At 44.3% G+C, this 141,161-nt stretch overlaps 12 protein-coding genes across 13 annotated transcripts; 11 read left to right on the forward strand and 1 right to left on the reverse strand.

The window, feature by feature from the left end:
* Positions 1-8,293: 8,293 nt before the first annotated feature.
* On the reverse strand, positions 8,294-28,572 carry rbpjl (recombination signal binding protein for immunoglobulin kappa J region-like). Its single transcript, XM_070958553.1, has 12 exons — positions 28,521-28,572; positions 24,502-24,649; positions 19,616-19,750; positions 19,462-19,532; positions 19,207-19,322; positions 17,518-17,692; positions 16,457-16,594; positions 15,125-15,237; positions 12,003-12,143; positions 11,745-11,900; positions 11,368-11,471; positions 8,294-8,594 (listed from the first exon to the last, which is right to left on the reverse strand). Exons 1-12 carry the CDS (start codon positions 28,570-28,572, stop codon positions 8,294-8,296), a joined length of 1,650 nt encoding a protein of 549 aa, XP_070814654.1.
* On the forward strand, positions 24,485-50,680 carry matn4 (matrilin 4). Of its 2 annotated transcripts, XM_070958552.1 has the most exons (17): positions 24,485-24,554; positions 35,156-35,300; positions 37,043-37,218; positions 37,659-37,817; positions 38,004-38,235; positions 39,777-39,899; positions 40,601-40,723; positions 41,236-41,358; positions 44,008-44,130; positions 44,587-44,709; positions 45,071-45,193; positions 46,239-46,336; positions 46,825-46,956; positions 47,190-47,373; positions 47,517-47,669; positions 48,017-48,121; positions 49,382-50,680. In XM_070958552.1, exons 2-17 carry the CDS (start codon positions 35,219-35,221, stop codon positions 49,438-49,440), a joined length of 2,118 nt encoding a protein of 705 aa, XP_070814653.1. In that variant the 5' UTR covers positions 24,485-24,554; positions 35,156-35,218; the 3' UTR covers positions 49,441-50,680. The 2 variants fall into 2 exon arrangements, with proteins under 2 accessions (XP_070814653.1, XP_070814652.1); XM_070958551.1 differs by lacking the exon at positions 49,382-50,680 and having other exon boundaries at positions 48,017-48,132.
* A 4,606-nt stretch (positions 50,681-55,286) lies between these two features.
* Positions 55,287-67,728, forward strand: LOC139327996 (NLR family CARD domain-containing protein 3-like). The gene is made up of 16 exons (XM_070958104.1): positions 55,287-55,443; positions 56,570-56,694; positions 56,807-56,950; positions 59,216-59,371; positions 60,139-60,273; positions 60,480-60,584; positions 61,979-62,057; positions 62,186-62,414; positions 62,565-64,347; positions 64,443-64,607; positions 64,987-65,160; positions 65,499-65,672; positions 65,782-65,955; positions 66,156-66,202; positions 66,945-67,496; positions 67,532-67,728. Exons 2-16 carry the CDS (start codon positions 56,606-56,608, stop codon positions 67,570-67,572), a joined length of 4,047 nt encoding a protein of 1,348 aa, XP_070814205.1. The 5' UTR covers positions 55,287-55,443; positions 56,570-56,605; the 3' UTR covers positions 67,573-67,728.
* Positions 67,729-79,344: 11,616 nt separating this feature from the next.
* On the forward strand, positions 79,345-80,735 carry LOC139351659 (odorant receptor 131-2-like). The gene is made up of 2 exons (XM_070993648.1): positions 79,345-79,494; positions 79,950-80,735. The coding sequence occupies exons 1-2, from the start codon at positions 79,345-79,347 to the stop codon at positions 80,733-80,735; spliced, it is 936 nt and encodes a 311-aa protein (XP_070849749.1).
* Positions 80,736-83,199: 2,464 nt separating this feature from the next.
* Positions 83,200-85,336, forward strand: LOC139329218 (odorant receptor 131-2-like). The gene is made up of 2 exons (XM_070959407.1): positions 83,200-83,349; positions 84,578-85,336. Exons 1-2 carry the CDS (start codon positions 83,200-83,202, stop codon positions 85,334-85,336), a joined length of 909 nt encoding a protein of 302 aa, XP_070815508.1.
* Positions 85,337-91,018: 5,682 nt separating this feature from the next.
* On the forward strand, positions 91,019-92,863 carry LOC139351668 (odorant receptor 131-2-like). Its single transcript, XM_070993659.1, has 2 exons — positions 91,019-91,168; positions 92,075-92,863. Exons 1-2 carry the CDS (start codon positions 91,019-91,021, stop codon positions 92,861-92,863), a joined length of 939 nt encoding a protein of 312 aa, XP_070849760.1.
* A 5,493-nt stretch (positions 92,864-98,356) lies between these two features.
* On the forward strand, positions 98,357-100,017 carry LOC139329263 (odorant receptor 131-2-like). Its single transcript, XM_070959466.1, has 2 exons — positions 98,357-98,512; positions 99,253-100,017. The coding sequence occupies exons 1-2, from the start codon at positions 98,357-98,359 to the stop codon at positions 100,015-100,017; spliced, it is 921 nt and encodes a 306-aa protein (XP_070815567.1).
* A 5,961-nt stretch (positions 100,018-105,978) lies between these two features.
* Positions 105,979-107,358, forward strand: LOC139351677 (odorant receptor 131-2-like). The gene is made up of 2 exons (XM_070993671.1): positions 105,979-106,134; positions 106,561-107,358. Exons 1-2 carry the CDS (start codon positions 105,979-105,981, stop codon positions 107,356-107,358), a joined length of 954 nt encoding a protein of 317 aa, XP_070849772.1.
* A 5,479-nt stretch (positions 107,359-112,837) lies between these two features.
* LOC139351683 (odorant receptor 131-2-like) lies at positions 112,838-114,248 on the forward strand. Its single transcript, XM_070993686.1, has 2 exons — positions 112,838-112,954; positions 113,433-114,248. Exons 1-2 carry the CDS (start codon positions 112,838-112,840, stop codon positions 114,246-114,248), a joined length of 933 nt encoding a protein of 310 aa, XP_070849787.1.
* Positions 114,249-117,381: 3,133 nt separating this feature from the next.
* Positions 117,382-120,019, forward strand: LOC139351690 (odorant receptor 131-2-like). The gene is made up of 4 exons (XM_070993698.1): positions 117,382-117,482; positions 117,872-118,010; positions 118,671-119,096; positions 119,771-120,019. Exons 1-4 carry the CDS (start codon positions 117,418-117,420, stop codon positions 120,017-120,019), a joined length of 879 nt encoding a protein of 292 aa, XP_070849799.1. The 5' UTR covers positions 117,382-117,417.
* Positions 120,020-123,464: 3,445 nt separating this feature from the next.
* LOC139351701 (odorant receptor 131-2-like) lies at positions 123,465-126,976 on the forward strand. The gene is made up of 4 exons (XM_070993709.1): positions 123,465-123,610; positions 124,035-124,175; positions 126,157-126,415; positions 126,575-126,976. The coding sequence occupies exons 1-4, from the start codon at positions 123,465-123,467 to the stop codon at positions 126,974-126,976; spliced, it is 948 nt and encodes a 315-aa protein (XP_070849810.1).
* Positions 126,977-128,875: 1,899 nt separating this feature from the next.
* LOC139329027 (delayed-rectifier potassium channel regulatory subunit KCNS2) lies at positions 128,876-139,235 on the forward strand. Its single transcript, XM_070959148.1, has 10 exons — positions 128,876-129,009; positions 133,893-134,069; positions 134,691-134,824; positions 135,102-135,266; positions 135,350-135,521; positions 136,155-136,238; positions 136,316-136,477; positions 136,595-136,678; positions 138,560-138,652; positions 138,780-139,235. Exons 2-10 carry the CDS (start codon positions 133,899-133,901, stop codon positions 139,233-139,235), a joined length of 1,521 nt encoding a protein of 506 aa, XP_070815249.1. The 5' UTR covers positions 128,876-129,009; positions 133,893-133,898.
* Positions 139,236-141,161: the final 1,926 nt, after the last annotated feature.

Here is a 141,161-nt window from a genome sequence, read left to right on the forward strand (position 1 = left end):
CTGACTCACACAGATCACACTGCGAGCCTCAAAGCCTCAGAGAGCCATCCAGCGACTTTAACGTTAACTGAGACCAGAAATCCCAGAAAGAAGAAGAAAAATGACCTTTTTGACTCACGCTTTGGACTCGGAGCTTTTGTGCTCTTTGAGTAACAAACTTCATCTCTATTAAATCAGTTACCATCACCGTGGCCACCATAACTGCAGATGGGAACGCAGCGGATTGAGCTGATCGGACCCTTTTCTGCTTCTCGTCCTCCTTCAGCTGCTTCTTCATACAAACTGAGTCCAGCAGCTTTTCAGCATCCAGCGTTCACACCTCAAATCGTTGAAACCTTCACTTCTATCCACCAAAGTGGAAAATGCAACCAACTGGTGTCAAGAGGCACTTAACGTTTGTATTAATGCAATAAAAATCTGTTCCTCTGAAACATCTGTTTGCCAGACGACAGCGAGGAGAGGGAAACCGAAGAGGAAGTCTTCATCAAGAGTGCAGTAAAAGCACGAGCCGTCAGCCATCATGGATTATTTCACCTCCACGGATCCGTCGGCTGCTCAGTCATCGAGTGCTGCTGCAGCTCGTCCTCCAAACATCCACAGCTGACCTAAAAAATAAAGCATTACACAACCAGCAGCAACACATCTCATCATCCGCCGACAAGCTGCGCGCTTAGATAACACACCTCTGCGGCATTTCCACATCCAGGTGATTTTCAGAAGGTAGGCTGTTTCAGACTTGTTTGATGATGATGGATGATATTCGCTGTCGGCTCGTAAAACACTTTTCACGCCGCGATAGGAGGCGTTTCATGTCTGCAGAGGCTCGTAAATTCTTTCTGCTCATGATCCTGCTCCACATATGACCCTGGACTTTCTGGGTATGTGGGGTAAGTTCCTCTGATGAAGCACACGCAGACATACTGTACACACACACACACACACACACACACACACACACACACACACACACACACACACACACACACGGGTTTCCCCATGTGGGAGTGAACAGGAGGAATGTACATCTGTATTTGCTCTTGTCAGGACTGGACTGAAGGCTTGTTTGCATGTCGGATGTACAGGCTGACCCAGATGGGCAGGAACTGTCTGGAAGACAGATCCAGCTCATGGGAGACGTGAACACATGCCCCCCTGGTTACTGCTGCGACATCTCCAAAGAAATCTATCAAAAATCATCACCCACTGTTCTCATGAATCTCTTTAAATGTTCTGGTTTCTGAAATGAGAATCTGTCTGTTGTGAAGCTGATAAAGTTGTTGCATCTTGTGCCAGAAACAGCTGCTGCACCGTCGCAGATGCTCAGTGATCGTCGAACAGTGGCTAACATTAGCCCGCTAGCTGTATATGTGCATGTGCACTCCATGCGTCTTAAAGCAGTGAACTGGTTTCGTTATAACACTGGAGCTCTGAGTTTGTGCTTTAAAGACAATCAATAGTTCGTCATTAACAATGATGAACAGACTATATATCCAGCTCATCAGTTCTCAACTCTACAGAGCATTTCAGCGTCTTTCACACGCTTGTGCTGGTTTTAAGGCTTGAAGCAGCGCTTCCAGTTGGTTAGCTGGTTCTGTCTGCTTCAAACTACAGACAAACACAGTTAGCAACTGGCTGGTGAACACTGAGGAGCATTTAGCAGCTGGAGAGCCAAATATGTGTCTCAGGAGGAGACCAAACGCAGAGCTAAAAGAAGGTTATATTTGACAGGTGGCCTGAAACAGACAGAGGAATAAATAGCTGAAGTCAAGGTGTGAAGATCAACTGGAGTTAAGAGCCGATGAGAAGAGGCGCCATCAGGTTTGCACAAAAACTATAACATGTGATGATGTCAGTGTTGTATTTAGAGCTTTTGCTGCCTGAAAGTGACCAAAAAACATCAATTATTGCTGCTTCAATCCCAAATGATCACAGACAGGTGATCTCCCATCAGACGAGGTGGTGCTGCATGTTAAGAATAATCTTAAAACACATAATCAGACTGAAATAGCTAAATACCAAAATGGGTAACAGCTTTCTGCAGGATTCAGTGAATCATGCAAACCACAGACAGTTTGAACAGTTTGTCCACACGGTGTGTTCACAGCCTTCCTCTTCCCAGAATCCTGCTTTGTTCCAGGTCATGACAACCACTACCACCTGGGTATAATCTCTATTAACCATCATTAGCATTCCTCCCATATTTCCCATGCTCCGTTAGCTTCTGACAATTAGCATTCTGCTCATATTTCTCCTTCTGCTCTGACAGGAAGATTCCTCGCTGACGGCGTCCGTCCACACCAGCAGCTGAACAGCTGTGAGCAACACAAGATGATGTCTGCCGACGAGCTTCTTCTGGACGAGCCGATGGCGTCTTACTGTCCACTGCTGGACAAACAGTGTCATCTGTCATGTCCACCTGTCTTTCATTTGCTCTTTTTCAAACTCAATATGCAATCTAATTTTCAAGCTTTTCTACTCCTTTTCTCTTTCATTCAGTATCTGTGTTCTCTTTATCAGCCTTTGCTTCTATCCAAATCTTTTCTAATCATCTCTTGTGGATGCTCCTTTCATCCCTCCTTTCCTTCTCCTCCCTCTGCCCTCTCCTTTTTGCCTCCCTGCATTTCCCCCATGTTTTCTCTCTTTCTTCACCCCGCTGCCTGTCCATCAGAGTGATGCTGAGGTGATGATATGCTGGAGGAGGACTGTGGTGAAGCAGAGCAGGGCTGGACAGTAGGCTCCTTTATCCCACTGTAACACACAAAGAGGACCCAGAGAGACAGGGGCCCCCCGACCACACTGTGGAGGATATGAGTGCTGAATGTTGTCCTGCAGGGAGGCGAGGCCCCTGAATAATGCTGCTCCTGTACGCACACACACGTTCATGTGTGTTTTCTCTGTGAGGGTTCAAAACTAAAAATCATAAAAAAAAATACATTAAACACACAAACCTTCACCCCAAGCTCATTCTTAACCCTGATACTGAACGTAATCCCGCTCATCCCTAAACCTCAGCCTCAGAGACTCAAAGGATGATTTCCGCTTATTATTTCAACAACAGCAACAGAAAACTCCCATCAGCCACTTTTATTTTGTGGCTTTGGCAGAAAAACATCACTTTGTTTAGCCAAAATTTCAATTTCTCCTGTACTTCGGTTTATGACCAAGTACCAGCAAAACTAACTGCTACAAATGTTAGCATGCTAACATGCTAGCATTAGCATTTAGCTCGTGCTACACAGCGCGTCTGACAGAAAACATATGCCTCTATTCTAACTGAAGCTGTCTGCGGTCCGCCTGCTGGCTCGTGTTTTACTCCCGTCCTCATGTGGCCGTGACTTGAAGCGTATTTTTTTGGGCTCAAACTTTATTTCCTTTTGTTTTTCGTGTGGAATTACAGTGACTCCATTTTGGCATGTGACAGCGTGCAATGATGACACTCAACACCGTTAGTTACTAAAAGCTGAAGCTACGAAGACAACGAGAGACAGTGAACAGGAAGGGAGACGTGTGCTGAACAGCTGTTACGGTGAAGCTGTAATGAGCATATCTGAAGGGTCATAAATCAGAAATCCTAACACAGAATACACAGATCAGTACAGAAGGTTTAAAGTCAATGAAGTCCTCCTGTGCTCGGGTGGAGGAGGTTCAGGGTCTGAATGAAGAATGAAGGTGTGTTCCTGTGGATGAGAATGGGCCCTTTCATACGACTCTCATTCATCAGGAGGGATGGAAGGACGGAGGGAAAACGTGGCGGCGTCGGTGTTTTGGGCACGTGAATCTCCCAGTTTGAAGTTTCTCCCACATGATAGAGATTAGGAGCCCGGAGAACGCATGGTCTTGTGTTTCTACCCGTCTCCTTCCTCCTCTCTCACACATGTTTGTGTTACTAATGATGAGGAAGAGAAGGAGGAGAGGAAGGGAGCACAGGAAGAGAGACACATGCCGTCCGGTTCCTCTCCGAATATCAGACACGTGAGGTATGAAGGACGGTGAAGGCGTCCTTACGGCAGGATGAGGGACAAGCTGCGATGTGTTCAGGGACCTCGCAGATACTCTTACAGTGATTAAAGCAGGAACCGAGGAAGAGTTTTGGGCAACTGAGGTGTTTCGTTTAAACTACTGAGACACATTCTAGCCAGATGTTTAAAGGGCGCAAACGATCAGTTTTTCCAAGACTCACACCACATAATCTAAAACTGTGGATCTCTCATGTGTGGACAGCAACACTGCAAATGTCACGTTCACCACGATCACTGTTCTGCTTCAGTCAGCGTCCGTAAACACCGCGAGTGAACGGCAGTTCTGTCAGTACGCATGTAGCCCGGCGTCACTCTGTAGCACAAAGAAAATGTACGTACACAGAGGTCATTTGAAGCTCAGCTGCACCGATACCTCCACACAGCAGCCATCTATGACAGGACCTCCGTTAAGCGCTTGCACTGACTAAAGCTCCAGCTTTAAAGGACTGTATGCTCACAATGAAGACTTCACACAAGGCGGCACACAAACATAAAATGTTCGGTTGTTCAACACCAAAGTGTTTATAGTTGTGTCACACTCGTACACACAGAGAGAACAATGAAGCGAGGGGTTGGAGCCAAACACAGTCAGGGCTGGATCAATTCAAACGACTTAATCACAGAAGAGGCGATAACAAAAGGCTTACAGGAACAGTGAAGCAGGAAAAAGGCAAATCCAAAGAAGTAAGTCCAAAAGCAGAAAAGCAAAAATCCAAAAAGAAGCGAGGTCCACGGAAAGAAAAGTGATCGGAAATGCCAGAAATGATGGACTCTTGTGAAAACAAGTGGCAGGTGAAACAAATTTAATCCACACCTTCACACAGGTGACCAGCTGCTGCGTGAAGTGGGTGAGAAGCGTATCTGAGCAGGCCTGAAGGCAGATTAAAGTCTGTGCAACGACCCCAACCTTCATCACTTCATATCGTCCTCCTCCCACCCTCATGCATCCCTGATGACACTCATTCAATTTTTTAATGCCTTTCCCCCATTTTTGATTAAAATTTAAAAACCAATCACAAGAAAAAAAGGAAGGAAAAATGAACAACAAATCAAACGCACCCTTCCAAGCGCTGCCAGAGTTACAGAACCACCGATGGAAGTCGCACAGCTTGTTTTACCTTCTTTCCAAGTTGGAATAAAACTGAACATCACGAAACATCACAGCTTATTTTGTCTCTCCTTTTACTTTGGAGACTTTTCTAGAAACAGCTGCCTGCCAGCAGCAGGAGGCCGACGTTAGCCGGCAGGAGCTAACGGTGCCAGAGAGGCAAACCCACAGGTTTGTACTGGGCCCAAACACACACACACACACACACACACACACACACACACACACACACACACACACACACGTAACGTTGTTGCTGAGTTCATGTGAGGTCAGTAAATATCTGCCTGCTGCTCTTCGGGTGGAGTGACATCAGCGAGTGTCACGACGTCACAGATCTGACTGATTGTCTCGTCTGCGTCTCACTAAAAAACCAGGAGGATTTTTTTTTCTGTCAACTGCAGCTGCTCTGAAAACGAATGAAACGAAATGGAGGGATTTGGTCACATACTGTCGGGGCTGATCAGAGGTGAAGAATGAGAAGCATGCCGGGATGAAAGGACAATGAATTTTGGGTTGATTATGAAGCAGCGCAGCCTCGTGGGAGGTCCTGTCATGCTTGTGTGATTATCTCCTGCCTCACTTGTTTGGAACAAAAGAGCTTTTTGGTTGTGCTTTTCCCCACAAACTTAATTACTCGTAATTAACTCCCAGAGATCAAACATACAGTAGGAACAAAGTGCAGCAGCGAGTCTGCTGATATCGGCTTTGTCGGTTTGTTGAATTTGGCTGCTAAAGGAAACTTAAACTGGATTAGCGTAATAAGGATGAGAGCTTTCAGGGACAAAGGGACAAAATGTGAGGCAGGCGTGGATTACTGGATGTGATCCAGAGGATTTCTGTCATCACTGCGCTCTGCAGAGCAGCGAGAGAACAGTCGAGCATCGCAGGAAGTTCTGAACAAAAAACTAAATACAATGAAGCCGTTTTTTAAAGCGATCCTCTGGAACACAAAGCGAAGATCGAGCAGCAGAAGCTTCGACTCCTGCACACCTCCCATCAGCACCCTCAGCGGATGGTAAATACTGACAGCTTCTGCATGCAGAGGTGCAGCTTCAGCTCCTGCTGCGTGGAATCAGCAGACAAACCAGAACAAACGTGACGTGAAGTCAGAAGCTACAGACAGCTGCTAACAGCGCACTGCAACAGAAGGAAAGCAAAGAGGTCCACGGGTTAGACGTGAGGTGTTCAAGGGCACCTGGCAGACAGCACAGAGGGTGATGTGACGCTGAGCTGTTACAATGGATCAGTGATGCTCACCTGGACAGAAACCTGCAGCAAGATCCTGAGTCATGTGACAGCGAGAGCTGTTCCACTGAGATGAAGCCTTTAATTTGACAGATAAGCCAAATAAATCATGAAATGTCAAAAAAAAAAGTCTCAGTCAACTGACAAACCATCAGTGATATATTTCATTTTGCTGGATTTTGGTTTCATATTAAAGCTCCACCTTCATTCAGTTTAAAGTGTTAGAAAATTGGAAGACGCAGACAGATCGACAGGTGTGGAGCTCTCACAGGTTTTCTTTTTTTACTGAAAATTCAAAGTACGGCAACCCGGTGAACGTGATAAATGCTCTTAAAACGCTCGTAAAAACAAGTCTGTGAGTTTGAGTGGTTTTCTCATTAGGATTTTATTTCGTTGTGCCTAAACTGATGCACGGAGTCTCTTACATCACTCAGCAAAGCTCTGATGGTAAAGTAATTGAAAATATTCAGATCGATCCTGTGGGAGTAGCCTGCGCTGCGATTTCACTGCTGAACCCACGTGAACGATTACAGTTACAGTACAACAAAGTGCCATTCACACACACACACACACACACACACACACACACACACACACACACACACACGCACACACACACACACACACACACACACACAGGCGAGTGACACTGCTGATGACTTCTTCTCACAGAATATCGAGTTGAAAGTCGTCTCGAAGGATCAAATGGGAAGCAGACCGTGTTTCTCTGCTGCTTTCTCTCACAACACTCGGCCTTCGGCTCGCGTGTCCGTCCTCCAGAAAAACATCCTCCTTCTCACGGCCGATCACGCTCCGGCTCTCTGTAGCTCTGTTTCGCAATTCAGCTTCCACTGTTGGCTGTTTTGTCACCTCTCGGTGACAGTGAACGCATCGTATGAACGTCTCTCCACGCAGATCAACATGGCAACAGATAATATTAATGACTTCATCGCAGTGAGGAGGGTCTCTTCCTGAACTTGAATCCAGCTCTGAGGACTGTGCAGCACCTGTGAAAGCTGTGATGGCCCTGTAAAGAGCTCACATCCTGGATCTGGTTTGATTTGAATCATTTTTTCTCCTTAAACGAAGTCTCAGGTCTCAAGGCTTTTATAAAAATCTGTTTTGTATTTTTCTTGAGAACAAGCAGAATTTTGTGTGTTCTTATCTTTTTTATTTATCTTATCTTTTATTTTATTCAGTGAGAAATTCATAGAATTTCTTCAAAGTGTTGAAGCAAACAAAAGCAGGTGAAACGAGTGCTGCTGAAATTTACAATCATCTGCACCGAATTTATTCACTAATGTTCACAGGCAACACTTAGAGGCAGCTAACAGATAGAAGAGAACCAGTGACTTTTAGACAGCTGGCAGAAAACTAGTGGTTTGTCATTTGTCCCAAACATTGTACTAATATACATAAGAAGCAAAAGAATTTAAGTTTTCTAATAAAAGGAGCCGACATCGACTGCTGCGACTAAGGGTTAAGAAACTGCACTGCGACAGTCCAGCTGGGAAGCCTCGCTGCATCTCCTTCATTTCCTGTCATGGCAAATCAAAGGCCTGACAATACACCAAAAAATCATTAACAAGTAGCAGAAATACACTCCATATTTGGAGGATTGTCTGATTGATTTAAGGTCCTGAACATCACGTTTCTCAAACATCTGAACAATTTAAATGATCTGGAGTGAAATCGCTCACTATGGTGGACAAAAAGAGTTTTTCCCTTCATTTACTTTGACGTCCAGAACATCTGTGGGACATTCTGCTGATAAACACATCAGAGATTAAGAGGACAAACAGGGAATATTGTGGTCCGGTTCACTGATGTGGGACCAGCATCGATCCAAAAGCATGAAATCTGTTTCTCACTGCTTCTCTGCTCCGCTCACCTGAGGACTCCTCCGTCCACAGGTGAGCTAGCTCTGCATGAAGAGGTGGAAGTTGGCCCGGGTGAACTCCTGATGGATGGTCTCTAACAGGATGTCGGCCTCCTGGCCTCTGTCCATCCCTCCCTCCCTTTTCCCTCCTCCCACTGCTCCTCGGACGGATGGAGGCGGCTGGAGCTCGGGGGTGTAGGTGAAACTGAAGGACGTGCGATAAACCAGGCCGTCCAGTCGGATGAGGGACAGAGGGACGGTTATGATGCGCCGCAGACAACGCCAACCATCAGTGAAGACGGAGACGTCGGGAACGACGCAGAGCAGAGATTTGGGAGACCTGAGAAGGAAAAGAAGGAAATTCATGACAGCAGGTATTTTTCCAGAGGAGCTCAGAGGACGACGACAATCAGCTGAGGATCAATATCAGCTCAACCAATCAGCTTCTGCTGGACGACGACGCTTCAAACATGGACGCTGCTGCAGAGAAGCTACACGCTGTAAAACGTGGACGCTTCACACACACGTTCGACCAACAGAAGATCTGACCAATCAGACAGTTTGACGATCAGAGTCACTGATTCAGGATGTGAACAAACGAGAAACATGGTCTCAGTCTGCCTTCAGGTCCTGAGTGATGCTGCTGAACAGCGGACAGAAAAGAGATTCTGCACAACATTTAGACATCAACACTGAAGCTGACCTTTGACCTTTTGCATATAAATCACTTCATCATTTTATCCCGTGAGACATTTGTGTGAAATTCTGTCATAATTAGCGTCTGAGTTATTGAGTAAATATGTTTTATGAGGTCAGAGTGACCTCAGAGGGACCTTTTGACCACCAACATCCTCACGTCCAGAGGACAGCACAGACGGACAGACGGACAACCTGAAATCATGACGCCTCTGGCCACAGCTGTCTGCAGCATGGAGGCATAAAAAACCAGCAGCAGCATCCCTGAAAGCTGCTGTATCACATTTTGCACATCAAACAATAAAGAAAACCCAGTTTAGGAGTTTCTCCACAGTAAAGGACGAGATGTGTGGCGTCAGCAGAGAGGATGAAGCACTGAGCGTCAGTCCGTTCAGTGCGTCTTCGTCACAGATCCGTTAATGACTCCGACTAAACAAAGTGAAACTGTGAAAATGCTGAAAAATAAACTCTGGAAGTAGATAATTAGGATAATGTCACAGACTAAACAGAACCGTGTGGTTGATATGAAATACTGGCGAGCAGCAGAAACTCTGAATGGCCTCTCATAACGTATTTCACTCCGCCTGAACTACACCTCTGGCTCACATGGCAGCCCCGGATCAGGTTCCTAATTGGCTGCAGCTCCTCGTACAAACAGCACATTGTGGGTGACTGCGTTATATAAATACGGCTTTCCTCTGCGCTGCGAGCTGCTGCTGATGGGAGGAATATTTGCAGAAGCCGGCGGCGAGCCGCTCTCAGCCAGAGACCCTGACTTACGATGCCTCAGCACTCAGGTGTGGGGTCTGAGGTGGACTCTGATGTCAGAGAGCTTGTTTGGCTTCGGGATGCGTCACATGAGATCCTTCAGGAGACGCCTGAATGTCGACTTTCTGCTGCGCCGCCTGTGACTTACAGATTGTTCCCTGAAAGCCGAGCCGAGCTCCTCCTGATGCTGGAAGATAACAGAAGCTCCTTTATGCTCCTCAGGACTCAGCTTGGACTCCAAAAAACAGACGGATACAGAAAATATTGGAGAGTTCAGCAAACCGAATCTCATGACTGTCGAGATTATTTTCAGTCCAGCTTGTTGGTAAAGGTTTCTCTCATCGATGATGTCCTGAATTAATCCTGAACGAACGAGGAGATTCTTCTCTCAAACAAACAAAACTCTCAAAATGAATAAAGTCACTGAAATAATTAATGAATCTATCTTTTAATCAGCTGAAAATGGATCTGCAGCTAGCTGTTAGCTTAGCTTAGCATAAAGACGGAAAACAGCTAAACTTTTACATTTCAGTTTTTGCAGGTTTTACACAAACGAGATAAAACGTGTTAATCAGTGAGCTTGAAAGGTGCTTGCAGGTGGATTTGGACAGAGCAAACTCTTTCCCCCCATTCTGAGACTTTGTGCTAAGCTAAGCTAAGCTAAGCTAACCATCTTAACGTGTTCTCTTTGTTGTGAGTGAGCGGATCAGCTGGGAGTGTTTTTGGTGTTTTATTTAATGTGTTGTTGTTCTGCAGCGTTCTGTTGAATCCAGCAGAGACAACATCAACGTATCGCTCTGGAACATATTTTGACATGTTGCTGGATTTCCTGTGTTTTCTGATTCATGCAGGTGAGCTGTGCATCAGCGTTACTGGACAAGCCAACCCCCAACTTAAAGCCATGTTTTCCTGAAACACACCACGATGTTCTGCAGGACAGACTGCAGTCTGCTGTGCTTTTTTCTAATTCCATTCCTGTAAGGAGCGCTGCAACGAAAACAATTTCCCCTCAGGGATTAATAAAGGATTTCTGATTCTGATTTATGGAAATTCCTCAAAGAACTGCAAAATAGCAGCTTTCGATTTCTGAGTCGAATGAATTTGGGTCAAAGCTGCTCGGTTGCGTAACACTTGGTGCTAAAGCGCCACTTAATGTACCGTAAAACCAGCTATTACGAGCCGCCGGCCTCGCACAGCAGAGCAGTCTCACTTAAACCAGACTGAAAGCTGAAGCTGCTCAGCTCCACACCTGGACCGTCTGCGGTGAGGCAGCGTGAGAGCGAACGGCACGAAACCGTCATAAATGAGAAAAATAGGACAAACCAAAGTGATCATTAAAGCAAAACATCCTAAAAACAGAAGCCAGACAGAAGTGAGGGCTCAGACTCAGACTGTAAAGTTAGGACAGCACTCTGAAGCCAACCAGCAAGAACACATAACGTCTCACCTGTTGTCAGAAATGCTAGTTTTTCTATCAGATCAGTGAAAGTGTGACAGCTGTTCTGTCCACAGGTTATGCTGGTTTGTGTGTTATTAGACCTCTCTGGGTCAGTTTCTTCAGAGGAGGATCAACAAACGAATGCTCGAATGGCATCAGGTCTGTGTGAAGCTGCGTGTGTCCTCTCCTCTTTCGTCTCCTCTGAACTCACTTGAACATCGTCTCAGTCTCGCTGTTTCCAAACCAGACTTTGAGATGAGGGCTGAAGTTTTCTCCGTGGATCTCCAGCATGGCGACGTGTCCTCCGCCATTCACCTGCAGCGAGACGCACGGACGTTTGTTTTTCTTACTGCAGCCGCCCCGATCACATCACCACATCCCGCTACCACGAAATAACAAACGACTTTGACGAAACAAACACAGGCGACCAAATCATGAAGATCCAGTTTGGAACATCTGGCAACAACAGACAGATTATAAAAACTGATGTTTTATTGACGACTGTGTGTGTGTGTGTGTGTGTGTGTGTGTGTGTGTGTGTGTGTGTGTGTGTGTGTGTCTGCGTACCTGTCTGTTTCTCTAACTCACCTCTAACCCAGTGATAACAGGAAAAGGGGTGACGGGTGTCTGGATGCAGCCCAGGCCCTGATTGAAGGTGAATTCCACTGCTTCCACTCCGATGATGGTCCAGCAGGATCCGTCGTTCAGCACCGCTCTGGTGGGGTCTCTGACACCGGACGGGGCCTGGAGGGCCGGAGGGGACGGAGGATGGGTTTGGGGGGGGTTTAGTGCTGGCAGGGAGGGATGGACAGAGAGGAGGTAAAGGACAGACAGAGGGAGCCTCACCTGGTACTGTATGATGGCGTCGTTGGATAAACACAGGTAGGCGTGTGGGTCGTCTCTGAACTGGAAGGCGCACTTGTGGAGCTGAGAAACGGGCTCGTCCACGTCTAAGATGGCGTGCTGCTTGTTGACCTTCCGGATCACCTGGAAACAGGTGAGAAAAGCAGAATCATAAGGAATGTTTTCAGAAGTCCAAACAGGATCTCTGAATAATCGAGAGGACACCGTCAGAATAACAGAATAATCAAGGAGGGCTCTGACATTTGTCACTGAGACACATTTAAATCTACTGCACTGCTTACAGGACTTGCAGCATCACACACTGGAAGGAATTTCAGTGTCTCCTAAAACACAAACTTATCTTGACAAGATGATGCTAGCAGCTCTACAGGGCTGTATTCAGGCACAGCAGGGCTTTGAGCTAAACGCTAACACGCTCACAATGACGACACTGACATGTTGGTTAGAAGGTGTGTCATGGTTTGATGTGTTAGCATGCAAACATCTGCTAATTAGCACTAAAATAACTGCAGAAGTCTAACTGAGGATGATGGCGCTAGAGGAGAGGTCAGGGGATCACTAAAGGTTCATCCTCTGGGGACCATAAATGTCTGTACGAGATGTCCTCACAGTCCACCAACAGCTGAGATGTCTCAGTGTGGAGCGGCGTAGTGGACTAAAGACGGATGTTAAAGACATGTTGCTGAAAGGAGAAATCATCCATTTTTCACTTTTATTGGACCGCTGACACTATAAAGATAAACAGGAAACAAAGGGAGGGAAGTTTGACGAGCAGCAAAGAATCCTGACAGGAATCAACCTGGAGGACGCCGCTGTTGGATGTTAGATGTCTTTCACACATTCAGGTAGCTGGACATCAAAGCTCATTCATAATCCTTTTTCAGTGCTGTTTATGTGCAGCCCTGGAGACAAAGAATTAGCCTCTGTAAGGAACGAGCTGCTTGCAGCGTAAACAGACAGAATCACGTTGCAGACTGTCATGTGGGTTAGATTTGACTGATTGAGTCATTACTGCGTCTTTAATGTAAAATAACTCCTCGGCCTCTGGAGGCAAAAACTGAACTTGTCAAACAGTGAAAGCTCGGCTGTAACTGAGGCTCCTCTGGCCTCGTCCAGCTCAGTCAGGTGCGTCTCAGGTGAGCACAGAAGGAGGAAAGAGGGAAAATGCACCGCAGCACACAGGCTGAAAACCAGGTGGTCTGTGCGTCGCTGCAGGCGCCGCGATGAATGGCGTCTGGTGTCTCCTGGCCTTGAGCCCACGTCCTAAGCGTTAACACACTCTAACACACCCTTTACTGCACCGCTCTCACAACATCAGAGCACTGCAGTCTCATATTTGAGTCTCTCCACAGCTGCTGATCCAGCTGAACTCTCCGGTCTGCACATCCACCTTCACCTCTTCAGCGCCCGAACGCCGACCACAACCAAACAACAGAGCCGAGCTGCTCGTCACGCTAACGACTCGGCGGGGGAAACGTCCCCGTCTTCAAACAAACGCCCAGCGAAAGGCCTCAACTGCAAAAACACGTCGAGGTGAAGAGTGTGCAGATATACCTTCACCATTGTGTTATGACAGCAGCTCGAAAGAGCCGGCTCAGCGGGCTGGGAGGGATTCTGCTAACAGGTGAGAGTAAGTACAAGAGAAAGTGGAGGACGCCACACACGCACGCACGCACGCACGCACGCACGCACGCACGCACGCACGCACGCACGCACGCACGCACGCACGCACGCACGCACGCACGCACGCACGCACGCACGCACATCTGTAAGACATATAGCACCAGAGCAGCGATTAAATGTGGGCTTTGTGGTTGAAACTTTAGAAAATCAGACAACAGAGCAGCGTGTGTGCACCTTTTTCCTCTCACCTGTGGTCACGCTCAGTCAGAGGGCTTGTTTTGGTGGAACGGCTGCAGTGCCAACGCTACTTTAATTAAATTTTGACGGACAGATCAGCCATCAGCGCTGCACTGCACACACAGGCCGAGCTCAGAGAGCAAGATTTCCTGCGTGAAAACGACTAAAACCAAACTCATCCTATAATAATTAACACAAGATTCTGAGGCAGAGGAAAGCCAGTGTCTTGCTCAAGGACACTTCAGCAGCAAGTTACAGGGATTTAAACACATATTCTCAGTAGATTAACAGGTTTTTATAACGGCGAGCCTGCGTTCATCACTGCTCAGCTTCATTTCACCAACCAGATCCTGAACGCAAAACTGAGGATCAAAGAAAGATTCAATCCATATTTCTACAACTGTTTCTTAAAGACATGAGTAGTCGATCCCAGAGAGACAAACAGTAAACTCTGTGATCATTTAAATGAGCTCGTGCTGCAGTGGGAGCCTGCTGATCTGCAGAACATCTCTTAACGACAAAGACACATTTGAAGAAGCTATAATTTCAAACATTTAACTCTAAAAAAGTTTGGACAAGTGGAACAAAGTTGGAGACTCATAAAGGACGACGTACAATAACACTGAAGTTAGAGATCAAAGCATTCATTTTAAATTTTAACATTTGGACAGAAGACTTAAGAATTAAGTGCTTATACTGTATATTTAGTATGTCTGTATTCAGTCTGACAGTCATCAGTGTGTTCACTGACACCTGGCACACCTGCAGACCTTTAGCTGGTTACGCCTCTGCCTCCTCCTGATGGTGGTTGTTAAGTGGCTACAGCCATGCTAGCAGCTAAATGCTAACAAGCGCACAATGAGGAGCCCCCGCGGCGTCGACGCCACACGTGGACCACAATGTTCCTGGTTTACAGCTGACCAGCACTCATGTCCTGTCATCCCTCTGCTGTCTAATCAAGGCAAAGAATGCAACAAACAATAACACAAACGCCTAAACAACTAATCAAGTTCAGCAGTTACCCGCCAAACATCTGCTAATTAGCACTAAACACAAAGCGCAGCTGAGTCTGATTACGTTCGTTTTGCAGGAGTTTGGTCATAAATCAAAGTATTGAACATATTAAAATTTCAGTCTGATGATGGCGCTAGAGGGCAGTGACAGAGTGAGTGAGTGCAGGATGTGCACTGTGTGTGTGTGTGTGTGTGTGTGTGTGTGTGTGTGTGTGTGTGTGTGTGTGTTACCATGGGCGGCAGAGCGACTCCAGACTCAGTGCACACTAACTGGACCACACAGCCGTAACAGATGAAGCCCTCGCTCAGCACAAAGTCCCCCTGGTCAGCACGTTGGTCCTCCACTGCACACACACACACACACACACACACACACACACACACACACACACACACACACACACACACACACACACGAATATTATCACTATGCATTTTCTACCTACAAATGAATAAAGATAAGTGGAGAGAGTGTGTGTGTGTGTGTGTGTGTGTGTGTGTGTGTGTGTGTGTGTGTGTCCTCATTCTGTTCTTAAGAACAGAGTGAGGACGTTTTTGGAAGGTGAGGACATTTTGGGCCGTCCTCACCTTCAAAGAGCTGTTTGAAGGTTCAGACTTGGTTTTAAGGGTTAAGTCAGACTGAGTTTAGGTCAGGGTTAGAGGGAGGGGCCGGGGAATACATCATGTCAGTGAGTGTCCTCACAAAGATAGAAGTGTGTGGTGATAGCAGCGTGCAGAGGGTGCAGACGGATGAATGGCTGAGGCTTGGGTTGGTGGTGGGAGGTCTGCGCACACTGTGTTAAATAAATAAGCTCACAGATCGTCAGGCGGGCGTTTCCAGGCGCGTTCGAGGGAAACGCTGCTGAGAAACCGCTCACACACTGACTGCATTTATGCAGGGTGGCCCGGCGCTGAGAGAAGCCCTCTAGTGACAGGAGGGTAATGTGTTTGATGCCGGTGATAATCCCTCACAGATTCAGATCTCAGACACATGAAGGAATCATCACCTCCCGTTTACTGTGCCGTGCAGGAAAACCTCTCAAACACGTCGTCCAACCATGTATGAAGTCTCTTGGTGGCTTCTCTTGTCTCAGGGATTCGAGGAGCTGGAGTAAATCCCAGCATGCACTACCAAGAGGTGAGGAACACCTGCTCAGGTCGCCGGATATCAGAAGGTTAATAAGAAATGGCTGCACTAAAATAACTCAGAGCCTGTTTTTATGTCATTTATGTCATGTCATTGCATGAAGACCAGCCTCTTCTACTTCTGTTGCTTTGGCTGGTAAACAGGCTGCACGTGATGTCATGGATTTGAGTATGTGTGCACAGATAACAGCAGTGATGCTGTGCAGTGTGTGTTAGATGGAGGCTGACTGACCACAGCTCGGTGCAGCATGGACAGACGTGCTGAATGCTCTCAGATTCACGGGCCGACTGACCACAGTACGACCTTTACTGTATGGCATAAGTCACTATGAAGCTGTGAGCGCACAGCGAACACACACACACACACACACACACACACACACACACACACACACACACACACACACACACTCTCACCCATGGTGATGGTGAAGGCCGTCCACTGTCTGGCACTGGCTATGAAGGCTCCTCTGTCCACCGAGAGGTAACGAGTGCTGACCGTCTGCGAGCGTAAACGGTTGAACAAAGCAACTCTGGAGCATGAGGAGATACACACTGAAACCACACACACACACACACACACACACACACACACAAACAGAGAGATACCGTGAAGACTAACACTGAAACGTCAGCACACACACACACACACATACATAAACACACACACACACAAACACACACTGTACAACACAGCCGGGGACTCGATAAGGCGACTTTTTGCCTGCAGGAATGAATTTTAGTGGTAGAAACATCACCTGCAACCTGTGAGCCATGCACAACACACACACACACACACACACACACACACACACACACACACACACACACACACAAACACACACAGGGTCAGACTCTTGCAGTAACCTGAGCGAGCTGACATCACCTGACCTGCTGTCTCAGCTGTCAGCTCAAAGTGACGTCTAATTTTAGTGTGTGTGTGTGTGTGTGTGTGTGCGTGTGCGTGTGCGTGTGCGTGTGCGTGTGCGTGCAGGTTTAGATGACTGAATAAGACTGACCCTGTGACCTGCAGCACAGGAAGTCATGACACATCACACTGAGCCGTCAATCACTCGGCCGACGTCTCTGTGGCTTCAGTCGCTTGTTCGCTCGCTCAGTCTCTGCTGAGCGTCACGAGAATCAAGGTTCACAAAACATTTGTTAAAACGACTGAAGCGCTTTAGAAAAACGTAAATTAGACTAAACCATAAGAAACAGAAACATGAATGTGACCATCTTGTGACAGAGTGACTCACACGGGCTGGTGTTATATTAATATTATTATATTATCTTGTTTGTTTCATCCATTCAAAAACCGACACGTTGCAGTTTTATAGAAGGTTACGTGCAGGACTAGTTCTTGACGGTAACGTCCAACAGAAAAGCAAAAATGACACTTTATTTCAGTGCATGGTGGATCATCCTGAGACACAAGGTGCCTTAAATGCAGCCCAGGACTGTCCGTAAACGTGACTCACGGTCGGCGTTCTTCATGGACTGTCTCTTCTGGGAGGGTTTGGAGATGACTTTGATCATCCGGCTCTGGAACGAACCCACTTCCTGTCTGTTGCCCAAGAAGAGTCGCAGCAGCAGGCAGAAATGCTTCCTCTTGTCCTGATCAGAGATGAACAGGGACTTGGCACAAGCGAACATCTGCTGGACAAAGACAGACAGAGAGTGAGCGAGAGAGCGAGCGAGCGAGTGAGGGCAACGGGTTGTTTGCCGTCACGTGACGTTAAATTCAGGTGGAGGGCAGGAAGTGAAAACTACGATGAGTGACGCGACGTCATCTGCAAACAAGCCATTAACAGTACATTCAAACACTGTGGAGATGAAGCAGGAAATGACATTTAATCCATGTGCAGATGGAGTGTCAGAGGGTGGAGAGAAGCTTCAAACTCTTTGCAGTTGAAGGTTTGTGATTCTTCTGAACAACCATTTGTTAACTGGAAGACGATGTTTCTTAAAAACAAGCGTCGTGGTGATTTTCGCTGCTGGCGGTCGTACAGTAACGCAGACGTCAGAGGGTTTTTCTTGTGTTCTCCCTCAGCCAGTAAATAAGGAAGAGGCCAGTGAACACACACAGAGTGTTTACAGCAGCGCAGCTCTTCTGTCAGACGTGACTGTTTGTCGAGTCAACAGTCGCCTGTAATAAAGATTCGACTGTCTCGTCTGGGTAAACACACACCGAGCGAGAGCAGCAGGATCCCATCATTCACTCATCCACAGCCGGCGGTTTGACTGTGAGGTCACTAATCAACGTGAATCTGAGCTTAACCATCGTTAACGCTGATCTGGTTGCAGGAAAGAACAACACAGCTGCTCAGTCTGAAGCTAAACTGAAGCTCAGGAAAAACTGGAGAGCACCGAAACCTGCAAAGACTGGACCAAGAGCAGGGAGGCAGCATGGAGAGGACGACTGAGACAACCCAGCAGACGACACACTGACGCACTGGTCAGTAACCGCTGAAGACCTGCTGGAAGACGACTCCGTCACTGTGACGCTTTGTTGTACCAAAGAAAACATGGACAGCAGCTTGAGCTGTGTGAGCAGCGACATTTGACCACAGAAGAAGAGAAAAGCTCAGAGTTCGGCTGAAAGGTGAATGGACAAACAGCACTTTACAACACAGCCGCACTCACACACACATCAGGAGCAGTTCGGGGTTCAGCATCTCGTCCAAAAACACTTCGACATGCAGACCGGAGGAGCCGGGAATCGAACCACCAACCTTCTGATCACCTCCTCAGCCGCATCCAACCGAGCGACTGACCCAGACCTGAACAGACCTGGTCCCATCAGTCCTCATGCCTATACCTCATTCTTAATCGGCAGCTGAACTGGCTCCTTCAGGTGTGATTGCTGCATCGTGTCTGAAATGCTGCTTCATGCTTTGGTGCCTTCTGCCACGTGCGCACACTTCGTTGGACTGATGAAGACCATGAAGGCTGGGATACACTTGAAACTAATATGTTTGACATGAAAAGAAAGAGTCTGAGTGATGACCCTCAAAGACAGGGAGAAAAGTCAGACATCAGAGGGACTGAAGCCATAAAGGTAATTATTTGAAGGGGAGTAACGGCAGCGTGTGGACAGGAAGCGTCAAACCCAGCAGACAGGTTAGCACTCGGCGTTCGATCAGATCCCTCACACGCGGTTCTCTCACCCTGGAGTTTGGCTGCTGATCGAAGACCAGTTTGAACGTGTCCGCCTGAGACTGACTGGAGCTGTCCAGACACATGTAACCACACACGCCATAGACAGAGTCTCCATAGCCGGCCTCTGGAGGGAGAGATGAGGGGAAAGAAGGAGAAGAGACAACAATGGAGGACAGAAGGACGAGGGAGGAACGTCAAACTCAGATTCAAAGAACGAGATTGAATTTTTTCCTCTAAAGTTCACTTGATTTTTGTTTCTGCACCTTTCAGACGGTCCTGCATGACTCTCCATCCGAGACCGCTGACGTAAACACAAGGAGGAGGGCAGAAGAACCTGAGGAGCAGAGCAGACCTCAATGACGGAAACAAGCATGAGCGTGAGCTGTGAGGTGTTTAAAAAAAAAGAAGTCATCTGACCTTTTCTCGTTGCCGTAGGACTTCTGAGCGACCTTGGCGTGCAGGATGGTGACGCTCTGGTCGGCGTGAGCTTCTCTTCCTGGCGCCCTGGTTGATCCCAGTATCTGACAGCCTTGGAACCCCAGGTCCAGTCTCCTGATTGGACAAGAATGCTGTCAGTCACAAACAACCACAAAGAGCCGTGTATTCGTGTGTGTGTGTGTGTGTGTGTGTGTGTGTGTGTGTGTGTGTGTGTGTGTCTGCCTCATGGAGGTCTGAACAGAACTGGATAATGTGGCAGAAGCATGATGTTAATTCATGGAGCTCCTGAGTGGAAGACTGAACGTCTGATGGTGGTGCGTTCACTTACCGAGGAGCATTTTAAAGGTGATGCGTTCACTTACTGAGGAGCATTTGATTGATGATGCATTCACTGTCTGTTGCACATACTGCGGTGTATTCACTGTGAACTAACTCCGTAGTTAATTTCCGCGCTGTCACTCGTATCTGTAGCTGAAACTCTACCAGACGAGTGGAGCTTTTTGAACTGGGGAGAAAACGCTGAATGACAGATGAGAGTAAACTGCGCTCAGGTTGACAGCACACAGACGTCATCTGCAGACACTCCATCCACCTTCTTAATGGACGACGTAGCAGCGAGACATAAATAAAGATGTGCCGCAGATAGTTTCCGATATGGTGACACCGACACAGTAAACAACAGGACAAGCGTTCAGCTGCTGCTTGTGCACTTTCTCCCACCGACAGCAAAGACACAAAGTCTCAGTGAAACAGACACCGACACTTCGTTTCACATCGTACAGACCAGACAGTTCACAGCTGAAGTGAATGAGCGGTTACTGCGTCAGACGCTGGAAAATAAACCACATAAAAGTGATTATTGAACTGCTGGAACATAAAAAATGTAGATATAAAATATTTACACATCTATTTAACTCATTTTATTTGTTGAGATCGATTCATTTTTTTGTATCATTTGTTTGCTTAATTCACTCAAATTGACAACAAAAGGCCTTCAAACTCGTCTACTTCTTATTAAATTTGGGACCTTTTGAGTTTTGACTGCAGCAGGTAAACATTTAGAAGAACAAAGGTGAAGAACCTTGGACAGAAGGCCGTTCGATCATCGGACGATCATTCAGGATCTTTTGTTGCTGATGGACGTGAGTGTTTACTGTCATATCTTAAAGTTCTGCTCAAAACATTTGAACATTGCATTCACTCATCTGTGCATTTATGTAAAGAGTCTTTATATATTTGTACATTAGCAGTGAAGTTCCAACGCAAAATAAAGGCCAAATAAAGGCTTTGAATTTGAATCTGTCATATTTTTGTTGGTGATTAAACAGAAACACGGTGTGCAAACTCATCTGTGTGATTAGACTTCAGAGGTTCAGCTGAACTGACTGTGACCGAGGGAACAGAAGCATTAACGGCCCGAGCGGCCCCGTGTAGCTCCGCTAACAATGGCAGCTGTCACATTAGCTGTTTTCTCTGGGCAGCGACGATGTAATGAGTTACTACCCTGCGGCCCGGAGTCTGGAATGCTCCTCATAATGAAGACTGCTGACACGGGAGGAGGAGAGGAAGAAGGGATGAAGAGATGGAGCTGAGCTTTGTGACAAAGCGGGAGAAAACAGTGTGTGAGAGCGTAAAAGAGGATGAAGACAGAAAGAAACGTGTGTGAAATGTTTTAAAGGAGTACTTCAGCATTTAGGAGATATTTAGGTTTTATCAAATGCTCCTTCACACACTTTGCTTTTTGATGATATAACATGTTAAATAGTGAGATTTTGTTGCCTCTGGACAGAACCAGGCTGTTTCCAGTCATTATGCTAAGCTAAGCTAACTGGCTGTAGCTTCATATTTACCATATGAGAGCGGGATCAAGCTGAACTCTCTCCAAGGAAACAAATAAGTCATTTTCCAAAATGTCAAACTATTTCTACTGAAAAACATTAAAATGTGAACTCTCCTCAGATTATTGGACCCATGAAGGCATCGCCAAACCTTTCACCTCTTATTTCAGCTCTTATTTCTGTCGCTGTGTGAGTCCGAGCGTCACGGAGAGGCGAGCCGAGCTGCTCTCTGGAGCAGCAGGGGCTCGCTTTAACAAGGACGACCCAACAACACGGCAGTCACAACACAGAGGACGCACAGCTGACCTGACACTCAGGCAGAAGTGGGTCAACGCCGAGACACGAGGGTCCACGTTCGTCTCTGCTCATAAAACCCAAAACTTCAGGTTGAATCACACTGAGCGGTCGATGCAGCGTGTTGACTGCACTCAACACGCATCGTTAACTCCTGCGAGAGCTAACTGCTCACGTTCAGCTCTTTGTTTTATGGCAGCGGATTTATGAATCCTACTGTGGTGACAGCATGACCCGCCCTACTCCGCCTCTGATTGGCTTATCCTGATATTCACAACTTCACCATCCTGGCAAACTGTCATGGCGGCATAACTAACAACTGGCTTTGAGATGCAGAAATGAATATTGAGTTTTATGAAGAAATCAGAAGAGATTCCAGCAGAAACACATCCTCCGTTGATTTTGCACATTAAAGCAGCAGCAGGGCTGAAAAATGAAGGCCAGAAGTGCCAAAAACTGCAGTTCCTCTAATGGCCACTTGAGGCTGGTTCCAAAAGCCAGTCTGTCCCCATAGACCCCCATATGAAAAGAAGAAGAGGCTGCTACAAAAAATGGTTTCGGTCTGTGGCTAATTTCCCTGTTCGTGGCGTCTGTATGGTGGAGAAACCTTTATATAACTCATTCGTTTAAACTGTGTTAAAGCTTAAGGTTACATAGAAAATCAGGGGCGTGGCTGCTTTGAGTGACAGCTAGCTGCTTGGCTTCAGGAACCAGGCTTCATTCAGCTCCACCCACACTCCACCTCTGCTTATTTTTAGGTTAGCAGGGAGTTTGGTGGAGTCTTTGGTGGATGTTTTCTAAAGTTTCTGTGCACATCCAGCTGTGAATTCGTTTGCTGAGGCAGAAATAGAACAAAGCTCTCAGCATCAACGCTGCTTCTTAAGATTCATTGCTGTTGAATCTTGAGGCGTCCTGATATCTGAGAGGTCAGCGTTAAACTGCAAACCTCTTCAATCATTTGTGTTCTGCTAAGCAACATAAGCTCTGTTAGTCCAGCTGCCTCCATGCGGACGCATCGTGAACGCCGGACAGAAAACAAAGAGCGAACTCATGATTCGTCTTCCAGACCAAACGAGCCTCTCTCATGCAGCGTTCGTGTGTCCAGAGGAGAGCAGGCTGCTCCTTGTAAGGCGGCTCGCCGAGCTGCATGCTGGACGTTTGGTTCATACATGACGAGGATCCACTGACCCTGCTCGCTCTCTCCACAGTTCACAGTTCAGGGTTCATACTCGACTGGCTGTGCGTGAGTGTGCGTGTGTGTGTGTGTGTGTGTGTGTGCGTGTGTGTGTGTGTGTGTGTGTGTGTGTGTGTGTGCGTGAGCAGTCACCAGGGTGCCAGCAGTAGTCTAAATTAGACCTTCCCCTCTTCAAAGGTCAAAGGTCAGTGTGTCAGGAGCTCAGACTCTCAGGCATTTCACACCAGGAACACAGAATGGACAAAGACAGCGAGCGGGGAGGGGAGGACAGGAATTCACTCTCACCTCCCAAAAAGTTCATCTTCTGGTCCAGAGATTGTTCTGGAAGCAGCGGCTTCGACGCGAGAAGTCGATCTTTGCATCCTGTAGAGAGTAACTTCATCTCTCTGTCACAGTCACAGCTGTGCCATCAGACTGTAGGCGCAGCCTCCGAAGTGGAAGTAAAACTGCAGCCGTGCTGACGGCCAGCAGGGGGCGACTCCACTGGTGGCAGCAAGACTTCCCACAGTATGTGAGCTTATGAGAAAATGGCCCGACTTCTCTCTTGCTTTATTACCTCAGCGAACAGTTTCCCAATGAGTCCATGGACTTGGTCACTAGTTTCACGTCCTCTTAGAAACAGCATGACGTTCACTTTGTAATGATGATCCCATTTAGAGTAAATTAGGCAGGGTCTGCTTCAGCGGCTGCTTTCTGATTGACAAGTTGCTACCATGACGACCTGTCAATCAGGATGGAGGCGGAACAATGCGTATGGATGGCATGGCATACATTTAAACAGCCATGAACTTGTTTTTGGGTGTTTCCAGGGTTTTAATGTTGGAAATTTGACCTTTTACAGAGTTTTCATGTCATGAAAATTCGTAGCAATTTGGTCAACTTTTAATACAAAACATACACTTAAACCTGGACTGTGGCTTATAAAAGGACATTTCAGGACAATGGGCCTGGAGAGATTTTAGAGGAAATATCATGAAATGTTTTTAAATCCAAATAAAACCTGAAGATGAATCCAGTCGTGGAGATCTCATGACAAACGGCCACTGCAGCATCAAAGGGATGTTCTGCCATTATATTTAAGTTTAGGCAAATATTTAACGATTCAGACAGTTAGACTGAAAAGAGTTCGGTCGGTGATGCCACCCTGACTCGTGCGCCATGACGCGCTCAGTGCGCGCGGCCCCACCTCACCTCTCCAAACCCCGACTCTCACTCCCCGTTGTTCGGATTTCAAAGGAGAGGGGGGTGGGGTCTCTACCCTCACAAAAACTTCTCCTCCTGCCATTTTAATACCTACACACCATCCCTCCACCACCTCATTCCACCAGAGTAACACCGAGGAAAGGTCACGGAGCCAGAGAGGCAGAGCGACCCCACCGCGCTGAACGCATTTTCACGTCCAGGCGCGGATTCCACAGTGAGAGCTGCTCTGGGAAAAAAAAGTTTGGGATAAACTCCAGCAAACCGTGACAACACCTTTCCTAGCCCGGGACATTGTGTGTGTTACGGGACTTCTTGCTTTGCTTTGCCTGCCTTACCTGTCCCATCCGCCGCTCCTCGGTGCGTCGTGTCCGGCCAGCAGCGTCCCCAGGTGAGTCAGCGGGCTGACCGGGTCGGGGGACAGGGGAGGGGGGTATGACAGAGCGCTGTCAGCCAGGGAGTATCCTGGCTGGTTCGTGGACGTTTCTGACAGAACGAGACGAAAACAGATCAACTGTTAGATCGCTTTAAAAAGAGATGAAATGACACAGCGGTGAAACAGATTCTACCTGAAGGCAAAGACACGCAGGTGACATCAAAGCTGTGCAGCCTGCATCAGCACTGAGAGGTGGCGCGCACCATTATCAGACCATCATTAGAGATGCTCAGTGTGAAAAGAAGCTGAAAAGCTGAAATCAATCAAAGTATTTGGATTGTTAATCATTTGTGTCTCTCTTCAGTCAAAAAGTCAAACCCTCGATTTGCTGCTTTTCTGGGTCTGAAATGACAGCAAACTGAATATCTCTGGATTTTAGGCTGTTGGTTGGACAAAAGAAGACATATGTCACCGTAGACTCTGAGAAACTACGTCTCAGAGTCTATGGTCTATGTCTCTTTTCTCTGACATTTTATAGACAAACACTGAAGTCATTGTTTGAGGAAATATTGGCTCATCGATCTGTGATGAAGCTAATCGTTCAGTTTAGCATCAGTTGCTTCTTAATTCAAGTCTTCAAGAGGTTTTCCTGAAAAATCTCTTAAAGTTTAGGTTAGAGCCTACATGTTCGATGAGGAGCTTGCTGCAGAGACATTTGTCTTTGTTTCTCTTACTGGTCTTTTTTTGTTTCGGGTCATAAAGCAAAAAGCTTTCACTGATTTCTGCACAGTTTTGAAACAAAGTGAAATCCTAAAAATGTTCACTGAAAACGAGATATTTTTCCTTTAGTTCTACAAAACATGAGGTGAGAAAAATGTGGCAGGTTTAAAGTAGATGTGAGTGAGTGAGTGAGTGAGTGAGTGAGTGAGTGAGTGAGTGAGTGAGTGAGAGGGTGAGAGTAATGCTCTGGGTTCACACTGGCTGCCTGGAGGTGATGCTCTGTGCAGGCGGTCAGAAGCAGCAGACAGACAGACAGACAGTGAGACAGACAGACAGACAGACAGTGAGACAGACAGACAGACAGACAGACAGACAGACGGACAGACAGACAGTGAGACAGACAGACAGTGAGACAGACAGACAGACAGACAGACAGTGAGACAGTGAGACAGACAGACAGACAGACAGACAGACAGACAGACAGACAGACGGACAGACAGACAGTGAGACAGACAGACGGACAGACAGACAGACAGACAGACAGACAGACAGACAGACAGACAGACGGACGGACAGACAGACAGACAGACAGACAGACAGACAGACGGGTGAGCGTACAGGCAGCTTCACAGACAGACAGTGGACACTGTGGACTGCTCTGCTCTGGGTCAGTCTTCATTCCACTCACGGAGTCAATTTCACAAAAATACCTGAAGGTAAACTCGGACCTTTAGCCAAGATTTCAACCAAATTTAGTGGAAATTTTAAATGAATCTGGGGAAAAAAAGCAGCTTAATGTATATTTTCATCACGACTGTCGTTCAGATCCTCTGAGTTTCTGAAGACAAACACTTTTTGGGGTGAGTCCTCCAGTCAGGTACCTTTAAACCACAGAAGAAGAATTAAATTAAAAGCTCTAAAGCTCAAATGATGGATATTAGACATTTCTGTGGGTTTCATGTATCAGTGAGAGGAAGGTTACAGCCTCCTCATCCTCACTGCAGATCTGATGTTCTCAGCTCTTCACTGGAAACTTCAGTTTTACAATATTTCAGCTTTTCATCCCCAATTTTTCGCTGTTTTGAAGCACATGTTCAGTTTGGGACTAAAAATGAGGGAAAATTGAAATATTGCAAAAAAATAAATCAAAATTTAAAGAGCAATGTTTCCGTGGTAGCAGCCAGTGAAAGCTAGCATTGGCTGGTGGTTGGTTAATGGTGTGGAGCGAGTAGCTGAAGGGTTTTTAGAGAGCGCGGTGACTTATGGGAGATATACAGCTCTGAGAGGTTTCTGTTTGGATCCTGAACCCTGACTGAGCAGGACTACTGAGTCCGGATCCAAGAGGCCTCAGGGTCTCAGCTCTGCACTGGGTTCAGGTTTTATGCTGCTTTTCTGACCGGAGCTGCTCGGTCAGCCATGTTTTTTTATGGTAGAAACAATTCAGATTGACCCAGAATTCACTGCAAATTAGTCCTGCCTGACGGTCCAGTGTGTCGCGTTTAGGGCCATCTAGTGGTGAGGTTGCAGATTACACCCAACCGAACGGCCCTCGCCTCACACTTCCTACGGTGGCCACGAAAAACAGGAAAGAGGCAAAAGGCACTTTCTGGAGGCGGTGTTTGGTTTGTCTATTCTGGGCTACCGTAGACACACAAAGATATAAAGAGGCGGTTTTAAACAGCAGTTCTTATTTTCAGGTGATTAAACATAAAGGAAAACATTTCTAGGTCTGTGGAACAGAGGTCAAAGTCTGTCACGGTGAAAGCAGTCGGCTCTGATACCCAAGCAGTCGAACAGTAAGAGAGTCAGTCAGTCAACAGGAAGTCGGTGGGTGAGACAGGCAGGCAGACAGTCAGTAAAACAGTCCTGCAGTCAGAGGAACTGCTAACAGTAGCAGAGTCAACATCTGGTTCCAATCGAAAGCTGCTAACAAGAAGTGCTGTGTCTTCATCTCAGTTTGGGCTCCAGCTGTCAGTCAAAACCAAAAGCGCCTACAGTACCGACCACGAGGCCGCCGCCCGCCTCGCCGCGCTCAGTGCCGCTCTCCCGTCCGTCTCTTCCCTCCAGCGTGTTTGCTTTTCACCTTTTTGCTCTTTACGTTGCTGCAGTACGTCTGAACATCTGGTCTCCATCTGAGCCGCTGAGCTGATTTATTATCATCTCGGTGTGAATCCAGCCTGCCAATCAAACCCACAGAGAGACGACTTTGTATGTGCAGCTCGCTCTTCTTGACCGAGCCGCCTCCGACCTGTCTGTCCACGTCTCACCGCTTCACCTGCTGCTTTGATCTCAGCTTCCCTTCAGCCTGAGCGAAGGATCACGTTCACTCACCCAAAATCACTAATTAAGAGCAAAACACTGTTTCTCCTGAACTGAGATCCTTTAAAGCTGTTTTAAAACGTGCAGCCACCCGAGACAAAAAACCTTGATCTTGTGTAGCAGGAATATCTTGTTTTTTAAAATGTTTACATCCTTTTAACATTTCTAAACCTTCGACGAGCTGAACAGCAGCAGATGCAGTAAATATCTGAGCGCTGAAAACAGCTGAGTGCACTGAAACCGTTGAGTTTCAGTCTTCCTGCCTCTGACAAACAGGCACAGAAACTTTCCGACAGGGTCAAATATCTGACACCTGTCAGCGTTTCTCAACCTCAGGGTCACGACCCCTGCAGGAGGTCACTGGATGGTTATCAGGGGTCAGATGAATGATAGAGGGAAAAAAGTTAATTAGATGTAATTACCTTGTGTTTTTAGGCCTGGATGGATTCTTGCTTTCTCTCTGGTTTACGCATTAGTTTGTCAGACCAAACCAAAGCCTGGAGACCAGATTAAAAGTGTTTTTCTGTCGGTTAGTCCTCCTCCTCCTCCGGTCTGAAACACCTCAACAGCTTTTAGATGGATTATCATGAAGTGCTTCAGACACTCATGATCCCCTCAGGATGAATCATGATCTCTTAGCGCCACCGTCAGGTCAGAATGATCGATCTCACTTGTCCAGAACTTTGGTTTCCAGCCCCAGCTGTACCTCGTGTTTAGCGCTAATGAGCAAATGTTAGCATGCTAACAGGCTAAGCTAAGGTAGCGCTAATCCTCAGCATGTTAGCATGCTGGTGTTAGCATTTAGCTCGAAGTGCTGCTGTGGTAAAAATGGCTTCACACTTGCTTCACGTTGTCCTTCTGAAGCTGCTTCATTTGTCACAGCAGTTGTTGCTCGACGTCACAGCGTTCATGCCATCGATGTGATCACTCATCTTTGCTCACCTTTGCCGCCATCTTCCCCAACGTCCATCTCCATGATGGCCTCTGCTGACATTAAGACGGGGTGTCCCTCAGGTCCATGGTTACTGTCACAGCTGTTAAGAAAACTGCACCGTTAACAAAGATGTCTTTGTTCAGGACAGAGCTGCACAGCAGTTCAGGACTGATGTGGACTTCATTCAACGAGCAAATGCACAATTGGCAGATCTTGTTCTGGAGAATAAAACAAAGCCTTGAAGTCGAAGATCTGTGTAATTTGATTCATGCAGCTGTTGACTAAACACAAAACTGGCTTTGTGCTGCAGCTTGATGGTCTGTTGAAATCAGACGTTCTCATGCTGCTGAACACACTGTGTGTGCGTAAACTCATCCTCGATGCAATTAACAGACTGTTAAACTGAAGACGATGCGTGGCTTTAAATTTCTTACAGACTCAAAGAACAGACCATGAGAACTGCAACATGACGTCAAAACATGAAAACGATGCAGTTTATGTTTAAAGCCTCACAGACGTTCAACATCAGGAAAGTTAAGAAGAAATAAAAGGTTCTGCTGACCTGAAGTCAAGTCGTCGTCTGTGGTTCGGATCCTCCGGCTGTTCTTCTCATGCTGGTTCAGGTTCTGCCCACCCAGACGCTCCACACGCTGCACGACACACACTAACGCCGCAGCGTCATCGTCCTCATGGCGTCAGATGTCCATCAGTCTGCCAGTCGACGAAGCAACTTCACCAGTAAACACAATGTTCCAGCACACCTGCGGGCTTCAGGTAGAGGCTGTGGTGGAAAAGGTATTTAAGTGTGTGTGTGTGTGTGTGTTTGCACTCCATCCTGGATCTGTTATCAGACCGCTGGTGTCAGCTGAGTGTGTGTGTGCGTGTACATCACTGTATCGCTCAGTTTGTGTGGATAAAGAGATTATCACCTGCTGCTGGACGGCAGCTTTCTCACACACACCTTTCTCTGGGCAAACATGCAGATACCTGCTGCCTGATCCACATTGTTTTCTGTCCTTTTTCTACATTTATGTGACATTTTGTTTTCATCAAATTATCCGTCTGGTCTGAAATACAAACCGTGACGTGTTTCTCTCTCTGGGCTATTTATCATTTACACCTGTGGGGGAAAGTTTGCAGACAGCAGAAACACACCTGTATAAAACTCATAACACCCATAAAGACTTTTAATCAACCCAGAGTCAAACGCTGCTCTCAGCAAACAGCGCCCTGCCTGCTAATAAGGCTCTAATTGATTCCAGTAGCTCTAAATGACTTAACGATGCCAAGAAGTGACATGTAAACAGACGTCTGCTGCAGACACGACTGACGTGGTTATCAGTAACGTATACACAAAGGCCCCCTTATTAAAGCCCCTACATGTAGGATCAGTTAATCTATAACATCCCTGGATGTTAGAAACCACATAAACTGGACCAGTTTCACCAGAACTGGCTCTTTTTTTTTAATCACTGCCAAACCTCACATAATGTGAAGGATGCCAGAATCACATAATAAACACAGGATGACGGTGAATGTCCTGACGTGACATTAACAATAAGCACTGAAGAGTCTTCATCCAGAGCTGCTAGCATTAGCATTAGCCACCACATGCTACCAGTTATATTAGCCATGGAGGCTAACACTGACGCAGCAAAACCCCTGAAAGTATTCATTATGAAATTTCACTTGTAAAAAGGAAAAATTTCTTATTTCTTCTTTCAAAAGTGACATTGAGTCACTTTAAAGGAAAACTTTGACACTTTTGGTAAATATGCTCATTGGCCTTCTTTCTGAGGGTTAAATCTCACTCAACCACTTTTTTAGACTCCAGTGTCTGTTAAACAAACAAAATATAACCTGTAAATTAGTGAGTTTTAGAGCTGCTGGTGGTCAGATTTTGTTATCTACAGATGGAGCCATGCTAGCTGTTTCCCCCTGTTTCCAGTCTTTATGCTAAGCTAAGCTAAGCTAACCTGCTGCTGGTGGTAGCTGCGTATTGAGGGCGGCGTCAATCTCCCCAACAAAGAGAATCAGTGTTTTTCCCACAATGTTAAATTTCTCCTTTTATAAATTAAATTAATACACTTTTAAAACCGCAGAAGTCACCAGTGTTGACCCGGTGGCTGAGGAAGTCAGCTAGCTGCTCAGTTTGTGGCCTCAGAGGAACAAGAGTTCCTGCTTAGCTTCAACCATCTTCATCCTGCGGACCGATGACCTGCAGGGTCTCAGCGTTCGAGTCAGAAGCTGCTGAAGACATCAGAGCTGAAACCAAACAGCAAGACTGTGTTTTCTATCAGACAGCAGGGAGAAAACGACAAACAGTAAATAAATCCCGTGTTCGTTCCAGAGACAGAGCTGAGCTGCAGCTGGAGTTAGTGAGTGCCAGCTGTGACCGCGGTGAAGGGATTCAGAAAATGTTTAGAAAGTCAGTGGAAGAGATTTGTTTGGTTTATGTCGGTGTGAGATGCCAGAGGGACGAATCGAAGTCGCATCAGTCAAACTCAATCGAGCAGCGACGGAAAGACTTTAGAGAGTCTGAACGACGACGGATCCAAACAAAAAATGATCTGTTTTCATTGAAACATGATGCGTCTACCTGAAAGTGACCGGCTCGCATCACACTTCCACATTCATCAGCTCGTGTTTAACCAGCAAACGCGTAATGATTGAAGCCAAAATGCAGCCGAATCCTGACGGAGAGCAGAGGAAATGTGTGAGACTCAGAAGCTCCATGACGAGAGAAACCTGACCTACGCTTATCAAGAAAACAATCAACAGATTCATGGAAATGAAAAATGTCAATTAATCAATTAATCAACCAACAGAAAATTAACTGGTAACTATTTTTGATAATTTGATGTTTTGAGACAAATTCTCTGAATTTAGCAAATGTAATCGATTCTGTCCTGATATATTTAATCTATTTTTTGTATCTATATTGTCTCATCTTTAATTTTTCTGATATTTTATAGATAAGTTGATTGAGAAACAATGGGCAGATCAATCAGTAACAGTTAAAATCCTGTTGCTGATGAGGAACAGATGAACTGCTGCGTCTCGTCTGATGCTGGACTCTGGTCTGATCTGCAGGCTGCAGTAACGCGTCCTGCTCTGCAGGGGGCAGCAGGAACAGCCAATCCAGAGCTGACATTGGTCTGCGCTCAGCGTCACAGGAAGCTGCTGGCTGATTGGATGAGTTCCACAGTGAAGCTTCATTTCCTTCACTTTGTTCCTTCTTTTCTTCTCTTCCTCTATCGTTCAGAAAGACTTTGAAGGAGATCTTTGTGCTTTGTTTGCTTCAGGAAGCAGAGGAGAGACAAGCACATGATGTCTTTAGAAATGTCCTCAATCTGGACCCTGAGTTTCATTTTGTCCTCCAGACAGCAGCGGGGGAAAGTAACTAAGTACATTTACACAAACAAGGTACTTTACTTGAGTTTTTCAGCTTTCTGTGCTGACAGCTGGAGTCACTAATTACTTTTTGGTTTAAGATTTTACAAACAAAACACGTTAAATTTATAAAATATAATGATTACAGATGAAACTATCCAACAGTATATAAAGCTGTTAAAATGAGCTCCACACTCACTGCTGACACATCAACGCAGCAGTAATAATACTCTAATAATGCATTATATGTGTAGTAATAACACATTCTGCAAAGCAAGTACTTTGATACTTTCAGTACATGTTACTTATGATACTTTGTACTTCAGTAAAATCTTGAATGTTGGACTGTGGTAGAAATGCTCCGCTCACTGAAGGAAAAGATGCTTTTTCTGACTTGACTCTGGAGAGTTTGGTGTTTTGAAATGTTCGTCAGCTTCATGCAGCTGATGCTCAGAGCGGATTCTCAGTTTGACCGTCAGCCCTCTGAGTCTCTGCTGGAGGAAGTCAAACAGTTTATTTTTACTGCCTGAACTTGAAGAGACCTTTTAAGAAACAGCCACTGTTTCATTTGTCGTGGTAACGTTGCATCTGTGCCAACATCAACAGCTGCTGCAGCTCTTTGACTGCTTTTTAACGACGAGCTCTGTTAACTGTTCGCTGGGCCGACGCTCCAGCGCGGCGGCGAACGTCTGTGGTTTTATGTTTAAAGAGATTCCTTCAGATTAAACATCAGTAATAAGCTCGTTCAGTTAATCGTCCTTTCACGCAGCAGTTACGACAAAGAATTCAATTCTATAAATAAAAAGACTTTTAAGAGTTTTGGATGAATTAAGTCAAAGGTGGCTTGAGAGCAGACGCTGTTTGACTTTGTTTCAGGTGTTTACTGAAGGAAATAGGATCTGCATTTCTATATTTAAGACTGAGTGAGAAACACACTGTGAACGGCTCAGAGTCACAAGAAGAGGCCTTCAAGCATCCAGTCAATGAAATGTTGACCGAGAAAGTACGAAGTCCGAGCTGAATGATGTTCTTTGTGGATAATTATAGAACATATGTCGGTCTGTGACCCACGCTGAGGGGGAGCAGAGTGCGTGTGCGTGTGTGTGTGTGTGTGTGTGCGCGTGTGCGTGCACGTGCTCGGCAGCAGCAGGATGGTCGTAGATTGTTGTTTGGTGAGCGGAGACAGGAAAAGGTTGTTGGGGGTGGAGGTCTGGCTACGGCCACTTAGCTGCAGAGTTATACTGAGGAGTCTTTGTCCTGCACACACACACGCATGTGCACACACACGCACACACGCTTCAGGTTCGTCCCAGAAGACGTGGACTGAGACCAAAGTCTGGAATCGGTTGGTTCTCTGAGTCTCAGATCGACTTAAATACATAAAATTTAAACTTTTCTTAACATTTTCAGATTTCTCAAACCAGTTTACAGCATCTCTCTACTGGTGTGTGTATCAGATAAAAATACACAACCTGAGCACCCTTCTCTTAACTTAACTTTATCTTTGAATGTTAAGATAAGGGCTGAATAACAGTGAGTGACCTTTGACCCAGGCTTAGGTTTAATGTTACTGTATTAGATTTAAACATGTGTGCAGGTATGACTGACTGACTTCCTGCTACCTAACGAACAAACAGGAGCAAAGAACATGTCCTGTTTCTGGAGGTAATGACAGAAACACGTGATGCCACAGGAGATCCACCCTGGTTTAAAAATGATATTTCAGGTGCCTCTTAAAGACTTCAGCAGATCCACCTGATGTGACGGGTGGGGGTGACGGTGAACACCAGCAGCCCTTTGTTTTACAGTCTGTTATGAAGGAGGACAGTGTCCCTCAGTGCTGTGAGCTCGGGTATAAAGACAGTCGTAAAGTAAATCTGGGCTGAGTGTGGATCAAGAGAAGGTGACCCTCGACTAAACTAGGACAGTGCTTTCTGCAGGTCATTGAAGGCATCGCCGCAGCCTCCTCTTGAAGGCATGAATAATGTGCTGCAAATGTTTGGCTGACCCGCCGTTCACCGCAGAAAACATGTGGACGACAGACAGAAAGACAACGAGACAAACAGAGACACAAACAGAGAAAAGAGCCTTTGTGCTCGTCCACATCTGTCCACTCATTACTCAGACCTGAGCGGCTCTGGCCGCCGTCGGGCCCCGATAAGGACCCCGCTCTGAGGAAGACGTGGCTTTCATGGCGCCTGTTTGAACTGAGCGCGTGCCCTGAATGTAAACACATCTCAGACTTTATCACCACGGCTGCTGGTCGGCCCGACAGCCTGCAGGGCCTGAGCGCGTCTGTCCACAGTCGTCCATTAACAGGAGGAGCTGCGCACCTTCTCCAGGTGTTTGCAGCCGAGTGTTTTACGATGGGCAGGGCTGGAATGTCCCTCTGCGACACAAACCCTCCATCCACTTTATTATCGCTCTATGAACACACAGGGCAGGAATTTACTGGAGCGCTTACACTCTAATCGCTCACAACAGACTGACGTGACACTCGAAGGGAAAACAGACAGAAGCGGTGGAGTTAGCAGATTCAGATGAAGCTGTTCTGGATAAGACGTAGTCCTCGTCTCGTAGAGGACACATCGGGTTTGTCTCCCCTTTGCTCAGCCTTCAGTGGTGAAGCTGATAGACAGAAGGTCGATGTTTCCTTCCTCTGCCCTCAGACTCTTTAAAAACCACAGAGTTAAGCTGTTTGGAACATCTCTGGTTCGATTTAGGCTCAAAAACTGTTTGGAAGAGGCAGAGGACAAATCACGGTTTGTGGTAAAGTATCTGCTTGGCTATGGTGAGGGACAAGCAGTGGTCACGGTTAGAGGAAACAGACGGTTTCTGATGGCTCGTTACTGCAAACATCACTGCAGCTGGTTAAACCTGCTGCTCTCTGCTTCCAAAGGATGAAAAATACGTCACTGTTTGTGATTAAGTGACACGCGTCAAGAAAAAGGTGACCAGCAGAGGGCGACGTTAAACAGGATGTGATCTGAACACAATGGGAGGAAAGACTTCTTCATGTGTTTTGTGTTCCACCCTCAGATGATCCAACGTGTTGTTATTATCATTAACGCCAGAAAGCTGAACCTTAACATGAACTGTGTGATTAGGACAAAGCTGTTAAAATGTCTGTAAAGAAGTGTCAATCAGCCACGAAGCTGCATCGGTCTGCGTCCTGCTAAAGGGCACTTCAGCAGCTCATGTTTCCCTCTGCTGTCCCTCTATCTCACCCGCCATCTCTCCCCCCTCGCAGTCTGATCCAGTTCCAGACGAGTCCAGCTGTGAGCGCCCGGTCTGCTAGATCGCTATCATCAGGATGAAGATGAGACAGCTGAGAGGACTGAGCGGCTTCATTCTGTTGGCCCTGGCCGTCCTCGCCACCGCCAGGCCAAAAGCAGGTCAGTCTGCCGGGACTGTGGGAAGACAGAGGAAAAAGATTAAGACAGAAGACAAACAGCTTTTATTAGCTCCCTCCATTCGAGAGGTCTAAGCTGTGAGAACAGACGTGGACTCTCTGCCTTCTGTGGAAACTTGTGTACACTTTGCTATTTTCATTGTTTAGGAATAAGAATATGACAGAATGAATGTCCCATGGTGACGACTCCTTTAAACATTACAGCAGCAGGTCCTGAACAGAATGAACACATGAATCATGACTTCATCACTAATGTAATGTGTTTACATATCAGACCTACTGTAAACATCTGGACGTGGTTTATACCTGCAGCTGACTTGATTTCTACATGCAGACGATGAGGCGGCGTATTTCTCTCAGGCTTTAAAAGCAGCAACACGCTCGAGCTGACGTCCTCACACCCGAGCTGACGTCCACACGCTCGAGCTGACGTCCTCACACCCGAGCTGACGTCCTCACACTCGAGCCGACGTCCTCATACTCGAGCTGACGTCCTCACACTCAAGCTGACGTCCTCACACTGGAGCTGACGTCCACACACTGGAGCTGACGTCCTCTCACAAGAGCTGACGTCCTCACGCTCGAGCTGACGTCCACATGCTCGAGCTGACGTCCTCACGCTCGAGCTGACGTCCTCACGCTCGAGCTGACGTCCTCATACTCGAGCTGACGTCCTCACACTGGAGCTGACGTCCTCACACTGGAGCTGACGTCCTCACACTGGAGCTGATGTGTTACACTGGAGCTGATGTGTTACACTCGAGCTGACGTCCACACACTTGAGCTGACGTCCTCACACTGGAGCTGATGTGTTACACTCGAGCTGACGTCCACACACTTGAGCTGACGTCCTCACACTCGAGCCGACGTCCTCACGCTCGAGCTGACGTCCTCACGCTCAAGCCGACGTCCTCACGCTCGAGCCGACGTCCACACGCTCGAGCCGACGTCCTCACACTCGAGCTGACATCCTCACGCTCGAGCTGACGTCCTCACACTGGAGCTGACGTCCTCACGCTCGAGCTGACGTCCACACGCTCGAGCTGACGTCCACACGCTCGAGCTGACGTCCTCACGCTCGAGCTGACATCCTCACACTTGAGCTGATGCCGAGCCTCCTCTGCGCTGCCTCTCAGCCTCTGTGAAGAAGCTCTGGACGTGCATCAATCACACAGCTCCTCTCCATCCCATAATGCCCAAACACAGACGCACCTCATACCTCGCTCATGAGCGCCCTGTGATGATGTTACAACTCGGACTGATGCTGAAAGTTAAAGAGAGAAACAGGAGCCTGTGGCAGCTGAAGCTGAAGGAGAGTTCAGGTGGTCAACAGCATGAGAGTGAAACCAGAGAGCGAAGAGGAGCTGCTGCTGCTGAGCGAAGAAAATGGAAAACTGAAAACCACACACACACACACACACACACACACACACACACACACACACACACACACACACACACACACACACACACACACACACACACACGCACTCGCCTACGAGGACACACTGAGCTCCTAACATACACGAACACAAGTGACTCTGTTTTCATTTATATTAACTTCTTGTCAACAACATTTTTCTGACAAACGGCGTTAATGTTCAAAAACATCTTCGGTGTTCTTTCATTGCTTTTTTAAACTATATTCTGCCTCAGTCCTCCATCAGAAACAGATTAAAATCAGTTTTCAGCTCTTTTCAGGACCGTCTCTGCTCCCTCTTCCAGGTCCGGAGCAGAAATGTAAGTCTGGTCCGGTGGATCTGGTCTTCCTCATCGACAGCTCCCGCAGCGTCAGGCCACACGAGTTTGAGACCATGAGGAAGTTCATGATCGACATCCTGAACACTCTGGACATCGGACTCAACGCCACCAGAGTGGGGGTGGTTCAGTACTCCAGCCAGGTACCGAAGGAGCACAGCATCCAGATCTTCATCCATACTGCGCTTCATCTGCTCGTTTTCAGCCATGTTAGCGCCGCCTGTCTGTCAGACGGATTGTCGGACGTTCACGTTCCCCTCAGGATGAACTTTTCATCAGATCAACATTCAGATCTTTCCGGCACTTTGATCTATGACTAAATACCTGCAAAACCAAAGACTTTCCCATCAGCCTCAGCTGTACTTTGTGTTGAGTGCTGATTAGCAAATGTTAGCATGCTAACATGCTAACCAATACATGTATATCAAAATGTAACAAACGCTGTCCTCAGATCAGAGGGAGCTCATTTTCATACGGCGTCTTTGTGGGTGACGTTGAGGATAAAACTGCGATGATGTGATAAGTGGACACTGTCCACTGTCTGCTGTCTCTCTTTGATGTCTCTGTCCTCGTTGGTCTTCAGGTCCGCAGTGAGTTCTCTCTGAAGACCCACGCCAAGCTGGACGCCATGGTGAAAGGCATCAACCAGATCATTCCCCTCGCTCAGGGCACCATGACCGGCCTCGCCATCAAATACGTGATGAATGCCGCCTTTACTGCTGAGGCGGGAGACAGGCCGAAGGTGAGACAGGTTTTGAAGTTTGTGTTCACAGCTTGTATTTATTCGTCTCGGTTTCATACCGTTTATATCATGAAAGAACATAGAAACAGTTCATATCTTCATCTGTGATGAGACGTCTCCGTGGGCCTCACACCACGTCCTCCCTGCCTGACCTGAGCTCTGATCTGGAGGTTTTCTGTCCCTCAGGTCCCCAACGTGGCTGTGATCGTGACCGATGGACGTCCTCAGGACCGTGTGGCGGAGGTGGCAGCTGAGGCCCGAGAGAAAGGCATCGAGATCTACGCCGTGGGGGTGGCCCGAGCCGACATGACGTCTCTGAGGGCCATGGCATCTCCGCCCTTTGAGGACCACGTCTTCCTGGTGGAGTCCTTCGATCTCATCCACCAGTTCGGGCTCCAGTTCCAGGACAAGCTCTGTGGTGAGACTGCAGGACAGGAAATGACCTCACTGACTAAAAATCTACTTTTGGTATTTTCATTATCATATTTGCCAAAACCATTTTTCAATCCATCTTTAAAAGACGAGGAGTTTCCTGTAAAAGTGGATGTTTAGACAAACGTGTCATCACGAGCGGGATCACGTAACGTTTGGCTTGTGTTCACTTTGACTGGGTTTGGATGAGTTTCAGGCTTTATTACAGGTTTTCTTGTCAGAGGGAGTTTTAGCAGAGAACAGGATATGAAATCACCCAAAATTCAACAAAATGAAATCATTTGACTGGAAGGTGAAAACTTAAATCCTCACATTAAATCCAGACAAAAGAAAGCTCATAAAACGCCCGAGACGACTAATTCTTTACGGATTTGACATCATATTTTAGCTGAATCTCCACCTGAAGCGAGTGAAGAGCTTCACGTTTTATGCCACAAACCGAAAACTTTCATTCGAAGTCACGTTAACATCAGACACGTAGAAAAGTGCAGCCAAGTCTCTGGAATTTAAGTTTCATGCCGCCGGCTTCATCCGGGGCAACACCAGATTCTTTATGTAATTAAAAACACGGTGAACGTCTCGGCCAATAGAAAAAATCCCCGGGCCCATCTAACCCCACAGAACCTAATACTTTCTCATAACAGCCTGCTGAAATCCCTGAAGTGCAGGACTTTTCCTCGTGCTGCTGTTACTCCAGACCGGGCGGCTGCGTGAAAAACCTCTGGCTTTGCTTCATGAGAGATGGAAAAGGAGAGAAAAGGCAGAAACACAAACATCTGAGACAGAATAAATGAATTAAAGAACATAACACGGATGTTTGGGAAGCCTGAAAACTCTCTCTAATCAAATCATTCAACATTAAACAGGAACTCCTCATCAGCCTCCAGGTGTTTCAAACCTTTAGCATCTCCAGACGGAGCTGTGAAGTCTGATAAATGTCCAGTTTGCTCCTCGTCTCTGCTGCAGGCTGCTGCTAGCATAACACACCTGAAACCGTCGGCAGGTGAGTTGCATTGTGGGTGATGTAGGCAGCAGGTTTTTGTGTGTGGAATAAAAACACAAACTGCATCAAACTGAAGATTTACCCATTTTAGACAAAAGTTCAAGAAAACATCCTAAATTCTTATTTATTACTAGTTAAATATTAAAAACTTCATGGGGGCTGTGTGGGTGTGGGTCGATCAGGTTTGATTGACAGTTGTCAAACAATCCTGAATTAATATCTGTTCTTAGATATTAAGTCAAATGTTGCTCAGTTGGTGCACAAAGAATCAGCTTTGAACCGCTGAGCTCCGTTTGCTTCAGACCAGAGAAGAAGAATCCACAGATCTCAGGTGAAACGAGCAAACCTCCACAGTCTGCGTTCATGTCGGATCCGTCGCTCAGTCAGGAGCTTTCAGGGACTTTCAGACGACGACGTCCTGCAGCTCCTCGCCCGGAGCCGAGCCGAGCCGAGCCGAGCCGAGCCGAGCCGAGCCGAGCTGAGCCGAGCTGAGGTGGCTGAAGTCGCTCTGATCTCTGCTGCAGGTGTGGATCTGTGTCTGGAGTCGGACCACGGCTGCGAGCACATCTGCGAGAGCTCGCCGGGCTCCTTCCAGTGCCTCTGCCTGCCCGGATACGCCCTGAACGACGACGGGAAAACGTGTGCAGGTAAGACAGGACGACAGAGACACACAGGACACACAGACAGAGCAGTCCAGACGGCTGGACTCACGCACAACACCGTCGCTTTTCACTGTTTGACTCATAGTGAACAAAATATCCCACTTAAATTACACTTTTTGAAGTACATTATGTACTATGCTTGCCGCCTTCAGTACTTTAGTGTACTTGTTGCTAAACAGTAGCTAAATTGGCACAACTTTATCAAAACCTGAGGTGTACCAAAGTACACGGTGAAACTGTTTCATGAGCATTTAAAACACACTCGCAGTACAATTGTATCACTGATGTGCTGGAAATATACTTCAAATGAAAGTACACTTTAATTAAACATGCTAATAGTGTATTACAACGGACCTGAACATGAGTACACGTTTCATAAGTTCACTTTATTACTATTTAAAGTATTTTTGTGTACTCTTTAAAAGTACACTTAAGTACAAGTTATGATACACTTTGAACAAAGTGCACTCTTTGTAAGTACTTTGAAATACCACTTTAAATCTCACACGATTAGTATATTCATTTTTAATACATACTTAATTACTTAATTAAGTAATTCATTCTATGTATGTACAAGTACACTTTTGAAAGTACGAGTGATAATGGACAGTTACTCATGAAACCACTGTGTGTGTGTGTGTGTGTGTGTGTGTGTGTGTGTGTGTGTGTGTGTGTGTGTGTGTCAGCCATCGACCTGTGTGCTGAGGGGAAACATGACTGTGAACAAATCTGCGTCAGCTCTCCTGGTTCCTTCACCTGCGACTGCAACAAAGGATTCAAGCTGAACGACGACAAGAAGACCTGCTCAAGTCAGTCTCACATAGCACACACGCGCACACACGCGCACACACACACACAAAGCCAACGTCCAGTCACTCCTGCTGATAGCTCCTGGCTTCACAGTCGGAGGAGAGCTCGGCTTGACTTCATGTCATGTTCATTCATGCTGAAACGGATCTGACCTTCACAAGCTCTGCACACGGTCGTCCTGCTGCTGTTTGTTCCTAGAAAAGAGGCCGTTTCATTTCACTTCACTCTGCGTCCTTTAATCAGGTCCTTTAATAAAAGAAGAGCCTGATGCAAACACTGCGCTGTGCGTCTGTGAAGACACGACTTGGCCTCGTCCTGAGAAGCGTGACAGACTTTAAAAGAGAAGGTGTGAGGCGGCTTCGTTAGCAGGTATCGGCCTCAGCAGCAGAACTCCGGGTTCTCGGCTTGTTCCGGGTCAGATCTGTGGTCAGACGGCAGGAACATACATGCAGTCCACACGCTCTGCTGCTGTTTGCTCTGCCGCTCACGGCCTCGCTGCTTCCCCCCTCAGTGATCGACTACTGTTCGTTTGGGAACCACAGTTGTGATCACGAGTGTGTGAGTGTGCTCAGCGGCTATCACTGCCGCTGCGACCAGGGACACAGGCTGCTGGACGACGGCAAGACCTGCCAGGGTGAGTAACACACCTGCTGTCTGCTACGTCACCTGACCTCCTCCTCTGCTCCCGTCATAGTTACCACCACCACTAGAGGTCACTAACGTCTAACAATGAACGTAAATATGAGTCTGATAATCTGCTCGCACAGTCGACCTTTACGGCCATTTTTCTGGCGACGACGGCTGTTAATGACACAGATAGAAACAAAACCAAGATGTCTGCAGCTGCTTTAATGGAGGTGCAGATCAAATTTGATTAAAAAGTTTTATTACAGTCAAACCTGCCTGACTTTGGATCTGTGGTCATTGATAGAATCTCATTATTATATTATATTATCCATCCATTATCTATACCGCCTATCCCTTTCGGGGTTGCGGGGGGCTGGAGCCTATCCCAGCTACAATGGGCGAGAGGCGGGGTACACCCTGAACCGGTCGCCAGCCGATTGCAGGGCCACATGAAAGGACAAACAACCATTCACACTCACACTCACACCTACGGACAATTTAGAGTCATCAATTAACCTAATGAGCATGTTTTTGGTCTGTGGGAGGAAGCCGGAGTGCCCGGAGAGAACCCACGCATGCACGGGAAGAACATGCAAACTTCACACAGAAAGGCCCCGCCTGACCCGGGGATCGAACCGGCAACCTTCTTGCTGTGAGGCACGCGCACTAACTGCTGCGCCACCGTGCAGCCCTATATTATATTATATTATATTATATTATATTATATTATATTATATTATATTATATTATATTATATTATATTATATTATATTATATTATATTACCTCAAAAGAGAGCCGCAAACATTACACATTTCCTGTCTGTGTGCTAACACCAGTTAGCAGGTAACTGACTCTGAAATGGGAATATATCTGAAGTATTTCCATCTCTGGCTGCAACTTTCTTGATGTGAATCTCAAACAGCTTTGTTGGGATTTACTGGCTCTCCAAAATGAAGCCATGACTACAAAGAATGTGCGGTTACATCCTCTGTAGAGACCAGCTCGTGTGCAGATGCCTTTTCCCTTTTCAATGTGAGGAATCGTCGCAGGATGGAAGCAAAAATGACGCTGTTGCTTCAGTATCTTTTCACTGTTATACACTCGATCCAAGCAATAATGCTTAAAATAATTAAATGAATAAAATGAACTGAATAAGATCAAATAAATAGGAATAAAACAAAAGAAAGTTTTAAGAGGAGACTTAAAAGAAGGAGTCCCACAGTGTGCTGATCATCCTCAGTCATAAACTTTGACCTGGGATGAACCAGCAGGCCTCCGTCAACAGATCAGAAATTAATTTAAGAGCAATAAAATGTTGAATTAATATGAAATCTAACCGGCAGCCAGCGCAGGGAGACAAGCACAGGCTGATGTGATCAGTTCCAGCTGGAGACGACGGAGGGAGTCCGAGCGAAGGGCATCGAGCTGAGAGTGGATGAAAGCGGCATTTTGTTTATCAGCAGCTGATAAAACTGGATGAGACTGAAAGAGTTTATCATTAACTGCTCAGTGCTAAACCTTCAACGGCAGCACGAACACTCTTATCTCAGTGTTTTCAAGATCTATGAGCTGGAAACACGACGACAGTCTCATAATGTGTTCACAAACACACATCGTGTGCACGAGACTGCACGCGTCCAGCATGTGTGTACATATTCATGCCCATGGCCAGGCACACACGCACGCACGCACGCACGCACGCACGCACGCACGCACGCACGCACGCACGCACGCACGCACGTAAAGACGTCTCAGCAAAACCTGCACAACGAGACATGAAGACAATTTCCTACCTGTGGACAACCTGTGGACTGTCCACTGGAAGCCGTGCGACACATCAAGTCACTGCGTTTAACCCAAAAACCACAACAGCTGGGTTATAAATGACATCTGAATGCATCATTAGAGGTTATGAGCCAGATGATTACACTCATTATTAGAAAGAAATCCAACTGAATGAAGGAACGTCACAGATTTTGTGATTCACCCTCGTGACGATGCTGACCGTCATTTCTAGAAATGAACATCTGGTATTTGCTCTGTTTTATCAGAGAGCGCTAACATCGTGTCCACACAGACAGTCTGAGCGGCACGTTAGACGGACAGCAGCCGCTTCAGTCCTCCATCTGTGGCAACACATGATGCGTTCAAGGACAACACTGAGTGTAGGTCATTTAGGCTTTAACAGCGTGCAGAAAACAGCACACAGGAAAGGAAGCAGAAGACAGACTTGAAATGGGAAGAAATAGACTTTGTGTCACATTTCTGTCCACATAGCAGGTAAAAACTTTCATTTTAAAAGGGGAGGACATCTGCTCCGTCCCGTCAGATGAATGTGAGGCGGTCGGCTGAAATACTTCACTGAAACGACTCCTGTGTGGACGAGCTGTTCAAGCAAAGTCCAACAAAGATCTAACAGCTGAAAAATGCTCTTTGGATCGAATGTTCAGGAGTGTTTTTATAGAAATGCACAGAAAAAAAAGAAGCAGCGTCCCTGGAAAATATATTTACACCAGAGCATTACACACACACACACACACACACACACACACACACACACACACACACACACACACACACACACACACACACACACACACACACACACACACACACACTGTTTAACTCAATGTGTGTGTGTGTGTGTTATCTAGCCATTGACCTGTGTGCTGAGGGGAAACATGACTGTGAACAGATCTGCGTCAGCGCGCCCGGCGTCTTCACCTGCGACTGCAACAAAGGATTCACACTGAATGAGGACAAGAAGACCTGCTCACGTTAGGCCCTCGCATGCACGCACGCACGCATGCACACACGCACGCACGCACACACACTCACACACAGGTACAGGTGTGCACTCCAGGTGCATCCATCCTGCAGCACGTTGAAGTGGTTTTTCCGTTCGTTCATTGTGATAATCGATTAGTAATGTCTGTCCTTTGAGTGCTAACATGAAGTAGTTGCTCCTTCCAGCGTCTTAAATGTGACGACTTCCTGTTTCCTGTCATTGTAAAGCAGTTTGGAGACTTTGCTCTGTCTCTAACTGTCCTCAGTTTGTGGTCAGTGGCATCATCTTCTGTGTTTACATGATCCTCTGGCTTCACTTCACATGTAGAAGCACACACACACAGAAACAAAGCAAACACCCGAAACAATCACACACAATGTTCCACAGTTCCATTAGTTATAAATAAATGTGTGTGTGTGTGTGTGTGTGTATGTGTGTTATCTAGCCATTGACCTGTGTGCCGAGGGGAAGCACGACTGTGAACAGATCTGCGTCAGCGCGCCCGGCGTCTTCACCTGCGACTGCAACAAAGGATTCAAACTCAACAAAGACAAGAAGACCTGCACAAGTCAGTGAATGTCACAGCAGCACAGCTCTCCTCAGCCCATCCTGTGTGTGTTCTCTGATTTAAAATGCACTTCAGGGTCAGTTTGTTGCCTCAAAAACATCTGAAGGACGGACTGAGAGGAGCCAGCTGTCTGATTAACATGTGTGAACGTGTGTCCATAACGTCTCTGCAGACCGACAGGCTGAAAATAGTCTCTAAAACTCTTTGAAAACTTCTCATCCATCCATCAACAGCCAAGCACCAATCCCTCACATGTACTAGTACCTGTGTAAATGTACGCAGTTAGTTTCCAGCTGGTTTGTGTGTGTCTGTGCAGGTGTGGTACATAATGTCACGTGTGTTTTCTGACTTGTGTTTGCAGACATGGACCTGTGTAACACAGTGGAGCATGGCTGTGAGCACCAGTGTGTGAGCACTCCAGGATCTTATTACTGCATCTGTCCAGAGGGACAGCTGCTGCAGGAGGACGGCAAGAGCTGCGGCAGTAAGTCCACTGAGATGAATCCTGTTTCTTATAAAATCATCTGAACAGTCACACTCAAGACAGCGTCCCAGAGTGTGAGATCACTCAGGCTCATGCAGGGAGACTAAGACCCTGGAGGTCCTGTGGGACCAAATGCTGCAGGTGCAGGATGAAGGTCAGCATCGTCATCACATTCGCCTGAATTCAGTCTACACCCGCAGAGATAAACCAGAACACACACAGAACCCAGATCTGTGGTGCATCACCTGCGCTGCTGAGCTCTGACATGTAACAATCAGGACGCCACCACGCCGACATCCATCACGGCGCGATCAGATGAGCGTTAACGAAGGGAAGAATCATCCCGAGCTGAAAACAGATCAGAACAGACTGAGCTTGGTCCTCAGGAGATGAAATCAAGCTCCTGTGCTGATGTTAAAAGCAGCTCCGTTCTGTCTGGGAGGAACTGGCTGAACAAAGATGAGATCTTTTGAATTTTCCTTTCCTCAGGGGAAGCAGAGAGACACCAGAGTGCCTGCCATGACGCCTCCACAGCACCTCCATGTGGAGCCTCACGGCAGCACAGACAGCCTCATTATCTGATCCAACATCACACATAACTGCAAGACGTCCTTTGCTGCCATGACAAGAGCAGCAGCAAGCTTTCTAATTTTACTTCATCTGAATCCCTTCAATACAATATATCAGCTAACACGTGACACTGAGGCCACATCTGTCATATATATGGATGCTTCCATTAGAACAAAGAATTTAAGTATTATTATTGTTTTTTAACAGTTTCAGGCTGACTGACTGAATATTGATCGATATTCGACAGCTGAGTAACAGTATGTGCACCACTATAGATTTTTTTAACATAAACACGAGATAACAAACATTTTTGATGAATTCCTGCACCTCAAACATCTTCATCATCATCTTATTTCTGTGATTCGGGTCCAGCTCAGCTGTGCGACAGAAATGATGCCTGTGAATTTAAAGAGCAAACATTCGTCAGCATTCATTCTCAGTCTCGCTCTCTCTTTCGTATCTCTCTCTCCTTCAGCCTGCAAGTCTGCCAACATCGACCTGGTGCTTCTGATTGACGGCTCCAAAAGTGTCCGCCCTCAAAACTTTGAGCTGGTCAAAAAGTTTGTTAACCAGGTAACTTTTCACATGAAGAGCAGCAGTATTCAAACAACAGAAAACAGACCATAATGCAACAAATTCAATACATCTGCACGAAGAACCAGTCCGGCACGGAGCAGATGCAGGGACGCATCCACCACCAGTTAATCTGATCACACTCAATCTGTAACACCAGCCAAACAGCCAGCGCTTGTTTACAGCTAACAGCTGATCGGTAGAGTTAGCCAGCAGTTCCCAGTATATATCAAGAACCAGTAACCACGTTCAGGTCCCAATACAAGGTAATCCAACAGTGGGAAGAGGGATCAGTCAACAGATCCAGCAAGAAAAGCACAAAATCAACAGAACTGTGGGTAAAAAGTGTGTTGTTTGTTTTAGGGGGCAGAAAATGACGTGATTTTTCTATTTAAATAACCGTAATAAACCAAGAAAGATTTAAGCACGTTAATACAGGACCTGCACCTGTGTCTGATGGGTATCGCTCACCTGCTCCTGTGCTCCAGGTCGTGGACTCTCTGGACGTGTCTGCTCACGGCACCAGAGTCGGCCTGGTTCAGTACTCCAGCCGCGTCAGGACAGAGTTCCCTCTCAACATGTACCACACGGCTGACGAGATCAAAGCTGCAGTCATGAAGGTAAAGCTGCTGCTTCTCTGTCACATTATGGTTTCATACCTGATGCATCAGCTGCCTGTGAACAACCTGCACCGACCTGCTGAATAAGTCAAAGCAACACGATCGAGACTTTTATGTCATGGACGTCCAGCAGGAGCAGATTCTGAGTCCATGGTGAAAGAAATGCCACATTATGAGCGTCCGTCAACTCTCTCCTGATTCACTTATAACACCTGTGTCTTGTGCTTGTCTAGGTTCAATACATGGAGAAAGGCACCATGACAGGTCTGGCCCTTAAACACATGGTGGAGAACAGCTTCTCAGAGGCAGAGGGCGCTCGTCCTGCCAGCCGCAACATCCCACGAATCGGACTGGTGTTCACCGACGGGCGCTCGCAGGACGACATCACAGAGTTCGCCAAGAAGGCCAAAGAAGCCGGTAAGACTCAATGAGTGTGGGGGTCAAACTACATCTGCAGCTCGTGGTCTTGATCTAAGTGACGGAGGACTAATCATCTGGCCCCCACTGCTGTGAAGTTGACATTAAATGAGTGTTTGCTGCGTTTGTTTCCATGCACGCAGGTATCACCATGTATGCGGTGGGTGTTGGAAAAGCTGTGGAGGATGAACTTCGTGAGATCGCATCTGAGCCTGTGGAGAAACATTTCTACTACACCACCGACTTCACTGCCATCAGCACCATCGCTGAGAACCTCAAACTCAACGTCTGCCCAGGTGCGACGCTCCGCCTGCAGCGTAGGATACGTCCTCAAAGTCTCGTTGATGTGTGGCAGCATATTAACAACTGACAGCAGCTGTATATAGAACCTAATGCTGTGCAGATCCCTGCAGGAGGCTGCTTTACTTTCAACATAAAGATGAGACTCACGTTTTGTCCTGTGGCTTCATCTGCTGACAGCTGCAGAAAAAGCACTGAAACGTAACACAATGACAAAATATTTCTCCCATAAGTAACGAACACCTGCATGGTGTGAGGTTGTAACGTGTCATTAAACAGATGAAGGGAAGGCGTCGTTTGCTGCCTGTAACCTCATTTCCTGTCCCTCTTTGTGCCTCTGCAGAGGAGAGTCAGGGGGAGATCGAGGTGAAGGATCCATGTGCCTGTGAGAGTCTGGTGGAGTTCCAGCAGGCCACCATGAGCAGCCTGGAGCAGCTCACACAGAAGCATATCCTTTAAAGAAAAACGTCTTCATCCAACACCAGCAACCAGAACGAGCCACCAGCCGTTTCTCTGCAGCGACAAGCAGTTAGAGATTCTTTAAAAGCTGCAGTGATCTGTGGTGACAAACTGGTGGCAGTTCAAACTGGGACAGACAGATGTAGTGACCACTGACTAAGACTAAAATACACCAGAACTGGGTGAAATCCCTCTGTGGGTTCGTTCCTTTAGGTTAACCTGGTCAATTACACTCTGGATTCAGTGGAAAGATGAAAAACGATGTGTAATGTGTGTTACAGATGTGGAACTTATTTGGGCTTTGAGTCGAGCAAAGTCCCTCGACAAAAACATACCTCACATCAGCCCCAAATTCTTCCCACAACTGGCCCAAGCCTCACCGTGTAACAAACAAATCAGGAAAAACGTCAGCATTCTTCAATACGCCGATATTCTGTGTAGCAGATTATCAGCAAAATGCATGAAAAGACAAAAACCAAGTTCAATCTTTTTCATCTGAGCCATTAAAAACACATCAGTGAGCCTCACTGCTGTTCACACACACACGCACACACACACACACACACACACACACACACACACACACACACACACACACACACACACACACACACACACACACACACACACACACACACACACACACACACACACACACCGTCCTGCTGCCACAAACACTCAATACATCAAATGTGGATTCATCCGCCGCTGAAAATAGTCCCCAACAAAAGCACCATGAAGTATACACACAGATTGTTGCCTGTGGTCTTGATAACTCCAGCCTTTAAAGGTCCAGTGTGGAGGATTTAGTGCCATCTAGTGGTGAGGTTACAGGTTGCAGCCAGCTGAAAGGCCCTGACCTCACCCGCCTGCAGTGGCAGCTAAAAGCATGAAAAACATGAAGGACGCTCTCTGGAGTCAGCGTGTGGTTTGTCCGTTCTGGGCTGCTGTAGAAACATGACAGTCCTGCTCCTTCTGTAGAGTTCAAGAGCTCGTTCTGACGTAGAGAAACACATTATTGTCAGGTGATTAAACGTATGAAAACATGCCTCTAAATCCTTCACACCGCACCTTTAATAGATGTTTTGTTGGTCGACCAAATGTCACTGAAAACATCTAAATACCAAAAAATAAACGTCTTAATTTGAAAACTGACAAATCTTTGACATTTGTCCAAACTCTGATGGATGTCCATGCTTACGGTTAAGGTCTGTATGTCATTACTATTATTCCTTAATCAGCTGTCCACTGACGGGGATGACCGCTCGTCTGGAGCAGCTGGAGAACCAGCTCCTCTCCAGGAAGTGATCTGATCACCACACCGAGCGAACAGGACACCACAGAGGAAGAATACCAGACTGAGGAGGAGGAGGAGGAGGAGGGCACATCCTGGCAAGATCATCAAAAGGGGGAATCAGAAACCCCTCCAATCACCGGACCAATCCAAAGTGTCTTTCCACAGAGCCTGTGTAGCCTTCACTGGGTCTGCTGCTCTTCACGTTAATGAGGACGACATGTATCTGAAAGCTTCTGGCGTAGAATCGTACATCTGCTCTCGATGCGGCTGACATATTTGTACACTTAAAAGAAGAAGAAAACACCTCCAGCACATCCACTTTCCCACCCATCACTGAGCGAAGCCGCCGCGACGAAAAACAAACGCTTTCAAACGACGGACAGAAACCACAAGATGAGCGCGACGGAATTAAGGATGAATCTAAGACATCGTACGACGTCCGGTCAGCTGTCTGTAAACCAGCTGTATTCAAAGTACTGTAGATATTAGATATAAGCACCAAATATTATGACATCATGAGCAGCATCACACGCCGTTCACTCATAGTCTCACAGCATCCGTCTGTTTCTCTTAGTGCTGTTTATACTTGATGTGTTTTGTACGGTTTGTTAAATATGATGTATTTATAGCAGGTTGTTTTTGTTTTTACCACAGTAGAATAGCATCATTCAAAAAAGGAGTTATGAAGATGAAGTGTTATCACCACTCCCAGTGCTAATTTGGCTCTTCTCGTGTAAAAACTTGACTCATAGAAACTAGTTTGACGCCACAACTGACTGTGCAGTGTGAAGACTGTCGAGGAGGAAACTGGTTTAGGCTTTTGAAAAAGGGACGTTAAGAAGTTTAAAGTGTCACTGAAGCTGTGGTCTGTCGTTGATTGATCTGCACTTTCTAGATTTTGTCTCATGGTGGCCTTTTCACGTCTGAGTGCTGGTTTTCATACGAGTCAAAAAACCCTCGTGAAGTTGACGTCACGTCGTCAGCAGGAAATCCCTCCGCCTGCATCCCTCAGTCATACCATCAGCCTCTCCCGACCAGTCTGTCATCATCGAGCCACGTTAGGCTGACAGCGGGAGGCCTCGCAGGGCGCTGTGTGTAAAGTGATGAGCACATTAACGATGCTAGATCGCCTCATTCTTGTAGTTTTGTATAAAAAAGATCAGCACAGATGTACGCCCCTTTATATTTGAATGCCTGTATGTTTTTGTATATTTTATAATAGCTTTACCTTTTTGTACTTTTTCTGATGAATCCCTGTATTACAGCACAGAAGGCAATAAAAGAGTGAACTTGTCATGTCAGACTGCTGTGTGTCACTTTTCAGCTTTCACTGCAGGGCTTCACATTTCTGAAGGCCTCGTGTTCACTTTGTGTGTACGTGCACAGTTTCATAACGAGCTAAACAGGATCTGCTAATTAACCGTTAAATTAGCTGCACTCTGCTTCACGTCAGGAGGAAACAGATCAACATGAAGCTCTCACAGAAGTACAGCAACACAATAATTCATCCAGTAAACACACAGGTGGAGTCCACGAGAGCTACCATAAAAACACTAAAATACTCAACTCAATACTCAAATACTTCGCACATTAGGCCCAAGCAGCTAATACAGAGGCTAGCTAGGTTAGCATTAAGCTGATGATAGAAAACTACATTTAACCAGATGAGCCATCACACAACAGCTGGAGAAGAAACTGTTCTTAGAGCATCTGAGGAGCCGATAAACGCTGTCACACAGCGTCAATTAAACTGATCTCAGATCTGAGAAAAGACACAGCTGAAGCCAGACGCCATGAAAGCGTGCGATTGGTTCATCAGAGGAAGCAGGTGCTCGTCTTTGAACAGCAGCTGAGTGCACAGAAAACAGCTCCAGAGGTCCAAAACAGAAAGAAGGACCTCATGTGCTCATCTGAAATGTGCAATGAAAGGGAGGTGATTCGTTTCTTCAGCCGAGGAGGCTTAAGGAGCGTTTTCATTGGTCGACAGACAGCAGAGCGACTGACAGGTTTGAGAAGAAGAACATTTGACTGCTGTTGTTGAATATTAAGCTTTCACAGGGATACAAACTAGTGAACAGACAATGAAGTAACTGAGATTTAATGATGAATTAAGAGTCACCACGTGAAGGATTTCCTGTGACCTCCAACGTGAAGAGACATCTTTCCTGGAACTCAAGACACGACTTCACCTGAGCAGACAGACGTCAGGTGACCTCATGTGTGAAGTGATGACTGAGTGGTGATGAACGGTCCGTGTCTCTTTCACACTCACATTTCACAACAACAGAGTCTGTGACGAAAATAACAAAGAAACTTGCTTCATGTTTCTCTGAGCTCTTTGGTTGAACATTACTTAACTGTGAATTAACATTCCTTCACTGATGGTCTATAAAGTCAGACTGACTTTCAGACTGCATTTGTTCGTGCAGAGCACTGATGAGATATTCTGCATTGATTCATGCATTAAATCATAATGAGCCATTAGCTAAGCATTACTTAAGTATATGATTGGTTTGAGTGACTGTGTCTCAGAGATCCTAAAGCTTTTCTCAATGCAATCTTGACATGTTAACTTTGAAAACTTCCAGAGACACATGGACATAAGTACTGAGAGATGTTGACCTTTGGCCAGCAGAGGGCGCCATGTTCATCAGAGTTTAAAAACAATAGATAGATAGATAGATAGATAGATAGATAGATAGATAGATAGATAGATAGATAGATAGATAGATAGATAGATAGATAGAACTTTATTGACCCCACACCAGGGAACTTTAGTTGTTACAGCAAGCAGGTTAGAAAAAGCAGGCACAGTGGGATAAGAGGTCAAAAAAGTAACGCAGTAATGCAGTAGAATGTAATACGGTGGCCCTGAGGGTCCAAAAACAACTTTTCAGGACACATCTGTGGAAATGTGGCCTGATTATCGTGCAGACTACAAGAGTAAATAAATGATGTTTAACAGCTGAAATGTTCAGAGCCTCTAAAATCCCTTAGGATGACTTTTTTTTTTTTTTAATTGTGCGCACAAATTCTTGTGTGGACAAGATAATAACCTGTAATATTGCTGTTATACAACCATACAGTCTACTGTGAAATCCCCTTCTTGTAGTACTATTCTACAATTATTCCATAATCTAAATGAATGATTTTGACAGTTAAGGGATCAGTATGGGATGACTGTGGTAATAGTATAATATATATATATATATATATATATATATATATATATATATATATATATATATATATATATATATATATATATATATATATATAGTATAATGAGGTGATTTCACGGTACATGGACATGGTCTAATATTACAGGTGCATGAATAAAAAGGATCTATTGAGACTAATTCTATGACCAGTATATGAAAGTATCTTAATATATCTGATGTTTTATGGTCTGAGGAGAGGACAGGAGATAAGGAGGGAAATGAAATAAAGGTCAATGAGTAGGCAGCACACGCTGATGCACCCTCCAAATGGTCGCTGCTGGTCAGGTTTAGGCACTAAAACTACTTGGTCAGGTTTCGTATTTGCTCATGATTTGGCGTCAGTGCGTTGCTGCAGGACGTTATCTGAAGGAGCCATGTTGTTTGGCAGAGCAGATAACAAGAAGAGCTCTATGCAGAACCACAGCCGTTGCTTCACAGCGTTGAGACACTCCCACAGACGTTACACCCTCCTCTGCACTGAAAACTGTCTCTTAGCACCACAAAACTGAAGTCATCTTTTCAACAGCTGCAACGCTACAGTGATGGATTTAAGATGCACGACACAGCTCCTCACATTGGTAATTCAGTTGTACACGGCTGCTGCTGCGTTTGATCCGTTTTATCCTATTTGAGGGTATTAATTCAATCACCTTTTAATGACATTTATTTTTTCCATATAGTCTTGTCACTATGCATGTGTTTGTAGTCATAAGTGTAGTGCAGAGCACACTGGGAGCAGACCGAGCTGTTGGATACTGTGGGTGTGCCTCTGAACACAGCGGTGACTGTAACCGAGTGGAGTTTCAGCTGTAGCTCCAGTTCTAGGTTGCGGTTAAAGGTGTTCTTGTTCTGAACTACATTATAATGAGCTCATCTTCCACATGGGGTCCACCAGGGCTCAATCATCGGCCCTCTTTTATTTGCTCTTTATTTACTTCCCCTTGGTTCTGTTTTTAGGAAACACACATTTCATTTTTATGCTGATGATTGCCAGATCTATGTTCCACTGGCACAAAACAATGCCCACGCAGTCCAGCCACTCATAGACTGTCTTAACAACTTTAAAGCCTGGCTTTCATTTAATTTCCTCAGTCTAAATGAGAATAAGACCAAAGTAATGGTGTTCAGACCACGTTGTTGTTCATCCCCCAACACTGATCTTGGCCCTCTGTCATTGTATCTCAAGGTCTGTGCCACTAATTTGGGGGTTAAGTTTGATTGTGATTTTAAATTTGAGAAACAGATCAGTAGTGTAGTACATAAAAGTTTTTATCAACTATGTCAAATAGTGAAGGTGAAACCTATTTTATCAAGACCTGACTAGGATAAATGAATCCATGTTTTTTCATGACTTGTCTTGACTACTGCAATTCCTTGTACGTAGGGATTAGCCAGGCTTCCCTTACCCGTCTGCAGCTTGTGCAGAACTCTGCTGCACGCCTGCTAAGACGTGCAGGCATGAGCACATCACACCCATCCTGGCCTCCCTACACTGGCTCCCTGTGCGCTACAGACTTAATTTTAAGCTTCTGTTATTTGCTTTTAAATGTCTAAACAACCTGCTTCAGCCTTACTGTCCACCCCGATCCCTAAGATAAGCCAATCAGCTGCTGCTGGCAGTCCCCAAAACAAGGCTGAAGCTCAGAGGAGACAGAGCGTTTGCCACCATTGCTCCCAAGCTCTGGAACGAGTTGCCTTTTAACATTAGACAAGCCTCATAGCTTCCTGTTTTTAAATCTCTTTTAAAAACACACTTTTATTCCTTGCTTTTAATACACTTCCCTGCTTTTAATGGCATCCTCTAAGAAAGCACTTGCCATGAGCTTGTTTATTTGTTTGCTTGCTTTTATGCTTGTAACTTTTAACTCAATTATTATTATGTCCCAATGTACAGCACTTTGGCTACCCCTGTGTTTTTTTTTGATTGATTGATTGATTGATTGATTGATTGATTGATTGATTGGGAGGTGTTTTTGTCCTCCTATGTACATACATGAGTAGGACAGAATATAAGAAACACCTCTGAATATAATGTAGCTCAATATAAGACTGCCAACATCTGAGATCGATGCTAAGATCTGTAGCTGAATTAACAGTGTAAAAACCCTGGCATATTGGGTTGCTTTAGATTGTACAGGTGTGTCTAATAAAGTGGCCACTGGGTGTATATCCCTGCAGACTCCAGTCAAGGATTAACGCCTGATTCCTCCTGGTGAGGAACACACACCATGCCTGCACTGGAGGGAGAAGCTCAGGTGTTGGGCTGGTCTGCAGGTGTAAGTTTGGTTTGGGATTTATGCAGATTGGTCAGTTATATTTGGACAGTGACACAGTTTTTGGTTACTTTGGCTCCGATCGTCAGCAAATTGGATAGAAAATGAAGCAATGGTCAAGAGTTCAAAGCACAGACTTTCAGTTTATTTATTGTTCTGCTTCAAAGACTTTGATCTTATTTTGTAGAAGCTTCTGTCAAATGTCTAGAATTACTACACGCTTCACTTGATGCTTCTGAAAATACAAATAAGTAGTACAAATCAAAGCACAGAATGTGTTCATATTGACTGCAAACTGCTGTAAACAAGTCCCTGCTGTGCGCGAAGCAAACGTCACGTGTGTGTGTGTGTGTGTGTGTGTGTGTGTGTGTGTGTGTGTGTGTGTGTGTGTGTGTGTGTGTGTGTGTGTGTGTGTGTGTTGGCTCTGGTGGTTCTCACATCCTGCCCAGCTCATTTCCTCTTCAAGTTTACTTTCGCTTTGTGCAGGCCTTGTGGCGCAGCGTCTTTTCTCCGTCTGAAGGTAACGTAAGTGACGTTTTTCATGTTTTTTTGTTTTTGTTTTTAACAGCTAAATGGCGCTAACTGCTGTTCGCTTGTTGCGGTGAAAACAGCTCTGCAGTCACCACAGAAGTAAAAGCTCACGACGGTTTTGCATGTTGTGTTTGGGCGTTAACGGCCGCGTCTCCGCTGTCCGACGCGACCTTTGCGAGCCGTTAACCGAGCAAACAACCGCAACGTCACCATTCAGCTCCGCGGCGCTCAACGTTTGCAGCTCGGTTCATGCACAGGACAGTAAAAGCTCCGCAGCCTTGACATCATCCTGAGCACTTTGGTAACGAGGTCGTGCAGTAACCGTTAACAATGAAGTTTCATGCCTCCAGAGTTTTGTCTGCTCTCAGTTGTTTTCTGGAGCAGAACGACGTCTGAACGAGCAGAGAGTTATTTTATCTGCTGCCTCAACAACAGCAAAACTTTCAGTTCAGGTGAAGAGTCGCTCCTCTTCATCACGTAAGAATCACGTACTGTTAACTGTTTGTACCTTTCTCTTATCATTTCATCTAAACCAGCGCAGCAACAACTTCATCTCGTCCTCTGCAGTTTTCACTTTCACACTGCAGTCACGTGACTGCAAACAACCTATTAATGCCTATAATCAAAGTCCTTTGCAGGAAACTTTGCAGGTAATTATCAGGAATTTTCCGACAAATCGAAAGTCAGTGTTTCTTTTTGGAATTGATGTTTTCCTAGCCGGTGTGAGGGAAAGGGTTGAATGCTATTGGAGCCTTAATCCCAGCTGCTGGTGTGAAGTTATCAGCTGTTTGTTGCATCAGGAGATGAAGACACTCGGTCAGATCAAATCAAAGTGTCTCAGTCCTTCTGTGTCAGTGAATTGTCCTCTCTGTATCCAGTGTGTGTGCTCCGCTGCTCTTCCCTTTACTGCAGCTTGAGGATGCCACCTAGTGGACTGATGGCAGAACTACAGCAGCGCCGCCTCGCACCGCTGTCTGACTTCATGCTGCTGAAACTGATGTGAAACAGGAAAATCAGCCTGTCACAGAAGGAGCGGCTGATGTTTTTATAGGAGAAATTATTGAAAGACTGATTTCAGTTGATGTACAGATGAATAATTTGTGTTTCCTCTCCAGACCAACGTGTGTGTGAGCTGATGTGAGATCAGCAGCATGAATCCATCTGAGGACAGAGACGCGGGAGTCCCTCCTCCTAACACCACTGTGTTAGGGGAGCTTGAGAGCCAGACCAAAACTCAGAGGTGAGATGTGGATCTGTAATTGTCTTTGACTCTTCTCCACGTCAGAGCTCAGCACTCAGAACACCCCACCATCATTATTCACACTCAGAGCTGTGTGTGTGTTGTGTTAAAGGCCAAAGAAGCGGCAGCAGCACACACCAGACTATCCTGGACCTGGACCTGAATCTGAACCAGAGCCCAGCTGTGTGTCCTTCCAGAGTAACTGGTCCAATGAACGACACATCGATTTTAAAGGACAACCCTCTGCAGCAAAGAGGTAAGCCGCTAATAACAACAAAACATCAGTGATTCATGTTGTAAGCGTTATTGAAGAACTGTTAAACTCAGTGTTTGGTAACAGGCGGCCTGTGTGCCACATACGTCCTGCTTACATCGATCACTTGATAAAATGCACACATCTAATGTCTCTCACAGATGGAAGAAGTCCAGTCTGTCCTGACAGTGATGGTTGATTAGCTTGCCAGTGGCATAATTCATAGTTCACCCACTCTCCTGAAATACATTATTCTCCAACTCCATCCTCTCGACTCATGGACCCACCATCAAACCCCTCAGTTCCCAGCGTTACGCGTTCGGCATGTGTAATGGTCACTCAACCTGACCAAATGTACACAGGTGAAACAGGGATGTCTGGTGATCGTTCGTGTCTTGTGACTCGTTCATCGTGGCGAATTCTAGCATCCCTACAGTCTTTCAGGGGGACACCCATCTGGATGGGTGGCTGCTAGGTAATAACGGCTATCCACTGAAAACGTGGTTGATGACGCCATATATCACACCATCAACAAGACGGCAGTGTGGTTTTAACGGTGTTTTCAGCAGTGCTCGGTCAGTCATCAAACGCACACTGCGATCAATAATTACCAACAGCCACGATTCAATACAACTGTCTGAGTCAGCACATACATTCAGACCTATATTTATATATTTTGATCAGTATCTCATCTGACGACATCGCAAGCGCGTTGGGCACGCGTAACGGTCACTCACCCTGACCGAATGTACACAGGTGAAACAGGGATGCAAACTAATCAATTAACGTTGCTGTGCCAACCAGAAACAGCCGTGACGTCCTACAGAGCAGATATACTGCATCTGTCTCAGAGCACTCGAGAGACAGAGAGACAGACACATGGAAAAAACATAAGTGATGATTGTTGTCCGCTATTACCCACGTCATTTCATTCCAAATACAAATGTTATCATTGTAATGCTTAACGTTATCTACAAAGATGGAGTACATCATTGCTTTGAGGAGGATGAGGAGGAGGAGGAGGATTTACCATCTAAGGACCTCATATTTAGGCATCAGAATCAGAATCAGAAATCCTTTATTCATCCCTGAGGGGGAATTGTTTTTGTTGCAGAGCTCCTTACAAGAATAGAATTAGAATAAAGTTAGAAAAGAGAGAAAACTATATATATAAAAACAAAATATTTATATTGAGAATATATATAAACAAAATATACCACAAAATATTGAACAGAATATAAAACAATATATATATACTGAGAAAAAATAAACAGTATATACAAACAGGTGTGCAAAGTAATACAAACGCGTCATGAGACACGAGTGACGTCAGTCTCCTCCTGGGAGAAGTTTGGGCGTCGGACACTTTCCTGTGGGGTCTCAGTCATCCTCCAAACTTGCCATGAGCCTGGCCAGTGGTGTTCTTAAAGGTGAGGCGAGGAGCTGCTGTGATAGGTGAAAATTTGACTCGGCTGTGTCAAACCCACTCCACACCTTCTCCCCTCCCTCTTTCCAAGTTGCGCCGCTGGGTGGGACTGAGATGAGAAGGAGGAGGAGATGCGCCGGAGGGGCAGCGCACGAAAATACCAAAGTCTGCGCCGCCACGCCCCATCGGCACGGCGGACCTGACTTTGTGCCGCACCTGCGCCGCACTGGCGGCGGAGTTGAAAATAGACCCCCGAGTATTTTTGTTTGCCTCCTGGGATCCCAAAGAGGAGTTCTGTGTCAAGATAGGAACTCATTCATTCGTAGCTGAACTGTGGGTTTTGTAGTCTGAGAGCATTTTCTAGCCAAGTTTCCAGTTATCATTATGGATTTTTCATGTGTTTTAGGAGTCTGTTGACATTGATATAGACTATGAAAACATTAATGTTGCAAGAAAACTGAAATATTAAGCAATTTGAAAGAATTTGCTCCTAAATCTCAGATACAGAATGTGTCTTTTTCTCTTGTACACAATTTCTGCAACTAGTTTTAAGAATAAACCCGAGTGAGAAATAAATATGGACGAACTGTCTGAGCCTCGACTGCTTCGGTTTCGCTCTGGCCCAACATGTCGACCTTTGAGTAATAACTTTGTGAACCTCTGGTTTATACAATCATACCAGCAGTGTGTCCAGGAGAGACAAAGTGGTGAACGTGGCCCCAGTATAACCATTCTTCAACTCAATTCTTCATGTTGTCGTTCTGCTGGTTTCAACAGCAGCTTCTGTCTGAAGACTAAAAAGTGAGTTTCCACCTCTGAGGGTCTTCCTCTCTGTCAAACAGGACTGATGGGAGACCATCCTCTGCTGAACCTGAACCCAGCTGTGTGTCCCTCAAGAGTAATTGGTCTAATGAACGACACATTGACTTTAAAGGACAAAGACGACAACAACAACAACAACAACAACAAGAACAACAGCAACCCACTGCAGCAAAGAGGTAAGCTGTTAAAACATAAATCGGTGATATTTTGATGTTATTAACTCATTATTTGTAAACTGTTGTTTTTTTTTTCGAGATAAGAACTCATTCATTCGTAGCTGAACTGTGGGTTTTGTAGTCAGCACTGACTGCCTCCTCGTTAGAGGTCTGAGAGCATTTTCTAGCCAAGTTTCCAGTTATCATTATGGATTTTTCATGTGTTTTAGGAGTCTGTTCACACTGATATAGACTATGAAAACATTAATGTTGCAAGAAAACTGAAATATTAAGCAATTTGAAAGAATTTGCTCCTAAATCTCAGATACAGAATGTGTCTTTTTCTCTTGTACACAATTTCTGCAACTAGTGTAAGTGTAGTTTTAAGAATAAACCCGAGTGAGAAATAAATATGGACGAACTGTCTGAGCCGCGACTGCTTCGGTTTCGCTCTGGCCCAACATGTCGACCTTTGAGTAATAACTTTGTGGAACATACGATTGTATAAACCAGAGGTTCACAAAGTGGTGAACGTGGCCCCAGTATAACCATTCTTCAACTCTTGACATCTGTTTTAACACTGGACCTAATTTGGTCCAATATTCTGCTGTTTTTAGCTCTGTTTTGGTTTTGTCCAGAGCTGCACAGACTGAAATCATTCACCTGAATGTTTTATTGAACTTTGGTGTGTTGATCATGTTGTCGTTCTGCTGGTTTCAACAGCAGCTTCTGTCTGAAGACTAAAAAGTGAGTTTCCACCTCTGAGGGTCTTCCTCTCTGTCAAACAGGACTGATGGGAGACCATCCTCTGCTGAACCTGAACCCAGCTGTGTGTCCCTCAAGAGTAACTGGTCCAATGAACGACACATTGATTTTAAAGGACGACGTCAACAACAACAACAACAACCCACTGCAGCGAAGAGGTAAGCTGTTAATAACAGTAAAATATTACTGATTCATAGTTTCATTGTAATTTATCCAGAGCAGTTTCCTCAAACCTTTATGTTTATTTCAGCATTGTTCCTCTTCACATACATTTATATTCTCACATCTGAAAGCTGCCCAGTATAACCACAGTGCTGTGGGCGCAGCACAGATTATGTTACGAATTTTATATGTTTCCAATCAGGAGGAAACTGGAAAAATCAGAAACCAGCAATGTGTCCAGGAAGAGTGACAGATATATGAAACGTCCTACATCCTTCAAAGATGGACGTCATTCTGTTGATGAAAGGTGAGGATTTAAAACTGAAATGTCTTCGTAACGTGTTTGCTGCCCAGTACAACCGGTCAAGTACAGTGTTAAAGAAGGATTCCAAGATGGTCGGACATGAGAACACAGCCTACGTTTTTAGGTATCCAACTTAACTTAAACACACAAGAATAATCTAAACGCACCCTCCCTCCATCCATTCTCCTCAGCACGTCGTTTATGACCATAAAAGTCCACTCTGGGTTATTTCTCAGGTAACAGAGTGTTACCCCAACCCAGTGGGACAACCCTAACAGATAAGGGTCTGCACAACTGACACGATTTGAAACTGCTGATCGGTCAGTGTGTGAATTCATGTGAAGCTTTTGCCTGTTGCCTGCGTCTCCTGGTCAGTCTTTGCTTGAGTCAGTGCTTCCTGAGTCGTTTGATAGTTCACCAGAACATCCTTGAAGTCAAGCAAATGTCCTTCTCTGTGACCTTCCCGCTCTGGGGTTTTGGCTCCTGTGACTACTGAAGCCACAGTCCTTCTGGCCTCCCAGTACCTATCCGCTGCTTCCTGAGGTCAAAGCTCAAGAGGCTCCCCTCATTACCTGTGTTCACATGGGAATTCTCAGGTTGGCACCACAACAAGCACCGACCACTTTCTGACTACTACAATGCTCCATCCTCTCCTGGGATGCATGGGAAATTCTTGGGAGGCATCAATCAGAAATCTTCCCGGCCACCTGATCCAGCTTACCACCAGGTGGTCATCAGCTGCTTTTCTCTACACCCAAGCGTCCAAGACAGGACCCCACCTCGGGACTCCAAGAAAGCTGGATACTCTGAACTGCTGTATGGTCCATAGTCATACACAACAGCCAGTTAGTTCCTCTTAGCAGCTCACAGTCAGATTCAGGGCTTGTGAGTATCCACACACCTGCCCGGTGTCTCTAGGAGTTTGTTTCCAGACCCAGTACCATGTGTAGAAGTGAGCCCAGCTATATGTAGTTGATACCACTCTACCTCCCGCACTGCCTCTGTCCCTGCAAGAGAGGTGATGTCCCGCATACCTAGAACCACTCTATAATACCAGGGGTCAGCATGCCTTTGTCTGTTCCATGGGCTGGGCGGATAGCATCCAGTTAGCTACTGCAAGCTGTGTTGCTGTCCACAGTATTACAGGGCTCAATAAGAGCTAGTGGGATTAAACCAGACAAGCTGGAGAAATAACACAGTAAACTGAAAGCTACACAAATATGTAGACTGGTCTGTTGATGCCAGTGGAATCAGCAGTACAAATAACACTTAAATGTCATCTGAAATCATCTGATTCAATGTTGTAATCAACACTTGAACTCAAAGGACCTTTACTTTGTGTTTGTCCCTGTGTGGACAGAGATAATGTGAGCTAATTCTTAATGATTCCTCCACAGAGCCGACCAGGAGAGCTCAGAGGTTCCCAGTGGTCAGTCTGTTCGGCAGAATCAAACAAACCTTGACCCCATATTTATGGTCTGTATATGTACAACTACTTTTACATCTACTCTTTTCACTGTAATCTCCATGCAGCAGCTTTCTTCAGTCTGTCCAACAGATCTCACCTTTGATTTGACTCTCATTTATATAATATTATGTTCCAGGAGCTCAAGGAGAACATTTGGACATATATGGATCATGAACTGAAGAAGATCCAGATCGGTTTGAGTTCAAATGACTCAGAATACTTAGAGAGTCAGGGGGAGGATGAAGAGGTGTTAGATGGCGAGGATGAAGAGCAGAGGAAGAGCAGCAGAGAGGCATTTCTGAAGATCACACAGCACTTCCTGAGGAGAATGAAGCAAGAGGAGCTGGCTGACTGTCTGCAGAGCAGTAAGAGGATTTCTCTAAAGGTTAACTGCTGGATAAATAGGACAGTTAATAATGACTCATGAGATGTTTAAATGTGCATCTTTAGGAGAATTAAACTGTCATATTAACTTTATCAATCACTGATGAGTTCTGGTTTGTGTGTTCCTTCAGGAAGCCATTCGGCTGTTTGTCAGCTTAAACTTAAATTTAGCCTGCAGAAGAAGTTCCAGTGTTTCTTTGAGGGCATCGCTAGAGCAGGAACCTCAGCGTTTCTGAATGAGATCTACACAGAGCTCCACATCACAGAGGGAGGGACTGGAGGGGTCAACGACGAACACGAGGTCAGACAGATTGAAACAGCATCAAGGAAAGCACACAGGGCAGAAACAACCATCAGACAAGAAGACATCTTTAAGCCCCCTCATCAAAGCAATCGACCAGTCAGAACAGTGATTACAAAGGGAGTGGCTGGCATTGGGAAAACAGTCTTAATACATAAGTTCACTCTGGACTGGGCTGAAGGCAAAGCCAACCAGCACATACAGTTCATATTTCCATTCACTTTCAGAGAGCTGAATGTGCTGAAAGAGAGAAAGTTCAGCTTGGTGGAACTTGTTCATCACTTCTTTACTGAAACCAAAGAAGCAGGAATCTGCAGGTTTGAAGAGTTCCAGGTTTTGTTCATCTTTCATGGTCTGGATGAGTGTCGACTTCCTCTGGACTTCCACAACAATGAGATCCTGACTGATGTTACAGAGTCCACCTCAGTGGACGTGCTGCTGACAAACCTCATCAGGGGGAAACTGCTTCCCTCTGCTCGCCTCTGGATAACCTCACGTCCAGCAGCAGCCAATCACATCCCTCCTGAGTGTGTTGACATGGTGACAGAGGTCAGAGGGTTCACTGACCAACAGAAGGAGGAGTACTTCAGGAAGAGATTCAGGGATTCAGAGCAGGCCAGAAGAATCATCTCTCACATAAAAGCATCACGAAGCCTCCACATCATGTGCCACATCCCGGTCTTCTGCAGGATCGCTGCGGCAGTTCTTGAGGACGTGTTGAAAACCAAAAAGAGAGGGGAGCTGCCCAAGACCCTGACTGAGATGTACATTCATTTTCTGGTGATCCAGTTGAAACTGAAGAATATCAAATATAAACGAGGAGCTGAGACAGATCCGCACTGGACTGCAGACAACAAGAAGATGATTGTGTCTCTGGGAAAACTGGCTTTTGAGCAGCTGCAGAAGGGCAAGCTGATCTTCTACGAGTCAGACCTGAGAGAGTGTTACATTGATGTCAGAGATGCTTCAGTGTATTCAGGAGTGTTCACACAGATCTTTAAAGAGGAGAGAGGACTGTACCAGGACACGGTGTTCTGCTTTGTCCATGTGAGTTTTCAAGAGTTTCTGGCTGCTCTTCATGTCCATTTGAAATTCTCCAACTGTGGCACCAATCTTCTGTCCCAAGAACCACCACCCCACCATGAATCCGCAGAGACACACTTCTACCAGAGTGCTGTGGACAAGGCCTTACAGAGTCCAAATGGACACTTGGACTTGTTCCTCCGATTCCTCCTGGGCCTTTCACTGCAGACCAGTGAGACTCTCCTACGAGGCCTGCTGACGCAGACAGGCAGCGGCTCAGAAACCAATCAGCAAATAGTTGAGTACATCAAGAAGAAGATTGAAGAGACTCCCTCTGCAGAGCAACGCATCAGTCTGTTCCACTGTCTGAATGAACTGAACGATCATTCTCTAGTGGAGGAGATCCAGCATTACCTGAGTTCAGGAAGTCTCTCCAGATATTATCTCTCTCCTGCTCAGTGGTCAGCTCTGGTCTTCATCTTACTGTCATCAGAAAAAGATCTGGACTTATTTGACCTGGAGAAATACTCTGCTTCAGAGGAGGCTCTTCTGAGGCTGCTACCAGTAGTCAAAGCCTCCAAGAGAGCTCTGTAAGTAGGATTTAGTTGACAAAGTTTCTGCTACCTTTCAGTTGGAGCACAAACTAAATAACTTCTCACTTATTTCCTTACTGTTGTCTGTCCAGACTGAGAGGCTGCAGCCTCTCCAAGAGAAGTCTTGAAGCTCTTTCCTCAGTTCTCAGCTCCCAGTCCTGTACTCTGAGAGAGTTGGACTTGAGCAATAACAACCTGAAGGATTCAGGAGTGAAGCTGCTGTCTGCTGGGGTCCAGAGTCCTCTGGAAACTCTGAGGTCAGATTAAATCAGTTTGTCTGAAATTATTTATTTCTCTAAATTTTACGATAGCCTCAAGACTCATTTCACATCACACAAAGTATTTGAATTTTCCAATGTATTCTTCTTATTCAGATTCACATGCTGTACAGCACGACGTGAATTGTGGCTGTGCAGAATCTCATTTGATTACTGGATGTCTGTTTATTCTAGATCTGGAATGATTAATTGCCATGTCTTCAATTTGTTTACAGTAAAACAGCAAGGATTTTAAGATCTATCTATCTATCTATCTATCTATCTATCTATCTATCTATCTATCTATCTATCTATCTATCTATATTAGATTCAAGATTTTAACACAGATTTGTCTTGTTTTTCATTATTTCCTCTTCAGACTGAGTGGCTGTAACCTCACAGAGACAAGCTGTGAAGCTCTGTCCTCAGTTCTCAGTTCCCAGTCCTCCAGTCTGAGAGAGCTGGACCTGAGTAACAACGACCTGCAGGATTCAGGAGTGAAGCTGCTGTCTGATGGTCTGAAGAGTTCTCAGTGCAAACTGAAAACACTCAGGTCAGATCATAGTGCAGTTTGTCTTCAGTCATTTTAATATTTCTCTAAATTGGAAGTTCCATCATTTCGTTCACATTCAGATTCATAGTTCTGACGTACTATGAACTCGAGCTGAGGTCAAGAACCTTATTTATGTTTTGATATTATGTTCTTTAATTAGTGGACATGTTTTTATATCTGATTCAGTCATGCTGTCACGTTTCCACATGTTTAGAGTAAAACAGCAAGGATTTTAACGTGCTGGGACGAGTTTATACAGAGACAGAATCTGGAAAAGTCCTGACTCGACATTTTAACACAGATGTTGTTTGTCTTGTTTTTCATTATTTCCTCTTCAGACTGAGGATGTGTAACCTGACAAAGACAAGCTGTGAAGCTCTGTCCTCAGTTCTCAGTTGCCAGTCCTCCAGTCTGAGAGAGCTGGACATGAGTAACAACGACCTGAAGGATTCAGGAGTGAAGCTGCTGTCTGATGGACTGAAGAGTTCACACTGTGAACTGGAAACTCTCAGGTCAGGGTTCACTGATCCATTCAGCTGATGACCCTTTAAAATCAGATTCACACTGTTGACACAGCCGTGCCCTCAGATGATCTGACATGTCTGTTTTGTGTGATTGCAGGCTGTCAGGATGTCTGATCACAAAGGACGGCTGTGTTTCTCTGGCGTCAGCTCTGAACTCCAACCCCTCCCACCTGAAGGAGCTGGACCTGAGCTACAATTATCCAGGAGACTCGGGAGTGAAGCTGCTGTCTGCTGGACTGGAGGATTCACAGTGGAGGCTGGACACTCTCAGGTATTAAGAGGCTGAAGCCACAGACAGTCAGTCTGAGAGAGGAGGAAGAGCTGGAAACACTTTCTCTGTTAAAGCTGGTGACAGATCTCACCTGAACATTTGAGTTTTTCTTGATTGATTTCCAACTGAAATTGCCTGCAAATGTTGAAAGTTAAAGCAGATTACATTCAACCCCCCCCCCCCCCCCTTCTGTTTTACAGGGTGGAGCCTGGTGAAGTCCAGTGGTTGAGACCAGGTCTGAGGAAGTGTAAGTGTGTTTTTGATTTTGATTCCTGAAAACAAAGCAGCACATATTCAACTATCTTCAAACTGTGACGTCACCCAGTACTTTCTGAAACCAGATTTGGAAAAACATCTGCTGCATCATAAAAGAATGCCAAAGTACAGCTCACATAATATAATATAATGTCAAGAATTCACCGCGATGAGGAAAATGTTTAGTGTGATTCTTATCAGGGTTTCTGATCAGAAGATGTAACAATTTAAAAAAAAAATTTGCTTTCCTTCTTTCATAAAATGAAATAAAAAGTAGCCAGCCCTGACGTCAGAGGATGATTGAGGACTGAACCATGTACAGTATCAAATCAAAATGAATGCTGCAGTCGGTAAGAGTCCTTTTCTAAAGTAATTCAAAGAGCTGTTCCATCTGATGACCACATCCAGGATCAGTTTACGCATTGGCAGGTTGAACAGTCTGTTGCTGTCAGCTCAGCTGTTGCAGTTGAACTTCAGAGAAAAAAAGTCTCCAGCCGTCTCACCTGACCAAGCAGGCGGCTGGAGGCCTACGTTCAAAGCTACCTGTGAAGCGTCTGCAAAACACTGATTGTGCAAGGACAGTCTGGCCTCTCTCACTGCTACATCCATACTGCGTGCATTGTCTGTAACAGCAGCGATACCATGATGGTAACCTTCCTTTCCCATTCACTGGTCACGACACGAGCACCGACTGTAATCGAGCTCTGAGCATGTCATGTCTTTCTCCCCATCAGATTCCTGTGAACTCACAATCGACATGAACACCGTAAACGGAAACCTCAGACTGTCTGACAACAACAGGAAGGTGACGTATGTGCCGGAGGATCAGTCATATCCTGATAATCCAGACAGATTTAACTACTGGAGGCAGCTGCTGTGTACAAATGGTCTGACTGGTCGCTGTTACTGGGAGGTCAAGTGGAGAGGAGGAGCTTTTATATCAGCATCTTACAGAGGAATCAGAAGGCGAGGAAACACTGCTGACTGCAGGTTTGGAGAGAATGATCAGTCCTGGACTCTGATCTGCTCCGATGGTTGTTACGTTGTCTACCACAATAACAGAAGAACCCCCACCCCCCCCACCTCCCCCAGTGGGGGAGTTGAAGGAGTGGGAGTGTATGTGGACTATCCTGCTGGCACTCTGTCCTTCTACAGAGTCTCCTCTGACACACTGATCCACCTCCACACCTTCAACACCACGTTCACTGAACCTCTTTATCCTGGCTTTGGGTTTGGGTTCTGGTCTAAGATTGGTTCCTCAGTGTCTCTGCAGGAGGGAGGTTCCTGTTAGAGGAATGTTTCCCGGTTAGATTTTGCTGAGGGACCCCTCTCTCTGTCCCCATGTCTCCTGCCTCCCACTGATCTGTAATGGCTGAAATAAAACTGATCTTGTTCACAGGTCACGGTGGGATACATGATGCACTACTTTTAGTTTGCTTATGGACTCAAGGATCTCCTTTCCACAACATGGAAATGAGTTTCTTTGTACAGTGATAGAGGCCAATCGATCAGGCCTGATTGATTCCGACCGTTTGCTTCCCCAGAGAAGGTACCAAGAAAAGAACTGGAGGCGTCATCGTGGCGTGAACTCTTTCAGTCACTACAGACAGACACACATTTACGTACTCAAGACATCAATACATAAGAAAATGACCATATATTTGCCTCCATAGTCATTTGATAACTAGTACAAATCCTTTTAATACATGATGGAATTAAGATGACGTGTGTTTTTTTTTGTCTCTGTAGCTCATAATATCCAGATAACACCCACTAAGATGATTTGTAAAGTGTATTTCTACCGTGTGACCACACTACATCTACTGTTCATGCAGTTAGTCCTCTGTAATACCAGCATATGTGCAGTACTTAGTCACAATGATATTTTATCATCATATATTTTAGCGCTGTGAAAACAACTGCATAATTCCATTTACAAAAAAACAAAAACAAAAAAAAAACTCCTTTGTAGGACTTTGTCTGAGCACCTCTGTCCAGTTGGACCACAAAGTTGCGTTAGAGCACTCACTCTTGTTGTTCTCTCCTGTCTAGAACCTTGCTTGTGATGTATGAAAATCTAATATGTACATCACTTTGGATAAAAGCGTCTGCCAAATGACAAATTGTAATTGTAATTGTAATGTAGTGGTAATGAGAGAAAGCATTCAGTGCCTTTTGATAAAGTCATGATGTGGAACGATCTGTAACAGCTGAACTTCCCTGGCGTGGGACCAATAAAGTTTCATCTTCTCACTAGTTGGGATGGTTTCATGTATTGTTTTATTTTATTGTTTATTTGACTCTGCGACTTCTCTGTGTTCTAAGTTTTCTGAGGGAATTATTCTCCACTGACACAAGAGAGGAGCTCTGATTGGCCTAACGATCATTACCACACCCACGACGAACCAGTCTGAACTAGAAGCTCCAAAGTATCTTTGAACACCATTAGAGTCCATAGCCTGACAACCACACGTCGCCTCAGGCGAAGATGCTGTAGAATAACAGAAAACCCACTTCAGGCCGTGTCAATGGTATGAAATGCTTCCACTTCCTGGTTTCCGTCATCCATTTTAAACACTGTCCATGTCAAAACAACAAATCACTAGAGTGACAACAAACTGATGTTTGTGCCGGATTTTATCTGCTAGCTTCAAATGTTTGCTTCAGATGTCGACAAAGTGAATCTTCTCCTGATTTCTTGGTCTGAAAGAGGCCAGTTTAGAATCTGCAGGTTCAGACGTGTCCTGTGAAACACGGTCCAGTGTTTCATTTGGTGACTGAGGCCAAAGAATCGGTCATGATCTGTGCTCAACGCTCACTTCTCCCACTGATCAACAGATTCAGGACCTGCTGCAGGTCCACAGCGGCAGGTCAGCAGCGACGCCCACGTGACACGGATACAGGAAATGACTCTCCGGAGGGAGGAGGGAGCTCAGAGCGGCCAAAGCTATCTTCACTTCCTGCTTATGACTGGGCTGATTTTCAAATAATTGTTTTAAGCCTCAAATTTCACCACAGATGTCCTAATTTAGTTATTAGTCCACCTGGAGAAGTCAGGACTTTGATGTGAGACTGATTAAGTGGATTCACTGAATTTGGTTATTAGTTTTCCTCTGGTACAAGAAACGAGTGTAAAACAAATAAATGATCATTTCCATACGATAGACAGCGATCACGAGTGTTTGAGGTACATGCCAGAGCTCCTGAGCACCCACAGAGAAATCCCACTGCAAGACTCACAAGAATCCTAACTGTCCAGTCAAGATACACACACACACACACACACACACACACACACACACACACACACACACACACACACCTTCACATCGAGGCCGTGAACTAAAAACACATCCTGTGTGTGTAAACAAGCAAAATGTTTGAAAAAAGAGGTTTTTGGTGAAAAGCTGAACAGACTCAGGTAGAAACCTGCAGTCAGTGAGCACCTGTGGACAGTTTGGAAAAAAGGTGTTTTATCATCAGTTGCCTTAATTTGTCACTTCTTTAAGTAATAATGTTTTTATTTGTATTCCTTCATATTAACACACACATTAGCACTGACACTCGTACTGATATTGACTTCATCTCCAGTCCTCGTCTCACTGTCCACAGCTGTCATGAGGTCATCAGGACTGATCAGCACGCGGCGATCAATGCAGTGTTGTAGTGACTCAGTGTGACCACTGGAGGGCAGTACATGCTCTGATCATCTCAGAGTCCACATCAGTTCGTTCAGAAAGAACAAAATCACTTGTGAAATCAGTTTTTATGACAGTCAAATGAATTTTATGTTAACACATAGTGTCACTATGAGACTGATGAGCAGTCCTGTTAAAATAATGTCTGAATGTCAGGATGAATGTCAGCGTTATTGTCAGTGTTGTAGTTACTGACCGTGACCACTGGAGGGCACACTAACAGCTCAGTTCCATGCAGATGAACATGAAGCCTGAATGTTTGTGTTGAAGACGTCACTGCTGGCATCAGTGTGAGTCACTGCAGTCATTCATGCAGTTCTGAGGACATTTAACTATTCAGTCATTTAAAAGAACCAACAACAACATGTCATCTGTTAACGAAGATGACATCATTTCACCATCAGATGGCGCCAAACATGCTATGAAAGGAGTAGTTCAACAGGTACTAATACACACTGCAGAAATACTCAGTACAATTTACCAGCTGTTATTATTTTATCTTCCATGTTATTTTACACCGTACAGCATGAAGCCTCACAGGAAACCTTTCCTAAAGATGGAGGTTCAGTTTTCTTCAGCTGTCAAACTGATTTTAATAACTTTTCACATGTTTTTTTAGTGTTTTCTGTAGCAGCCTCTGTGCAGCTGAACATGAAGGAGTAAACAATAACAAACAAGGTAATTCTTTATTCTGTGGGCCTGAAATCGATTTTCTTAAGTTTCCTGGAAAGAACAATAAAACTTGATCCAACTTAAATAGAAAATGTATTTGAGTGAAAAGCTCTGTTTAATGTCAAATTAATATTCATTCAGCTCTGGAAACATTATCTCTAGATGTTCAACTGTGTTTGCATGGAGATTGTTTTTGTCCACGTCTGCTGAGCACCATTTCAATGACTCTCCAGGTTTCTCCAGCACTTCATTTGAATTCATTCATTAGAAATGTGCCAATCAAACTCTCTGAATTCCCTTCATTAGTACCAAACTGCAGAGTTCATTTGCAGAAATGTCACTGAAATGATTTAATTTGATTTATTTGGAAAACTATTGACCCATCAAAGCAAATGTTAGATATAAAACAAATGTTGGACTGGATTTGGTTGGCAGACACTCAGGATTACAACAGTCTGATCAAGAGGACAAGAAGAAGAGGAGCCAGCTCCTGACCTCGTGGGCCCCGGGGCCCCTGGGCCTGTGACTGGGAGGCCCGCTCAGTATCCATCCATGACCACAAAGCACAGTCAGAGAACACTGATTTTAAAGTGTTTCATTTGCTCAGAAAGACCTTAAAATAAAGAGTTTGGTGCCTTTTTACTGCTCACTTGAGGGTCTTCAAACCAGCAGATGTCTATAAAATGTGAGGGATATTTGGACTGTGAAGTATTACCAGGAATATCTCATCTTTCATTCCATCAACACTCCTGAACGAAGTCCACAGAATCTACAGTTCAGGAGGACGAAACACATCGTGGCTTTAAAAAGCTGCTTGTGTCGCTAACACGGTGTGCTGATGAGAGAAGGGCTGAAGCTTTTGTGCTTTTGGAGAAAAGTTATCGTGTGATGAAGCGTGTTGAACTGGAAACATTTTGACTTTGTCAGGCTGAAGATGCTGAGAGTCATCACTGAACGCTGGCGATGCCTCCTGATGACCCTGATGTTCTCCGTGGGTCAACAGTACGTCTGGGTGTCGAAAGGGAAAGCAGACATGCAGGCGAGCGAAGCCTGAGCAGAACAAAGCTAATAATTCCTGCTGGACTGCCATCAGCCGTGTTTAAAGAGCAGCTCCACGGGGATCACTTCCTGCTTCCCAACAAACACGTCATTACTCACAATGACCTTCTGAGCATTTTCTCAGTAGACTGACGCAACAAGTGTTTGTTCCAGATCTTTCTTTCAATCTTTCTTTATAAGAATATTTTCACTGCAAGTGAAAGGATTTTTGGTGTTCCTCACCAAATACAGTTTCTTTGTCTACGTCGCTGTAAAAATTCAGTATTCAGTTATATCGTTTGAGTCCCAGCAGCCCACAGAAACCTCTGACTTTATGTTGTCTCACATAAGAATGACTGCAATGAGCCCCACACAGTGAAGAATACACACTTTAAACCTGGGGAAAAGAGTACCAGTACAGTACTGGATCAGTACTCTGTTACTGGCGACAGACTGGGACTGTCAACATGGAAATTCTGGCAAATTCCACATGTCTGGTCCACCGACCGGGCAATAAAACTGACCTGCCGGCTGCTGCCCACTTGATGCTGGAGCAGTCCATCTGATTAGGGGTTAAAGCGATCATACGCTGCCCATACTGTGAGGGAGGTGCCATGTCCACCCCCCCAGCTGCTCGATCGGCACCAGAAACCGACTTTGTTCTACACATGCGGCCTCAGAATATAAGCGGTTGGTGAACAGTTACAGTGACTTGAAAAGTTTTCATACTCCTTGAACTTTTCCACATTTTGTCACGTTACGGCCACAAACAAATATATTTTATTGGAATTTTATGTGACAGACCAACACAAAGTGGCACACAAGTACAAAGAAAATTATACATGATTTAAATTTTTTTTGCTGTGTGCAAAAGTATTCAGCCCCCCTGAGTCAATACACTGTGGAACCACCTTTTGCTGATATTACAGCTGCAGGTCTTTTGGGGTATGTCTGTACCAGCTTTGCACATCTGGAGACTGAAATTTTTGCCCATTCTTCTTTGCAAAACAGCTCAAGCTCAGTCAGATTAGGTGGAGAGCGTTTGTGAACGGCAGTTTTCAGATCTTTCCACAGAGTCTCGACTGGATTTCGGTCTGGACTTTGACTGGGCCATTCTAACTCATGAATATGTTTTGAACCATTCCCTTGTAGCCCTGGTTTTATGTTGAGGGTCGTCGTCCTGCTGGAAGGTGAACCTCCGCCCCAGTCTCAAGTCTTTTGCAGACCCCAACAGGTCTTCTTCCAAGACTGTCCTGTATTTGGCTCCATCCATCTTCCCTGTCCCTGCTGAAGAGAAGCACCCCCAGAGCATGATGCTGCCCCCACGTTTGACAGTGGGGATGGTGTTCAGAGTGATGTGCAGTGTTGACCAGAGCACCTTCTTCCATGTTTTCTGTGTCTCTCACACGGCTTCTGGCAAACTGCAAACAGGACTTCTTATGGTTTCCTTTTAACAATGCTTTCTTCTTGCCACTCTTCCATAAAGGCCAGATTTGTGCAGAGCACGTCCAATAGTTGTCCTGTGGACAGATTCCCCCACCTGAGCTGTGGATCTCTGCAGTTCGTCACCACGGGCCTCTTGGCTGCATCTCTGATCAGTGCTCTCCTTGTTCGGCCTGTAAGTTTAGGTGGACGGCTGTGTCTTGGTGGTTTGCAGTTGTGCCACTCTTTCTATTTCTGGATGATGGATTGAACAGTGCTCCAAGAGATGTTCAAATCTTGGGAAATCTTTTTATAGTCTAACCCTGCTTTAAACCTCTCCACAACCTCTCCCCAATATTCTCTTAATAAAGCTCTGAGGCCGTCACAGAGCAGCTGTATTTGTACTGAGGTTAGATTACACACAGGTCGACTCTATTTAGTCATGAGGTCAACATTCGATCATTCATCAGGCAACTTCTGAAGGCGGCTGGTTGCACTCAGAGAAAAGGGGCTGAATACTTTTGCACACTGCACTTTTCAGTTTCTTATTTGTTAAAAAAAAAAAAAAAAAAATCATGTATAATTCTCTTTGTACTTCACAATCGTGTGCCACTTTGTGTTGGTCTGTCACATAAAATTACAATAAAATATATTTATGTTTGTGGCCGTAACGTGACAAAATGTGGAAAAGTTCAAGGAGTATGAAAACTTTTCAAGCACCGTACAGTTAGAATAAGCACTGGTTAAGCATTAGGACCTGAACTATGACACCCCGGTGACACCCCCACCCCTGAAATGGATCCATCCATCCATGTAATGTCAGAGGTCAAACAGGAAATAATCAAATGAAATCAAGACAGAAAGAGCAGAGTTCAAATCAAAAACATGGATAAAGGTGGAGCAGAAAAAAGAGAGACGAGACTAAATCTAGAGGCTGCTGCTGCAAAAGCTTTCAACACATTTATTATTCAACAGTAACGTTACTGATGGCTGCGGCAGCGCGACGCAAAATCCTGCTCGCTGCTCATAAAATCAACAGTCAAACCAAGAAGAGGAGGAAAGAGTCCGGACAGAGGAGCAACTGGCTGATTCCAGAGGAGAGCAGAGGCACGAAGAGGAGGCCGAGTCACACGACGACCTCCCAGCAGGTGAGACGGCTAATGCTAGCTCATGTGGTGTTAACAGAGCTAATGCAACTGAGGGGCCGAAGCCTCCTGAAGACCCCTCAAAGAGCTTAAAGATCCCCTCCACTGCCAACCTGATGTCTACTGTTTGGCTTACATGGTAGAAACAGCCTGAGTTGAGGTATTGTGATTTGTTTCTAAGCTGAACACAGAGACCTGAAGTTGCTGTAAATGTTTCACAAACACACATTTTTCCTCGTGGCTTTAATAATATGAAATGATGCAACAACTTCATGGCAAAGTTGAGATCATCACAAACAAACTGAATTTCTCTGAAGGTTTCTAAACTGTTTTCATAGTAAAGTTCATAAAAGAGCAAACAAGTCAGATCAAAGTTCTTCTCCTTGACGATTCCCAGCTGATACGTTCACAGAGGAATTAACACTTGTTAATGTCAGCGAACGTCTCCACAGAATATGCTGCAACTTGTTTTTCAGTGACTGAAAAGGCCATTTGAAGTGAACTATCTTAACTATCACAGCTAACGAACTCCTAATTGCAGATTCCTTGAATGACAATGATGAGACATTCTCAGAGGACATGTCTAATAAATCCCTTTGATACTGTAAGTGTGCGCTGCATGCTGGATGCTACACAACAAGACACCCCAGTGTGTGTGACCTTTACTGATGGGCCTAATGAGGGTTGAGGAGATGGCTGCTCGTTGTGTGTCCTGCAGCATGACTCCCTTCCTGAATACACTGAGGATTTCTGAAAATGTCAGCAGGTCCCAAAAGTCCTTCCTGGGGAAGGTGCAACAAAGTCCTGCTTACAGTACGTTTCCTCAGTCTTGTATGAAGTTTGGGGTTGAGCTGCGAAACAAAAGTTTTTCTTCTCAACAGAAAAAGTTGGAGGAATCAAAGCACTGAGTGATGTCATGACAAAATATCTGAACAGAGTCGAGTCCAGAGGCCTAACTTCCCTTTCACTCCATTACAAGAGCCAGGTTATAATTTGGAGGATACATTAAATCAGTGGATCTCAACCTTTTCCCTGAAGGGTCCAATACCTCAACTTCAGGGTCCCTCAGTAAACTGAAGACCCCTGACTAACACATAACAATAACAACACTGAACACAGGGCTGGCCTACTGATCAAATCTGGTTTGCAATCATGACTTCCAGCAACAAGATAACTGAGATAAAACAAACACGGGGCTGCATTCCATTTTCCAATGATGCTTTCATTCTGTCGTCTGTTACTAATCCAGCACAGCAGTTTCCTTTACAGTGGTGGGCTTTCGCTGCTCCCTGAACTCGCTCTCAGACAGGCTGTGGCCAGTTCAGTTCAGCTCATGTTCGTCAAGTGAACCATCACTCGCAAAAACCCGGTGAAGCAGACCGCCGCTTGGATTTTGATGTGCATCTGTCTGTGCTACAGCACCGGTGCTACGTTATACCACTGTATATCATTCAGTCAGTGTTTCCAAGTCACTGAGTAATCCTGTTAAAGCTGCAGTTGGTAACATTGGAGAAACCAACAAGAGTAAGCCAGACTTTGAAGATATCCAGCCTAAAAATCCCACGTCCTCCCTTCAGGCCTCCCTTCAAAGCCACTTCCACTGTCATTCAGCCTGAATGGGTTTACTAGAGACCTGCAGAGACAGATACCAGCTTTTCTCTCTCTTTTTGGCAGAGAATTGAATTAATTGATCGCCAACAGCAAAATAGCATGCCATTAATTAACTTCACATCTCTTGTGATTGGGTCAGCACCAAACTGAGGCAGTCAAGCCCGTGCACTGCTGTCAGCTCCAGGTAATGACCAACCTGGGAGCTGGGCGCTCTGATGGTGGGTCCACGAGTGAAAAGGACAGAGTTGGAGAATAATCTGTTTCAGTAGAAACGGGTGAACCATAAATCACAAACTTTTTGGCTTGTTGCTCCGGGATGCCAATCACTGTCAGGTCAGACTCAACCTCTTGCAGCAGTGAGTGATGTTAGATGTGCCCATTTTCTGAATACATTAATGTCTGCAGGACAGATGTGTCCTCTGGGCCACCAGTTAATGATCACTGAGTCTGAAGCCATTCTGTCCAGATGTGGGCCGAGGTCTGGACTTTGAGAAGCCCTGATCTAATCTGTACAAACAGCACTTTCATTTAGTTTTCTCCACATAATTGAATGAAATGCTGACAAATAGGTCAACTGTACTTTTTGAAAAAAGGTTTTCTTTGACCCTTAATATCAAGAAGGCGACCCCTTGTAGGTTGAGAGCCTGAGTAGTAAATTACACAATGCAAGCTGTTAAATCAAATCAAATCTGATTTTGTTTGGATGTGACCTGTTACAGTGTAATAGAGCCAATGTTGGATTTTTAACACACACTACTCACAAAAAGGTTGGGATATTTGGCTTTCAGGTGAAATTTCAGGATGACCCTAAAATGCTCTATAACCTTTACAGGTGAACTTAATTTGACCTTCTCTAAACCTTTGAATGCACATGTCCAACTGTTCAATGTTTCAGTACTTTTTGCACAACTTGCCGTTCTCTAACAACGAGCTGACCAACAAAATTCACAACAGGTGTCTGATCCATGAATCCACCAATAAATTTCTTGGTTCAATTAGAATTGGTATTTAAACAATCCTCTTCATGCTGTTCACATTCTGACATCATGAGACCAAGATGACACCTAACAACTGATCAACAGTACCTCGCCATTGTGAGGCTTCAAACAGGATGTTCTCAGAGGGAAGTGGCCACTGAGCTCAGAGTGTCACAGAGTGTCATCAGCAGGTTGCAACAGAGATACAGAGAGACTGGAAGAGTCACAGAAAGGCACAGAAGTGGACGTCCATTGGGAACACTGCCCTGTGGAACCAGATGATGAATGCCACTCAACTCCAGGCACATTTAAGGGAGGTGAGAGGCACTCAAGTGTCTCGTCAGACCATTCGAAACAACATCAGCATGGTCTGCGTGCTAGACGACCTGCAAGGGTACCTGACCACACCACCAGGCACAGGCGTCATCGTCTTGCATGGGCCGGATGGTGGACGAGGGACCAGTGGGCCTCAGTGCTGTATCTGATGAAAGTCGATTCACGTTAAGCACAAATTATGGCCGCCAATGATGTCGGAGACATGAAGGAGAGGGCTATGCATCAGCCACTGTTGTCACCAGGTGAGCCTTTGGTGGTGGTGGTGTTACAGTGGGCAGGTGTGTCCAGTCAATACAGAACTGCCCTACACTTTGTGGGTCAGTGACAAGCTCATGCTACCTGAATAACATCATTAATCCAGTCATTGTGCCTCTGCATGAACAACACAGGTCTAATTTCATCTTCATGGACGACAATGCTCCAGCTCATCGAGGTCGCATCATTAGGGAACAGCTGCTGGAGACTGGGGTACCTCAAATAGAGTAGTCTGCACTTTCTCCAGACCTGAATCCCATAGAAAACCTTTGGGATCAGCTGAGTCGCTGTGTAGAGGCTTATAACTCTGTACCCCAGAACCTCAATGACCTGAGGGCCGCCCTTCAACAGAAGCGGAAAATGAGAGGAAAAATCAAAGAATCGCCAAAGTCTGAAGGTTTCATCCTCTGGGTGCCATGAATGAATGATCCATTCAGTTGTTGTGTGGGTCCTTGAGTCTGGACCTGCCGACTACTTGGACTGACTATTGGAACTGATGATTTTTGGACTGAATAAAAAAATAATGGATTTTTGTACAATGAGATACAAAGTTGAAAGTTTATTTCTGCAATTTTCTACAATTACATTCATACTCGTAAAAGCACACACACACGCGCACGCACGCACACACACAGTAGAAACAGTACAAACACACACATACTCATGAGTCCTTGGATGGTTGTCAGTCAAACCATATATAAAGTCATCGCTCTGTGGTCTCAGTGCATTAATAAGGTAAGTACTGTGCAGTTTGTGGTTTGAAACATGTCAGGAGAAGTTAATGAAGGATTGAATTAACAGTGATGTTGCCTTTTTATCACTTCATTCATGTTGCTCCGATGGCTTTGAGCTGTACTGCACTGTAAACTGTCTGTAACCATGCTGGAACCAGGCTGCTCAGTTGTGTATCGTCAGTGTCTACAGAATGCAATGATAATGTTTCATTGGTCTCTCTTCTTGGTAAAAGTTTAATGCGATTCTTTTTTTCTGTTGCAGGACATTTTACACCAGAACACAATCTTCAGTCTGCGAGACGAAGCAACAAGAAGATACAAGTTTGGTTAAAAACTCAAACATGAACTGGACAAAACATGACATTAAGGCCAATTCTGAAAAAAATGATTTGAATATAAAACAATGTGATAATGTTCATGCGGTGTCAAGAACCCTGAATTTCACAGCTACATACAATTAGATTTAAATCACAGCTATGAAAGGATGCAGACAACATAGAGTGAAAGTGGCTAAATGAGCACACATCATGTTCTTTTCCTACAGGCTTGATTTAACATGCGTTCACTTCCATTTCAAATGACCAAACGCTGATTTTGATCTTTGACGTTGAGGCGCTGATCCTGAACCTGAGGTGAGTGTTTCTTTTTCTTACTGCTGGGAAGAAATTAATGTTCACAGCTTTTAACTCTGAACAATGTCCAACAGCTGCTTCAGATGTTTCAGCACTAAGAATATTGAGGGTGGTTTCAAATATGATTAACGCTGCAGAAATACTGCAGATCAGTAAAAGAAAAAGTGAGTGTAGAAATGATCATGATCCATTTAGATAGAGGACATCTTAGATTCACTGCCACACATCAAACAGTGCAGTAATGAGGAGTGATGCTCTCATGGAATATAATACTTAGACAAGTGTGTTGTGAAGTTTGTACTTTTAAATATATTTTAACAACTGTTAAAAAAAGTGTAATGCTTCCCTATTTAGAAGACATTCAAATAAAAGTTTTCCTCAGCTGAACAAACAGTAGTTTTCATGACAATATTGTTTCTAATAAGAAAACATTCAAAATGTATAATAATGGTTTAAATAACATCAAATAAGTGTTTATTCTTTCAGGGAATTTCTAGTCTTGAATTTGAGAACCGTCTGTGGTCTTCCACAGTTTGTGGGTCAATAATGCAGTTCCTTCTATTCTTCAATTATTGTCAAATATCAATTATATCCCCGATCATGTTTTTCATGAGATGAGCGTGTCATCGGCCAATGTGACCGTGGTTAAAGAGTATCGAGACTCCTTCACCAAAGCTGTGACCAAGAATGTGGTTGTTGTGGTTCTCAGCATCTCCGTCAACTACATCAATGCAGGCCTCATTCAAACCTTTCGCAAACACCAGGTGAGACATTCCTTTAATTACATGCAAACACTAATAAAATATGCTAGAAATTAATATTTAAATGAATGATGGCCCGATCCAACTCTGGTCTCAGACTTATATTTACATAGCAACAGATATTCAACAAGATGTCAGTGTCGATTAAATGTATATCTGATGATTTAAAAATGCTAAATGTATTTTTTACAAGTTATTCTGTCCAAATACTGGAGGTCCTGGTTTACAAGCATTAACCTGATAAACGTTCACTCATATCAGTCATTAAAGGTTAACAGGGAGAAAACCACTTGTGAAACTGATGCGATGTGATCAGTGATGGTGTTTTACTTGAGAAGCTGTTTCATGCATAATTTTTTCAGGATACAAGCATTTTGTGTTTAGATCTTATGCTATTTCAATTTGACAAAGTACAAATTCTACAGCAAAGCATCCGTTCTTTTCTTCCCACCCTCCAGATCTTCTACATGAATCCTCGCTACATCCTGTTTTTTCACTTGGTGGTCAACGACATGATCCAAGTGACCCTGACCGTCATCCTGTTCATCATCAGCTACATCCTCTACAAAATAAATGTCTCCATCTGTGGCGCCTTCATCCTGCTCGCTCTTTTCACCACTGAAAACACTCCTCTGAACCTGGCTTGCATGGCGGTGGAGTGCTACATCGCCATCTGCTTCCCCCTTCGCCATGCGCAGATCTGTACCATCAGAACTTTAATGCTGATTGGTCTAATCTGGGCGACTAGCGTGGTGTCTGTCCTCCCTGATCTCTTCATCACTTTGGCCACACAGCCTCTGGACTTCTTTCAGTCCAGAGTGTTCTGCCTCAGGGAAACTGCCTTTCCAAATCCCCACATCGTCAAGAAGAGAGATATCACCTATATTGTGTATCTGGTTATAGTTTGGTTTGTTATCTTTTATACTTACTTCAGAATTCTGTTCACTGCAAAAACTGCGAGCGCAGATGCTAAAAAAGCAAGAAACACAATCCTCCTCCATGGTTTTCAGGTGCTGCTGTGCATGACCATATATGCAGAACCACTGCTAAAATCTGCTCTCCAGCAATGGTTTCCTAAGAATTTCTCAGACTCCCTGTTCGCTTGTTACATTATTGTACAGATCCTGCCACGATCCATCAGCCCGATCATTTATGGTATACGAGACAAGACGTTCAGGAGATACCTGAAAAGGTATCTGTTCTGTAAAGTGAGCCTGCAGTCAACAGCAGTTCATGGATTATAATACAGAGGGTTTTCCAAAACTTTCAAATGCTTTCCATGTCAGTCAGATCTTAAGACTGAACCACTGATTCCTTTACTCTGTTCACAACTTCACAAACTGACTTTGTTCATTCTTGTTTTGTTTTAGGGCTGTGATCGAAGCTCAATACTTCTTTGGTACCGGCCCAAATGTGTATTAGCGATGACACTGGATGCTTGTTCATGTTCTTAATCTCTCTTCCTCATTCGTGTTGAAACAGATTCTTTTTATTTCACTCACAGTTTCCACGTTTTTTTGTTAAATGTTTGTCCTGCTGAACTTTCATATTTCTTTTTGCGACCCGAGAAAACTATTTTTAATGAGTTCAATAAATAAAGTTAACTCAGACTTTGTGCTGTCGTTCAGCATCAGATCAGAACATTTCAAACAATACAGAATTAAAATATCAACACATCAACAGAGATGTGAAAGTTCTTTAGCTGCTCCATGTTCTTGTCATATGTTCAAATAATGCTTCCAGTTGACTTTGTACTGAACCTTTTGTATTTCTAAATCAAGTCATTAAATGAAACTTTCTGATTCTGAAGTGTGGATTTTTAAACATGTCAGATGTTTCTGGACACTGAGGTCTCTGATTTTAAGTTTACTTTTTAAAAATGTACATTTGTGCTTGTAAAAAGAAAAAAAAGACAAAAATTCATAGATTACCATCTACACACACACACACACACACACACACACACACACACACACACACACACACACACACACACACACACACACGCTTATGCATTTCAGTGAACTGTGTGCCGTTGGTCACCACACGACACATAAAGCATAAAGTCTGAGATTCTCTGGAGCCATACTGTTGGTGACTTGGACTAAATGCGTGAACTCAGGTAAGAACCACCTGCTGGGAAGTGATGCCTCTCACCTTCGCTTTGACTCAGCTGATCTTTTATCTCGATGGTAGAAGTTCAATTCAAATCTTTTTTTACCTGCTAACATTTTAGATTTTCCTTTTCCTGATACGCAGAGCATCGTTTGACAACTGTTCAATGTAAGAAACTTGTTCGAAAGTGAAACTTGGGCAGAAAGGCACGACTTTTAGGCTGATATTACAACAATATTGATAAGGAAAGAGTTCATTGTATTGATTGATGTTTAAAAGGCGTCTTACTTTTGAATTTGTGCTCAGTTTTAACATGAAGATTCTCTGAGAGTTTGGAAAGTGAACAGACTTGACAGTTACTGAATAAGAACACCTCTTGTTACCTCTTTAATGTATGATTTTAATACAGTCAATTCAATTACAAGACTGATGTAGTCATTTTGCTGTTTTTTAAGCTGATGCTCTGATCTTCTGGCTGAGGTCAGGACTTCTTTCTTCACTTGCTGTAACTGAGAGGCCTTTTGCAGGATTATTGATAAAAGCTTTTTTCGCTCACAACATCAGTTCTGTTGAGTTCCCTCAAACAATCTGGAAAAACTATTCCAAACACTATCCACCATAATTTTAGTTATATACCAGATCTACAAGTCTATTCTCTGTTGTCTCCTCGAGCTGCTCCACTGGAGGAGGGTTAAAGGCCTTGCTCGTGGGCACCTCAGTGGTGGGAATGAGGAAGGGGCTCGCATCGCTTTTTTCATTTTCCCATCCAGATTCATCCTGCTCGCTTCTCTGACCTTTCTGCTGCCCCTTTTGACATTAAATTATGAAGCACACATGAAGGATGAGCAGAAATACAAGTTTTCAAGGGCTCTGAGAACTAAATGGAAATCCAATCATGGATTTATTAGCCGTCCTGTCTTTGTCTCAGTCTCCCTGTCCTTACTGTAGATAAAAATATGTAGATGAATGTTTAAAACACTAATTCACCTGTTGGTGCTGATAGAATTTAATAATGTGAAGCTGACTGAGAAATATGAGAAGGCTACAGGTTCTCATGTTGTGAACAAGCCTTTCATGATGTTTTTACCTGATCCAACGGACCCGTTTACCTGTGGAACGTGAAAAAACAGGTGTTTTAGGAGCAGTCCACATTTCCCCAGTCTTTTGTCTTAAGTATTCAAAGCTCTGTGTGTTCTACTATTACAGATATGAATCTAATCTGAAAAGTAGCTCAACCAACAGACGCCCGAGGTTTTACAACTCATAAGAATTGCAATGATCATTAATCAAAATGTATATTGATGATGCTCTGCTGTCATTTCCTCTGACACAAATCCACCATTCTGAATGAATTCTGCTGCTTTAAATCTGACCGTCCATCTAAAAACATTAGATGTATTGCTCGACTTTCGTTTGCTCAAAATGTTTCTGATCTTCAGAAAGTTCTCCACAAAAGGTGTTGTAAGAAGGGGTCATCTTAAAAGTCAGTGATGTCTTTGAGGTCATTTGTTGGAGTCTATAATCTCTGTAAACATCCACTTAGAACTGAAGAGCATTCATTGTTTCTTGTCTCATTCTTTTCAGCTTCAAGAGATGAACATATCATCTGCCAACGTGACTGTGGTTTCACAGTATCGAGACTCCTTCACTAAAGCTGTGAGCAAGAATGTGATTGTTGTGGTTCTCGGGATCTTAATCAACTACATCAATGCAGGCCTCATTCACACCTTCTGCAAACACCAGGTCTAGTATACCTTTGACATGTAAACACTAATGAATTTAGTGAAGAAATGATCAGCAGCTCTGCAGGAAGCTGTAATGTGGAAGTACTCTAAATCACACATTGGTTTCAAAAGAGACATTTGTAGGTATAAAGTTTGGGTTACTTTGGAATTTCTTGGGGTTTAGTTCAATCAGAAATCTGAATGTGAACGATGCTTGAAGTATGACTGGATGATCAGAATGAACTGCCTCCTCCTTTCACTTTAGTAATTCGGCCTTGCATTGTGCTCATATTAGTGATCTCTTGGTGTGTGGGGGCTGTGGGAATATTTTGCTTTTTGTTGTCTTGATGAGGAGAAAGTGATATACAAAATGCTAACACTTGCAAGGAGAAGTTCACGTAATGCTTTTCACGACTACAGAAGACATGTTGAAGCTTTAAGAGTTCTTTCTGTAAGTCGCCTAACCTCTAAAGCTTGTTTCAACATTTGTGGCCATTTTTCAGTCTATTTTTCATTGCTCTGATTGGTCAGTTATTTAGTACAACTAGCCATTGATGGGCGCAAGCCTGATTTTTCTGGACGACTGCAAAAAAACTGAGATGTGGTCGGCAATTCAGAGGTCTGTAACCAGGCAAGGAGCTGAGCTGGGGGACAGAAGCAGCAGACGAGCTGAACCATTAATAAGCCTTTACATCAGAATCATGATCCAAATAAATTAAAGGTACAACTCTGATTTAAAAAAAGAAAAAAAAAAAAAAGTTAGGAAATAAAAATAGAATTAAATCATTTGCACAAAAAAAAATGTGTTGACACGTTTATGAAGAGTTTCTTTGAAATAAGTAGTAATATCCTTTACACAATCATGTGTTCACAAAGTGGTGAACCTCACTCACGACTGAGCCTTTCAAGGATGCCCCCTTAACACCCAGTCATGATACTATCACCTGTTACCAGTGAACCATGGTATTTACAAAAATCAATGGAGCAGATGAGGTCAAACATTAAACATAAAGAAGGATTAGCATCACCTTCTGTTTGATTTACAATTTACACAGACTTTTTTGAATTGGGGTTGTATTTGGCAGTGAGCTAAGTTTGACTGATCAGCAACTGGCAAATGCTGGGTGGTCGAAACCCCCCGTTTACAGCATATACAGCATTGAGCATATGATATCCCTGTTTCATGTTTAAAGCTCTGACCTAAAACCTTTTCTCATATCCTTTGTGCTTTTCTTCCCACCCTTCAGATCTTCTACATGAATCCTCGGTATATACTTTTCATTCACTTGGTGGTCAATGACATGATCCAAGTGACCTTGACCCTCATCATGTTTATCATCAGCTACATCCTCTACAAAATAAATGTCTCCATCTGTTGCACCTTCATCCTGTTTGTTGTTTTCACCACTGAAAACACTCCTCTGAACCTGGCTTGCATGGCGGTGGAGTGCTACATCGCCATCTGCTTCCCCCTTCGCCATGTGCAGATCTGTACCATCAAGAGAACTTTAATGCTGATTGGTTTAATCTGGACAATAAGCATGTCTTCTGCTCTTTCTGATCTCTTCATCACTTTGGCCACACAGCCTCTGGACTTTCATTCTCAAGTGTTCTGCCTCAGGCAAACTGTCTTCCCAAATCCCCTCATCATCAAGAAGAGAGATATCACATATTCAGTGTTTCTGGTTATAGTTTGGATCACTCTCTTTTACATTTACTTTAAGATCCTCCTCACTGCAAAAACATGCTGCAAAGATGCTAAAAAAGCCAGAAACACAATCCTCCTCCATGGATTTCAGCTGCTGCTTTGTATGGCTTCATATGCAGCCCCCCAGTTGACAGATACTCTGCAGAAATTATCCCCTAAAAATTACACAGACTTCCTATTTGCTTCCTATATTATTGTACAGATCCTGCCACGATCCATTAGTCCCTTTATCTATGGCTTACGAGACAATACTTTCAATAAGTACCTGAAAAGGTATCTGTTGTGTAAGGTACCTTAAAGAGCCAACCAGGGTACGAAGGTGAACCCTTCACAAGCAAACCTCTCAGTCCCTGCAACCTACCCTGTGAATTCCTTGCCTTTATTCTACTGAGTCCCTTCATTCTGAGCAGCATGAAGACAAAGTTCAGTCAGACACACAGCTGTTATATATTTGTGGGAATCTAAATGTATATATGTTTATGTGCATGTCACATTACAGCTGTACAGTATGTCAAGTCATTCAGTGTTTCTGAGATACTGCTGTGCAAGTTGCTGAATATAGTAACTATACATTTGGTCAAAATCTGGAGTCGAAATGTTTTTTCAGGGTTGGTACTAGGGGTGTAAGAAAATATCGATACACTTAAGTATCGTGATATTATGTTTTACAATACTGTATCGATATTCAAAAACACAGTCTCAATATTTATTAATAGTTTACATCATGGCAGCGATTATTTTGTGTTGTATTTAAACTCCCAACCGTTAGATGGCAGTATGAACTCTTCCGCTCCAACTCAACAGCAGAGAGAAGAAGGCGGCAGCGGCGCATACCGCTAGCATTAGTGCGCTTAATGTTAGCTGATGGAGGAGACGGTTAGACCAGCTCCTGCAGCCTACAAAGCTGAAGTGTGGGCGCATTTTGGATTGCACAACAAAGAAGGGACTACAGAGTTGGATAAGAGCCATGCCATTTGCAAAATATGCCATGTGATAGTCAAATACTCATTCAACACCACGAACCTGCGATCACACATGGCAAGACACCACTCTGATGTGCAGCTAACGGAGCAGCAAGCGGTAACGTTAAAAGTGGCTCCCTCTCAGCTCACTCTCAACCAAGTTCAATCATATTTACCGCCAACCTCAACTCGTGCAACCAAAATAACTCGGTCAGTACTTAATTTTATTTGCAAAGACATGTGCCTGCTCATTGTTGTGGAGAATGCAGGTTTCCGTAGTATGGTAAACACATTGGAGGCTCGTTACACCATACCCTCCAGACAACACATTATTGACATTTCTGTTCCCAGGTTGTACAATGAGGTGAAAACAAAGGTGGTGGACTCTCTTAGCTCAGCCGAGAGATATGACTGTAGCGGCTGGACTTGCAGACATGACCCATGTCTGATGTGTTGCACACATCCTCAATCTCGCCTCACAGAAAGCACTGAAACTACCAACAGTGGCTCAACTACTCGGCAGGATCAGGCGTGTCACAACCTTTTTCAGACGTAGCAAGCGACCAGCTAAAACACAAACAAGACCCGCTGCAGCTTCCAAAACACAGACTGATAACAGACACCGTCACAAGATGGAACAGTTCTTATGACATGATAGACAGAGTCATTGAACAACAACCAGCCATCCATGCAGCACTCCTTTCACCAGAAGTCAGAAGGAATGAAAAGGACCTCATCACACTGAGTGATACTGATATCACATGTCCAGAGGAAGTGCTCAAGGCACTCAAGCCGATGAAGGATGCCACTTTAGTGATGTCAGAGGACAGCATACCCACTCTTTCCATCATTGCACCTCTTCATGCCAAGCTTGTCATGGCCACAGAAACCAGCCTGGATGATTCACAGACAGTGAAGGACATTAAGGCTGCGATAGCACAAGATCTGGGGAAGAGATATGCCAATGAGAGGGAGACACTGCTCATGGCATCAGCTCTTGATCCTAGGTTTAAGGACCTACCCTTTCTCTCTGATGCAGAGGCCAAAGAGACCTACTCCAAAGTGACTGATGCTGTGGTGGCTACCATACAGAAGCAACAGAATGTAAGTAAATAAATTTTAAAAAATAATAGGGAATTTGTTTTTATTAACTGCATTAATGGTTACTACTGTATTTGGGTAAATAAATACAAATGAAAGATTTTGTTTTAACACTTGTATATTTGTGTATAAAAATAGAAATGTGCAGGGTGAATTTGGGCTCAGATTATGTTGTGGTAGTTAATCTAAACGTACTGTAAAATTAATACTTGTTTTGTTTGTTGCTGTGATGTTTTTCAGCGAGAGGCAGCAGACACTCTGGTGGAGAAGACTGACCAGCCAGAGGACCAGTCAGAGGAGTTTGATCCCACCCCTGCCTCCCATGAAGAGATCAAGGAGCTCATGTGCATTGGCTGACTTGCTTGGAGCTACGTTTGCCTCTGCCAAAGACAGTGCTACACCAAAGTCTGCACATGATGCTGCTGCAGCTGAGGTTAAGAGGTTTAGTGGAGAACCACCTCTGCCACTCCCAGAAAATCCTCTCATTTGGTGGAAAGAACACGAACAAGAGTACCCTCAGCTATCCAGAGCAGCAAAGTGTTTTCTGTGCATTCCTGGCACAAGCGTCTCAGCGGAGAGAGTTTTCTCTTCCACAGGAGACATAGTAAATGCACAGAGAAACGCCCTGAAAGCTGAACATGTTGACCAGCTCGCCTTCCTCCACAAAAACCTTGACATTAAAAAATAAGCACAGGCATACATACAAACTTGAATGAAGTGATATCCAGGTTAATAGGACCTGATGATTGTGTTAACATTTGTATAATTTTTTCTTCTGAAATCCTGCAAGCACTTTTATTTGACATTACAAAATAAGCACTGACATAGACACAGACTGGAGTAGCGTGAAATCCAGGTTAAGAGGACCTGATGATTTTGTTTACATTTGTTTTCTTCAGGAATCCTGCAAGCACTTTTATTTTGACATTAAAAATAAGCACTGATATACATACTGAGTGGAATAACATGTGAAATCCTAATTAAAATAATCATATGATCTTTTTGTTTACATTTGTTTATTGTATTCTAAAGGAATCCAGCAAGCATTATTTCTTACTAATATAAGCAGATATTACCTCATTTGCTGTTAATAGTGTTATATTGATGGATGTTACAAGGACTAGTATACAATCTTAATTACCTGATAAGGTAAATGTTCAGGCAAATGTTAATTCTTTTGCTCAGACTGCACAAAAAGTAGTGCATCTGATAAAATGTTAGGGTTGATGTTACAGCCATGTATGATGGTAATGCACTATTCCAATTTCATAATTTTTTTTTTAAAAGATTCATGCATGTGGTGATGGGTTTTTTTTTTGCATAAGATATCCTAAAATTAGATTTTTAAAAATCGCAATATATTGCAATATGAATCGTGGCCCCTGTATTGTGATAAATATCGTATCGATAGATTCTTGGAAATACACAGCCCTAGTTGATACCAATGATTATTACTGGTTATCAAGCTGACTGATAAAAGATATTTGGGACTGCTACACATTTCCGGTAAACTGAAAAATCTTGGTCTCAACATTTAGAATATCACAAACTTGAACACAAACATTTGCTCACCACACAATTATGCTTCATCTATTACAGTAAACCAGCTTTGGAAAGCCTTTACTTGCTTTAAATTATTTCTTCCTGTATATTCACAACGCATGACAGCAGGGAACCAGTCACTCAAACCTAGGCTACTTCATAACCAATTATTACAATCAATGAATGTGTACAACAGCTATAACTCTGACAACTGTACATCATCTGTGCAGTCCAGGTATGAACACAGGCCGCAGATGCAGTTCCATTACATTTCAAGTCTTTGACAACAACATCCTGCACTGCTCTTCAAGAAACCATCAGAGGCAGCTTCAGGAGACACTTACTAACATCACTAGTAACAGTCTTAGGTTGAGACCATGACCGGCTCTGGTAAGTGACATGCAAGAAATAACGTTACAGTCATCATTTTACTTGCTCGTCAGTTTGCTAAATCATTGATCAATAAATGAATGTGTATACATTCTGGAACTTAAGTTAACTTTGTGACTCAACATTAGTTAATTTGAATATGACCATCAGCAACCTGCTAGCATGTTAGCATGTGAAAAAACACCAAGTCAAATGAGCGAGTGACGTTACGTTTGCAATTTGGGAGCTGAAATAAGTTCTAGTTGCATAACGTTACTCAATAACATAATGTTAGCCATCGTTAGCTAAATAAACTATTATCTCATTATAGTATGTGTATAACTGCAGGAAAGTGCATTATTCGGGCATTTTCAGTGGTGTAACTGGGAAACTGGGCATGCTTGTCACCGCTGAAAAAGGCCATAAGATTGTAGTGTTTTTGCAGCTTCAGCTTCAATTATCTAGTGTTCTAAATAACAACTGTCTGCTATTGCTTCTTCATAACTTCAGTTCAACTGACGCTGGCCCTGTTCTGTTCTGTGTTAGAACTTAACTTTGATTAGAATTACTTTTTGAAACAAGAAATTCAGGTGTGTCGTTTTAGCTTTGGTTTTAAAATAATCTTCCATTAATTTTCATGACTATACACTTAATTCTACAATATCAAATAAATCAAGTGGATGAGGATGCAGATATTCTTCAGTCAATCATGACGTAGTCAGTCAGTGCTCCCCAGCCGGCATGTTCATACGTTATAATGCAAACACACACCCCTGAATCCTGGGACGTGTGTGAAACAGATATAAAGTCAGAGAATAAGTGGAGCCATGATTCTGCCTTCGTTGTGTAAATGCATTAACTCAGGTAAGCACCACCTCCTGTACTCTGCAGTCACACCTCTAAAAATGTCACACGCATTATTAGAAACTTTGAGAATGACATGTTTTAATCTGTTAACTCATGTTACTTTATCATGGCTGTCGACTTTACAACAGATACTGTAAATCACTCAGTAGTCAACAGGTTTGTAGATCGTGCACAGAATGCAAAGACATCAAGTGTTTGGTTTACGTGCACACAGGTGTGTTTCTTTTTCATGTTGCAGAACATTTTATATTTTCAACTCTCTCATTCATGTTTCTTAAACACTGTTCTAACTGATGGATGACAATAAGATTTTTGGGTTTATTTTACAATGGAAATGTGAATTTTTAAAGCTACTGAGGATGCTTTGTAAAAGTATTTGAGAAAACTTTAACAAACTGATCATCTGAGTGATTAGCGTCTTTTCCCATAAATCTCAATGCATTCATGTCAATTCTAGGAAGTAAAATATTGTTTTTCTTTATATTTTCAGATTGATCCTCTGATCTTCTGTCTGAGGCGAGTTCATTCTCTCCTGTGGTTATCATCGAATATCTCGAAGCAAAATTAATCTTCACAAATTGTAACTCTTCACAGCAAAATATCGCACTGACAGCAGATGGGCTATTTGTGATATTTGAAGATATTTGTGGAAATTATTATCAGCCAGCTTAAACAGAACATGCCTTAGATTCACTCTAAAAGCCTCAGTGACACAAATTCAGATAAGTTAGTCTGCTTTGTAGATCCAGAACACGAAAAATAAATTTAAAAAAGAGGTTTGATGGTGGTAAACAGAATTAGAAATACCAGCAGGCTATATTAAAAGTGATGGAACTAACTCAAATTGGAAAATATTATTTTCAGATATATTTTTGTTGTGAAGTATTTTGTTTTACTTTTCAAACATTTTAAATACGTCTGAGTAGTGATATTGGACAACTGTGTCCTGTTCAACCTCTAATCTTCAACAGTACTTATTTTAAAAGAGGTGCTGTTAAATTGTCCTATAATCAGTGTCGTCTTATATTCAATCCAATATGGTTGTATTCTATAATTATTGTAGACGTTGAATGTATTGAGTATTATCTGTGTAACATTATGTCTTCTGTTCTGTTAGGTGACACTTTGGCTTTAAAAAGATGAATGTGTCATCTGCCAATGTGACAGTGGTTGGTCGGTATCAAGATTCCTTCTTGAAAGCTGTGACCAAGAATGTTGTTGTCGTGGTTCTCGGGATCTCCATCAACTACATCAATGCAGGCCTCATTCACACCTTCAGCAAACACCAGGTCTGATACTCCTTTAGTGTCATGTTACCAGTAAAAAGCAATTTATTTTCGATACTTGGTAGAAATTCACATTTACATCATCACCAGCTATACAGGAACCACAGACATACAAAAATGCTGATGTAGAATTTGTGGCATCACCCCCTCATGGTCTGCTTGTGAAACCAGGAAGTGTGTGGATGAAAGACAAATGACTGTCAGAACCAGCAATTTTCAGCCCTTTCCCAAACACAGACAAGATCAGGGTGAGGTGGGGCTGCAGTCGTTAAAACATCACAGTAGACAGAGGCTTTGTTCTTTGTAGTGGTGACAACACACTTTCTACAATCAAATCTAATGTACAGGCAATGGCCTTCACAATTGATCTGTGTCTTGATATCCCATATGGATCAGGATGGGGTCCTGATGCAGGTGGAAATGCATGCACAATGTACTGGGAACAGAACCTGATTAGATCAGCCAGACGGCATCAACAGCAGACACTGAAAGGTCACCTGACTTCATCTCTTCCTGGTAGCTCAAACGAGCATGCCAACAGCTACACACACACAGTAGCAGTAGCTGGCAGATCGTTCCACAAAAAAAGTGATTTGAAAATGAATGACATCCATCAATGGCATTTCTTTTGTTGATCTGGAAGCACCATGTCGCTGAAAAGTCTGCCAGTCGTGCTAATTTGCATATTGAGATCCAGCAGCAATCAAAATAACAAAAGGCTTCAGACAAGGTGTAAATGCAAAGGCCTGTGGATCAAATGTCATCATCCACATTTAGATGACAACTGCAAATGGAGACAAAGTTACCACAAACATCAGTTTAATGTTTGTTAATGTCAAAACAGAAAGAATCTCTCCTCTTTTGTTAAACCTTTCCTCCCCTTGTATGTGCATCACCTCCACCCTCCAGATCTTCTACATGAATCCTCGCTACATCCTGTTTTTTCACTTGGTGGTCAACGACATGATCCAAGTGATGCTGACCGTCATCATGTTTGTCCTCAGCTACACCATCTACAAAATAAATGTCTCCATCTGTTGCACCTTCATCCTGCTCGCTCTTTTCACCACTGAAAACACTCCTCTGAACCTGGCTTGCATGGCGGTGGAGTGCTACATCGCCATCTGCTTCCCCCTTCGCCATGTGCAGATCTGTACCATCAAGAGAACTTTAATGCTGATTGGTTTAATCTGGACAACAAGCATGTCTTCTGTTCTTTCTGATCTCTTCATCACTTTGGCCACACAGCCTCTGGACTTCTTTCATTCTCAAGTGTTCTGCCTCAGGCAAACTGTCTTCCCAAATCCCCTCATCATCAAGAAGAGAGATATCACATATTCAGTGTTTCTGGTTATAGTTTGGATCACTCTCTTTTACATTTACTTTAAGATCCTCCTCACTGCAAAAACAGCTAGCAAAGATGTTAAGAAAGCCAGAAACACAATCCTCCTCCATGGATTTCAGCTGCTGTTGTGCATGGCAACATATGCAGCCCCCCAGTTATTAAATGTTCTAAAGCAATGGTTCCCTGAGAACTATACAGACTCACTCTTTGCTTCCTATATTATTGTACAGATTCTGCCACGATCCATTAGTCCAATCATCTATGGCTTACGAGACAATACTTTCAGGAAGTACCTGAAAAGGTATCTGTTGTGTACGCCATACTGTAAGCAACCATTCAAAAACTTGACTTAAAAGCAATTCCAATAAAAGGAAACAAAAAGGAAAGCTTTGCACAACCCCTGGCTTCACTCAGCTTCATGCAGACAGTGTAAAGTTCAAACACACAGCTGTGACACCTTTGTGGAATTCCAAACTCATATATCTGCATATTCGAAGCAGCACATCACACTCAGATTCAAGTCGTTGGGTTTAGTGTTCATTCAGTGTTGGTTACTCCAACGTGCAAAACACAAAGATATCAACAAGTTTGGAATAATACAATAGAATAGATTAGAATAATTCCTTGTTTTTTATTCATGAAATGCAAATAAGTCCAGTTTTCACTGATGAATTGGGAGGCTTTGCTGCTTTTTTATATATCACTAAAAATGCATATGATGTTAATGAAAAATAATTGTTAGTTTGAGCCCCAATTACATTAAAAAGTGGATATTAAATGTTTCTTAATTAACATATTATCTGCTGTTTGACACATATTTTGTTGGAGAGATTAATCATGGCTGCACGGTGGCGCAGCAGGTAGTGCGCGTGCCTCACAGCAAGAAGGTTGCCGGTTCGATCCCCGGGTCAGGCGGGGCCTTTCTGTGTGAAGTTTGCATGTTCTTCCCGTGCATGCATGGATTCTCTCCAGGTACTCCGGCTTCCTCCCACAGACCAATTCATTAGGTTAATTGATGTCTCTAAATTGTCCGTAGGTGTGAGTGTGAATGTTTCTTTGTCCTTGCATGTGGCCCTGCAATCGGCTGGCGACCGGTTCAGGGTGTACCCCGCCTCTCGCCCATTGCAGCTGGGATAGGCTCCAGCCCCCCGCAACCCCGAAAGGGATAGGTGGTATAGATAATGGATGGATGGACGGAGATTAATCATCCAGATCTCTTATTATCACCTGTGGAAATTAAAACTATATTTAATAATCAATATGTAAAACACACCTACAACACACACGACTTATGAGAGATACATTATCTCACAAAAGTAAGTACCCCCCTCACAATTTTGTAAATATTTTATTATATCTTTTCATGGACAACACTGAAGATATGCCACTTATAATGTAAGATACAATATAAAGTAGTCAGTATACAGCTTGTACAGCAGTGTAAATTTGCTGTGCCCTCAAAATAACTCAACACACAGGCATTAATGTCTAAACCGCTGGCAACAAAAGTGAGTACTCCTAAGTGAAAATGGCCAAATTGTGCCCAAAGTATTTTGTGTGGCCACCATTATTTTCCAGAAGTGCCTTAACTATCTTGGGCATAGAGTTCACTAGAGCGTCACAGGATATGGATATATAATCCATGAAACTCATTTCAGACTCATGTGAATGTCAAGCGGTGATGGAAGTGTACTATCTGAGGTAGGAAACTCTTAAACTCTTTGATGCTATCACACTGTGTTACTGCAGTATTTTATTAAGATGGTGTTCACAGTATTGCAATCCTTTTAAACTCTAGTTGATCTCTAATCCAAATCAACAACAACATGGAAAACCACGTGTTTTATGAAGTGGAAGACTGAAAAGAAAAAAACCTAAACATGCTGCCATTTCTGTATTAAAAATAAAAATAATAATAACATGAAAAAATAACATTACATTCACATTTATGCATCCAGCATTTATCAAGCTTACTGTGAATGTGGTAAATAACATGATGAATTTGGAAAAGTAAGTAAGATTTTCACTTTCATGCAAATGATCTGTTGTTTTTTGGGAGAGTGTGACAGTCTCCTTTTGAAATATGCTGTACACACTAGGGATCGACCAATTATCGGCCTAACCGATAATATCGGCCGATATTCAGCATTTTTTCAATGATCAGCATTGGCCGTTTTTTCCACCGATAACCGATAGAATTAATTAATATATTTTCAAACACGCTCCTTTGACTCTGATGCAGCCGTCTCTCTGCCCGAAGTTTTCTTTGAGGTTATGTATTTTCATTTAGTTGTCTATCAAACTGAGGCTTCAGTCTCAACAACTACTCGTACTTTAAACTGTTGCGTTATAATGATGTCATTTTACGCAATTAAGTCTTCGGTTATTTCCAAAATCATCAGCAACCAAATGCTGGTGGACAGAGTTCAGCAGGGTGACAGCTCTGGGGAAGAAACTGTTCCCGTGCCTGCTGGTGCGGGAACAGAGACTCCTGAACCTCCTACCAGATGGTAGGGGGGTAAACAGTCCATGATTGGGATGGGAGCTGTCACTGCTGATGCTGCGTGCCCTTAGACACCACTTGCACTGGAGGTCCTCCATGGCAGCTGCTGTACCATACTGAGATGCAGTTGGTCAGGATGCTCTCAATGGTGCAGCGGTAAAAGTTGACCAGGATCCGAAGAGCCAGGTTAACTTTCCTCAGTCTCCTCAGGAAGTAGAGGCGCTGTTGAGCTTTCTTTATTGTGGTGGAGGAGTTGAGGGTCCAGGAGAGGTCCTCAGAGATGTGGATGCCCAGGAACTTGAAGCTGGAGACACGTTCAGCCTCATCCCCGTCAATGTGAATGGGGGTGTGACTGCAGCCTTTGGTTTTCCTGTAGTCCACAATGACCTCCTTGGTCTTCTTGGTGTTGAGGGTCAGGTTGTTGTCGACGCACCACATCACCAGCTGCTGAATCTCATCCCTGTAGGCTGACACGTAGTTGTTAGTGATCGGGCCTATAACCATGGTGTTGATGATGGAGTTGGAGCCATGTACAGGCACGCAGTCTTGGGTGAAGAGGGAGTAGAGGAGAGGGCTCAGTACACAGCCCTGTGGGACACAAGTGTTCAGGGTCAGGGTGGCGGAGGTGTGGTTGTCTAACCTGACAGACTGGGGTATGTTGGTAGGGAAGTCCAGGGTCCAGTTGCAGAGGGAGGTGCTGATGCTGAGGTCATTAAGTTTGTTGACCAGCTCGGAGGGGATGACTGTGTTGAATGCTGAGCTGAAGTCGATGAACAGCATCCTCTCGTAGGCCTTGTTGTCCAGGTGCATCTGTTGGGGTCCAGTGTGGGGGGAAGACAGCATTTGAGGTGGGCCAGGACCAGTCTCTCGAAGCACTTGGTGATGATGGGGGTGAGTGCGATGGGGCGGAGTCATTTAGGCCCACTGCAGCTAACTGCTTCGGTACCGGCATGATGGTGGTGGTCTTGAGGCACGTGGGGACTGCTGCCTCAGCCAGTGACAGGTTGAGGATGTCAGTGAACATGCCAGCCATTCTGCACAGGCCTTGAGCATGCAGCTAGGTATGGCATCAGGGCCAATAACATTACAGACATTCACCCTGCTGAGTGCAGAATGCACGTCGTAGGTGGAGAGCGTGAGGGGCTGTTCATCTGGGGGGGGAGCAGTTTTGATGGCTCGATGTTTGTTGTCCCTGTCAAAGTGAGCAAAGAAGTTGTTGAACTCATCAGGGAGGGAGGTATTGCTCATCGGTGGGGCTGTCGTTTTTGGCTGATGATGTCAGTCTGTGATGGCCTGGATGCCCTGCCACATGTGGCGGGGTTCGGTGTTGTTGTGGAAGTGCTCCTCAATCCGTAGCTTGTGAGCATGTTTAGCATCCCTGATGCCCCTCTTCAGGTTAGTTCTGGATGAGCAGTAGGCTCAGGTCACGTTCCTTTAGTGGGAGGCGGACCTTACTGTTCATCCAAGGCTTCTAGTTGGGGAAAGTTTTTATCTGTTTGTGGGTGGTGACGTCAACACGTGTTATTGTAGTCCAGAAGGGAGGAGGCATCTGAGGTCAAGTCAATGGATCCTGAGTCCAGTGTGGCCCAGGTGGCGAACATACTCCAGGCTGTGTGTTTGAACTGGTGCTGGAGTGTGGCGTCTGCTCCCTCTGGCCATACTTTAGCAGTCCTCACTGATGGCTTCACATGTTTGATGAGTGGTGTGTATTTGGGGAGTAAGAACAGTGAGAGGTGATCAGACTGTCCCAGGTGGGGGAGGGGGGTGGCTTTGTAAGACTCAGGAATGGTGGAGCAGGAGACATTCTGGTGAAATTTGGGGGGAACGGTCCTCAGGTTGGAGTGGTTGAAGTCTCCAGCAACAATAAAGGCTCCATCAGGTGTGCATTTTGTTGTTTGAGGATAGCAGCATGCAGTTCTTTCGTTGCTAGTTTAGCATTAGCATCCAGTGGTATATAAGCTGCAGTTATCACAGTGGATGTGAACTCTCTAGGCAGATAAAAAGGCCTGCACTTGATCATCAGATATTCCAGACTAGCAGAACAGTGGCTTCCAGTGATAACAGAGTAATACACAGTCCTCCACCCCTGGTCTTACCGGATTGCTCTGCTGTTCTGTCTGAAGCCGCAGCATCCGTGCAGGATTTTGTCTGGGATGCTGTTGTTAAGCCACGTTTCACTGAAAATCATGACGTTGCAGTCTATAAACATCCTCTGTGATGTGATCCGAAGTTGTAGCACATCCATTTTGTTCGCCAAAGACAGAACATTGGCGTGGAAGATGGTTGGTAGCGGCAGCCGGTGCGGTGTTAGCCGTAGCTTAGTCTGTAGACCTCTGCGCTTCCCTCTCCTTTGTTGTCGCTCTGGACGCAGCCGACAGTCACTTCCAGTCGGCGTAGCGAAGTTGCTCAGTCTCACTGTCCTGGTGATGTCTGGGACCTGAAGTTTATCGAATACAATGCTTGTGCATCAATATCTTAAATCCAGAAGTTGCTGTTTTATGTAGGAATTGTTCGCAAAGCTGTAATGAGCAAACAGACTTGAAACCAGTGATGGACGTTCCATAGGTACTGGAGAAGGAGATTTTTTTTTATTTACGTTGTCCTTCCGTTGCCCTTTACATGGACTGGGTCAAACTTTCACAACAGGCCACAGTCCTTCTGTCATCACCGATGAACATGGTTATTATCTCTTTAACTGCAGCTTTCTAACATATTTTTTTCAAATTCCTTGACATTTTCCTTCATTTTCAATTTCAAAAATCCTTTAGAAGCTCCAGAGTGGTCAGTGCACGCTGCAGATCAGACTGTGCATGTACAAAGCGGAGAAACAGCGGAAAACAGAAAAACAATGAACAGCTGATGCATGGACCCTTCTTTTGTTTGGTGGCAACAACAAGCATGTCAAAACTGTTCAGGATGTTTGCGTGTCCTCTGGAAACACTTTGTGTATTTGTATCATATTTCTGTGTTTTTTTCCAGTTGGTTTCTGTTTGTTTTCTTCAGTTGCAGTGCACTGAGCCCTCTCAGCCACCATAGAAACTATACTGAAAATACACGTACTACATTACACAGGCTGCTGTGTGGGTGTGTCTCAGGTCAAAAGCATGTACACACACTCAATGAACCTGCTGTATAAAAAATCTTCTGTTGCGACAGCACGATCATGTTAAGGCGGATCACTGTCAAGATCTGAAGACTCTCTGAGGTCAGTACTGAACTGCTTTCTTCATTTCATGACAAAAGTCTCAATACATAACTATGTAAAATTGTGACAATTATTCTTTGTAAATGAAATATATTTCGCATTTCTTTTGCTTTTGAAACAAGTTCATCAGGTGCTGAAATGAATTTAACACCGGGGGACAGCAATGTAACGGTAGCTGTGAGTTACCGGGATGCATTTGTTTTGGCTGTTGGCAAGAATGTGACCATTATTGTCCTCGGCATCACCATCAACTACATCAATGCCACAATGGTCCATACATTCAACAAGCATCATGTGTGTATGACTGTGTTTCTACAAATGAGTTAATTAGTTATGCAAAGAAAGGCATAGTAGTGAGCATGATGTATGAATTTGGAAAGGTCTAAATTTCTTTTCTCCCAAAAAATTGTTTTTTATAGATATTTAACTGTGTTTTTGTTCTAGTTCATATGTTTCATATTTTTGAATCAGCACTTCATTTTCTTGCTCCTGTAACCTGCTTTATGTATTTTTACCTTCTGGTTTATGTGTTTAAAATTGATGTCTACTTGGATATGAAAAAACATTTTGCTAAATGATTTAATACTTGAATACATCTGTGACTATGTGAGAACGAAAAACCTGAACCTTCACTACCTTTCCTCACTGCATAGAAAGGGGCATTACCAAAGTGGAGTCGTCTTTTGTATCATCTAGCATTCTCTTTCAGTGACTGCATAGATCGAAATCAATATGATCATGATCACCAGTCAAAGTTCATATCTAGTTGCTTGCTTAAAAAAAAGACTGTAAGAATAAATTTGTTGCCCAAATCAGTGCAATTAATTTTTACTCATTCATATAGAATTATTAACACAAACACATAAGTGTTCATTCCACTTTAACAATATATGAACACCATGTTATAACAAATTGATCCAATCATATAAATAATTCTGTCCGTAAATCTAACTGACACAATGGCTTAAGATAAATGTGGACTATCCCGGTTGAGATGTGTAATGTATAGTTGCTTAATTCTATTGTCATTTCAGATCTTCAAGGCGAACCCTCGCTTTATCCTTTTCATCCACCTGGTGTTCAGTGACATGATCCAGCTGACAACTAGCATTTCCCTCTTTGTCTTCACTTACGCCCTCCACACCATCTATGTCTCCCTCTGCTGTCTCCTCATCTTGCCGGCCATCTTCACCACACAAAACACCCCTCTGAACTTAGCTTTCATGGCAGTGGAGTGCTACATTGCTGTCTGCATTCCCCTCCGCTACAACTACATTTGTACAGTCAAAAGAACATATATTGTGATTGGCATGATCTGGACAGTAAGTTCATTGTCTGTCCTTCCAGATGTCATTATCCTTTTGGCCACTGAACCTCTGGAATTCATAAATTCAAGAGTGTTCTGCTCCAGGGATACAGTGTTTAGGAGTACCTACAGTGTAAAGAAGAGGGATGCGTCCCACATATTGTTTCTTGTGGGGGTTTGGCTCACTCTGCTCTACACTTACATCAGAATTCTGTTTGTGGCCAAAGCTGCTGACGCAGATGCTAAAAAGGCAGGAAACACAATACTCCTTCATGGCTTTCAGTTGCTGTTGTGTATGATAACTTACGTGCGACCGATGTTAATTCAAGTGCTCTCATTCTTATTCCCAGGGAGTATTGCATCCATAAATTTTGTTATCTTTATTGTAAGCCAAATCCTCCCTCGCTTTATTAGTCCTATCATCTATGGGTTACGAGACAAGACTTTCAGGAAGTACTTCAAAAGGCATCTGTGTGCAGTAAACATCCACTGATGACACTCTCACAAAACAATATTACTTAACGCGATGATGTTGATAAGTCAGACTTATGACTCATGTATAATCACTGGGTGACCGTTACAAGCTGTTAAGGCCCCAGTCTGATATCAGTAACAATATTAATGCAGTCAGAGCTGCAGTATAATGTAGAATTTCAAAACCAGTTACTTGAGTCTTGAATGCTTCCTGCCTGACCTTTACCATCATCATGGTCTGTTCAACTCACTTGATCTTGATTTTTTTTTTTTTTTTTTTTTTTTTTTCAGTATGAATTCAGAGCGTGAAAGAAGGCCTGACAATCCTTCTGACTTCCTGGGTTTTGAACAGGAGAAAAGTGGTCCAGTTTATAGCTAAATTCACTCTCACCTACCTAAACTTAAATTTCAATTAGTTTCATTTATTTATTTAATATCGGTCAGCCTCCCAATAAGATGTAAAGAGGAATGAGAGAAAAAGTTTTAATATTATCCTCATGTCCCAATTAAAAATAAAATGCTGAAGAAAATATTATACTGCCATAATCTTTAAGACATAAATCTGTTTTATTTCATGTGGACTGATTAAATGTATGTTTGAATTAAAGAGATGTGATTTTAATTCAGAGTAGTAGTAGTCGTAGTAATAGTAGTAGTATTAGTATTCTCAACTGTGAACGACCTAATGACCTCAGTTAGATCGATGATATACAGCGTTAGTTACTTTCAAAATATAATATATGACTGGTTACTGTCACTTGAATGTAAAAAGTTACTTTCCAATATTAGTGTCCGTGTGGAGTTATACATTACTGATTAAACTACTTTTGCATTAAGTTTTTGCAAAACTACATGGTTTGTAACAATAATTCTATCACGAGCCTCAGCCTCATAACCTGGTCTCTATGGACACATTAGCTTATTTTATGACAGCTATTGACAGGGATTTAACTGACAAGCTGCATCATGTGTTTTCATACTCACACGTCCCAGGCAACAGATCTCATTTTAATCTCTTTAATGTCTTTGCACCGCTCTGTATAGCCTTGCATTTCCTGTGTCTCATAGGTAGAACTAGTGTTGGGCTGTATGACCAAACATGTAAATCAGGGTATTTTTCAAAATTAGAACAGTTTTACGATATATGATGGTATTTTTTTTTCTTCCATCTGGAAGACAGATGTTTTACAACAGGTATGTCCAGGCGCTCATTTGGGTGCATCCAGCCACAGTAGGTAAATGGGTAGGTAGGTGGGTGGGTAGGTGAGTAGGTAGGTAGGTGGGTAGATCGGTGGGTCGGTAGGTAGATACTTTATTCATCCCCAAAGGAAATTCACAAGTTTCAGCATATTCCACAAATTTTAAGTAAAAGGCATGCAATAAATAATCTAAAAGCACAGCCAGCAAAGAATTAAAAGTTAAAAGTAAAAAATGTAAAAATGTCCACATGTCCAATGCAGATAGGATTAAAAGTGAAGATGCCCGGTGCAAACAGAATTAAAAGTAAAAATGTCAGCAACCTTTTCCAGGAAATGGGAGAAATGGACTGCTTTTATCAAAACAATTGAGGACGCTACACATTAACAAGTAAAGACACTGGACATTAAACATAGGATTATCAAGTGAGGAGCCCCCATGTCTTCGTTTGTGTTTTTGTTTTGTTTCTTTGGCAGCTTTTTGTCAATTTGTTTTTTTTTTCTCTCTCTCTTGTATTGAAAATGCTAAATAAAGAGTGTCAAAAAAAGAGTAAAAATGTCCAACCAGAATTAAAAGTAAAAATTTGACCAGCCACGAGAAAACCAGCAACAAGTCTCCAAGGGGCATTTTGAGTTATGTACAGATTCTGAAAGTGTAGTTTCTAAGCTTTCAAATAATGTCTAACACATGGAAATCTGAAAGCATTTGAGGAAGATGTGGCACTTCTCAAACTAGTTTTTTGAGAAATCCAGCCTGAAAGATTCTCACCTACCAGGGGAGCCCGGTAACAGTGCTGCTCACTTCATCTCATTTACTTAAGTCCAACCCCCTAACCATAGTAGTTTGAACAACGGTTATCAAATGGAAATGGAATTCTTTTGTTACAAAAAGCCCCTGAGCAAAAATGAAAAACAAGAATCACTTGAACACACCGACCAAGACAAACATGTAGACACACCATTATTGGCATCGGCATAACCAGACTTCCTCAGTCTGTCAGTGTCCTCCAGTGTCCTCTGCCTGGAGATGACGCTGTGCAGCGGATGCAGTGGATTGTCCATGATTGACAGGAGCCTGCGCAGTGCCCGTTGCTCTGCCACAGATGTCAGGCTGTCCAGCTCTGTGCCCACAACAGAGCCCGCCAAGAGGGCACTTGCTACGACAGTTTGGTAGAACATCTGCAGTATCTTTTTGCAGATGTTGAAGGACGCCAGCCTTCTAAAGAAGTACAGTCGGCTCTGTCCTCTCCTGAACAGAGCATCTGTGTTGGCAGTCCAGTCCATTTTATCATCCAGCTGCACTCCCAGGTATCTGTAGGTCCGTACAAACTCCATACAGTCCCCCCTGATGGTCACAGGCTCCGGATGAGGCCTGGGCCTCCTGAAGTCCACCACCATCTCCCTGGTCTTGGTGGTGTTGAGGTGCAGGTGGTTGCACCATGTGACAAAGTCCTGGATCAGTGTCCTGTCCTCCTCCTCCTGTCCGTTCCTGAGACAACCCACAATAGCAGTATCATCTGCAAACTTTTGCACATGGCAGAACTCTGAGTTGTATTGGAAGTCCGATGTGTACAGGGTGAACACGACTGGAGAGAGCACGGTCTCCTGCGGTGCTCCTGTGCTGCAAACCACAGTGTCAGACCTGCAGTCCCTCAGTCACACATACTAAGGTCTATCTGTCAGTCTGTAATCTAGACCACCAGGTGTGAGACTACTCGCATCTCTATCAGTTTATCTCTGAGGAGCAGAGGCTGAATGGTGTTGAAGGCACTGGAGAAGTCCAAAAATGAGATTCCTCACCATGCCACTGCCCCTGTCCAGGTGGGACAGGGATCAGTGTAGCAAGTAGACAATGGCATCCTCCACTCCCACCTTCTCCTGGTAAGCAAACTGCAGAGGGTCAAGGGCGTGACGCACCTGTGGCCTCAGGTGGTGTAGCAGCAGCCGCTCCATAGTCTTCATCATGTGTGATGTAAGGGCGACTGGCCTGAAGTCATTCAGTTCCTCAGGTTTTGGTCTCTTTTGGACTGGGATGATGAAGGATGTTTTCCACAGCTGAGGGACCCTCCCTTTCTCCAGGCTCAGGTTGAAGATGCACTGTAGGGGTCTCCCAGCTCCAACGCGCAGGCCTTCAGCAGTCGGAGGATACTCCATCTGGACCCGCTGCCTTGCTGGGTTGAAGCCTCCTTAGCTCTCCACACACCTGGGCTGCTGTGATCTTGGGTGGAGGGGTGGTCTCCTCTGTGCTGGTGTCTACAGGGAGAGAGAGAACAGAGGGTGGGGAGGGGGGTGCAGTACTACTCTGAGGGGCAAATGAGTTGGGGTGGTCAAACCTGTTGAAGAAGTTGTTCAGCTGGTACCCTCTCCTTTGATGGTGGCACCCCGCGTTGAGCTGCAGCCAGTGATGATCTTCATCCCATCCCACACCTCCCTCATGCTGTTGTTCTGCAACTTCTGCTCAAGCTTCCTTCCGTACTGCTCCTTCGCCTCGCTGAGCTGGACTCTGAGTTCCCTCTGCACGTGCTTTAGCTCCTGCTGACCACCGTTCTTGAAAGCCCTCTTCTTCTGGTTTAGAAGGCCCTTGATTGGGGGCGCCCCTATAGCTCAGCTGGTAGGCGGTGCACCCCATGTATCGAGGCTGTAAGTCCTCTGCAGTGGCCGCAGGTTCAACTCCCACCTGTCCTAGCCTGCAGTACATCTCAGTCTGTAGTTGCAAAGCAGTCTCTCAGAGCCACAAGTCCAGGCAGCTGCATACAGCCGCTGTGACTGCGGGCACATTCACATTTCCTGTTTGTGCACAGATAAAACAACAGCCAAGAGCCAACACCTTCATTAGTCAAGTTCAGAGGTGCTGATTGACATATTTCCCTCTTTAAGACAGTCAGAAGATGTTTTGTATTGAAGAAGAAGAATTACTTTATTCGTCACAATTAACACACAACATGCAGAGTTGAGGGGGAAACTGCACACGCCATGCATCTGTGAAATTCCTTCCTGCTTTTTGACCCATCCATGGTCAGTCCTTCTTCCACGGCAGACCAGGGGCGGTGGGCTGCCAGTCGACCGGCCCAGGGACCCAGTTCTTGTTTGTCACCATTCTTCTTGCATGTATTTAATGGGGGTATTTTTATGGAGGATACCCCAGGTGAACACGGGGGTTACTTTTTCCTCGAGCAAAGGCATGGTGAAGGACACGCCCCCCAGCACCCACGGTGGGATTCGAACCAGGGACCTTCTAGCTGTGAGGCAACAGTGTTACCACCGAGACACCGTGCCACCAATTATTTATAGTTTGTTGTATTGTTTGTTGTTGTATTGTATTAATTGTTGCATTGTTTCTGGTCTTTATCCTGAAACCAGGCCAGACACATCCACACAACAATCTGACTGATATTAATCCTCATCGATCGATCACAACTGGACTTTGTCAGCTTGTCTTGGAAGACGTTTCGCCTCTCATCCGAGCAGGCTTCATCAGTTCATGCGCACCGGACTAGATAGGACAGCTCTAGTCTGCACAGAACTAGAGCGCACAGGACTAGAGCTGTCCTATCTAGTCCGGTGCGCATGAACTGATGAAGCCTGCTCGGATGAGACAAAGTCCAGTTGCGATCGATTGAATGCCCTGAAGCTTACAATGACCTGGATGAATGAGAATATTCACAGGCATTAATCCTCATCTCATTCTTGGAAAGAAAGCAAATGAGTGTATGACCTAAAATGTGAAACTACTTCTTTAAAACACACACACGCCAACATGAGCTCTCTCTCTCACTCACACGCACGCACGCACGCACACACGCCTACACACACACACACACACCATGACTCAACATTACCCCAAATGTCTTCAATCAGAAAATACATAAACTCCCTGCATCAGCAGCCACAGCAGACTGGTGTAATGTGACGTTCTGCTGGGCAGGTACTGTCTATTCATGCTGACTGCTGCTTCTACCGCATCAGACTGTTGATACTGTATGGGCTGCAAAGTGCTGTGTTCTTGTGCATATCATGATCTGGTACATCCGCTTAATATATGTAATTTGTATTATGTATCACGTATTGTTCGTTCATTGTCAACGGGTAATCCTGAACTGCTGCTTCTGTCACTGTAGAAACAAACGGAGTGAGTGTAATGAAGTGTACTTTCTGTGGTATTCTGGAATAGCAAGCTTGGTTGTGGATAATAGGAGTTGGCAATTGATCAGTAAATGTTTTCTGTCCTTATTTCTGACTCACACTAGGAGCTAGGCTGTTAGCAGACTTTGTTGTTACTGCCATGCATTTTCTCGTAGCACTGTCTCATAGCACCTATGTCCAGTTGGACCACAAAGTTGCGTTAGGGCACTTACTCTTGTTGTTCTCTCCCGTCTAGAACTTTCCTTGTGATGTATGAAAATCTCGTATTAATGTTGCTTTGGATGAAAGCGTCTGCCAAATGACAAATTGTAATTGAAGTTGTAATATGCAGGACAGTCGGCTTCCTAAAGCGGTCGTGGTTATGCTCCATTGTTCCCTCAGACAAAGCCAACAGTGGGCCCAGCTGCATCATCTGCTCTGAACAAGCTTACAGAGTCTCAGAAAAAGCTGAACAGTTTGGGATGTAGCCAGAACACAGTCGAGAAAGAAATATTACAAATATTATCATTAACTATTTATTTCCTCTTCTTATTCTTGAATCTTTTACAGTGAAATTCTTTTTAACCTTGAGACTTTGGAGGGCACACCATAATCTAGAGAACAATCTATGCTTATTTCAGGCAGGATTTCGCCATTTCGGCATGAATTTTTCATCTGTGAATGGAACCTCAACTACAGCTGGGAGTCAGCGGGACACCTTCACCACAGCTGTGACCAAGAACGTGATCGTCACAGCCCTCTGCATCTCCATTAACTACATCAATGGCACTCTGGTCCACACGTTCAGAAAGCACCAGGTGTGTTTTTACAGTTTATATGTGCAAGCAGAGAATTGGGATTCTGCAGAGGAGCAGAACTTAAACATGCCAAATATCTTTCTTTCTTTTCAAATCCTCTTCTTTCCCTCTCAGATTTAAACAAACAGGTGTTTAATTTGGAGATTCGTGTTCATTGTTGTCACAGTTTTAACAAATCAGTTAAAATATTAGAAATTAGATAAGACAGACAGGAGTCAAAGATGCATTGTGCCCTGTTTAAATATATGAACTTAAATATAGTACTTGGGTTATAGTCAACTGCTCGCTCTGCTTTGATTGTCATGTTATTTTTTTGCTCTTTTACTGGAACAAATAACAGCTTAAAAATAAAGTTAAAGAAATGGAGAAAGCAACTATAAAGTTCTTAACTAAATCATCTCCAGTACGACTTTTCTCCTCCTTTAGATCTTCACTTCAAGCCCTCGTTACATTCTGTTCATCCACCTGGTGATAAACGACATGATGCAGCTGCTCCTGACAACTTTTCTCCACGTCATCAGCTACACCCTTTACACAATCAACGTATCCTTCTGCCTCATCCTGCTCATCATCACCATCCTCACCACCCTTAACACCCCACTAAATCTGGCTGGCATGGCAGTCGAGTGCTACATCGCCATCTGCATGCCCCTCCGTCATGGACAGATCTGCACCGTCAGGAAAACCTACATCCTGATTGGCTTGATCTGGGTTGCCAGCGCGTTCTCTGCCCTCCCAGATCTCTTCATCCTCTTGGCCACAGAGCCGCTGCACTTTTTTCACTCCAAGTTGTTTTGTGCCAGAGATTACGTCTTCAGAAGCACTTACAGCCTGAAGAAGAGGGACGTCTCACACTTCGTTTGCCTCGCCCTGGTCTGGCTCACACTCTTCTACACTTACTTCAGAATTCTGTTCACTGCCAAGGAAGCAACCATGGATATTAAGAAAGCCAGAAACACTATCCTTCTCCATGGTTTCCAGTTATTCTTATGTATGCTGACTTACGTTAGACACACGTTTGAACAAGCTCTCCTCCACTTATTCCCCAAGCAGTACCTGGCAGTACGCTTTGCATCCTATGTCATTGTCCAGATCCTTCCACGGTTCATTAGTCCAATTGTCTATGGCCTGCGAGACCAGGCCTTCAGGAGATATGTGAGAAGGTACCTGCTTTGTAAAGTGAGCGTGGGAAACCACCCAGAAACTTCACCATGTCAAACATGAGACCTGCTATGAAACTACAGAGTTTCTCAGCTTCCAACCACATTCTAGCAAACACTGCATGTACGCAACGTGACATCTGCAGACCAGAAAGATCATTCATCTCTACAACAGTATGTAAAGTATTGTTGTCCTTAAAATTATTGTGCTTTTGTTTATGTTGCAGTCTTGATAGTATTTAAAATGTGAGGGTGGAACTACAAATGAATCCCAATCAACACTACGGCTCAAATTAAGGAATATTTTCTCATTTTTTGTCTCAAACAGTCACAGATTAGTCACAAAGAAATCAAAGATATGAGATTTAGTGTAAAATATTTTGTGTAAAATATATCATGACAATAACTCCTGTGAACAGAGGCTGGTTTATTGCAATTGTAAGACAAGGTATACAAATACTTCAAATCTTCACATCAGTCATTAAAAGGAAACAGTAGAATCCAGAACATGGCGGCGAGCTGAACGGACGCATCAACGGACGCTCCCTCTGAGCTAGCAGCTAATCCTGCAGTAAATATCCTGAATACTCAAAATTAGTTTTAAAAAATATCTCATTTGATTCGCTACATCTTCTGCGCTCATAATGGGAACCAGAAAGCAGAAAAAGGAGACAACCCAGCCTGTTAATTTCACCGCCGTGGGCCCACTTGCCGCTGCTCCTCCAGACATGCTAACACTGATGGGGGAGACATGATCATGAAAGCTATAACCGACATGAGAGACCAGTTCTTGGCAAAATTTGCAGGGGTCCTAACAGCCATACAAGGTATTAAAGATGACTTCAGTGAGTTTTCCAACAGATTCGTGGAGGCTGAGCAGCATATTGAAGACACGGAGGACAATGTTACTGCTTTGCAAATATTAGTCGCCGCACTCCAGAAGCAGGTAGCTTATCTCACCACCAAGACTGAAGACCAGGAGAACCGCAGTCAGTGCAACAACCTTCACCTCATCAACCTGCCAGGGGGAGCAGAGGGACGCGACGCCACGGCTTTGCTGGAGAGTTGGCTTCCTGAGGCACTTGGGGCTGACTTCTTCCCTTACCCAGTCTTCATCGAACGAGCCCAATTGATTACAAGGGCGCCAAGATCACAACGTTCCCAGAATGCTAATAATGCATTTCCTCAACTTTAAAGATAAAGAAAGAGTACCCTGGGCAGCCAGGGCCAAAGGGAAAGTGATGTTTAAAAACCATGAGGTGAAATTCTTCCAGGATGTTGCCAGGGAGACACACGTAAAAAGGAAGCGTTTCGATGTAGTGAAGCAGCAGCTTAAAGCCCTTAACGTCCAGTACGGAATCCTTTACCCAGCGTGGCTCTGGGTTACACACACAGGTCGATCCCAGATCCTGGAGGATGTTGCAGCGTTTGCAGGAAATCTCTCCGTCGGCCAGCACTACGGGTCTCAGGCACCTGTAGATCCCAGAGGTGAGGATAATGAATATATGAACTTCCCTTCTCTGTCTTGAACGATCTCTGCAGGGAATAACACCATGTTGGTCACCGAACTACCAAAGACGAAGATAATACTGGAAATACTTCCTTTATTTTTTCTTCCCCTACTTAAGACTCATGGAAATAATGAGACAGCTAGAGGAAATTGCTTCTGTTAAATGCTTTCTTTTCTTTCTTTGAGTATTCTAGAGGTTTTTTTCTTTATGCCGTTTGGCTGGGGTGGCTGATGATGGACATGTGTTTGAATATCGTTACCATGCTCCTCTCTGTAGGATTATGTTGTGTTTCCAACCGATTGGGTTAGCAGGGAATGCTGTCAAGTTCTAGATGTCAGCAGGGGAGGGATTTTCTCATCTTTCATTGAAGTTCAATTTAATGTCACAGTGCTGCCAGGCCTCTTTTTGTCCTCACTTCAATCATTCCACACGCTTTTTGACTGTTTGTATTTAGACGACACAAACAACTAATTGGTGGAGATTTCAACTGCACAATTTCTCCTTACCTTAATCGCTCTTCTGGCACTAACACAACTCATATACAGAGTAGGAAAACACTGCAGTATTTTATAGAAGAGCTAAATTTATGTGAGCCCTGGAGGGGCTCACATAAATTTGTTTCGTAATAACAAAGAATTCTCTTGTTGTCCGAATGTATCCAAAGGCCATTCACGGATTGATTATTTTTTGGTGTCCAATGACCTTTTTCCAAGAATAATAGATTGCTCCGGCTCACACTACTATACCTACCATTTGACAGAGGAGGCCTAAGGGTACCAAACCTATTATGGTACTTTTGGGCAGCCCAGCTTAGAGCTGCCCATCTATGGTTGTCATCACATCCAAAGTTACCTTGGGTAAAAATGGAAGAATCGTCCACAAGAGGACTAGCATTAGATTCATATTTATATTCTGACTCTTTTAAGAACTTGAAGAAAATCACACTAAATCCATTTGTTAGAAACACCTGGATAGTATGTCACGAAGCTCATAAGGCTGTAGGTGACACCCCACCTTTGTCTTGCCTTGCACCTATCTGGGGAAGCACAGAGTTCAAATTTGCAACCCCTGCAAGATCTCTACACTTACAATATATTCTCATCTCATTCTAAAGAGTCATCTGACTCAAAAAGGAGGTCATGGAGTGAAGATTTACAAGAATGTGTGCTGGACGGTGAGTGGAGTCAGATATGCTCAAAGGCCCAGGGCCTTTCAATTAACTCTAGACTCAAATTGATACATTATAAGTGGATAATGAGGACCGACATCACCCCAGTAAAGCTGAATAGATTTTGGAAAGAAGTAATACATATAATTTCCCAAATAATCTCCAAACCTATTCCTATCTCTCCTAAATTCTGTATCCTAGGCCTCTACCATGAAAATCTTTCCTTAAAATCGCATGAAATCTTTGCCTTGTCCACTCAAAATGTCTCATTGCCATGTATTGGGAAAATATGTCATGTCCCCCTATGAGTCAGTGGCTTAAACAATTATCATCATGTCAGGCGTTAGAGAAGCTGACTTATAGTCTTAAACATAGGCTTGGTGAATTTTATGAAATCTGGGGCCTTTTCATACATTTTCTTGAAAAAACAGAGCTGCAATAGACCCTTGATCCTGAAACTGCCTCCTAACGTGTCCTGTAAGCATTCGCATATGCACTCTATGTTAATTTGTAAAATTGATTACTTTATTATGCCATAAAAAATCTGCTATTGGGCATATTGCAATTATACTTGTATGCCTTGCTCTGCACTGGCTCTATTGTCCTCTGGGTAGTGTCACTCTGTCGTTTGTATACATTTTAATAGCACCGCACTATGTATTTAATTTTGTAATTCTATGTATTCTTACTTTTTTATTTTTCATTTGGTTTTCTTTCTTCTCTGTAAACTTTGATTAATGAGACGCTTGGTGGTTGGGGTTGTTATAGTTCATACTGTATGTTTATGTACACTTTTTTTATCTAAATCAAAATGTTAAATATATATTTTAAAATAGGAAACACTAAACAAGACTTACTACACAAGCATAGCTCATAATGTTTGTGTGTGCATGTGGACACACACACAACAATATCACAAAAACAATGCTTTGACCTTACTGTCATCCACATGATCTCCATTAACTGCCATCAAAACCTTCACATCCTTCATCTCTCTGATGAACACCGAGGACGACGACGACAAGAAAATCAATTAAGTCCTGTTTCAAAGTGTTTATAAGGCTCCTCCGTGGAGCCGTCTGCCTCCTGTGTGTCTCACCTGGACTCAGGTAGGTGGAACAGGACGGAGGTGTTGGTGAGGCAGCTCCTGACTGAAGGCTCTGATATTCAATTCTTTGTCAAGAAATATTACAAACTGATTCTGTTTTCTTATTAGCAGTTATTCCAACCAAACAATGACTTTTAAAATGAAGGTTTAATTAAATCTAAAATGGAATATATTTACATTTGTAAAATGTGACTGAAGCGCTTCTATATTTGTTTGTATTGGTAGATGTTCCTGCATTTCGCTGGTGAGACAGCTGTATTTGTGTTTACAGGACTTTGAGGTAAACCTCAGAGTCTAAAACCACTTTTCTGCTGTCAGTTTGACACATTGTGTAACATTGTGATCATTTGCGATTCGTTTGGTGTGCAGAGATAAAGAAAGTTATGATTTTGAATGAATGAATTTGTTAATATAAAAGAAATAATCAGCACTAATACATGTTTAAACATTATGATGGGTCAATTTGGCTTGAGGTAAAAGGGATTAATGGCAGAATGCTGCATGTCGTGAATGTAACGGGAAATAAAATCTAACCCGAGCAAAGATTTAAGACATGTTTTGATGTTTTTAACTCGCCTTTGAGAGCAGATTCAGGTCTGATGTGCAAAGAAGGAAATAAAATCAGCAGCATGTCAGCGTGAAATCTGATTCATTTATTCGAGTGTCTGATTTTAAATGGAGTTTTTTATTTTACGTTTCTAAGTCTTCAACTATGAGGTCAAAGAAGTGTGCATTCATGGTAAAGTGCTGTGTTCATACAACATTTTGACTGAACTGATTTTAAACTGACGACAGTCAGAAGTTTGAGGGTGATTCCTTTATACTGTGTCACTTCATTTTGTCTGGACTGTGTACTTTCTCTCTCTCAGGTCTCAGTGAAGCATGAGCTCAGCAGTGGGTCCTGCAGCCAACATGACTTTCCCTCATCAGGTCTGGTGAAGAAATTGTCTTTTTGCTGCCACATGCTTGGAAATGAATGTTTACATCAAAGAAAAAGTGGGACTCTTTTTGATTGGCTTGTGCTCTTCATGTTTTTCTGCTATATTTGGTGCTGCTGCGAGCTGCGAACGCAGCACACACACATGTGTATAACAAAAACATCTCACATCTAACATGAAATAAGATCTTTTCATCATAAACTATGAAAATAATAATCAATCCTCGCTGTTCCTAAACTTTACAGATACAACACTGAATCCATGTCTAATCAAAGCTTCTTCACGTGAGTCATTGAGCTCACAGCATGACTGAATTAAAGCTACTCTGCCACCTTTTACCCAAATATTAAGCCTTGGAGAGGACTCACTTTGTGTCCGGTTCCAGATTATTGTCACTTATTTGTTTTATCTCCTGACTCACAAATGTGATAATGGATAAAAGGTTGTTTGCTTGAGAAGGAAAACGTCTTTCTGAATGTTTCATTGCAGATTAAGAACAGTCACGACTTTCTTTCCACCTCTGACTGCAGTCAAATCAAACTCAAGTGTTTGTCAATGAACTTGAGCTGATGTGTGAAAGAATGTGTAATTTTAATCAACATTTGACAAAATACTTTCTAAGGTCTGAGGACTCACACTGAGGCCTTAGAGAATGTGGACACGACTTATTATTCCTGATTCGACCTCTTCAAGTGTGCATTTCAAACGAGCTCACGGCTGACGGACACATGATGGACCTCAGATGGATGGTGTTTGGCTGTATTTCAGAGTCATTTCTGTTTCTTTCTCTTTGGCGCCCTCTGCTGCTGGATCAGCTCATGCTCGTCAGAGATACCTTCACCACAGCATTTGTGAAGAACCTGATTGTGGTTCTGGTCTGGCTCATCCTCAGTTACATCAATGGCACCTTGGTTGCCACCTTTTTTAAACACCAGGTATATACACACACACACACACACACACACACACACACACACACACACACACACACACACACACACACACACACACACACACACACACACACACACACACACACACACACACACACACACACACACACACACAGTGTGCTGAAACAATCACTCACTCATTTATAAATCCCACATATTTGCTTGTTCCAGCTTCTCAAATGTGAGGATTTCCCACTTTTCTCTGTTTTATATTCAAGTAAAATCTTGTGTAAAATCAATACATAACTTCAATTATCTGCAGGCCTTAGACACACGTGCAGCCAGGTGTCCCAGCAGATACACCTGCAGCCACTCATCTTATTCACACTGTGCTGAAACAGACGCCTTTATGAAAACTGGAAATAGAAATGAGCAATTTTCAGCATCTTCTAGATCTTTTTCCTCTCTTAAACCACCTTAAACTGCTCACCACATTTTTCACTCCTCCTCTCTCTTCCAGACTTTCTACGAAGACCCTCGTTACATCCTCTTCATCCACATGGTGATCAATGATGCCATCCAGCTGACCGTCACGATCACACTTTTTGTCCTCAGCTACATCTTCTACAAGATCAACGTCTCCTTCTGCTGCTTCTTCATCCTGGTGGCCGTCTTCACCACCAGAAACACCCCGGTCAATTTAGCTAGCATGGCCATAGAGCGCTACATTGCCATTTGTAAGCCTTTACGTCACCCCCAGATCTGCACAGTGAGAAGGACTTACGTTGTCATCGGGTTGATCTGGTTTATTTGTGTGGCTCCAGATATTACAGATCTATTTGTGACTCTGGCAACCGAGTCCCTGAGCTTCTTTCACGACTCGGTGTTCTGCTTGCGCCAGAACGTGTTTAAAGACCCGATCCTGGCGTACAAAAGACAAGTCTTTGATATCATCTACTTCTCCTGTGTGTTCTTGACTCTGGTCTTCACCTATCTGAGGATCCTGTTTGCAGCGAGGGCCCTCTCCACAGAGAAGATATCCGCCCAGAGGGCCAGAAACACCATCCTGCTCCACGGGGCCCAGCTGGCCATGTGCATGCTCTCCTACATCTCCCCGAGCGTGGAGATCGTTCTGCGTCTGATCTTCCCCGGCCGAATTCTGGAAATCAGATTCGCAAACTACCTGATCGTCTACATCCTGCCTCGGTTCCTGAGCCCGATAATCTACGGCGTCAGAGACAAAAAGTTCAGGAAGTACCTCAAGATGCACCTTCTGAGCAACAGGTGCAGGGCCAAACTGCCGACGGTGGCCCCCCTGGACAACAATGACATGTAAGAGATTATATATATGCAAGAGGCAGCGGTGAGCTAAAGGTTAGAGAAGAGCTTCAGTCCTCGACCGACAAGATAAATGTGATCTGGATGTTTAGAAAAGAGAAGCTTTCTCTGGATAAATAAAGGTCAAAACGAGGAAACGATGAAGCTCTTCACTCTCTGATGAAGAAAACCTTTTGATTTTTAATGTTAACATTAGACTGTTGTCAAGAAAATATAACTGTTCCATCAATAGAGTCACAATAAAGTGTATGAAAATGACACCCTGGGAACTGAGCTGACAGCCGAAACACAGACAACAGACCAAATCATCTCATTTCATCCAACTGAGTCTGTAGATGACAGAAACTAAACTGGAAGATTTGAGCTGCAGTTTGGTGAAAGTGACCAAGACACACAGTGAGCAGGACTTCTTTCAGTTCTTTGCTCCTCGTCGGCCGACACGATTAATATCCATATGTGTGATATCAGGGAAGCACGGATCCAACACTGACGATGGACATCAGTCCAGGACTGTCTCAAACAGCTGCATCGGGGGTCAGTGATGATGGGGCCACACTGCTCACTTCAGTTCTACTTTTACAAACATTTGTTGATGTTCACAAACATTTTTGACTCCTGTTTATTTTGAATGTTTTGTTTTTTCACATCTTGTGTGAATTCTGATTTAATTTATGAAGTTTGTGACTGTGATTTTAGATTTTTGTGTTTTGTTTGATGCTGCTGTGTTGTTTTATGCTGGAATTTTAATTCCTGACCAACTGGTTGCTGCTTTTCAAAGGTTTACACTTGAATTGAATTCCTGTTAATGTTGAATTCTTTACCAGGTTACTGCTGCACCATTATTATTTAAATAATAAATAACAATTCACTTAATTTCTATCCATGTTTCAGTCAAGCCTGAAGCCTCTTCCACACACTGAGGCACACAGCTTATTGATTAAACACTATCTGATTGGTTCTCTGTATCAGCTGACTTCCAAACTCACATATCGGATCAGATCTGAACAAACGTGCACCGGTGCGTGTTCATAGTTCATATCGGCCGACACGTCGACTCGACTGCTTATCGTTCAGCTCTGGTCGTCACACTTTGTCCTCATTGTCACTGCTGAGAATCTCAGTCCACGCTCAGTGTGTAGAGGACAGACATCACACAGTCTGGCTCTGGAGGCAGCACACACCGACCTCCATTGAAAAGACACAATAACGCCACCTGGTGGCACAAACCATTTTCTAACAGCTTCACAGTCTCAGCGTCTCACTTGTTCAACGAAATGATTAAATGTGAACTAAATCATCATCAGTTGATCACGAACGTCCTGATCTGTGTCATTTACTGCGGAAGGCTACAAATCAGAAGGAAATGTGATGCATCATTACAGAAAAATGTCATTTTGTTGTAGTATTTGTGTTGCTGGATTGGCTGCATTAAATTTCAAGTCTGTTTCCACGTGGTGGATTTTGTCCACCCGTCTGTTGGACAGTTGAACGACCTTCAGATGTTGAAACGTTCATGACTGAAACTCGGTTTCTCCACAAATCAGAGCTGTCAGATTTCATCAATATCACGTCAACATTTGAAATCAAAATCAATCTTGAGTGAATCTGACGATCGCGGCACGTTGGCTGTCTGTCAGACTCAAATCCAAAATAAATCCTTCAGCTGACGTTCATGTTAGCTAACGAGTCATATCACTGCCTGACTGCATGAGCCTCACCCTGATCCACACACACACACACACACACACACACACACACACACACACACACACACACACACACACACACACACACACACACACACACACACACACACACACACACACACACACACACACACACACACACACACACACACACACACACACACACACACACACACACACCCCCTGTTTCCCCTTTGTGTGTTTAGAAAATGCGTTTTTGAAATGTTTCCATGTTGGACACTTTTAGAAAGTTTTCTGACTGTTGATGTTATTTAGATTTCATTATTTCAATATAATGAGTTTTTTTCTGGTCTAACACATTTTTCATTTTCATTACAGACTGCAGGGTCAATATTCATGAATGAAGTAAGTCTGAAAGTTTGTACAAGGTTAAGTATTAAAATACATTTATACTGTTGTGTAAAAGGAATTGTATTACAGCATTTTTAACAGTATATTGTTAATGTATAGATGTTATTTTTTTATAATAATGAATTGTATTATTATTATTATTATAACCTGTAAAAGGAATTGTATTACAGTATTTTTAACAGTATATTGTTAATGTATAGATGTTATTTTTTTATAATAATGAATTGTATTATTATTATTATTAAAAGCTGTAAAAGGAATTGTAGTACAATATTTCTAACAGTTTGCTTAATGATTAGATTTTGTCAGATATTTTTAGAATAATGAATTAAACACATTATTTTACTCCGACTGTGTAATTTGTTCAAATAAAAGCTGTAAATGTGGGAAATCAGCATCCAGATTCTGTGTTTGGTGCGAGTCTTCGTCAGAGAAAAACCTAAAATCTAAAAAGGTTCTTGGTGCCACAAGATCTTTATACTTCACAGCAAAAGTGTTTTCTTCTTCTGCAGATTTCAACTGTTCATGTTGAAACACAGCGAGCCATGAACTCCTGACAAAGCGTGAGCAGGATATCTGAGGCTGCAGGTGTGTACAGGTGAGGACGTCTTGACTCTTACTGTAGAGTCTGTCTGCATAGCTCCACTGTGTGTGTTTAACTAGAGTCAGTTTCAGGGTTTCGTGCACTCTGTGGACTCATATGTGCTCCTCATACTGCATATCTGTATGTGTGTTGCTCAGGATACGAGTTGTCGTACATGTGCAGTGTTCATGTATGTTTCTGTAAGAAAACTACAGGAAACGTTGTGTGGAAACGTTTGGGGAGCATCTTCCATTGTTATTTGTACTGAACATGAAATTAAAACCAAAGCAGGCGGAGAGTGCATCCCTCAAGTAACACATGATGAAAAGATTTCGTGTGTGTGAGTTCCTTCAGATTGTGCTGAGAAAATGTTGGAGGTGCTCAACTCCACCTCCTCCAGCCCTCTGGACCTGCTGACAAGCAACACCAGCTCCACACTGACAGGGGGCGCTGTGGCCGTGCATAAAGACAGCTTCTCTAATGCTCTCACCAAGAACATTGTGGCCATGCTGGTGTGGCTGGCCCTCAGCATCATCAACGGCAGCATGGTGCACACCTTCCTTCAGCACAGGTAGACACAGCCACTGTCAAACACCTGCAGAAACACGAACTCGCTGTCAAAGTGTGTGATGTCATGTGATGTTTAACATAATTCCAACCATGGACACACAGTTAACAGCACCACCTCAGCCAAACGCCTAGAAATGCATTTACAGATTATTTGTTTCCGTATCTCTGACACACAGACCCTTGAGCTCCACCTTCTGAGGGTTTGTGGCATGATGAGCTCTTTATGATATAAACTGACAACGTTTGGTTTACACAGCAAATAACAAATCGATTCATCCAGAAAGTAACATGATCAATTCATAATGAGAACCATCATCGCTGCAGCCCCACTTTAATCACAGAGCGCTCACTCGCTCTCAGTCCCTCTCAGCTGTTTGTCCTTGACCACAGTCTCTTCTATGAGAACCCCCGATACATCATGTTCATCTCCATGGTGGTCAACGATGCTCTGCAGCTCAGCCTCGTCACAGCTCTCTACGTGGTCAGCTACATCTTCAGGAAGATCCACGCCTCTGTCTGCTGCTTTCTGGTTAGTCGTCACTCCGTCAGCTTTACGCCTTCATGTCATGTGTGAACAGGAGCCACATTTCTAGATTTGGGAAAAGCTGATTCTGTGAAATTTATGAACATTATGAAGCGATGAAACTTCATGGTCCAGAGTCCTCAGACTAAAAGTTTTAAATTATAGGACATCAAGACAAGAGAGGAAGAAGTGGAGTAATCACTTCCTGCTTCCAACTATCCTGGACGGTCATGTGACTTCACAGCATCTGACAGAAGGAGCAGAGAAAATAACAGTGCTGCTCTCTCACAAGCTGTGAGACTCGTTCAGGCTGCTTTGAATCCAGCTCAGACACGAAAACAGCGAGGGAGTCACAAATTTGACCCCCAGTAATAAAAAGCGGAACTGTACGACCCCGATTCCAAAGAAGTCGGGATGTTGTGGAAAATGTAAATAAGAACAGAATTCAATCATTTTCAGATGAACTGTGTCTCACGGTGTCCCTGAGTCCATGCAGGACCATCCTTCATCCAATCATGTGTTCACAAAGGAGAGTTTGTAATGAATCAACAGCTCTCACTAACAAAGCCAGTGTCATTCCATGAGAGACAGCCAGGATCTTCATCTTTCCTCCTCCTCTTCCCTCATCCTCTGACTTCCACACCACCACCACTGTGTTTCCCTCAGATCATGACGGCGGTCCTCACCACCCGCTCCACCCCTCTCATCCTGGCCGGCATGGCGGTGGAGCGCTACATCGCCATCTGCTTCCCGTTGCACTACAGCCAGATGTGCACCGTCCCTCGCACCCTCCTCCTCATCTGCGTCATCCTCATCCTCACCACCACCCCGCCCGTCTCCGACCTCCTCATCACCGTCATCAACGAGCCTATGAGTTTCTTCCACTCCACCATTTTTTGCGACCACCCGCTTCTCTTTCGCCACCGGTCCATCTACTACAAGAACTGCGTGTTTGATGGGGTGTACCTGTCCTTCGTGGCTCTGACGCTGCTCTACACCTACTGTAAGATCATGCTGACGGCACGAGCCGCCTCAGCGGGCCTGGTCTCCGTCAAGAGAGCGAGGAACACTGTGCTGCTTCACGGGGTGCAGGTGGGTATTTTCAACGCGTCTGTCCGTGCAAACTAATGACATGAATGATGAGTCCTCTCGTACTCCGGCTTCCTCCCACAGACCAAAAACATGCTCATTAGGTTAATTGATGACTCTAAATTGTCCGTAGGTGTGAGTGTGAGTGTGAATGGTTGTTTGTCCTTGCATGTGGCCCTGCAATCGGCTGGCGACCGGTTCAGGGTGTACCCCGCCTCTCGCCCATTGTAGCTGGGATAGGCTCCAGCCCCCCGCAACCCCGAAAGGGATAGGCGGTATAGATAATGGATGGATGGATGAGTCCTCTCTGTGAGCTACGAAGCAGCGACACTGAACCAGCACCTATGATACAAACACCACACCTGAAGGGAATGGGCCTTTATTTAACTTATTAGGTCTGTTTGTGGACAGAAAGTCAAAATGTCCACCGTGAGAAAGGCCGACGGAGACGACAGCAAGCAAGGACGAGACGTCAAGCAGTGAAAATTACTCCACCAGGGCTTTTTGACAAAATCAACCAAATGATTTTATGACTTTTTACACTAAAGTCTGGACAAAGTCCGAGGTGGCGTCTTCAAATAGCAAATCCTCACATTTGAGTCGAGAACGTTTCACATTTCAGCTTCATTTTGAAGTGAGGGAAGTGATTTTCTGGATCTTTCTGTCTTGTGTTTCAGCTGCTGCTGTGCATGCTCGCCTTTGTGGTTCCTTCCCTTCAGGCTGCTCTCATCTCCCTCTTCCCCCGCTTCAGTCTGGAGATTCGTTACATCTTCTTCCTGGTCGTCTACATCATCCCTCGTTTCATGAGCCCCGTGATCTACGGTTTCCGGGACGAGCTTTTCAGGAAGTACTGGACCCGGTACCTCGCCTGTCGAAGCCAAAGTATCGTCAGGATCAGACCGGCGTTACTCAGAGTCAACCTGTAGGTGAAATAACCACATCGGGGATCCAAGCGTCCAACGTGCTTCACAGTGTTTGCCTTCTGACTGATGAATCCAAGCCGCTCACAGCTCTTTCAGAATAAAACTTCTATCACTGTTTACACAATGAAAAAGAGCAAGAAACAGGTGGATGAATGGATGTGTGTCAAATATTGTCAAACTTGTTTATAAAGCACCTTAAGCAAAGCATGATGGGAACTGTGGTGTTGTAATCCTGCAGCTAAGCCTTCACATCAGGACCATCACACACTCCACACGTGAAGCTTTTGACCACGAATCCACAGAGAAGCCAGTTTAATGAAGGGTGCAAAGTGTTCAAAGGCAGCAGCTTTGTTTGAGATACAACCCCCTCCTGAACATGAGATCGCATGTGGAGATCGTCCAGCAGCAGCTAATACATATAAAGAAGGAGTGTTGGCCAGAATACCAGACAGGGGTTGTTCTGTTTTAACAACAAGACCGGTCGTTCTTTAGAGATTCGGTTCCACAAACCTTGAAACTAACAGCGCTCATTTTAGCAGCAGAGTCAGAGAAAAGAAGCACTCGGACAACTGGTCAAAGTCTGAAAAACCAGAAATAATCCACACCTCAAACAGACCCACGACACGTCTCTGACTGACCTTCATCACCTCATTAGATGCAGAGTGAGAATCACTCATGAAGCTGTCCATTATTTTCTCAATGAACTGATCACTTGTCAGAAACAAAATGAAAACTGCCATCACAGCACAGAGCTCACAGTGTCCTCAGACGTCCTGTTCTGTTTGACCAACAGTCCAAAGCCCAAAAACGTCATATTTAGAATGCCAAAAAACAGATAAAAGCAGCAAATCCTCACACTGGAGACACATTTTTGACTGAAAAATGACTTTTTCTGTGAACCAATCAGCCGATCGTTCCAGCTGTATAATATTCACAGTTCGACCTGAGAAGCAAAGGAAGGATGAAAAAGCTTCACAGTGGACGCAGAAGGTGTCCAAACCACAGACTCTGTCAGTGTGTGTCAGTGTCTGTCCATCGTTCTGAATGTGTCTGTGTGGAGACACACTGAAACAGATTCAGCAGGCCGGCCTGGATTAAAGACATCTCAGTCCAGCTGAACCGGGAACACTAAACAGGACGTCACAGTTAGAGAAACTTCTGGATCATTTCAAAGCTCATTTGTTTGTTTTTTGGCTTAACTTCACTTTTTCTTCTTCTTCTCTGCTTTTCTGGAAGTCCGTGTCAACATTACTTTGACTTTCAGCCTTCAGTGTGTGACAGTGTGACGTCAAGAAGTCTGAATACTGCCGTTATTAGGACGTGATTTTTAATCATATTACAAATTAAACATGAACGGTGAGTTACTGCACACCTCTGACAATGAACACGTTAACTTCATGTTCATGATGACAACGAGCGCAGCTGCTCGTGGTTTATCATGACGGTTTAAAAGCTTATTTCACAAACAATAAATCAAAAGTTTCAAACACTGAAATAATGATCTGCCGCACCCCTCCAAGACAACCTCCCCTCACTGTGTTATTCACATGGAAATCTATAAAACTGCATGACTTCCTGTTCCTCTGACCATGAACAGAGTCATCTGAGGACGGAGGATCAGAGCAGCATCTCAGCACAGGCCAGACCAGCGACGCATTCAAGTAGGTTTGCAGGTGAGACTGCATTAAAGAACCAGAAGAATATTAAATATTTAAAAATCAAACATTTAAACTGAAATATTCACTGTGAAGATTTACTGTTCGCTGTCTCTTAAAGGATGTTTTTCAGTGTGAAGCTGCTCGTCCTGACAGACACTAATATAGTTTAAAACATACATTTAAAGATTAGTCAGTTAATCGAAATCTAACTCAGAGCTGCTTCTTCACAAATAGTCCTTTTTTCTTTATTTCACCTTAATGGTGTCAGTTACTGCAAAACATAAGATAAAAAACTCTGAATTATACGTGTAACTTTCACACTTGAAGAGATTTTATTTTGGTTTTTGACAAATCAGAGACAATCGGGGGAATAAATTCCAGTTTTTCTCAGTGGCTTTGGTTCATTTCTGGAATCATCCTCGACATTTGCAGAACAGTAAAACAATTCGTACAAAGAGCAAAACACCATGGATTACCTGCAAAAGGCAGTTACTTGCTCAAAATCCTTAGTTCATCTCTCAAAAGTAAATATCTGTGTCAACGAACATGTCAGTGCCATCAGAAGGACATGTCCTCGTGTCCATGTGTAGGATGAGACAGTCAAACTGCTTAGTCATTGAACAGTGTCCTCTGCAGGGATGTTCTGATGGAAACTGGCTGAAGTTTGATGACAATTATTGTAAATTGTGAGTTACACCTTAGTGCACGTGGGAGATTGATTGATTCACATTTGAGCTTTTACTGTTTGTACTGTCATTTGTTGACAGACCATGTCACTGTGATACAGAAAGGAAAAGGCAGCACTGCATAGCACAAGGAAGAAAACAAAAAAACAAAAGCAGAAACGTGAACATGGACAATCTCCTGATGGAAAACTGTACATACAGAGCTGCAGGAGTTACAGAGCATCTTCCTTTACCTCCTTCATTAGAGAAAGTCAAGATTCACCTGGGAGCAATTTACCAATTCAGGACAGATTTCAAAAAAAGTCTGAATAGAAATAGAAATATGATTGACATATTATGACAACTAGTTCAACCGTTTTGCATGTAAAGACTTATGCCATGAACTAATGCCTAAATGTTGTGGGGGTGAGACTATTCAACAGAGACCCCTTATAAAACATTTTGATCAACATGACATCAGCAACTGATAACGCAGGACAGCAGAGGACTGTAATCATCTGATGGACGAACCAAAGCATTTAGAACTTATTCAGAGAAACGAGAAACTGCTTTTCGACGTGCACAAGTGACACAATGATGTGAAGATTGAACAAGTCGTTTTGAGAATTTCAATTCTGATCTGAGAAATGGACCAAAGCGACTGAGAAGAACTGTAATGAATCTCAACGATCACAGACAGGGTTGAGTTTTTTTGTTTGTTTTTTTTTTTGTAAATCACAACTTTAATTAAATTGAGGACTTTTATAAAAGAGATCTGACTTCATTCACTCTTTGATGATGTCTTTGATGTGTTCTGAAAATTCTCTTAGTCCTCATATTTCCTCTTAATTGAAAATGTTTTGATCGTTAAATGAGAAATCTGGTGTTTGTAAAACATTTTAAGTGAAGAAATCTAATTTCTTTTAATCTTAACTAAACTTCTTGATTCAGTTGTCCTTGACTCAGTGTGAACTGAGACGAGGTTTGACCAAACAGTGACAGACAGCTGGAGGACTGTGTCTCTGACTGACTGACTGACTGACTGACTGACTGACTGACTGACTGACTGACTGACTGACTGAACGGAGCTTTGGTTTGGCAGCATCGAGCAGGACGAGGTGTGACATGAACTCAACCGGACGTCTGGACGGCTTGACTGATGCCTTCTCAAAGAACGTCATCGCCTTTGCTCTCGGCTTCATCATCAACTGCATCAACGCAGCGTTTGTCTACACCTACTTCAAGAACCAGGTCTTCCAGCAGGACCCCAGGTGAGACATGGTACATGTGTGTTTTCTTTCAGACAAACGTGAGAAGATGCCAAACTGATGGGATCTCTGGTCTGAGAACTTGATGCTGTCTATTCTGAAATAAGCTGAGATTGTGACTGATTTAGTGATTTTAATCTAACTGAGCTGAGGGCAAGTTCAACATGATTTCATCTCTTCACTTTTTCTCTCGACACGAAAAAAGTTCAGAAGCTGCATTAAACATAAATAAAAAAGTGATCATTTGTTCATCTTTTTGACATAAACTCATCTGAAAAGGCCACAAATATATCTAATGTTTTACCTCGTTGACTTCACTGATTTTTGTAAATCTTGTTTTTGGAATCAGGGTTGTATAAACGTGCTCTCATCCCTTGTTTTTCTCCTCGACTCTCCTTCCTGATCACTGGACTCGTCTCTCCTGCAGGTATGTGCTGTACATCCATTTGGTGATCAACGACATGATTATGCTGACACTTTCTGTGACGCTGCAGATCATCACCTACACCCTTCCCGTCAACTTGGCTTCCTGCTGCATCATGCTGATCATCTTAGTTACCATCAACAGGTAGGTGTGTGTGTGTGTGTGTGTGTGTGTGTGTGTGTGTGTGTGTGTGTGTGTGTGTGTGTGTGTGTTCAACACAAAGTGCTGCCATTGGCTATCTAGAGCGTCCCAACATGAGAAACAGGTTTGAAATGTTGTCGTTTCATCCGTTCTGAATATACCTTCAGACCAACAGTAAGTGCTGTTAGACAACCTTCTGGGGATTTTTGCTTTTAGAAATACTGATGTTCTGTGATTTGAACATCATGGTACATGAGGCACAAACTGGGCCAAGACCATTAGTATATGAGCGACAGAGCAAACTACAGAACATGAGATGTAAATATGATGTGAGGAATAAAAGATGAAGCCGTCATATCAATCCATTTCTTTCAGGTTCAATAATTCTCTAAACTCTAACTCTGATCTAATTTAGTGTCTCACCACAACTTAAATCAGCAGCATGAAAACATCATTAATTTACCGACCCAACAACTGACGGAGAGATGTACTCCCTCCAATAATGTGACATCAATGCAAACAGATAGAGCACTTGAGGTAAAGACAGGACAGGAGCGTATGAGCAGAAACCAGCAGACAGTCAAACAGCCAGCAGACTCAGAGTCCTCATCCTGATCATCAGCCTCAGCACAGAACCAGAACAGTGACTGGAAAAGTTGGCATCAACAAAATATTTAACTTGAACATGTTTAGATTTTCAGAGAGCGTTATTTTAATGCTGTCAAGTTTCTTTTCAGCATCACTGGTTTTCAGTTTCTCCTTTCTGTCATCTTAATGAGAAACAGTCACTGCTCTCTGGACTCCAGGTCCACCATGAGAACACACCTCTAGCATGTAGCATTAGCTTCTATTGGTTCACCTGAAACTCCCAAAGCATAAGCAGGTGAAGTTTGTTTCTGTGACCTAGATTTTCCTCTGTGGCCCGGGCTGAGTTAAAGTGACCTTTGAAATGATGTTATGCTGGTCTGACAGCAGTCTGCTGGAACAAGAACTCACCGGAGTCTGTTGCAGCCTCAGAAACACAGACTGAGCACAGCTAAAGCACGTTAGCTAACGTTAGCACACGTAGCACTTACCGTTGCCTGGCCAGATGAAGCAGATCCTCAGGTAAATCTCCGGGACTTCAGGGCTTTAAATCATCTACAACAGGACAAGAAAAGTCAAGTTCAAGTAAATAAAAAAACAGAAATTACTGACAGATGGCGGTCAACATGGCCGACGTACCTAACGCTGCTAACAGAGTCGTTAGCATGACGAACGGTTGGCGAACACAATCCTCACGGAACAACGATTAACGGCCAGCGAGGAACACGATTATTTCCCCCAAAAAAGCTTCCTGAGTTAGGCGACATGACGACCGTTTTGACGGGCTGACTCGTTTATGAAATAATACCTGAGTAGCGTTGGCGTTAGCCTCAGGTCTTTCCTGCTGAGCTTCAGCCGTTTGGCCCGCAGCGGTGGGCGGGGCGCTGACAGTTTAAAAAGCCCGCCTTTATTGCAGGAGGTGCGTTAGATTTAATCACCGGCGAGTGGCGTTTCAGTGATGGAAGAAGAGCTACGTGAAAGTATTAATACACGCCATCATAAGCAAAAGTTACTCAAGTAAAAGTATGTGAGTATAATCAGGAAAATGTACTTAAAGTATTCAAAGTAAAAATACTCAGTGCAGTAAAACCTCTCATCCTCAGCTGTAATATGTTAGTTGTTATAATAATGTGCTTTAAAAACTCAAAAACTTTGAACAAAGTACTGCTAACCTTGATTATTTGGAGGCTGTGGCTGAGCTGTGTAAATGCAGGTGGAGGTGTGCTGTATAACTGTAAATGCACTGTTTAATTCCACCTGAGCACCATCCTGGCAGAAAGGTGCACCTTCATGTTGTGGTGAGCAGTTGGGTAAAAGGTCATGAACATAGACTGTGTGTCTGATCCAAAAAGTATTTGTACAGTAAGTCTGTGCTCTTGTTGTCTGCATTGAGGAACAGCCCTCTGAACCTGGCTGGCATGGCAGTCGAGCGTTACATCGCCGTTTGTCGACCTCTTCATCACGCCCAGATCTGTACTGCGCAGCGAGCCTACGCTCTCATCGCTCTGATCTGGGGCATCTCCTTCATCCCCTCCATCACAGATGTCATCATCATCCTCGCCACCCAGCCCCTCTCAGCCTTCTCCAGGAGCATCATCTGTTACCCCAGCTACGTGCACAACACACAGTACCACAAGACCCAGAACGTGGTCGTCCAGGTGAAGTATTGATGGTTGTCATTGATTTTCTTGCTGATATCAGTCGTTTCTGTTGACTGTGTTTTCCATGGAGCAGTCTATGTTTTCATTTCATGGCTTAGTTTTATTATACCTTTATTTTTAGACTGAAGTGGCTCTTGTGTGGTCACTTCCCCTCAGGTGCTTCTGTTTTCCTTTGTCTTCCTGACATTGATCATCACCTATCTGAAGGTCCTCTGCACCGCCCGGACAGTGTCCGGTTCGAACCAGGCCTCAGCCAGAAACGCCCGCAACACCATCCTGCTGCACGGAGTCCAGGTCCTCATCTACATGCTGACCTTCATCTCTCCCTTCGTCAAACTCAGTTTAGTTACCGCTTGGCCCCATGAAAGAACCAAGATCCTCTTCACCACCTTCCTGTTTGTCAATGTGCTTCCACGTCTGCTCAGTCCGCTCATCTACGGCGTCAGAGACAAGAAGTTCAGCAGCCACATGAGGCGGCACATCCGCTGTAAATGCTGCAGCTCTGTGCAAAAGAGGGTGAACCTGATCGGACCCCAGAGGAGGGCCAAACAGGGGTGACGCTGAATGACCTTCAGAGGCTATACTTGTACATTTTTGCCCACTATCTCCAAATATGGACGAGACACGCTGATTTTGGAGTGAGCTGAAAGAATTGTTTGTGAGAGGATGATCAGTAATTATGTAAAATTTTCAGGATTGATAATTAAGAACTTGCAAACTCTCAAAAGATGTTACAGGAAAATGAATGGCTCATGATATGAAGGTAACAGCATGTCCCTCAGGTAATGAGCTCATCTCACCTGAGATTCTGTAACTGTGTCCTCTCGCAGTCTGCTGAGACAACTCAAAAGTTTCCTGTAGCTAATAAAATGCTGCTTCATGGCAGCGGTCAAAAAACCTCCAGCGGGACATTTCGCTGTGACATCAGAGCTCACCTGAGATTCTGCAGCTCACCTGTTTGTGTGTCTGCGCTGGTCAAACGGACGCTGAGAGGATTTCACTGATAAAACATGACTTTGTCACACTAATTTACTGCATATATAAAGTCAATAATATGATGACCTGGACAAAACTGCTCCGCTTGTGAGAAGTGAGCGAGTGGGGATGTTTGTTCATTACATAATTAATCCTGTATGTTCATGAACATGATTACAGCAACTGAGGTGGTTCTTCACTGAATGTTGGTTCTTCTTAAAAAAGGACCCGATGGCCAAATTTGTGACAAACAATACGGTTTTTGATAATAAAAGGACTGTCTGAGGACAGGAAAAAATAATCAGTTGACTGATGTTAGTTGTTGTTTGTTGATTTGCTCCTGTGGCAGTCAAGAGGCACTGCAGACTTCATGATGACTTCTGAAGTTTTCATCACTTAAATATTTGCAAATGACCTCCATTGTTTCACCTTCTTGCCCCTGAAGAGGACACAGTGACAACAGTCAGCATCTCTTCATCCTCATCTGGAAAGTACAAAACATTAAGATTTTCACTTGAGGCTCTGCTGAGTGAAGTACATTTGGAAAGAAGTGAAGGGAGGAGAGGCCTCCAGGGCTGGAGTCCATATCGAGATGCAAAACCAAATTTTGACCGCTAGATGGCGCCACCAACACAAACCTGCAGGGGTCTGAAAAGCTGCATCTCGAGGAAATATTAATTATTTAACAAACACATTCGTGATAAATAAACACATAAAACCATTGGGCGCTTTGTGATGGTCCAAATGAAAATAATGTTTATCAGCTTGTTTTGCTTTTTTAAAATCTCCATGCACTGTTGGAGAAGTTTAGTTTAATGTTTATGCTCTGCTGAGTTTATCTTAATGAGAAAAAGTGAAAAGTCAGCAGCATTTGTTAGTGAGAAAGTTGCTTGCAGTGCAGTGTGTCTCTGCGGACATTAGAGGCATATTACAGTAATTTAAAAAATAAAGAATAACGGGTTCATTAAATGACACCGGAGTTTTCACAGAATTTCATTAGCCACACACACACACACACACACACACACACACACACACACACACACACACACACACACACACACACACACACACACACACACACACACAATCCCATCTGTGAGATAGCAGAATTATTACAGTGATGCCACAGGAAATATGAACCAAAAGGCCACAGCAGACTAAACCTTGATGGAGACATAAAAAACTTTGAAATAAAAAAGAAAATTTGCTCTAAATTAACTGCTGAGTGGGAGGGAGGAGCATATGAAAGGTATTTCCCGTTCGGAGACGCGATCCTCTTCCGGGAGCTGACGGAAAAAGCCGAAGACTGCCCCTGAGAGGAGACGGGCGCACGGTGGCTCAGATGGAGGAAAGATGCGCGCCCACAGCTGACTGTCCTCTGTCCTCTCTGCAGACTGTGCTTTGCGGCTGACGGAAGGTTTTCCTGGAGGTTTTCAGCAGGAGAAGCTTGCTGTCTTTTCTCATCATTCGACGGTTCGTGTTTGACAGTTTTGTCCTTTTCAGCTGTGAAAGTGTGAAACTTCTCGGCGCGTCATGGGGTGAATCTGCCATGAAGAGGATGCTGATCCGGTGATGAAGAGTGTGAATGAACGGTGTCGTGACCAAACTCACAGGTCAGTGTTAAGAAAAGATGGAGATGTCATTCTAACTCTGAAGAGACTGAAACTGCGATGACTTGATTCATTCTTCATCTCCTCCTCTGCACGCAGCTCACTGTGGGTTTACATCATATGAAGTTTCTCTCTGGTTCACTTCAGTGTTTAACGTGTTCCAGTTTGTTATTGAAGGTGCTTTTTTCCACCGCTGTGATTTCAAGCTGCAGCGCTTCCTTGTGCTGAATTATAGATCAACTTTATTTCTGTATGTGCAGCATGGCGGCTCCCCTGAGAGCCCAGCATGGGCCCCTACATGTAATTATAGACAGAGAGAGTCTCAGCGTCCCACTGTTACTCACTCCCTTTTCCTTTTGTCTGCACTCAGCCACCACAGATCACACTGTGGGAAGACAAGAACTATTATACTCTAGACATTTGAAATAATTTCTCTGGGAATGAAAGGGACGCACTTCGAAGATGTTTTCAGACACATGTTAAGGAAAGAAATCAGTCCAATAAGACTTAGGACAAAAATAACCTGTAATAACCAGAATGTGTTTCCAAATGTTAAAATAACAAAGAAAAAGTTCATAAAAAGTCGACTGTGGAGTTTTCAGTCAAGACAAATGATTTTTAGCTGAAGCTAACGACATAATTTAAAGTGCAAAAGGAAGCTGTTAGACTGAATGAACTGTGGGACGTGGCTGACCTCACCAGAGGAGGCCAGCAAACATTATGAATAGTTAAAAAGGTCTTTTATAAACGTTTCTTTATGTTTAATGTTTTCATCAGCTTGAAATCTTCTCCTCATTTATTGGTGCATTTATGCTGCCAGTAAACACCAAACACCTGCATCATCTAAATACGTAATCAGTGGACATCTAAAGATGTGAGATAAATGAGAATTTAAAGAGACACGTTGTCAGACTCAAGGAGTTGTGTTAAGAGCAGTGTGATGGATTAATGAATGGGCTGCAGGCCCAGGACCCCCAGACCAGAGGCTCCGTACGAAGTGATGAAAGTAAAACTTCTTGTAGAAAAAGAGATGCAAAACAGCTGTGAGCCAACTGCAAAGACAAAGCATAAGAGACACAAAACAACCACAAAGAGACACAAAACAACCACAAAGAGACACAAAACAACCACAAAGAGACACAAAACAACCACAAAGAGACATGAAGCAACCACAAAGAGACACAAAACAACCACAAAGAGACATGAAACAACCACAAAGAGACACAAAACGATGACAGATGCAAAACCATCAGGAAGAGACACAAAACAACCACACAGAGACATGAAATGACTACAAAGAGACACAAAACAACAAAGGGCTACAAAACACCCAGGAAGAACACAAAATGGCAACAAAGAAACCTAAAGCAATGACAAAGAGGACCAGGAAACGAGCAGGAAGACACAGAGACACAAAATGATTACAGACACAGATTGACCACAAAGCGTGACGCTGACGTCACATTCAGTCAGATCACTTCTTAAACACAGGGATGTTATAGAGAGCAGCCATAATCTGCCAACCTGCTCACTTCAGTCTGTCCTCAGGATGTGTCCATTCTGAATATCCCGTTTCAAACGGGGATATATTGAATTCCACAAACAGGACGCCAGTGAAACGCTGCACGTTTGTGATGAAGTCATCATGTCATGAAGTCAGTAAGATTTTACTTAAAGCGGCTGTAATGAACATTTCTCTAATAGAAACGGATCAACAACAAAGTGAACGCAGTGAGTCAATGTGAACGAAGACACTCGTTTGTACTTGAGTAAAATTCCTCAGTTGCTCTGCACCACGCACACACCCACCGCCCACCTCCATGAAGACACATTTCAGCCGCCTCAGTTTTCTGTAAACGCCTCATGTGTCTGTAAATCAGCGAGCCGAGGGGAGAAGAATCTGATTAAACAGCAGCAGGAAGAGAGTGATTCAGAGACGGATGAAGTCAGACGGCTCTGCTTAAAACACCATTAAGTCCACATTATCTTAACACCTGTCTGTGATTCCTCGGGCCATTTCCTCTGCAGCTGCACACCATGTGACGTTATTACATTACATTACTGCTCCACTTAACCTGGAGGAAGGCACTTACTGCTGCCTCTGGACGGACGAACGGACAGACAGACGGACGGACGGACAGAGCGAGTGCTGGGGATGTTTTGTGCCAGGAGGCATCACTCTGATCAGAAATAAAAAACAAAAACATCCATTTTCTATACCGCCTATCCTTTTGGGGTTGCGGGGGGGCTGGAGCCTATCCCAGCTGTCAACGGGCGAGAGGCGGGGTACACCCTGAACCGGTCGCCAGTCGATCGCAGGGCACAAACACACAAGACAGACAACCATTCACACTCACAACTAAGGACAATTTAGAGTCACCAATTAACCTAATGAGCATGTTTTTGGTCTGTGGGAGGAAGCCGGAGTACCCGGAGAGAACCCACGCATGCACGGGAAGAACATGCAAACTTCACACAGAAAGGCCCCGCCTGACCCGGGGATCGAACCGGTGACCTTCTTGCTGTGAGGCATGCACACTACCTGCTGCGCCACCGTGCAGCAAAACAAAAACCAAACTTGATAATTATGATGCAGACATCATTTGCTGAAACTTCATTTGTTGTTGAAGAAATATTAAAGCAACATTTGCCAACTGAGTTGGACTCAGTTATGTTTCCTGGCAGTAAAATTAAGATTTTACTGGAAAATATTTGAGCAGCATTTGAGGCCTTTAGACAGAGAGAGCTCCACATGATGCTCTCAGCGAGCATTCATCTTTCCACGTGAACTTTGTTATTTATTCATCTGTACTTTTATTGTGACAGTGTGTACAGTGTGTACAGTGTGGGGGTGTTTGTACACAGAGTACAGTAAATGAGCATGCGTGGGAGTCGGTTTCTGTTTTGGCTGCACGTCTTTTTTTTTTTTTAACTTGATCACATGGAAACAAGTTGCTTGCAGTCATAATTAATGTTGATGAGTTAAATGATGATTTAAGTGTTTTTTAGAGGAATTTGTCTCCGGGCTCGTTACACGCAGAAAACATTCAAATGTGGATTTAATCTACAAAGATCAGGTCAGTAAAAGCCTTTTGGCTCTCAACCAAAAAAATTAAAATGTCTGGAACATCAAATTAGTTTCTGGCCGACGCGTCGTAGAAGAGCATTTAGCAGAGAAGATGAAACGAGAGGGACGACGTCACAAAGAGGACGCTCACAATATAAAACTGTCTTCAGAAAATACGTCTTCGAGTTCTGGCGATTGTTGACTCACCTTGAGATGAAGGACACACACACACACACACACACACACACACACACACACACACACACACACACACACACACACACACACACACACATTATTTTGCAATGATCCCTGATGGTATATCAGTCGGGCTGTGCTCCAGGTCTGCAGTCAAAGGATAAACCTGCCGCATTCTGTATTTTTGTTACTGGAAAGACCAAAACGGGCTGCACGGTGGCGCAGCAGGTAGTGCGCGTGCCTCACAGCAAGAAGGTCACTGGTTCGATTCCCGGGTCAGGCCTTTCTGTGTGAAGTTTGCATGTTCTTCCCGTGCATGCGTGGGTTCTCTCCGGGCACTCCGGCTTCCTCCCACAGACCAAAAACATGCTCATTAGGTTGATTGGTGACTGTAAAGTGCCCCTAGGTGTGAGTGTGAGTGTGAATGGTGTGTGTATGTTGCCCTGTGATCGGCTGGCGACCGGTCCAGGGTGTACCCCGCCTCCCGCCCGTTGACAGCCAAGATAGGCTCCAGCCCCCCCGTGACCCCGAAAGGGATAAGCGGCATAGAAAATGGATGGATGGATGGATGGATGGAAAGACCAAAACCAAACCAGTGAGTTCGTCCGTCTCTGAAGACTTTTCTGTACTCGACCCGTCTGTGGCTCTCAGCTCCAAGCCCTTTGGTTGCTACTGGAGACATAAATCTCAAAAAACAGCTGACAGATGATTCATTTCTTTAAAGTCTCGCTCATTTTCAAGGGGACGTTCGCTGTAGTTTAAGAAACGTTTCTCAATCAGGAGGAAGTCGTGCTTTTGTGTGGGACTATTTTCAGTGGCGGATTAATCCACATTTGGTGCTGCAGTGAGTGTTCGGGGCAGCGGGAGGTTGATGTGGGGTTGAGTCAGAATGTGCTGCTGCAGTTAATGCAGCGGACGGGTGTGGTTCACTCGTGTTTTTTACAGTTTTTGGATAAAATGCAGCTCTGTGGCACAGAGGAAGAGGATGTACAGTTAACCGCGTGTTATCAGGAGGAAGTCATTGTTAGTTTTAGTCTTTTCATGGACAATATGAACAAATTTAGAATCACCAGCTTTAAATTTAGTTACATTTTGTGATGCGACATCTGTAAAGATGAAAAATATTCATATTTTGACATTGTTTTTGTCAAAATGATCAAATAAATGTATCCCACACAAAGTTTGAATGAGCTCTGTGGCAAAGGCAAAGGAGTATTTTTCATTTCACTAACTGCAGTCGTTTCCTGCTCAAAGAGAGACGCTTGATTTATCAAACGCAGACTGTTACAGCCTCATGTTAACGTAACATAAACTCTGGAATATATAATCCTGATAATCCTGAATCCTTATTCTGAATCTGATGCAGTGACACGTTTCACAGACTGGAAAGTTGTTAGAACGCTCCAAAAACACCTGTTTGGATCATTCCACAGGTAAACAGGCTCAGTGGTAACAGGTGAGAGTGTCATGATTGGGTGAAGGAGATGAGCACATGGACTCAGGAACACTTCAGGAAACTGTTTTCATTCGACATCCAAAAACAAACGCTCCCTCTTTAAGATGTGAGACTCTTTGTTTTGTGTGTGTTACCTCCGTCCTCATCTCTCTGTGTCTCTGCCAGGTAACCATGGTGAAGGAGAGTCTGCCCAGCTGGGTCCACCAGGACTCGGACGAGGGTTTCGTCCATGTGAACGTCGGCGGTCTGAAGAGGAGCCTCTGTTCCAGCACCCTGAAGAAATTCCCGGACACCAGACTGGGAAAACTGCTGGCATGTGACTCAGAGGAGGATATACTGCAGGTGGGTCCAGGGGCGTGTCCAGAGGGGTGCCTGAAATCTGATCTGCCATTGTCCTAAAGCAGGGGTGGGAAACCTGTTCCACAAAGGGCCGGTGTGACTGCAGGTTTTTGTTCCAACCAAGCAAGAGCTCACAGTTTGACCAATCAGCTGTCTGAAGAGTGAGATCAGTTGATTGAATGAGTCATTCTGGTGTGCTGCTGCTTGGTTGGAAAGAAGACCTGCAGCCACAGCGGCCCTTTGTGGACCAGGTTGCCCACCCCTGTCCTAAAGTATGGTTGGCTCTCTGCCTGGTTAGAGGCGGGACCTTCTGTATGTAGCCTGCTATTGGACATCCAGTTTCCTTTTGAGGACTCAAAGAATAAAGTCTGAAAGCGTCATGTTACATCTGCGCCGCTCTGTTCTGATCAGTAGGAATATTTGATCTTTTCAGTCTTTTGAATGCACTTATTGTAAATCAGCTCAACGAATGTGATGTTAAGAAATAAAAAATGTAAACACTTAAGGAGCAGTAAAAAGTCTGGACAGGCCTGTGGGTGCTCAGCTGGTCAGGTCCAGGATCATTCCTCACTCAAAGTCTCCACCTTTGCCCTTCCTCCCCTCTCCTCCTCCTCCCTCCTGCAGGTGTGTGATGACTATGACGTGCAGCAGAAGGAGTTTTATTTTGATAGGAATCCCGGCTTGTTCCCTTACGTCCTCCACTTTTACCAGACCGGCAAACTCCACATCATGGAGGAGCTGTGCGTCTTCTCCTTCAGGTGTGTCTGTCTCCCTCTGATGTTTGTAATGCTCGCTCAGTTTCATCTGTTTGTCATTTTTAAAAAAAGACCCTGAGTCGTTTCAGCAACCCTCTGACAGACCGGAATAAAAGCAGGGACATTGTCTGTAAAGACACACATTTCTACATGTTTACTCAGGACCAGATCTGAACAATCTTTATGCAGCAATCCAAAACAAAACAGAGACATTTTGAAGCCAAAAATCCAGAAGCAGATACATGAACGACTTCCTCACTGATGTACATTTCCCACACAGTCAGGAGATCGAGTACTGGGGCATCAACGAGTTCTTCCTGGACACCTGCTGCAGTTACCGTTACCACGACCGCAAGCTGGAGAGCAGCCGGCATCGCAGCTGGGACGACGAGAGCGACGTCAGCAGCATAGACACGTCTGTGGACGAGATATCCGACTTAAAGAGGTAAGAGATGGCGGAGCTTTGACGTGAAGGATCATCAGCCGTCACGCTGCTCGTGAAGTCACCCTCTTTCCCTCTCCTCACAGAGACATGCAGCATTTCCAGGAAGTGCGTTACGGGAACATCAGGAAGTGTCTGTGGCTGACGCTGGAGAACCCGGGATACTCCATCCCCAGCAAGCTCTTCAGCCTGGTGTCCATCTGCGTGGTGCTCACATCCATCGCCATCATGTGCATCAACAGCATCCCAGAGTATCAGGTTGGTAAGAAGAGTCAAACAGAGCGGCGAAGAGCTTAATCTGGAATAAATTCACAGAATATTTGCATCAGAGGTTTTCAAACTGAGCTTGAGGTGAAGATGGTACCTGAGGTGAAGTGGACAGGGATGATGATTTGGGCTCATTAGTGTCCAGTTTGGAGCGCAGCTGTCTGGATTTTGTCTGAGGGGGGACTTTAAAAACATCTGGTTTAGACGATGCAACACCCTGATAATCCCTCAAAGTCTGAGTCATGAACAACTATTGACTCAAACACCTCGTAATAAAGCAGGAAGTCTGTCGTCTTGGTCCTGGTCTGGTGCATCATGCATGAGTCTGTGAGATGCAGGAAGAGTTCTTGTTAATGTCCCCTTTGAGAGCTTTAGTGGATTTGGTGAGGCTACAAAGATTCAAGCCGTCTGCCTCCGAACCCTCGTTCAGACTCAGACTTTGTATTTTCTATCTAAATTCTTGACGTTTGACCACGTTATTGGTTTCATTTAAAAGAGCACAATGCTGTGAGATGATGAAAGTGTTTGTTCTGTCACCCCAGATGTTTTAATGGCAGCTGTGAGGAGAGTTCACGTGTCATTGGAAACACCTGTGATCAAAAATCTTCCTCTTTCTTCTCTCAGACTTTTGACAGCGAGGGGAAGCTGATGGAGGACACGACCATGCAGGCTCTGGAGGTGTTCTGCACCTGCTGGTTCACCTTCGAGGTGAGGAGATGAGAACAAAGTGATGAAGAGCGTGAAGATGAAGTGAAGAATCCGCTAAGTGTCTTTCTGTCTTTGAGGTGGTGACGCGGCTGCTGCTCGCACCGAACAGGAAGAAGTTCTTCCACCACCCTCTGAACATCATCGACGTGGTGTCCGTGGCTCCCATCTACATCACCCTGCTCTTCGACGTGACTGTGGGATCAGAGTCTGAACTGGGAGACCTGGGACGACTCATACAGGTTCAGAGTTTGTGTTTGTCTGTGTGTGTGTTGAACAAACGTACATACTGTAGGCTCTTTTTTGGGTTTTCATTCCTCCTCTTCGTCACGTGCCTCGTGCCTCTCTCTCTCTCTCAGGTGTTCAGGTTAATGAGGATCTTCAGAGTTTTGAAACTCGCCCGACACTCGACAGGTCTGCGCTCACTGGGGGCGACTCTGCGGGTGAGTCCGGACTCTGCTCTCTGCTCCCACATGTGTGTTTTAGGAATTATGTAACAGAAGACTTCCTGAGTCGGACGGTGACGTCAGGCAGCCGTAGAAAAACGATTAACGTCTCAGGAAAAACAGAAATATTGATTCTTACTTTCTCGTTTTGGTCTGCTGACCTTTCTGCAGACGAAGGCTGACCGATCGTGAGCAGATGTCGCTCTGAAGGTCCGAGCTCGGACCTGTTTGGGCTTCAGTTTGAGACCAGCATTGAATAAGAGGCTGATTATTGAGCTGCAGGTTAACGAAAGATGAAACTGAACCGTGGAGAAAACGATCGATGTCAGCTGAGAGGTTTGTGTCCTGCTCTGCTCGGTCAGGACGTTCGATGTTAAATCAGACATCTCGTGGTGTCTCTTCTCCGTGCATGTGAAGTGTTTCAGCTACACCAGCAGAGATCTGATTCAGAATCAGTTACCGCAGTGAGCTCTGCTGGGTTTCATTGCATCGGCCTCAGTGGACACGAGGAGGAAAGTCTGAGAGCAGAGCAGCAGGTCGGGTTTCAGCCTCGTCTGTCAGAACATTATCTGGACATAAACATCGTTACGCAGGAGCTGTGATGTCAGTAGATAAATCACTGTCTTAAATAATGTGTTTTACTCTTAAAGACGTCGCTGCTTTACTGGATATGATGCATTTTATTTGCAGTGGCACTTCAGTGAATGCTCCTGATTGGTGAGTCGAACACTGAGAGCTTTTGGTCTCTTCGCTGCAGATCAGCTGATGTGAAGCCAAAACGCACAACATGAGTTTAAATCTGAGCTGAACTCGAGCTTTAACTCGAGCTCCATTTCTCAAACTGTGACATTTCTTCATGTTGGGATGAGACCGTCTCTCTGTGTAAAAGCACTGCAGTGTTGTACTGTGTATGTGTAACATCTGTGTGTATATATACTTAATGCACACTAACTATTGTATGAGAGATTTTAATTCCACAGTCTAAATATGATGTCGTGAAGCTTTTATCTCAGAGCAAATCTAATGAAAAATGTATAAAAATGTGAACGTTTGCTATTTTTGTTTCCTTTAAAAGGAAAAAGAACAAAATAAAACCAAATTATCTGAAATATTTAGAATGAAGCATCGTGACATTATTACATTAATGGAAGTCTGAACTTTGTCTTTAGAGGCTGAACTGAGTGAGAATGTTCTTCTTCTCTGGTGTCTTTAGAGGCACCACACGGAGGCTGGAGGACGGGATTGAATTTAGTCTCAATGGACTTCTCTTCTTCTTCTTTTTCTCAGTTACCAAAAAGAGTCAATACGTTGTGTCACAGGAGAGATCACATGCGGTCTCACTTTCTCGATTCTCTTGTCATGAGATGAAGACGAGCAAACATCAAACATCAGCGCCTGACTCCACCAAACTCCTGAAGTGGATGCAGAGGTGGAGCTTGGGTGGAGCTGAGGCGGCTGAATGAAGCCTGGTTGCTGAAACTTAGCTGTCACTCAAAGCAGCCATGGCCATAATTATGCATAACTGCCTTAATATAATTTTAATGAATGAGTCAAACATAAATTTACCCTGAACAGTTTTCATGAACGAGGAAATTAACTTTAGAGACCAAAACAGTTTTTGACACCAGCCTGTGAATGTGTTTATATCTGCTGTAAAGTTGGACATTTTAATCTGGGGGTCTATGGGGACTGAGGTGCTTTTGCAGCCAGCCTCGAGTGGCCGTTTGAGGCACTGCAGTCTTTGACAGCAGCTCGTTGATGTTTGCACTCATAAACAGCGTTAAAAGACGAGTGTCCCGGTCGTCCACCATTAATTCCTCCGCTGTTCTTGACCTGCAGACAGTTTCTAACAAGCTTTCTTCTGTCTTGTGTCTGCAGCACAGTTACCGAGAGGTCGGCATCCTGCTGCTGTATCTGGCTGTCGGAGTGTCCGTCTTCTCTGGCATCGCTTACACTGCCGAATGCGAGGAGGTAACGTTGGCTTTGACTCTGAACTCACTTTGATGTGAAGGTTTTGTTTGGATTCAGATCTTGTGACTCATTAAAAACTTGAACTGTGAAAGCAGTTGAATACAAAGCGGTCGTCTGTCTGTTCCAGGACGTGGGTCTGGACACCATCCCGGCCTGCTGGTGGTGGGGGACGGTCAGCATGACCACGGTGGGCTACGGGGACGTGGTGCCCGTCACGGTGGCCGGGAAGCTGGCGGCCGGCGGCTGCATTCTGGGCGGCACCCTGGTGGTGGCGCTGCCCATCACCATCATCTTCAACAAGTTCTCACACTTCTACCGCCGGCAGAAAGCTCTGGAGGCGTCGGTGAGGAACAACAACAGCAGGAAGATGAGGCTGAGCTGCGAGAAGGAGCCCGAGGAGGACGAGGAGGATGAGGAGGAGGGATCGGACGGGGACAGCCGGTGTCTGGACGATGATGATATCGATGATATCGAGGAGGACGATATAGATTATGAGGACGAAGGAGGCGTAATCAATTATAGCTACGTGGAGCATCTGTCATACACGTCAATAGTGAGGAAGAAGGAGCTGCATCAGCTGTGACGAAGAACTTCAGTTTCCCTTCAGTCGAGACTCAGATGAGATGACTGACAGAGCTGAGAGACGGTGGACGAGAACTTTCAGTCCTCCATGACAGACTGTTGGGACGTGACGGGCTGTAGCTCGAGCTCGGCCGTCTGTGCATGCAGAGGGAGGTTTGGTCACACTGGATTTGTTTCTGTGTTAAACATGAATGACAAGAGTCACAGAGAGAGAAGCAGTTCAGGTGTGGAGGAGCATGAGTGGGAGGTGTCGTGCAAACGTGCAGCAACAAGACTGAAAGTCTGCAGCCATGTTAGCAGCGCTACAGTGGTGCTTTCAGCTAAGTGCTAACATCAGCATGCTAACATGTGTCATGGTAACATATTGATATTTAGCAGGTGTAATGTTTGCTGTGTTCACCGTCTTAGCTTAGCATGTTAGCATGCAAGTGTCTTAGCTTAGCATGTTAGCTTGCAAGTACTGAGGACAAAGTGCAGCTGAGGCTGATGGGTGTTCATTTTGTAATAAACCAACATTTTGGACAAATTAAGATTTTGATGACGGCGAGATGGAAAGTCAGAGAATCAGTTGATCCAAACAAGATGTCTGAACTGAGCTTCATGGAAATCCTCTTGATAGCTGTCGAGGTATTTCAGTCTGGATTAAAGTGGCGGACGTAGCCGTTAGCAGCTAAAAACAGGACCATGATGCACCTGCAGCATCAGGGGTTTATTCAAAGAACGTCTCTGAGACAGAGGGAACGAAGCAGAAGAGCACCGAGAGTGAAGCCTGTAAATGGAAGCTAATGACAACGTGTTCGACAGCATTTTACAGAATCAGCTGGTTCAGGTGCGTCTGAAGGCAGCACAGTTCATTTCCAGGTGACTTTGAATCGTCCTCTGTTCACTGACCTGCGATCAGCTGCCGCTGCTCCGAGCACCAACACGTCCTCCTGGACTTTCATTTCGTTCCTCTCTTCGTTTGTTTTACGCTCCTTCACTGAACTCTGCTTCATTTTCTTCATCCATTTTTCATTTTTTTCATAAAAGAACTTTCAAACACCTTTTAATTAGAGCGAGATGACGAGCTGACAGTAAACGCAACCTATTAAAGTGAATATTCAGAAATCAAGCAGCACTCTTTACACAGTTTTTAATTAGTTCAAATCATTTTTCAATCATTTATATTAAATAACTTACATTACTGATGTTTGTGTGTGTGTGTGTGTGTGTGTGTGTGTGTTTACGCAGCCAAACTAACTGCTGCTTGAAATGATTCATTCAATCAACGTGGAAAAAATAAACTCCAAAGTTTACCTGAAGTTAATATGAAGCTTCAACAGTTTCAGGGAATCAAGTTAAGATAAGATAAGATAAGATAAGATAAGATAAGATAAGACTTTATTCATGTAAACAGTCACTTTGTGGATTTCATCCTTTTAAAACCTGAAACTATGAGATGTTTTCACACGTTCATGAGCAGAAAATCAGCTCTTACAGGATGTTGATCAGGAGCCTTTAACTGCTCTGATATTAAACTCTGAGAAGTGATCGTCACGATTTATCTTCCTCATGATTTATCTTCCTCTTCCTCTTCTGCGCTGGGAAACCGGAGCCTGGAAGAGGTCAAATCCTGCTTCAGGCCTCAGAAACGTCTGTCCTGGCTGAGTTCCTCATTGGCCTTCGGCCCAAACGGAGCACAGGAAGTCTTCAGTGTCGGGTGTGTCGCTGATACCTGAACGGAGTCGCTGCTGTCGATTTGATCAATACAGTAATGATCTATTCGAACTGTGCAGGACTAGAGTGTTTATTCACCTCCACAAGTTCCTGCTGACGTCTCGACTGAGGAGCAGTTTTCAGGATTTTATATGAGTGAAATATTATTTCAACGTTATCGTGAATCTTATGTGGAAATAAGCAAGTTAGGTGCAAAGTATGGAGAAGACAC

Source organism: Chaetodon trifascialis, chromosome 3 (genome assembly GCF_039877785.1).
Source record: "Chaetodon trifascialis isolate fChaTrf1 chromosome 3, fChaTrf1.hap1, whole genome shotgun sequence".
Taxonomy (NCBI): domain Eukaryota; kingdom Metazoa; phylum Chordata; class Actinopteri; order Chaetodontiformes; family Chaetodontidae; genus Chaetodon; species Chaetodon trifascialis.

What these genes read in the sequence shown, in the direction of transcription:
- rbpjl (XM_070958553.1), bottom strand. Translation starts at nt 28,572, where the DNA reads ATGTCAGCAGAGGCCATCATGGAGATGGACGTTGGGGAAGATGGCGGC. An exon ending in ATCAGCAGCCAAACTCCAGG is followed by an intron (nt 17,693 to 19,206) that starts GTGAGAGAACCG and finishes TTTGTCCAGCAG; the next exon opens with ATGTTCGCTTGTGCCAAGTC. An exon ending in GAGTCGCTCTGCCGCCCATG is followed by an intron (nt 12,144 to 15,124) that starts GTAACACACACA and finishes ACCTGTTTCCAG; the next exon opens with GTGATCCGGAAGGTCAACAA.
- matn4 (XM_070958552.1), top strand. Translation starts at nt 35,219, where the DNA reads ATGAAGATGAGACAGCTGAGAGGACTGAGCGGCTTCATTCTGTTGGCC. An exon ending in CGACGGGAAAACGTGTGCAG is followed by an intron (nt 39,900 to 40,600) that starts GTAAGACAGGAC and finishes TGTGTGTGTCAG; the next exon opens with CCATCGACCTGTGTGCTGAG. An exon ending in GGACAAGAAGACCTGCTCAC is followed by an intron (nt 44,131 to 44,586) that starts GTTAGGCCCTCG and finishes TGTGTTATCTAG; the next exon opens with CCATTGACCTGTGTGCCGAG.
- LOC139327996 (XM_070958104.1), top strand. Translation starts at nt 56,606, where the DNA reads ATGAATCCATCTGAGGACAGAGACGCGGGAGTCCCTCCTCCTAACACC. An exon ending in TGCAAACTGAAAACACTCAG is followed by an intron (nt 65,161 to 65,498) that starts GTCAGATCATAG and finishes TTTCCTCTTCAG; the next exon opens with ACTGAGGATGTGTAACCTGA. An exon ending in TGGAGGCTGGACACTCTCAG is followed by an intron (nt 65,956 to 66,155) that starts GTATTAAGAGGC and finishes TCTGTTTTACAG; the next exon opens with GGTGGAGCCTGGTGAAGTCC.
- LOC139351659 (XM_070993648.1), top strand. Translation starts at nt 79,345, where the DNA reads ATGAGCGTGTCATCGGCCAATGTGACCGTGGTTAAAGAGTATCGAGAC. An exon ending in AAACCTTTCGCAAACACCAG is followed by an intron (nt 79,495 to 79,949) that starts GTGAGACATTCC and finishes CCCACCCTCCAG; the next exon opens with ATCTTCTACATGAATCCTCG.
- LOC139329218 (XM_070959407.1), top strand. Translation starts at nt 83,200, where the DNA reads ATGAACATATCATCTGCCAACGTGACTGTGGTTTCACAGTATCGAGAC. An exon ending in ACACCTTCTGCAAACACCAG is followed by an intron (nt 83,350 to 84,577) that starts GTCTAGTATACC and finishes CCCACCCTTCAG; the next exon opens with ATCTTCTACATGAATCCTCG.
- LOC139351668 (XM_070993659.1), top strand. Translation starts at nt 91,019, where the DNA reads ATGAATGTGTCATCTGCCAATGTGACAGTGGTTGGTCGGTATCAAGAT. An exon ending in ACACCTTCAGCAAACACCAG is followed by an intron (nt 91,169 to 92,074) that starts GTCTGATACTCC and finishes TCCACCCTCCAG; the next exon opens with ATCTTCTACATGAATCCTCG.
- LOC139329263 (XM_070959466.1), top strand. Translation starts at nt 98,357, where the DNA reads ATGAATTTAACACCGGGGGACAGCAATGTAACGGTAGCTGTGAGTTAC. An exon ending in ATACATTCAACAAGCATCAT is followed by an intron (nt 98,513 to 99,252) that starts GTGTGTATGACT and finishes TTGTCATTTCAG; the next exon opens with ATCTTCAAGGCGAACCCTCG.
- LOC139351677 (XM_070993671.1), top strand. Translation starts at nt 105,979, where the DNA reads ATGAATTTTTCATCTGTGAATGGAACCTCAACTACAGCTGGGAGTCAG. An exon ending in ACACGTTCAGAAAGCACCAG is followed by an intron (nt 106,135 to 106,560) that starts GTGTGTTTTTAC and finishes CTCCTCCTTTAG; the next exon opens with ATCTTCACTTCAAGCCCTCG.
- LOC139351683 (XM_070993686.1), top strand. Translation starts at nt 112,838, where the DNA reads ATGCTCGTCAGAGATACCTTCACCACAGCATTTGTGAAGAACCTGATT. An exon ending in CCACCTTTTTTAAACACCAG is followed by an intron (nt 112,955 to 113,432) that starts GTATATACACAC and finishes TCTCTCTTCCAG; the next exon opens with ACTTTCTACGAAGACCCTCG.
- LOC139351690 (XM_070993698.1), top strand. Translation starts at nt 117,418, where the DNA reads ATGCTGGTGTGGCTGGCCCTCAGCATCATCAACGGCAGCATGGTGCAC. An exon ending in CACACCTTCCTTCAGCACAG is followed by an intron (nt 117,483 to 117,871) that starts GTAGACACAGCC and finishes CCTTGACCACAG; the next exon opens with TCTCTTCTATGAGAACCCCC. An exon ending in CCTCTGTCTGCTGCTTTCTG is followed by an intron (nt 118,011 to 118,670) that starts GTTAGTCGTCAC and finishes TGTTTCCCTCAG; the next exon opens with ATCATGACGGCGGTCCTCAC.
- LOC139351701 (XM_070993709.1), top strand. Translation starts at nt 123,465, where the DNA reads ATGAACTCAACCGGACGTCTGGACGGCTTGACTGATGCCTTCTCAAAG. An exon ending in ATCTTAGTTACCATCAACAG is followed by an intron (nt 124,176 to 126,156) that starts GTAGGTGTGTGT and finishes ATTGAGGAACAG; the next exon opens with CCCTCTGAACCTGGCTGGCA. An exon ending in CCCAGAACGTGGTCGTCCAG is followed by an intron (nt 126,416 to 126,574) that starts GTGAAGTATTGA and finishes ACTTCCCCTCAG; the next exon opens with GTGCTTCTGTTTTCCTTTGT.
- LOC139329027 (XM_070959148.1), top strand. Translation starts at nt 133,899, where the DNA reads ATGGTGAAGGAGAGTCTGCCCAGCTGGGTCCACCAGGACTCGGACGAG. An exon ending in CTGTGCGTCTTCTCCTTCAG is followed by an intron (nt 134,825 to 135,101) that starts GTGTGTCTGTCT and finishes TTTCCCACACAG; the next exon opens with TCAGGAGATCGAGTACTGGG. An exon ending in ACAGCATCCCAGAGTATCAG is followed by an intron (nt 135,522 to 136,154) that starts GTTGGTAAGAAG and finishes TTCTTCTCTCAG; the next exon opens with ACTTTTGACAGCGAGGGGAA.